The sequence below is a fragment of the Arabidopsis lyrata genome, assembly GCF_000004255.2.
Source record: "Arabidopsis lyrata subsp. lyrata unplaced genomic scaffold ARALYscaffold_3, whole genome shotgun sequence".
Classification (NCBI taxonomy): Eukaryota; Viridiplantae; Streptophyta; class Magnoliopsida; order Brassicales; family Brassicaceae; genus Arabidopsis; species Arabidopsis lyrata.
The window spans coordinates 22,588,115-22,710,028 of NW_003302553.1; the positions used below are offsets into that span (position 1 = coordinate 22,588,115).

Consider the following 121,914-nt stretch of genomic DNA (forward strand, 5'->3'; position numbering starts at 1 on the left):
TCCAAAGGGTTTCCTATCTCGAGATTCAGAATCTCCGTGTTTCGGGAGATGCACTCCGGGCGGTCTTTCCACGATCAGGCTGGGAGGAGGAAGACATATCAACCGGTCGTGAAGGACCCATTGGTTCAGGAGGAGGGGATGATCGAGGTGAGCGGTCAGTCCGGGCCCTCGACTTTTCCCTCCGCGGAGAAGAATCGCTGCGAGAGGACTTGTCTCTCTTCCGGCGAACCAAGTTCTTAATTGGTTCGTTACTAAAATCATCTCGGGGAGGACGAGGTGAATCACGGCGAGGAGATTGATCCCTCCGAGGAGAACGTGAGTCGCGACGATCGCGACGAGGAGTTAATCTGAAGGAAGCGACAGATCGAGCTCCCTCGGTGCTGCCATCATCAACCAGCAAGGTTCTACTGTAGTCCTTCTTGTCTATAGAAGTCGCGAGAAACTTTTTCTTCTCCTCGCAAGCCTCAGCCATCGGCTTGGAAAGCAACTTACGCTTGGCCGCAAGGGCCCGAGATGACATTCCCTGAGTTGAGGGAGGGGGAGGAATTTGGTGAAGATGACCAGGCGGACTCATCCTGAGTCTGTGGTTAGCTTCTAGGAATCGTTCAAGAGTGAAGGAATTCCAAAGGGTTTCCCCTTCAAGAATTATTTTGAAGAATTCGATGAACTCTTCAGATGGGAGATTGGAAGCGATGAAAGCTGCGAAATGAAACAACGGTGTTAGTCAATAAAGATAAAGAAACAATCGGGAAAGATACGGGCAACCTAATCACTACCGGGTTTCGCAGACCACTTCGAAGGGAGAAAATCTGCGAGATTTCCAATCGAAGCGGGAGTTTTCTTAATTAGAAACCAAGGATGATGCCAATTTTCATCCTTGTTCGGAAGATGTGAAATGATGTTCCTGTTGGCTTTAGGATATGCTGAGAAATACCCCGTTTTCTTCGATGAACTTCTCACGCTCAGAAGCTCATTTAGTTCAGCAACTCCGATAACGTAACCGGCCTCCGCCGCGATTGTTATAATTCCAAGAATAGTACGGAGAAGATTGGGGGTTAATTGAGGAAGAGCGATTTCAAGAGCCGCTAGGTATAAAACTAGGGCTTCGGGAAGAGGAAAGGTCAGCCCGCAACCCTTGAAATAAATCTCGTACACACAGAAGTAACCATCGCGATGGTTCTCCGGGGATTCTGTGGGGGAAGCTATTTGTGCTTCCGCCATAATTTTCGGTGGAATCCGGCAAGGCTCTTTCAACCGCTCGAGGGATTGAAGAGTACAAGTGGACCTATAGTGCGGACCGGCAATATCATCAGAGCGGGTGCACTCGTCATTGCTAGAACGCCTCTCATCGAAAGACGGAGACTCGGGTCTATCGGAATCGGAAGTCATTGGGAAGAAAGAAAAATTCAAGATCCGGCGAAGAAGGGTTTTGGTGAAGGAACGAAGAGAGAGGTTTTGATTAAAGTACAAAAGTAAAAGAAGAGAGTAATGGTGAAAAGAAGTTACCTCAGGCTAATGATGAAACCGTTTCGGAAGTCGTGTGGGAAGTGGAAAGGTTTTTTCCCATTTTAATAGTAATTAATCAATATACGGTCATAATGATGACAGATGTCATTTGGTTAAAAATGGCTAGCGCCGAAATTAAAGGAATGATGAGATTTTCGGCGGGAAATCAGAAAGATTCTCGAGCGCAATCTTTGGCCACTTGAGCATTTAAAGTCCTCCGAATTGGAATAGCACTTCGAAGAACTTGGGGGGCTAATTGTTGGTGTCGGATCCCGCACCAGAAGTCCGCGACCAACCAAAGATTGCCACGTAGTCAAAATAATGGCCCATAAAGGACGAAGCCCAATGGACCCATGAGTCGAAGGAAAGGTCGAAGTGGTCGTCACCACTTCGAGAATCCGAAGTGAATGCACTATGACACAAGTTCGAAGTAGAAGACACGGGTAAGTCGGTTCAAGGACACTTGGGCCAAAAAGGCGAGGCCCGTGAAGATCAGAGTCAACTCAAATTCAAACGTTGAGCATTGAAGTCGAAGAATCAAAACGGACACATTTAAGAAGGAATAATTGTACTTAATTACTCATTTTAATGTCATTTCCCTATGTATAAATATAGAGGTCAATGACTATGTAAAAGGGACCCTTCCTCTGGAGAGATAAAGAATATAGCAATTTTCGTAACAATTCACAAGTTTTTATACATTCATTTTTGTCCCTCAAGAATAATCTTTCCCACCTAATAGAATACTTGAGTGTGTGAATCCGACATCCACATTAAGGTTGAGTCGGTTTTAGAATATCCTGGAAATCAAGTAGAAAATCTTAGATTTCTTAAACAAATTTTTGGATTATATGATCAATCACGATTAATGATAGAATTTTTTGTAAGGTAACAATATAGCTACGATGGAATATTGTAAAAGATTGTAGACCCCTTGATTTAGGCAATATTTTTATTTTGGAATATGTAAAGAATATGCTTAAGATTAATATTTTAGGGAGTAACAGTGGATTGATTTGAGGGAGAAAATCTTTCGAATTAAATATGGCTAATTATAAGAAAGTGAAGAGATATAGTCATATTAATTAGGCTAAGATAATGGATTATTGCATATATTCTTATTTCCTAAATCTTTTGGTTAATATTTCCTAACTATATATGCGATAAGGTATGTGGGGAGTAATTAGTTTAGATTGTGCAAATATTCGTAATCAATTTGATATAAAAAGGATCCGGAGCCGATTAATGTGGCAAATATTTTAGGTAATATCATTAAACCGAATTGTTAGAGTAATTAAAAGATAAATATTCGTTTGTTTTAAGACAACATTCCTAAAAATCTTTATCCAAGATCCGGATAGAGTTAAACCCGGATAAAACCCGGATCCAAAAGAATTAATGCAAAAAAACCCTGTAAAAATATATATGTAGATCTATCTAATAAATTCGTCAAAAATCCAAAGCAATAAAACTTCAAGATACCATCATTCTTATGAATGTTTTGCGTTCGTACAATAAACGTTAACACTGGTATTATTACATTTCAAAAAAGAAAGAAAAAATCATTAAATAAATTCCTGTCCTTTTGTATGAAATATGAATGATACTTTTCAGCAAAAATGTTTGACTGAAGAAGATTTTAATACATTTCTAAATAATTATGATACACCTAAGATTTGCTCATCTGTGTTTTAAGTTTTAACTAAATAAAAACAATAATCTTATATTAAAATTATGGGTTTTTGTTGACCCTCTAAACTAGATTTTTTTTTTTTTTTTTTTTTTTGCAAATGTAGCCTCAATTTGCAAAAGTGTAGGCATGTAATCCTCATAATCGCGAGGAAGATGGTTTATTATATAAGCTCCTAATTCAATTTCTAAAATAGATTTAAGCTTCTAATCACGAGGAACTCAATTTATTATATAATTTATCATAATTAGCAATTTTACAGTGGTAACACCATATTATATTACGTATTATATAAGACTTTGTAGATTTGACCAGTCATCTAGAAGTTTTTTTAATATTATTCGCAGAAAAACCTAAAATTAATTGAAATTTCAAATTTCAGCTTGTATATATAAAATCATCCATCCAAAATGTGAGTTTTGTCTTTCTTAAAAATTACCAATCCAAATAGTTGCTTTTTCGAAACATAATATAAACAAACCATAGCCAAATAACAATTGGAATATTAGGTTGAAAGACAAAAATCATGATAACATAAACATATATCAATCATATAATTATAACAAAACACACACCAATACATGACAAAGTACAATTCATATATATATGCCCCAATATATATATAAAAAGTTTATATTTATCCTTCCAACCAATCAAAGATGCATGTACTATAATTACATCATCACACCAACCCAAAAACACCAAAAAAGCTAAACTTAAAATAAAATTAAATTAAAACAAAAAGGGGCATCTAATTATTTAATTAATTTTTATTAATCAATACATATTGATATCATTAGCCATAATGGGTTGGTTAGTGTAAACCGAACCACCCCAATGATTAACACCACTCATCATATTCATATCATCGTAATATCCGTCAATCCCAACCGTACGATCATCGAAACCACAGCCGTCGATCTGGTCAACACCAAATCCTGCACCGTTGGATTGAACAAGATCAACGATCTCGTTGAGAGATTGGAGTCTGGTGCTAAGCTCCGTCATCTGAGCGGTGAGAACAGAGTTCTCGGCTTGGATCTTCATGTAAAGCTGAGATGTTACGGTGAGGCTGTTCAAGATCTGACGGTTGTCGTTTGATAGCTGATTGATCTGAGCCGTTAGATCATCAACGTGTTTCTGTTTACGCATCCTTGATCTACGTGCAGATTCTCTGTTCGATAACATTCTTTTACGTTTTCGTTCGTCGACGGTGACGACGGAGTCCGACGGGTTATTATTACCACCGTCGGAAGAGCTCGAGCTCCGGTATGTGCTGCTAGATGACGCCATTGATTTATAACAAGAAAATTACAAGAGGACAAAAAAAAGGACAGAGTTTTATGTTTTTATGTTTGTTTTTTTTTTTTAATGATCTGTCGGAAAAATAATTAGCGTTTGGGATGTTTTAGCAATTCATGAAACGTTGTAAAACCAGTAGAGGAAGACGACGGAGAAAGATTGAACGAGATGGGTTCTTCGGCAGAGAGCAGATTTAACCGTGAGCCCAGAGAGCAGGATTTCGCAGAGAACCGGAGTCATCAGTTTCCGATCATCAAAGACTCAGTTTTTTTTTTTTTTTTTATGTTTTCTCGGACTGAATTTATGATGTCAGAACTAGATAAAAACACAGAGGAAGAGAGTTTTTGTGGTTATGAATATTTGTTATTGGAGAAGAAACAGAGGAGCTCTAAATATAAGAAAAAACAGGGGAAGATTTTTGAAGGAGATAAGGAAGAGAAGATGTGTGAAGGGGAAAGAGGTTTTTGAAGAAGGGTATGTTATGGATTATATAGAAACCAAAATCTGAAGCATCCACTTGTCTTTCTTTTTCAATTTACAATTTATTTTGATATTTGGGAAATAATGGATGGTGGGGAAAGCTGGAATCGTTAACGCCCATTGTTTTATCATTTTTGTTAAAAGGATTTTTATTAAAAAAATATTATGTAGGTCAGTAGGTGGATGTACTTTGCTTTTTTTTTTTTTTTTTTTTGGTAATGACACTTTACTTTTGTTTATTTTTTGGTATTCAAAGAAAACTATATTAATGGTAAGTATAGATTTGTGTGGTGTAATGGTGTGATTAATGATATGTAGTAGGACAGAGATATAGGTAGGTAAAAGTTGACCAGATATCAAGATAAAAAGGACTAAAATAGTCAATGTCTTGAAATTTGCATATTTATTACAGATTACAGAAAAATATTTGAGATATTTTGTTGCCATTAATTCAGTCAATGGCTTTAACAAATAGGAAGGCAATCATTTTTAGTTATTTTTCAATGAATTCAATCTCTGTAAAATATTATTTCACATAAAAAAAATTTCAGACATATATAAGGACACATAGAATATTTAATCATAAAAATTAAAACTTGTGGATAATATAAACTCATGAGGATTTGTGGAATTGATATGTGTTATTGTGCTTTGATATTTAAATCTAATAGTAGTAGTTAAAATTTCATGTGATTGATATCAGAATTTTGAATTCATAAAGATTTTGTTTGTTTGCAATAGTGAATTGTTGTTCATCTTAATTATTGTACGTACATAAGTCTAATAAAGTGTTTGTATGAGTTGTTCAAATTTTCTAACATATGAGTTGATTTTCAAATATAACACTTTACTTTTTAAAATATGAGTTGTTCAAATCAAGAATATTTTAAGAAGTTCTAATATAATTATAAGAGATAAATTTTAAGTGTGTTTTAATTATTTAGAAAGTTTTACAAATCCAATGAATGTCTATTACATGTAACATCTATCATCAATTCTTATCCTACAAATAAAAAAATCCTCTTTTTTTCTAAATAAATAACCACAGTTGCAATAATTGCATTTGATTTACTTAATTTTTTATCTCTAAAAATGATTATTATTATTATTTTTTTTTGTCGCTGATATTATTAATTCATAAGGTAAATAATAAACAATAGTGTCAAAATGAAAAAAACGAAGGATAAAAACAGAGCATAAAGAAAAAACAGAGCAATAATCAAAATCAGAGGAGGAAACCAGACAGAAACAGAGGTCGACGAAACTCCATGCTGAATCGAGCTTGCCTCAACCTCCACGAAGTCGATCTCTCTCAATACGATCTTGTAGCCAAGATGGTCCTCCGAGCGCAAGATAGGATCGAAGTCTTCCTTCACGTGTGACACTACAAGCGATCTCCCTAGCCAAAGAATTGGCTTTCGGTGAAGAGAGCATGAACTTGACCTCCCGCATCACCTGTATCACATGTATAATTTTATTCACCTGGGACCTGTAATTTGGCCATTCTTGTGGCTTTTGCAGAGCCAAAATCGCAGCAGAGCAATCTGACCAAACTTCACAGGATTGAAACCGCAACTCATGGAGACTCTGTAAAGCCCAACAGATACATTTGAGCTCAGCTGCAATGCGATTATACATTGGTGTAAAAGCGTCTCTGGCGTGAAAGAGTACTTCCCCGCTGTGGTCCTTGAGAATCCATGCACCACCGCAAAAACCAGTGCCATTAACCCATGACGCGTGGACGTTACATTTTAACACTCCCAAACTTGGCTTGATCCATCGCTGAGCCGGACCAAAACCACTCCTATTCTCCATACGCTACTCTTGTGTTACCTTGGTGTGTTGTTGTATCCATTCTCATGCATCCTCCATAGCTGTAGCTAACAAAATGTTGCCATCATTCTGTTTGCCCGCGTAGAGAGACGAATTTCTAGCTTTCCATATCTCCCATAGAATCCAAGGGATAGTAGCTCGCAGTTGCTGTGGAATAATTTCGTTTTTCATCAAGCTCATAGTGTATTGGATGTTATCTATCACTGAACCAGAAAATCCTTGCGTCGGAGGTGGTTAGCCGGAGATAGACCAGACCTGAGCTGCTAGAGTACACTCAAAAAGCACATGTGAAATAGATTCCTCCCCTCTTCTACACAATTGACAAATCGGATTAGTTTGAAGTCCATGGCTGCGTAAGCATTCAGCCACTGCCAAAGCTCCAGAGAGAGCTCTCCAAAAGAAGAGTTTGATTTTCGGGGCAGTGTCAAGCTCCCACGCCTTCTCTTTGACCTTATTTGCAGCCTGCACGTTTGGGAGTATAACTTCCATCGATGTAGCCTCCCTGTTAAGTATCCAATTTCCGCTTTTAACAGCATACTTACCATCCTTAGTATAAGCCCAAACAAACCTCTCCTTGAGGTTAATAGATGGTGGAAAGGAACAGATCTGAGTCACGTCATCAGGTGGAAAGAGATGCTGCAGTTTTGGTAAATCCCAGTCTCCCTGTGGTGTGATTAAGGACGAAACTCGCAGATTCAAGTCCATAAAGAGCTCCCTGTTAATAGGTCTTCTGGGATAATCATCTATAATCCACTTATCCACCCAAATGCTTGTATCTTGTCCATTTCCAATAACCTTCATAAGTCCACGTTCAAGCAGCTCTCGGCCAAACAAAATACTTCTCCAAGCATAAGATGGCCGGTATCCTTCTTTTGCTTCAAGGAAAGTTTTTGCAGCATAATACTTTGCCTTATAGACCCGCGCAATCAGAGTTGATGGCGAGTCTAATAATCTCCACGTCTGCTTTGCTAATAGGGCTTGATTAAAGCGTCCAATATCGCGAAAACCTAAACCGCCTTCTTTTTTCGCTTTGCAAATTTTCTCCCATGAGACCCAATGCATCTTGTTTTTGTCTTCACATGCGTTCCACCAAAACTGAGACATTGCACTTGTAATTTGTTTGCACTGATGTTGTGTGAGTCGGAAACAAGACATGGCATAGATGGGAAGCGCCATCGCTACTGATTTAAGAAGCACTTCTTTCTAGAGGTGTCAAACGGGCCGGCCCGCGTCCATCTGGGCCAGCCCGCGATGGGCATTTAAATTTATGAGACCGCGGCGGGCCGGCCCGCTAGGACCGCGGGCAAAAATGCGGGCTTAGTTTTAAATATTTTTAAAATAATTAAAAAAATAAAATTAATTTTTAGAATTTGAAATTAACAATTTTTCAATTAAAAAACTTTTAGAATTAATTTTTTGTAAATCTTATAATTTTATACATTAAATTTCGTTATATGTTCATATATTTTACATATATATTTTCAGAATTATGTAAAAATATTTATTTATTTATATTAATTATTTATTTTTATTAAATATTTGTAGTCCGCGGGCCGGCCCGCAAATCCGCGGACAAAACCCGCAAAAACCCGCAATCCGCCTGAACTTGTCCGCGAGGCCCGCTATTTTATGGGCATGAAAAATGATGTCCAAGCCCGCCCCGCTGTGGGCTACTTGGACAAAGCCCGCGGGCTATCGGCCCGCTTGACAACTCTACTTCTTTCCCTCCCAAAGACAAAGTCTTCTCATACCAACCAGTCAGCCGAGATTTTAGTTTATCCGTGATGAAGCCTAATAAATCTCTCTTGGAACCACTAAAGCATTCCGGTAATCCAAGGTACTTCCCCGAGCCTCCTTCTTGTTCTATACCCGTGATCAAACTTATAAGACGTCGCATGTAGGGGTCCATTTTCTTACCAAAAGTAATGGCTGACTTCTTAAAATTAATTTCTTGGCCAGAGGCAGCTCCATATAATTGAATGCATTTGAGAAATTCAGTACATTCTTTCAGCATCGCTTGGCATAAAAAGAAACTGTCATCCGCGAACAAGAGGTGTTGTACTGATGGTGCGGCCGGAGTCAGCCGCATGCCAGTAATTCTACCTTCCATTTCCGCTTTATTCATTATGTGTACTAAAGCCTCCGCGCAGAGAATGAAGAGAAATGGTGATAGCGGGTCTCCTTGACGAATCCCTCTTTCCGGTTGAATGTACCCATGCGATGAACCATCTTTTATTTTTTATTTTTGTAAAGACACAAAAAATTATAGAAAATAAAGCACTATCATCATCGACATCATTTCTTTTATATCTTTCTTTTTGTTTATAATTTTAAATTTGATTCTATAAAATATTACAACACGTTATCGTTACGCGTCTTAATTGTTTGAGTTCTTAAAATTCAACTTCAAAAGAATTTAGATTTTCCATACTAGTTATGAATAATTAAGATCATTATTTCTTATAAATAACTATATATACATTAAAAATATTACAAGAATTATTATATAATAAAACCTTATATTATAATATAAAATTACATATAGATAATAATATTGAATTACGCAAACTAAGTGATAAATCAAAATTCAACCAGCTCCTTCTTTTCTAAATAAATCAACATGGAAAAAATAGAGGCTTAAAAAGTAATCAAGAACAAGAACAACAGCCTTCAATTACACCGACTTTTATGGACAATATTTTGGTTGTTTTGAAGGTTCTAAAATCAAATTTACCTAATTTTCATGGACAAAATTTCATATATGAAATTATAGAACATATAAATTTTATGGAAAAAATATTGTATATGAAATTATAGAATTTTGTTCGGAAATGTTGTAAGAACACTCAAACAATGTATGGTTGACCATATCACTATAAGTTATATCTTAATTTAGATCATATTTATAAAAAGTGATTGTTCGTATTTGAATTATTTGGTATATTTGGAAAGTTAGAAATGAAAAGATTTTTTAATATGTGGATAAAGACCCTTTAGAGGTTTTACGTTTGGCGGAAAAAGAGGCGCAATCGTGGCAGTTAGCTCAATTAGAGTTAATTAATGAAAATCATCTTTCTTCAAGCTGCGAAACTCGAGCTCGAGTGAGAGATATCTCCCATGATAATATCTACTCATGATATCGTTATTTCGTGGATGGATCCTAGAAAGGGACTGATAAATTTTCAGGAACATGGTGGTTCTGCACATCGTCAAATGGAGAGACGCCAACTATAGGAGCTGCCAATATCCGAAGAAAGCTTTTTTTACAGACTGTTCTGACCTGGTGAAGATGGTGTCTTCCTCAATCGAATGGCCGACCTTCTCAGTGTATTTGGAAGATTTCAAGAGCGACGAGGAGGAATTCTCAAGCTTTTCTTTATCTTAATCTCTCGAAGTGCAAATGTAAAAGCGGATAATTTGGCACGAAAAGTTCGTACCGAACCGCATCATATGACATATGTAAACAACATTCCTTAAGAATGACTCTTTTGAATTTTAATTAAAAACTGTTGACAAAAAAAAAGACAATGTAATGCTACAACTTCAAGTATTTCATGATTTTCATTTTATTAAAATCTTTTTTTCTTATAATTATTTTTGTTCTGCATATGACGTTGACGGAGTAACTAGTAGTAACTTATTATTCTCTCTGGTTCATTATGAGTGTCGTTTAAAATTTTTTCACACTGTAAAATAATTATTTAATTTTCTGTTTTACCACTTTTTAATATATTATACAAAAAAATTATTGGTCAGCATATTAATATATTAAGAATAAAAATGGAAATTTTTTAAAATATTTACATTAAAAATACAAAACGATACTTATTTTATATTATGAAATGGAGATAGTATAAACGGTGTTAAAAAGACTAGACAACTTTAATAATTTCACTTCACCTGATACCAAATTTAGTTACCGTTGGTAGTTAATTTAGTTACCGTTGGTATACAAAATTACAAACAACTTTCATAATTTCACTTTACCTTATACAAAATTTAGACAACTACAGTGCACGACACCGTCTTTGACGCAGAATCTCTTTTGTAGATCTGCACCGTACGAAACCACGTGCATTTCACAATCCATGTTCTCAATGAGTGGCTCTTAATACACGTCAAAGTTCCAATTTAAATTAAACCTAATTTAAGTATTAAAATTATAGTATAAATAAAGGTGATTAACACTTAACCTCTAAGCAGAGGCAGGAGACAATAATCACATGGGTCCATAGCTAATCTCTTCTGGAACTTCATAACAATTTTTAATTGTATAAAATATTGATAATCTATCAAAATCAGTCTCTAATCGGTGATGAAATGACGACTAATCGCTAATTGGCCATTTGGGTTAGGTGAAATCACTAAAAACATTTAAGTTTATTTAGAAAGATATGTAAACTACATTATCAAAAAAGAAAGAAAAAGATATGTAAACTATTAAATTTAATTTAAGAGGAATATTCTAAAATATCATTTTCTTTTCCAAAAACATCACAATCTTTTTTAAAATAAAATTTCTTTTAAAAAATGCTTTCTAATTATTTTCTGGTATTTTAAGGAGGGGTTATTGGTTCATTGATTTATAAGGAATTAGAAATCCAAACAAAAATCATTTGTTATTCAATCATTGATTTTAAAATCCTAATTAAAATCATGTGTTATTGGTTCCATGATTTATAAATACTAGTTAAATTCCTATGTTATTCGTTTAATCATTTGTTTTTGGATTTGAGAATCCAAATTATGTTTTAAATTGGATTTGTATGGAATTGAAAGAGAAAAATAGAAGAATTCAAATCCACGGGTAAACACATGTTATTTCAAAATCTATATATCTTGATTTCATAATTAATAGAAATTTCCAAATCATATATGGATTTACAAATTAATAAACCAATAACACCTCCTAAAAGAAAAAGTACGGTTTTAAATATTTCCCCAATTTAATTCTCCACCATGTATTGAGGAATCTTTCTTTGTCAGAAATTGTATTATTGTTATTATTAATTTCAAGTTTAAGTGTTTTGCTTTTATGAATGACGTCCCGGTTTAAGTAGCAAGTTTTAACAATGGGAAAAATATATTAACTAGGTTTTCTTGATAATAAAGATAAGACAATGCAAAGTTAGGTCGGAAGAGGCCATCAAAATATGGCATAGCACTCTTTTAAAACATTTTTTTTAATGTTCGAATGGTTCTTTGTAAAGATTTGTGAAAGTACCACTAGCATATCCACTTTGCAAATTATATATAATTAAAATCTGCATGTATTATCATGTTAATAGTAATATATAGGCATTAGGCAACATTATAATGTAGATTCCTAGAACCGTTCACGGATGCGGTAACTTAAGAAAAAAATATTTGAATACCAAAAATTAAAAGAGAAATGTTTTTTCAAACGTTTATCGTTTAAGCGATACATACCTAATTAATTAATTAATTACCTGAGAGTCAATATCTTTATTTACGAAAATTAGTCTTGACTCTTGTATTATAGTATTAGCCAAGATTTTTATAAAAGTCGACAGAAAAATGGGCTGCTAAAATAAAGAAAGAGAAGAGAATAGTGTAAAGATGAGGAAAAAAGTAACTGTTAAAATAAAATGAAAAAACAAAGTCACTGCATGCAACCACAGCCCATAGGTCAGACCTCAAATTGGACCATTCCTTTTTGAAGAAACAAATTTATCAATTAATTTAAAATTGGTAAAGAAGGAGATGTCAAATAGTAGAATTTAATCTCACTTTAATATGAGGTATTAGTATATAAATATCTCAATGATGTAATTGATGAGGAATATTCACAAACAGCGATTTGTTTTATATTCATTGAACCTCTTTGTATAAAAGTTTTTTATTTATAAACATGTAATGGACATCAATGAGGTCACTTATCTTATGATTATTGAGTTGATTAATTTATAAATGACTTACAAGTCAGCATTTTCGGCACATTAATAATTAATTCGAAAGCTTTTTCTGTTTATTTTGTTTGTCTCAAACCAAAATGAAAACTTCTATTCTTACACTAGATTTTAACCTGCGGTATATATTTTTTAAAGTTAATATATATAAAAATTTTCAAATTGTATATTCTTGTAAAAGTAACAGTATACCACGAGTCTACGGGACAATTGTTAATAAACTGAGGATTTAACCCATATTAAAGTGGTACGTTAATGATATTTTAAAATTTTATAAGTATTGATTCAAACCCGTCCGCCATATAAACCCGTTTCGAAATAAACACGTTTCGAAATATAACTCGTCTCGTAATTTTTTAACCCGGCCCGTGATTTGTTTTCCAAAGATAGTCATTTTTAAATTTAATAATTATTTTATTATATATAAAAGTATACAAATTATATCGTTCTCTAAGATATTTATATTTTAATAAAGTGAAGATTTAATCTGTATTAAAGCGGTATGTTAATAGTATTTTAAAATTTTATAAAAATTGATTCAAACTCGTCCACCATATAACCCCGTTCTGAAATATAACCCATCATGTAATTTCTTAACCCGTCTGATGATTTGTTTTCTAAAAGTAGTAATTTTAAAATTTTAACGATTATTTATTATATATCAAAGTTTACAAATTGTATCATTCTTTAAGACATTTATATTTTATAGTTTACAATTATTTTTAAGTAACATTATACCACATGATAATTTTTGGTTTTATACAATCTTTTCTAAATGAGAATGATTTGATATGTCTAATATTAGTGGTATTAAAAAAAATAAGAATTTAATCCGTATTGAAGCGGCGGATAAATAGTATTTTAATTTTTTTTTTATTGTTGATTCAAAACTTGTCCCGTCAAACCCGTTCCGCCAAAAAACCCATTTATTTTATTAGTGTTGATCTTATTTATTATATGATTCTGAATTATTGTCTAAATATTTTAGTCGATGTGCAACGTTGATCACATATTTTTCGTCAATTAGATAATATATGTCTGGTTTTTTTTTTTAATTTTGAATCATAGTATATGTAAAAAAAAAATTGATTTTTGTTTTACTTTATGTATTATATGATGAGTCAAAACAGTTAAAAACAAATCAAACAAAGACGATAAGAGAATCATAATTCTAAATCTTAATCAAATTTTTTAAATATCCAAATTATTAAATATATGAAATATCCGGTGTATGAATTGGGTTAAATATAACCCGACCCAACAAACTTTTTATGACCAAACTTTGTAAACGGGTCGGATACCCATTATATCTAAATGTATTTTGTCCTACTCGCTAAAAATGTACTTCAAAAATACTAGTATAGATGTGACAAATTATTAAGCTTAGCCATGAATATTGATAGGGCATACTCTCTTTTTTTTTCTTTGGGGCAGATGAGCATACTCCGAAAATAGAAATAGTTCGAGTGATACATTTATAAGTTGAATACGTAAATATATACGTTTTATAAAAAATGAACCAAGTCTTGAAGTTTAATAGTTGTATTGTTTCAAACATCTTAGTGATTTAGCAGTTTCTTTTTTTTTTTTTCTTGTCGGCAATAGTTTAATATGCGAATAATTAAATAAAATAACACCACAAAATCATGAAAGAGCTACTATTGTGTACTACTTCAGCACTAAGCAAAGCCTTCAAAGAGGCAAAAATAAAGCTTTATTTTACTTCTGTTCAAGAAGATTTTGTAAAAGATTACAGGTCATGTGCTTCTATTAAAAGTGATTTGATTCTCTGCATCTTTAAAAAAAATCACACGGTTGTCGTCAAATGATTTTGTTATGTCTGCGGAAGAAAATTATTTTTGTTTTGTTATTGAATTTTGCTAAATATATTTCATTATCTCAAATTTTATTTGAAAACTGTATTTTAAACTCCAAGCGGTTTATTAGATTTGGTAATTTTTGATTTCAATGTCTAAATAAAATTTGTATTATCAGGACACAGATTGAAAATCAAAAGTTAAAATTTACTCATTAATTTTGAGATGAACGTATACTGATAAATTTGCATGAAGTATTAAATTTAAATTGTACTTATTTATGTAAATCACTAGATATTAACCCGCGGTGTACCGCGGGTCTATATTTTCCCTAAATAAAAAAATGATTTTTTTAGAATGATCTATAGATATATGGTAAACCGCATGTCAATATTTTATAACTAAAAAATCAAAATTCTAGGATTTCACCTGTAATATACCATCCCGTATTAATATCGATCTAAATCCGTCCCACTATATAACCCCGTCCCGTGAAATTAAACATCATTTTTGTAATTTTTTTTATAAAGTTCAATATTTCTAATATTTGAAACTTCATAAAAGTTTTAATACGACCCAAACTTCATAATTGTATTTTGATTGTTATATCTAGGATTTCACCCGTAGTATACCGTCTCGTATTAATATCTTTTATAAATATTTATAATATTTAAACTACTTATAAATTCTTATAAAATTCAAATATTTATAATATTTGAAACTTCATAAAATTTATAATATTATAAATAATTAAAACGTTTAATAAAGTTAGACTTTTTTATAGTTTGTATTTTCGTTTTTTATTTTTTCTTTTAAGTTTTTTAAAAATCAATGTTATCAAACTGTAGTTATCTTATATATATATATATATATATATATATATATATATATATATATATATATATATATATATTAAGATTATCATTAAACATGAAGATTTACCTAAAAAAAAATAGGGTGAATAAAAAAAACTAACCATATGAAAGAATCTGACGTAAATTTAAAGCATATGCTCTTGATAATGACAATCATCAATGGGTTGCTCATCTTGTATAGGATTATCTGCGCAAGACATCAAATATTTATTAAATTCATGAATCAGAAAAATGAAAGTTCATATAACAAATAAAGATTGGAATGGGTATGAAGAGGTATTTGTTTGATGAGTCTTCTAGTCGAGTAAAAGTGTGGTATTTATAGGGTAGGTAGGCATCTAAGTTTATTGTTAAGGTAGTTTGATAATATCTTGGAGAGAAAGTAGAAAATCAAAGATATTATATACAACGAAAGTTTAGGATATGTTTAAGGAAAGATTAGGAAATCGTTATATAACAAAATTTATTTGAAAAAGATTGTAAATGATTTGGTTTTGCAGAGAATCTTAAAAAAAAGCTAAGCAACCATTTAAAAGGAATATAGCCAATTAATGTGGTAATTAGTTTAGGAAATCACATTAAACCGAATTAAAAAAATAATTAGAGTCATAACTTTGTTTCTTAAAATCAAATGTTAAGAAAAATATCGAAAAGTATATAATTATGGTATCATCGTTGAGATTTTCTTGGGCGGGAATTATGGATTCAATTAGAGAAGAGAACCATATAATGGAAAGAATTTAATTAGCCATAATTATGTTTTAAAAATATTTTATTGCATAATATAAAGAGAATATAGATGATATATGGTATGGATGTAATTAGTTAAGATGGCATAAATATTCGAAAATCATCTCGAGATAAAGAGTAATATAGCCTATTAATATGGGAAGAAGTTAAGGAATAAGGAAACATAAATATATGTGTAATTATCTATATTAATGACGTTTTTTTGGGTAGAGATATGTAGAATTAAATGATAATTTGGTAATAATTAAACGCTATCAAATATCTCGGAGATTTTATTTTAGAAACTAATCGTGGACTAAGCAGAGATTTTTGCAAGATTCGTAAACGGAAAATCTTTAATGCTACTATTGATAAAAAGGAATAGAACCAATTAATGTGGGAAGTAGTTAAGGAAATAAGATTAAAACGAATTGTATGTTTAGTTTAGTCTTAAATGTCGTTTTTATTACAATATTCCTTAAATCTCTTATTCTAGATCCGAATAGGTTTAAACCGGGTAAAACCCGGATCCAAATGATTAAAAGCAAAAAAAAACTGTAAAAATGTATATGTAGATATGAGTTTAATACCATTAAATTAATCAAAGATTTGTAATCATAATTGGAAACGAATAATGCAGTAAATGCGATTTAGTAATGTTGTAAAGAATATGCCATTTATGTAGAATGATTGTTGCGATTAGTTTCCAATTAGTTTTATTTTTGGGATTATAGTATCTCAAATTTTAAACTAATTTAGATTTTATTGTTTTGTTTACATAAATACGAAAATAATTTGTTCACCCACATCATAAAATATTACCAAAATATATATATATATATATATATATATATTACGTAATATTAAATAAAAGATTATATAAATAACTATTTTCATTTGATGGTGTAGACAAATTATTATTAATATTTATGTAATTTAATTACAAAAATAATTTAGAAAAATAACAAATATTACTTTTTATAACAAAACAAAATATTATTCGTAAAAACAATATTTATTATAAAAAATATTTTGAGAATCCTTTAGAAATTTAATATTAGATATTCAAATATATCAAAAACATAATTACGGATTATGTGAAGATTAGGATATATGATTTCCTTATGAATGTATATATTAATTGTTATTTTGATTTTAAATTTATTACAATTTAAATGGGGAATTGCCTATATTTAATCTGTTATTGTAAAAGAAAAATAACGTAGCTTATTATTGGAGTATTTACACAAATTTATTAACATAATATATATATATATATATTAACATAATATATATATATATATATATATATACTGTTAAAAATAAATACATTTTTCTTTATAATTTCATAATATATTTATTGTTAAAATCTGGACATTTATTATGAGCATAAATATGAAAAATGATTTTCCATTAAAATTGGCTATTTATTAGGGTCATTAATATGAAAGATTATTTACCATTAAAATAGATAACTTCTTTGTAATTAAAGAAACATTAAACGGAATAAGTAGATGAATTAAAGACAACATGGCTTCATTTATCAGTTTGAAATTAAGACAACATTCCTAAAATTCCTTATCCAAGATCCGGATAGAGTTAAACCCGGATAAAACCCGGATCCAAATGAATTAATGCAAAAAAACTCTATAAAAATGTATATGTAGATTGTTATTTTGATTTTAAATTTATTGCAATTTAAATGGACAATTGCCTATATTTAATTTGTTATTGTAAAAGAAAAATGACATAGCTTATTATTAGAATATTAAACAAATTTATTAACATAATATATATATATATACTGTTAAAAAAATAAATACGTTTTTTTCTTTATAATTTCATAATATATGTATATATTGTTAAAATCTGGACATTTATTATGAGCATAAATATGAAAACGATTTTCCATTAAAATCGGTTATTTATTAGGGTCATTATTATGAAAGATATTAAGACAACATGACTTCATTTATTAGTTTGAAATTAATACAACATCCCTTAAATTGCTAATCCAAGATCCGAATAGATTAAAACCCGGGTCAAACCCGGATCCAAAAGAATTAAAGCAAAAAAGTACTATAAAAATGTATATGTAGATGTAGTTGGACTTAGATTTTTAACTGTTTTAACTAATTTCTAGTTGTTGACAAAAAACAATTTATACTTTGTATGGAAACCTACCATCTGACACATTATTTTGTGAACAACAAGAGCGTGTTGCTCTAAATCTTTTTAACGCTCAAGTTAAATTTTGATCTCCCGGTAAGTGATTTTTTTAAAAAAAAATCACCATAAAAAGATTTTTTTAAAATTTTGAACTTTTTTATAAAAAAATTCACAGATGAATATATTTCATAATGAGCCTTTTATAGTGGTGGTGACTGGTGAAAGTTTTTATGAAAGTCTGAGTTTGTGATAGAAGAATCTGAGGTTTTGTTAGATATTTAATCTTTTGAGTAGATAAATTTTGTGAAAGCTTATCATGTCATCATCAGCATGTCAGCTGCTTTATTACACGAGTGTCCGTAGGTATGTGGATCATTTTTGTTATGTATATGGTCTAAAATATCGTGTATTCATTGAAACTCCATAGATATGATTCCTCCTCCATTGATGCATAAATAACGTATCATTGTTGCCTAAACCCGGACCATGAGCCAAATATAGAAACTTGGGGTTGGAGTTATGGAACATACTATATATATTTATTGATGTGGCCACAAATTAATGTTGCCTAAAAACTCAGCAGCACATTGGTCAAAAAATGAGTTTACTGTTCTAACCAGGTGGGCTAGATCCTTGTTTTTTTTTTTGTCGTTGATTTCCTTTGTCTACTTTTTATATAATTTTTTTCTGAAGAAAGCAATTTTCTAAGCTAATGGGCCACAAATTTCGAGTTGTGCTTGGGGCCCTCTTAAAGTTTAGCTCAGCCCTATTATATCTTCTTAATCCATTCTTTTTTTTTAGTGTGTTGTGTGTGTGTGTTTTTTTTTTTTTACTTTTTGTCGGCTTCATTTGTGTTTTTGTTTTAAACATATTTAATATTTTCATCTAAAAGGCAAATTTCTAAATTATGTTCGTTTATTTATTAATATTAAGATTTATAAGCTTATACTAAAAGTCTTTTAAAAAACACACTAGTTTTCATATTGAAATTTATATTAAAAAAATTGCACACTTTCTTAGATCAAATTTATAAGATTATTACCTATTTATTCTGAAATTCTTTTGGTAGTATTAAAAAATAAACGAAAAATATGAAGTGACACATTATGAAATTGTATAGGTAGGATAAATAGAGAAAATAACATCTATACTTTTATAATATGAGTATCTAAATTATATAAACAATTATTTCGTGGGGATGGCAAGTGGGCAATGGCAAAGCAAAATACAAAATACAAGATTAGTCTGAAAACCTGAAGTCAAACTCATCAAGATAATGTAACAAAAACAAGCCTTAACTTACTTTAGTAACAAACAGTCACATTTACAAAGTGGTAAGATACTGAGAGCCACTTTTCAAACATTGTTACTACTACTCACTCACTGCAACTAAATCAAACCAGATGTTTGTGGACTCGCTATATAACATAACATCAAAGCTGCATTTTAAAAAGAAGAAAACTGGAAAGAAAAAAAAACTTACTCTTGATGATGATTTAGGTGTTTGCGATTTCAGCTTCAGGGTGGTAATAAAGCATCTCATTCCACATCATCTCTCTGATCATTGGTTCCTCCATGTTTTCGTCTATGTCCAGAGAGATTGGGACATGTGCAGGAGGATTGGATCCAGGATCTAACAGCCCCGCCATGTACGGGTGTAAGAGTGCATCGGTTACAGAGATTCTTTTCGTTGGATCGAACACGAGCATCCTCTGTAATAAATCTATAGCTAGAGGATTGGCTTGTGGGTAGAGATTGGAGAGATGAGTTCCTCTTGAGAAAGGAAGAGACTTTATAAACCTTCGAGCTTTCGGGTTGTCTATGAACCGTATATCGGATTCTTGTTGGCTACCAACAACATTGATGATTAGCTTAAGCTGATTAAGGCATTCTGTTCCCGGGAAAATCGGTTTCCTGCCAAGAATCTCGGCGAATATGCATCCAACTGACCATACATCAATGGAGGTTCCATAGTTATCACAACAAAGAAGAAGCTCAGGTGCTCGGTACCAACGTGTAACAACATACTCCGTCATGAACTGTTCATTGCCTTGGCTCGTTCTCGCCAACCCAAAATCACAAATCTTGAGATCACAATTCGCGTTGACTAAGAGGTTCCCGGGCTTCAAATCCCGATGCAGGATGTTTGCAGAATGAAGATACTTCAATCCTCTAAGCAACTAAACAACAACAAACTTATGTCAATAACTAATCGATAATACTCGAAATGTAGATTTACCGAGGAAGGACTCAAGGTTACCTGAAACAAGAAGTATTTGCAGTGATCATCAGAAAGAGACTGAGAGGATTTAATAATCTGATGAAGATCAGTATCCATGAGCTCATAAACCAAATAAACATCTTTAAAACTGGATCTATTAGCAGGCAACATAACATCTTTAAGCGCGATAACATTCTCGTGCCTCACATGCCTAAGAAGCTTAAGTTCCCTCAACGTTCTCAAAGCATCAACACGATTCTCAAACACATTGTGAATCTTTTTAATAGCAACTCTCTCATTAGTCTCACGATTGATTGAAGAACAAACCACACCATAAGCTCCTCTTCCAATAGGTTTAATTGGAACATACTTAGTATCGATTTCGAACAATGTTTGCCACATTGAGTAGTAATGTTTCCCTTGTTGTTTAATCCCATTTGGTGGCTCAACTAACATCGCCATTTCTCTCTGCTAAATCATACAAAAAACAAAACTTTCAGTAATATTTCCCTAAATTGTCAAGATTTTGAAAAAGGGTTTATAGAGAATTTTCGAAAGTTTAGGGATTTATGAAGCTTTTTCTTCTTTACGTCTCCAAAAAGTGAAATTCAACTAAAAAAGTCCTCTTTACTTAGCTATCAATCTTACTACTCCCTAAAAAAGCAAACTTTAAGAGTAATCATAATCAAAACTCAAAAATCAACAGTCAAAACAAGCTAAATCAAACAGAGAAGAAACAGAACAAGAGATCGAATATACCGATAACTGAAATTACAGAACCCGAATCGTTGTTGTTGTTGTTGATGATCAGAGAAGAAAGAAGAGAAGGGTATGATTGGATCTGAATTGAGATTGCTTCTTCATAGCTAAAACAAGAAGAGATAAGAGAGAGAAGACTTAGCAAGTGGTGAGACCCATACGGGGAATGGAATGTTAGGGAAGAGGAAGAAGAAGAAGAAGAAAGGAAGCCAAAATACGTTGGTTGATGAAGAAGCTTTGGTTACTTCTTTTTCTTTTTTGGGAAAAACATATTAGAAAGTCTTCTAATTACGAAAACGACATTCTCTTGTAGATTTAGATATTTTTGTGTAATAAAACTTCAGTTACAAACTATCTAAGATAATTCCTAGCAAAAAAAAAAACTATCTAAGATAATTGTTGTATTAATTAATAAAAAAATCTCATGGACTCTTCATATTTCCAAACAAATCAGGATTATTTGTTACTATATTTGGTAATTAATAAAAAGTTAATGCATAGGAATTTAATTATACTATTTATTTTGTAATTAATTGGAAAAAAATTGAATAAGATTTTATTAAGTAGAATTTTTCTTGGTATAATCTACATATACATTTTTACAGGGGATTTTTGCAAAAAGTCTTTTGGATCCGGGTTTTATCTGGGTTTAATTCTATCCGGATCTTGGATAAGAAATTTTAGGAATGTTGTAATAAAAAAAAATCGCCATTTATGACTACAATTACTCTTATATTTCGGTTTAATCTTATTTCCTAATCTAATTTTTTCTCATATCTTTAAAAAAATCGTGGTATTGAAATATTATCTTAACATTGTCGATTTTATTATGGAAATTTAACTAATTACTATTAAATATTTTTGTTTCCTTATCTAGAATTTGATTTTGTTATGATATTATACGATATGGATACTATTTATTAATTATAAAACAATTCGTTTTTCCTTAATTATGATGCATAATATTCATACAATCTTATTTATCCAAACTAATTACTACCTTTAAACACAAATTTCATGGCATATTCCTTTACATTAAACGATTACATATATTTTATTCCAATTTTGTTATGATTTCAAAGATACTATGCTTGGTCACCAAGATCTTTGTGACCTAACTTAAACCACTATAAATACTCGAGCTATTGGCCTCTTCTCACATCGTCGAACTCCAAAACAACGTTTTCCTAGCAAAAGAAACTTTCATCTCCTAATGGAAGCTTCATTTGCATTCCTCCAAGGTCTAAACCTATCAAGATATTACGTCATTAGGATGGTTATGAGACAAAGAAATCATTTCGATCTGGTATTGTGGTTGTTGTGTGGGCATTTACAGCTATATGTTTCTTCATAGCATTACCTACACACTCTTGGCTATGGCTCATCTCGATCTTCAAGTAAGTTGCTGCGCAGAGCATTAAATCTATTTTTTTAACTGTAATCTAAACAGTGTTGATGATAATGTTTTATGTGTTCATTGTTATAGCTCAATTCAGGTCGTCATGAGTCATGACAAGCATCAGAACGGTTCCAAACCTTAATTTTTTTTCATAATTGATTGACTCTGCATTATTCAGATTCATGTGTTTTCTTTTCTTCACAGACAAAGATGAAGTTCACTAGAAAGAGCACAGTCGGATGGAGCATCGAGAATATTCTTCTCGACTTTGCTGGAGGACTTGCTAATAATCTACAAATGGTTATACAATGACGGCAACACAATCGAAAGTTGGGTGAGGATCGTCACCGAGGATGGAGGAGGGCCAAGGAGTGGAGGAGAAGATGTGGTGGAGGAAGTCATCGTGGTCGAATGTTGCTAGATAATGGAGATGTGGAGAAGAAGATGATGGAGTAAAAGAGAGGAGTTCATGGCTTGTGATATTTTTAATATTTTTTGGGGAGTCAGAATGAAAATGAAAATGAATGTTGATCAAATATTTTGAGGTTTAAGGTTTTATCGTGTTTACACTTTTACCAATATTATCATTTTTTCAAATTAATTTTTGGTGTTATTTTCAATTCTTGATTCTTTTAATCACCAAAAGAATCCGAACATTGAAGTCACGATTTCTTCGATTTTGTAATTCTTTATTGATAATATATTTTTCACAATTTTGTAGTAACTACAAAAAGTAAGTAAAACATATAGTTCTATAAATAATATATGAAAGATTTTTTTAGATTGTCAAATTTGTTTCTATATAAAAAGATAATAAATCTACAAATAATCTCGAATATACATCTAGCAAATAGAAACTAATTATTTTTAATCATTTATTGGTAATATTTTCAATATATTAATAGTTATTTCTATATAGAAATATGACAAATATTATTATATATTTAATGCTAACATAATTCAATGAAATATTCAAATAATCCTTATCTATATGTATACATTTTTGGAGAATATTCAATGAAAATCTTCAATAGAATCTTTCATTATTAATTGGCTTTATTCCATAAAAACATTTAAACAAAATTAAATTATTGATTTGAAAATATAGAAATCGTATATGTAGTTATAACAAACACATATTTTTCAAATCAAATGGTATCCTATTTAAATGCTAACAAAAAAAAACAATGATAAATTTTTAATGCCATAACTAAAAAACTCAATAAATTGATATATTGTTCTAACAAATCAATATTTAATTTGATACACGCTTTCAATTTAATGCAAATAAAAAAATTAATTTGTTCTAACGTTTTTTAGTTATAGCATTAAAGATTTATTACCAAAAAATAAAATAAAATTTGAATGCTAAAAATAAACATAAATGTGATCGATTTCTTTCCTATAAAATTGGTAATCTCTATCATATTACTAGCATAATACATAGCTAATTTATATTTTTCCTAAATCATTTCCAAATATATTATATTATGAATATATTTTTAATTATATTTGCTTAGCAAGAAGTTTTCTACTCACTCAAAGAAAACACTACAATTACGGAACTAATCATACATTAAAAAAAAACAAAAAACAAATAGGATACTTCCAAATAACTCTATTGACGGAATTGGATCGATATTAATACAGGATGATATACTACAGGTGAAATCCTAGAATTAACAATCAAAATACAATTATACAATCTGAAACACTAAACAAAATAAACAATATTAACAAAACAAATACAACTTAAAATTTCAAAATTTTAGTTATAAAATATCGTTTGTGGTGTACTATACATTTAAATCAAACAAAACAATAGCATATATTTATAGATCATCCTAAAAAAATTTTGTTTTAAAAAAATATAGGCCCGCAGTGTACGGCGTATCAATATATACATTTAAATTAACAAAAAAATTCATATATGTCAAATAAAATATTTAAATTAATAATTTAAAAAACATCAAATAATATTTAGGCCCGCGGTGTACCGCGGGTTAACATCTAGTATACGTACACGAATACAGAAATTGAGGATTTAAATGGATCAAGTAACCGGCTAAGCACGTGGGTGCAAGTGGAAAGTGACACGTGGCTAACGTAGATTGGGAGCAACTTCTTGTTGTTGTCCGAACCGAAGTTTCTACTGGGTGTAGTTAAACCTAACTTAAAAGCCCAAAGAGTGCGTCAACTACAAAACCAAGAAGACCTTCTGTTTCGTATGGAGGCTTTGCGATTAAAAAATGAAAAAAGAAGTTAAGTGTGGCTGCTGGGATTCGAGCCCAGGTCTCCACGGCCACAACGTGGAATTCTTACCACTAAACTACAGCCACTTTGTTGTAAATGTAACGACAATACGAGATATAATCAGATTGTTAATGGCTCAAAATTGTCATAGAACAATAAGAATGATGTAAAATTTTGCATGCTAAAAACTTTTGTTTAAAACTATACATACAATTATTATAAATTCTTTGTTTTTATACAAATAAAATTTAATTAATCTCGCATATGATGCGGGTAACCATCTAAGGAAGATATATACTGAGACAAAACAATAAATGTTATTTCTTTCGAAATTCTGAAAGTTTAATATAACTATAAGATTTAAGTTTTGGCGACTTTAATTTTTGTTGTTAGTTGTTACCTTAGGGCTTAGAGTAATTTTTAGTTTATAAATGTACTTAAAATTTTTTGCACACTAATAAACTTTGTATGAAAGTATATTTACAAATTACATTTCTGATAAGTTTTTGTTTTTGTTTGTTTTTACAAATAAAAATTAATCTCGCATATAATGTGGATAAGTGGTAACATCTAAGGAAGATCGATATATACAGAGACAAAACAAAATTCTTTCCTTGGAGATTCTCTTAATTTTAAGATGACTGTATATGATTTAAGTTAATGACATGCATTGGCGACCTCTGACTCCTCTAGAGGCTTCTTCTTCCTCATATTCCTCATTCACCAAGTGAACTGCACAAGGAGATAAAAAGCAAAACAAAACACCATTTTAATCAAAGACTATAACAAAATTTAGTTAAGTATAACCATTGATTTGAACACGAACCAGCTTCTTCTTCTTCTTCTTTCTCTCAACGTATGCCACAAGGTCCTCTTGTCGGCCAAGAGAATCATCAAGAGCCTGTGAAGATACAACAACTCTTTAATGGGAGATAGTGAAAGATGAGAACTAATCAGTAATATGAATGTTTTTTTATTAGATGTTACCTTCTTGGTTGCAGCCAGTTCTTGTTCCAAGAAATCGGCTCGGCTAATGGCATCATTAAGCATCTCTTCCTTTTCAGGAGGCATAGTTATTGGCTGTGCACTCAAGATTGTGACTTTCTGCTCAAGCTCAGCCATTCGTTTCATGACCGCCATGAAATTATCCCCTGAGATGGTTGTTGTTGCCATTTTCCCCTCATGCATCGAGCTTTTGTTCATGGAGTTTTCGTCGCAGTAAACTGGACTAGAGTATATGGTTGACTCGGTTAGCTTCCTTGGTACGTTTTTAGTCACTCTAATCATGGTTACTACACCCATTACAAAAGCCATGACGCCAGTGAAAATAGGAGACCTCCCACTTTCATTTGTAGCTTTGCAAGCTTCTTGAATAGCGTAAACATCCCCTGTTCAAACACAAAGAAGTACTTAAATTCAAATATTTTAACTAGGAGTAGTATTTTCCTCTTTAGATGTGTTTGCACAGGATCTCTTATACTTTTTGAGAGGGAAAATTTGTGAGCTTCTGGTATGTTCCAAGCTGGATGAGCAACCACGACCTGAGATGTGGGAAGAAATATAAGGAGAATTTGAAGTACTGTCACATAAAAGCCTGAAGGAAGTAGGGTCATTCTTACATTTTGACAAGGAGAGAGCAATGACTGGTCAGTTTCAGGAGCTTCCTCAACTGCAGAGTCATTCCCCTGAGAGAACATATAACACAAATGAGTGATTCAACGGGTAGCACAAGGAAATGGGAGAAAGATTTTGTCAAGATAAAGATTATTGGTGCATAAAGATTAGCTCAAGGCAAGCAAGACCTTGGAGTGAACAATGTTTTCCTCGGATGTGGTATTATCTGCAACATTTTCAGCTTGAGATCTCTTTGAGCATTTGTGGTCACCATTATTAACTCTCTGTAGGTCAATGGTGAGAATTAGCTTAGTTTTCATAGAGATAGAAAGAAACTAACTCTGATGAGCGTTCTTGTTACTATAGTAGATCAAAGAACCTGTAGAAAACAGACCTTCATAATATCTAGATTGTTCCATGGCCCTTTGTCCGAGCGCATGCAGCCTCCATTGTCAGCACAAGTACAAGATCCTCCCAGAAACTCAGGCAGCTCACTGATACAAAGAAAAATGAGAAGCCATCCATCAGTATCTAGCGCGATAAACAGAGAAATACTATATTCTGAGAGGTCATGCAGAAACTTTTTGTGGAGCTCACCTAGCATCAATTATTTCAAGCAACTTGCTTTGGTACTTGTTGCCAAGAACCTGAATATCAAATTAGCTAAGTACTTAGAATATCTATCATTCATATATATAAGTGTCAAGAGTGATAAAAAGGGTTTGGATACTTGCATGGATCTTTGCTGTAGTCTTTGGGTCAAGAAAAGACTTAACCGTGTTCCACAACATCCTGAATCCTGAGCCAGCATTGATGATAAACATCCTGTTCAAGGTCTGAGCCAATGACACAGATAAGTGAGAAAAAAAGTTGACCGACCAAGAATCATTCATAAAAGATAAACCAATGATGATAATATAAGGTGCACCTCTGGATAGTTGTCGCCATCGACCTTTTGAAGGCGCGTAATCAAATCCCTTGCTGCCTTGTTGAAGTTTTTGAGCCCCTGCAGTTATCATACACCATTTTGGTAAATATTGGATTATAGTTTATACAAATGACCATTCAGTTATGTACATACCACTCCTTGGACATCAAGAATTGTTGTACTTTGATCAATGTGCTTCTTTGCTGCGATGGAGCATGCTGGGAACTTAACATTGAAAGTCCTCTCAAACTCCATCACATGGTAGTTCACATATCTATCCATGGTTGTGACTTGCATCAACTTGGTAGAGTCTACTTGACCTAGCCTCTCGATGTACACCGGTCTTCCTTCCTTGTCGACTCCATGGTGTCCTTGAGGGTAGTATTTCAACACTTCATCTATTTCCTTAAATTCAAAATCCTAAAAGACATATACATACAAAGAAAAAATAGAGTAAGAACATTGTTTTCAATCACAATGCACCTTCTTGTATACATAAAAGCTCCATAAAAGACATACCTCCATAACTGTGTCAGCACCAAACTCCTTCCTCCATCGGAGCATGTCAGACCACATTTGTTTGGTTTTCTCAAGATCAAATTTTCTAGCCTTCAAAAACCTGCAAAATGAAGGAACATCCAAGCTAAGTATAGACATAGATGCATTCATTGGCATATGATTTTTCATATTCTATGTATATTCCAAGGTAGACCTAAGCATCATATGGTAATCATCATGTTTGTCCGGAAGTAGTTCATCGAGAATAAGCGCTTGGCGGAATGCATCAACCGCCTTTACCTCCTCCGCGTCATGCTCATCCTCAAAGATCTCCACGGACATCACTTTGCTACTTCTTCTCTTCTTCGTCAAGGAACAACTCAACTTGGAGCAACTCCTCTTTTTAAAAGAACACACATTGGGTCTCTCCAAAACACATACGTCAAGATCTAATTAAGTAAGATCCAAAAAACACATATACATCAAGAAAGGTAACAAAAGTAAAGATTCATAATATATAAATCAATGGAAAAGAAAAAGAGACTTACCAACGTTGAGAGACATGATGTGTTATGTATAGATATGATAGGTATGGATTAGGCAGATAGGGGCAGGCGAGAAGAGCACTCTAAAAAAAGAGTGTTCTTATGAATTATGATAACCAAAGTCCTTACCAATTGCCTGCAAGACTCAAAACACATTCCAATCATAAACACAATCTATTACCAAATCCTATATTCGATAATATTTCGAAAGAAAACACATAAGAGGATTGATCATGATGATGAATATGGAGGAACAATAAAAAGAGATTGGTGATGAGAGATAAAGAGGAGAATGAAATCTGTCCAAAAATATCTCGTAATCTTTTGTTTGAAAGCTACACCACATGTTTTTGTTTTCTCTTTGACCAACCATTGATGATTCTCTTCTCCATTTCTCTTTCTTTCTCTTTTTGTTCTTTGTACATTCCCCATATATAGAAACGGAGGGAAGAGTCAAGAGAGAGATGACATGCTATTGCTGGGTTACGAACTTACGATCATATCAGAAAATGTCACGTGTATATGCGAACGTATCCGAGCCAAATAACCAAAATTTATTAAAATAATTAATGTTTTTTAATTAATTATATAGAAACATATATTTAAATATATTAAAAATCTTATTAAAATCAGTTAATTTTTTTTAATATTGTAATATGTTTGTAATAAAAACCAAACCAAACTAAACTGAATAAACATATAATTTGATTCCGAATAAGATTAATTAACCAAATGCCTTTCCTTTCCCTTTTCCTTTTCCACATTTCTTGTTCTTCAAACCATTCTGTTTTCCTTCATCATCAATTGTTTTACAAATAGAAACCTCCTCCTTAGTCTTGCTTCTCTCAACCTTCCTCTTCTCAACAAAGCTAACTACTCCACGAAGAACAACATCAGTATCATCGTCTTGCATTAGCTCTTCAGCTAACTCAGCTGGAGTAACTTCAGTAGAATCGATCAGCGCCTCGATTTCCTCACAAAGAGGATGGTTTAAGCCATCTAACCCTAGGTAATTAGAGACCAATGTCCTAAACCCTAGACCTGTGCAATAAGACATGTTGATATGCACAGGGCCGGCCCATGGCTAAAGCCCAACAAGCCAATGCTTTAGGCAGTAACGTTTATAGATATGTTTAGGGGCATCAATATTATAAATGTCCAGTAGTGTAGTGGTTGAGTGTCTTTTGCTCCACCTCCCAACCAAGGTTCAAATCTTTTTACTTCTTTTTTCCAAAACCGAATAATTTTTTTTTTTTTTTTTTTTTTAAATCTGCTCGATTATTTGAGTTTTTAACTTCAATTTCCCTTTTTTATTATTATATTAGATTGATTAACATTAAATTATTCACTAAACAATTTAATTTGTTTTTAAAACTTATTTTGCTAAGTCTTTTTTTTTATTACTAAACAACTACTCCCTCCGTATTTGAATAAATGTCGTTCTAGCATTTTTTCTGTGTTTTTAATTAGTTGTCATTTTAACAACTTTTGCATAAAATTTCCTAAATTACCCCCAATTAATTGATCATAATTAATCAGTCTAAATTACCAAAACTACAGATACCAAAAATATAATTGTAAATAATCGTTTCTCATAAGGTTAGTTTTGTAATTCTGTGTCTTTTCTTAATTCACCCAAAAACAGTTGAAACGACATTTTTTCAAATACAGAGGGAGTATATTAGATTGATTAACATTAAATGATTATTATTATTTTATTTTTTTAAACAATGATGCTTCTGTCTTTTCTGTTTTTGGTTTTAACTTTTAACACTTTTTTTTTTTAACTCATGTTATGCATAAAAGAAAAATTTTGGGGCAACAAATTTTTTTTGCTTTAGGCATCAAATAACTTTGGACCGGCACTGGATATGCACATCCATTCTTCCAGGACGTAACAGAGCAGGATCAAGCCGTTCTTTGTGGTTAGTCGTGAACACGATGATTCTCTCATCCCCAAAACTCGACCATAACCCATCAATGAAATTCAAGATCCCTGATAGAGTCACCTGCTCAAAGAAAATAACACAGTCAGAACAAAGAACCAATATATATACACAAATTCAAAAGATGTTACCTTTCCATTACTCTCTTCGTCTTCTTGATCAGAATCAGCTTCTCTATCTATCACCTCGGCACTACAATCAATATCCTCAATAACCAAAATCGAACGATTCGTGGTAGATAACAAGACACTCTTGAGGTCAGAGTTGTCATCAATACTACTAAGATCAAGATCAAACACATCAAACTTTAAGTAGTTAGCCATTGCAGCAATCAAACTCGATTTACCAGTTCCTGGTGGACCATACAACAAGTAACCTCGTTTCCAAGCTTTACCAACTCTCTTATAAAACTCTCTCCTCTTCAAAAACCTCTCCAAATCATCAATGATCTTCTTCTTCGCACCCGGATCCATCGCCAATGTATCGAACGTCGAAGGATGTTCAAGATTTATACATCCCCAATCCGAACCAGCCATTCCACTGTCGTCATCGGTCCTACCAACATCTCGGCTATAAAGCTTCACCACTCTCAGATTCTGCTTAATCTCCTCCCCTTGGGCTAAAACATGGTTTAAATAAGAGTTGATGATTTTATCTCTAAGCTTCTTCTCGAATGTGATCTCGTAGTGACGTTTCACTTTCTCTGTTTTCTCGTTCTCTGTTTCAACGAAACTCCATCTCACCTCAGATTTGTCGAAAGTATCCAAGATCTCTTCGCCTTTCTCGATCGAGATTGTCAAGTGCTTCTGCATAGGGAGCTTACCGACTCGTAAACGTGATGTCTCGGGTCCCATCTTGTTGCGGAGCAGCGGAGGTACATCTCCGCCGCGTCAAAAACTTGGTTCCTCTTATATCGGACCATCTCGTCGATAATCAAAGTGAGATTCTTCGATTTCGGGGTGAAAAAACGGTCGAGTAAGTCAAAGATGTAAGATCGGAGCTTCTTTGGTACGATGTCATTGAGCATCGATCTAAAGAGCATCAAGAATCCGGTTATGGATGCGTACGCTGTGAACATCGACGACGGTGAGAAAGAGAAATTGGATGAAGGAAACATCTCTGTTACTTGAAAAGCCATAAAATTTCCGATGACCTAGCTAGGGCTTTAGAAGTGATGGGAATGGGATGAGTTAAAATTGTGAGGATTTATAACTTCATAGTATATATATAGACGCTTAAGGAAATTTTTTTTTTTTTTTCCTTTAACTCATACCTTTCCTCTTTGATACCTTTGCTCTTTAACTTATAACTTTCTAGTAATTCAAAAAAAAAAAAAAAAGTAACTTTTTCAATTCACCATTTTAAGTTTTTGTTTTTACATATCTCATTGATTTTTTTTTGGTAGGATACATATCTCATTGATTTTATCTCTCTTTTCCATGTCTCTAAATGTTTATATATTTATTTGTCGTATTTTTTTGGAAAAATCATTGTCAGCTACACGAATTATACGCCAACACATCACCACACATGCAAACTATTTTAATGTCTCGCTAACTACACGAACTATTGGTATTACATACGGACATCCCCGAACTATCATCGGTTATGTGTGCAACACCATAACCATCATTTTCAGATAATATAAATGTCTTGCTAACTACACGAAGTATTTTTTTTTTGTCAACTACACGAAGTATTTTCCATCAAATTTTTTTTTTTTTAAAAAGTAATTAAAAAATAAAAAATAGCTAAAAAGTAAATATTACACTATTATAAATTATATATATATTATAACTTTTAATGCATTATACTTTTAAGTTAAATTAATTTAACTAATTTAATATTTATTATATTAAATTGTTAAAAATTTAAAATAGTCACTTAGTTAAATTATACATCACTATAAGTTAAATAAAACTATATAATATATCAATGTAAATTATATATACCATAACCATCATTTTCAGATAATATAAATGTATTGTTAACTACACGAAATATTTCCATCATTTTTTTAAAACTAAATTACAAAATGAAAAAATAACTAAAAGTAAATAATACACTATTGTTAATTATATATATGCATTATAACTTTTAAAGTTTAAATTCTACATATGCAGTATCCCTTATAATTTTAAGTTAAATTAATTAACTAATTTTTAATGCACACATATGTTTTATATGAAATTAATTTAACTAAATTTTTAAAAGTGTCACTTAATTAAATTATACATGTTCATTATAGGTTTAAGTTAATTAACAAATTTTTAATGAACACATATATTTTTTATGGAACTAGTTTAGTTTTTATTACATTAAAATTTTAAAGTTAGAATAGTTATAATGTACATATATAATTTACATTGATATATTATATAGTTTTATTTAACTTATTAGTTTAAAAAAAAAAAATTGATGAAAATACTTCGTGTAGTTGACAAAAAAAGAAATAATTCGTATAGTTAACAAGACATTTATATTATTTGGAAATGATGGTTATGGTGTTACACACATAACCGATGATAATTTGGAGATGTCCGTATGTAATACCAATAGTTCGTGTAGTTAGCGAAACATTAAAATAATCTGCATGTGTGGTGATGTGTTGGCGTATAGTTCGTGTAGCTGGCAATGATTTTTCCTATTTTTTTTTTTATGGAGAAGACAATACTAGATAGTTTTGTTGTCTTCTACAAATATTCATGGACCATAATATCGGCAGGCCCATTTACTTGGTTTTTCGAGATCCAAGTTGGGTATGTTCAGGTTTCAGTATTGGATTCATGTTGCTTGCTTTTTTGCTAAAGTGCAAATCATATATATTGTTGGTGTCGGATCCCGCACCATAAGTCCGAAACCAACCAAAGATTGCCACGTAGTCAAGATAATGGTCCATAGAGGATAAAGCCCATTGGACCCATGAGCCGAAGGAACGGTCGAAGTGTTTGTCACCACTTCGAGAATCCGAAGTGACTGCACTGTGACATGAGTTCGGTGTAGAAAACACAGGTAAGTCGCCAAAAAGGCGAGGCCCATGAAGATCAGAGTCAACTCAAATTCAAACGTTGAGCATTAAAGTCGAAGAATCAAAACGGACACATTTAAGAGGGAATAATTGTACTTAATTATTCATTTTAATGTTGATTCTCTATGTATAAATATAAAGGCCAATGGCCATGTAAAGGGATCTTCCTCTCAAAAAAGAAATACTATAGCAATTTTCGTAGCAATTTAGAAGTTTTTACCTATTCATTTTTGTCCCTCAAGAATAATCTTTCATACTTAATAAAATACTTGAGTGTGTGAATCCGACATCCACATTTTGGCGCCGTCTGTGGGGAGAATTAGGATTCTTGAGTGGTCAGATTTTTTCTTTACTACACTTCCGAGATAAGCAACAATGTCCGGAGGAGACACCGTTGAGACATCATTGGCTGAAACCCTCAAAGCTATGCAGCAAACCATGTCGGACATATCACAAAAGTTCTCGGATGTGGAAAAGGCCGTCGATACGTTGCAAACATCCAAGGTATCTCTTAGTCAAAACGTCAATACTATACAAACTCGTGTTCGCTCTTTAAGTGCAGGAAACCTTGTGGGAATCCGAAGAGGGATATTCAACTCGCCAAGTTCCGCTGCACGAAATGAAACCAGCGGACAGACAACTCCCGGTGCTACTAATAATGTAGTTCAGACGTTGGAAGAAGAGACACAGCTTGGAGATGAAGAACAACTTGCAGCTCAATACGAGCAGGAGAACCTCGACCAGTTCGAGACCATGAGGAAGGTTAGCCAGGAATTAAAAGAAATGAAATCGAAATTTCATCAAGCTACAAGTTCGGAGCCAGACATCAATCGAGTCATCGAAGAAGCTAGGCGAACACCTTTCATCTCGCGAATTGCAAGTTTGAGGATCAAAGACTCCCGAAAACTTAAGTTGGACCCTTACAGCGGATTGGAGGATCCAAAAAGCTATCTCGCAGCTTTTCTGATCGCTGCTGGAAGAGTCGAATTGGATGAAGCTGATGAGGACGCAGGCTACTGTAAGCTTTTTTCGGAGAATCTATGTGGCCAAGCTCTAATGTGGTTCACCCAATTAGAGCCGGGTTCGATCAGTAATTTCGACGAACTATCAGCCATGTTCTTAAAGCAATATTCCATCCTTATGGATAAAAGCGTTTCGGATGCCGATCTTTGGAACTTGTCGCAAGGGTCAAGTGAGTCACTTCGAGTTTTCATCACCAAGTTCAAAGGAGTGCTGTCAAAACTCCCAAGAATCTCACAGCAATCAGCTTTATCTGCCCTACGAAAAGGATTGCGACATGATTCAAGGTTTAAAGAAGACTTAATACTTCATAAACCAGACACAATTCAGGATGCACTCTTCCGCGCGAACAACTGGATGGAGGTAGAGGACGAAAAAGAAAGTTTTGCCAAAAGGAACAAACAAGAAAAGCCGGTAATCACCGTCCCTACCAAGAAGTTCGAGCCTAGGGAGAACAAAGGACCAAGGAAATTTGGGTCGCAACCCTTCAACAGTACCGTCGGAAAGCAATTCCAAGGGAAAGGAAGATCAAACACTTGGGTCCGTGATGAAAGTCTATATTGCGATATTCATAAAGTAACCGGGCATTTAACCAAGGATTGCAGCGTTCTTAAAAAGCACCTCGCAGAGCTTTGGGCCATTGGAGATCTTTCCAAATTCGATATAAAAGATTTTGTGAAGGAATACCACGAAGCGAAGGAAAACTCCAAAGATCAAGATTTCAAAAGACCAAGGTTATCCAACGAGGAAGAACCAAGGAGTTCGAAGGGTAAGATCAATGTGATTCTAGGAGGTTCCAAGTTTTGCGGAGATTCGATAAGTTCCATCAAGAAACATAGACGAAATATCCTACTCAAAGCAAGCTTAAGCGAGGAAATCGATTTTCAAGGTGCATCGATATCATTTAATGAAGAAGAAATGCGGTACCTCGAAAGACCGCATGATGATGCTCTAGTCATTACCCTTGACGTTGCTAACTTCGAAGTATCAAGGATCCTTATAGATACAGGCAGTTCGGTCGACCTGATCTTTTTAAGTACTTTAGAAAGAATGGGAATCAGCCGAGCAGACATAGTGGGGCCTCCGTCTCCATTAGTTGCATTCACAAGTGAATCAGCCATGTCTCTCGGGACAATCAAGCTACCGGTCCTTGCCAAAAAAGTATCGAAGATCGTGGACTTCGTTGTCTTCGATAAACCCGCAGCTTACAACATCATCCTTGGTACTCCCTGGATCTATCAAATGAAAGCAGTCCCCTCTACATATCATCAATGTATCAAATTTCCAACATCAAGAGGAGTGGAAACAATTCGGGGAGATCAAGAAGCTTCACGGACGTGTTATCTGGCTAGCCACCGTATGAAGATTCAATAGCAATTAACGAAGCCCGCAAAAGAGGGACTAAGAACAAAATTTCCTAGCGGGCAGAAGAAAGATGATGTAGTAATCGAAGTGGTGTTGGAAGAAGACAAGCCGGACCGAAAAATTCGAATTGGGGCAACTTTGACTGGCCAAATAAAAGAAGCTTTGATCGAACTCTTAAGGAAAAACAAAAAATCGTTTGCATGGTCAGCAGCAGACATGCCTGGCATAAATCCAAGTATAATTTATCATGAACTAAACGTGGATCCAAGCTTCAAACCGGTGAAACAAAAAAGAAGAAAGCTTGGAGTGGAGCGAGCAAAAATAATAAACGACGAAGTGGATAAACTTTTGAAGATAGGGTCCATAAGAGAAGTGCAATATCCGGAATGGGTGGCAAATACTGTCGTTGTCAAAAAGAAGAATGGGAAAGATAGGGTTTGCATCGATTTCACAGACCTAAATAAAGCATGTCCCAAAGATAGTTTCCCGCTCCCACATATAGATAGCCTTGTAGAGTCCACCGCTGGGAACGAGCTGTTAACATTCATGGACGCCTTCTCGGGTTATAATCAAATAATGATGAACCCCGAAGATCAAGAAAAGACGTCATTCATCACTGATAGAGGTATCTATTATTACAAGGTAATGCCTTTTGGTTTGAAAAATGCAGGAGCAACTTACCAACGGTTGGTTAACAAAATGTTCCACAATCACCTCGGGAAGACAATGGAAGTCTACATAGATGATATGTTGGTTAAATCGTTAAAGAAAGAAGATCACGTTAAGCATTTGGAGGAATGTTTTGATATTCTCAATAAATATCAAATGAAGCTGAACCCGGCGAAGTGCACATTTGGAGTCCCATCTGGAGAATTTCTTGGCTATATCGTGACAGAAAGAGGGATTGAAGCCAATCCAAATCAAATTAATGCCTTTCTAAACATGCCGTCTCCAAGAAACTTCAAAGAAGTACAACGGTTGACGGGGCGGATTGCGGCTTTGAATCATTTTATCTCGAGATCAACAGATAAGTCGCTACCTTTCTACCAAATTCTAAAAGGGAACAAAGGATTCCTTTGGGATGAGAAGTGTGAAGAAGCTTTTGGGCAGCTTAAGGCATACTTAACCACTCCACCTATACTGTCCAAACCGGAAGTGGATGAAAAACTTTATTTGCACGTGTCGGTTTCAAACCACGCAGTTAGTGGAGTCTTGGTTCGGGAAGACCGTGGGGAGCAGAAACCAATTTACTATGTGAGCAAGTCAATGACGGATCCAGAAACCAGATACACAATGATGGAAAAACTCGCACTCGCGGTGGTGACTTCGGCCCGAAAGCTGCGCCCATATTTTCAATCCCATCCGGTTGAAGTATTAACCAACCAACCACTCCGAACAATACTTCATAGTCCAAGTCAGTCCGGACGTTTGGCGAAATGGGCGGTGGAGTTAAGCGAGTACGATTTAGAATTCAAAAGCCGGATCAGTATGAAAGCTCAGGTTTTAGCAGATTTCTTAACCGAGTTGCCAATACCTGGAACGATAGAGCAGTCGGAGAACCAAACTTGGAAGTTACACGTAGATGGGTCTTCAACAAAGCAAGGATCCGGAGTGGGAATCAAGTTGGAATCTCCAACATCAGAAATTCTAGAACAATCATTCCGGTTGCTATTTAATGCCTCCAACAACGAGGCAGAGTACGAAGCCCTAATTGCCGGACTTCGATTAGCACAAGGAGTTGGAGCTAAGGAAATATTGGCTTATTGCGATTCGCAATTAGTAGTTAACCAATTTAATGAAGACTATGAAGCCAAAGATTCAAGAATGGAAGCGTACCTCGAAGTGGTGAAAGGTTTATCTAAAAATTTCTCGAAATTCGAATTAATCCGCATACCTCGGGGAGAGAATACAACTGCGGATGTACTTGCCACATTGGCGTCAACATCAGATCCTGAGTTGAAAAGAGTTATTCCAGTGGAATGCATTTCGTAGCGAAGCATTCAAGACAACAAAGAAACCCTCGTCGTTACAAGGTCTCGAGCAGCGGCACGCGACCGTGGCGAACCAGAGATCGAACCGCCACCCAACAAACGGAGGAAGTCAAGAGGATCAAATACATCTAACAAGGAACCAGTTGTCTTAGCTGAAGATGTGAGTTCAGAAACAGTATTAGAAACCGAACCGTTAATCGAGGAGGATGCTCTCGAACCAAACGAACATCCCGAGCCAGAGCCACGAGTATTTCACAAGGTTGACCAAATTCCAGCTAAAGACTGGGGGGCTGACTGGAGGGAGCCAATAAAGCACTACATCATGACAGGTGAGCTCCCAAAGAATAAATGGCAGGCCAGGAAAATGAAAGTCGTTAGCGCGAAATTTTGTCTGTCAAAGGATGCGTTATATAGACGAGGTGTCAGTGACCCTTACCTATTATGCATTTTTGGGCCCGAAGTCGAAATCGTCATGAGCGAAGTGCACGAAGGATTATGTGGGAGTCATTCATCAGGAAGAGCTATGGCTTTTAAAGTTAAAAGAATGGGGTATTTTTGGCCCACTATGATCACAGATTGTGTTAAGTTCGCCCAAAGATGCAAGCGCTGCCAACTCCATGCACCATTGATCCATCAACCGTCGGAATTATTCTCCTCCATTTCCGCCCCATACCCGTTTATGAGGTGGTCAATGGACATCATTGGACCATTACACAAATCAACTCGAGGTGTACAGTACCTTTTAGTCCTTACGGACTACTTTTCAAAATGGATTGAAGCTGAGGCGTATGTTGGTATCAAGGATTCGGCGGTGAAGACCTTTATTTGGAAAAACATTATATGTCGACATGGAGTTCCATACGAAATAGTCACTGATAATGGACCGCAATTCATTTCACACGAGTTTGATGCCTTTTGTGCGGACTGGGGAATTAAAGTTAGTTATTCTACTCTACGATATCCGCAAGGAAACGGTCAAGCTGAAGCCGCGAACAAGACAATATTAAGCAACCTCAAGAAGCGCTTAAGTTATCTAAAGGGAGGATGGTATGAAGAACTCCAACCCGTCCTGTGGGCCTATCGTACAACCCCTAGGTGACCTACAGGAGAAACTCCATTCTCTTTGGTTTACGGCATGGAGGCGGTAGTACTAGCTGAACTCAATGTGCCCGGACTTCGCCGAACAGAAGCACCGTTAAATGAGGAAAAAAATTCAGCAATGCTTAATGATTCACTAGATACCATAAATGAAAGGCGTGATCAAGCTCTAATTCGGATCCAGAATTACCAGCAGGCAGCAGCCCGGTATTACAATTCTAAGGTTAAAAGTAGGCCTTTCTTTGTGGGAGATTATATATTAAGGCGCGTCTTTGACAACAAAAAAGAAGAAGGTGCCGGTAAACTCGGTATTAATTGGGAAGGACCTTACATTATTACCGAAGTGGTTCGGAACGGTGTTTATAGGTTGAAAGACTTAGAAGGCAATCCGGTCAAGCGACCTTGGAATGTGATCAACCTAAAGAAGTTTTATGTTTAAAGCTACATGCATTGTTTATGTACATGAACTACGATGTGGCTTGATCCCGAAATGGGTACGTAGGCAGCTTGGAAACAAGTTCAGCTATTAATAAAAATTTGTTTTATTTCTTTATTAAAGGATAAAGGTTCGACTTTGCGAACAAGTGAAGCAAATAGAAGGTTCGGCTAAGCGATCATACAAGAAATTGGGAATAGAACGTTTATTCAAAAGACGAAATGTCCCTCATCGTACACTTCGGACTATGAAAATCTTGTTGACGAGCAGAACACTTCAACTCCTTGACCAGCAAGATCGAGGATTGGCATCATGCAGTCCGGAATTCGAGCAAAGTCAGAGATTCCAAGCTCAATCCATTCTCCGGGGTGAGATTCAAGGATGTGAAGATTTCTTGACACCGTAGTAAGCCTGCGTTGCATCCGGTTAATCCTCTTCCGGAGTCTCCTCTTTTCCGACATAAGCTTCCGGTGTTGAAGCTCGAGTGCCTCTATAAACGCCGTCGCTGTTCCTTGGTCTCTGATTGGGAGATCCCTGATCAAAGCACATGGGGCTCGGATCTGAGATCTCAAGGAGCCGCGAAGTGGAGGAGGCTGCCTGCTTGGCTCATTTGGAACATCTTCGTTTATCATTCCGATTCTGGAGAAGTCGGGCATAGATTCTGAACAGCGAAGATTGAACTCCATACCTACTAAAATGAAAAGAATGGTGAGAAGTAAAGGGAAATTGAGACTATAATTTATAGGAACGTCATATCCCCAACAAGCTGCGGATTCTATCCAAGGAATGGAGTGATTCGCGGAGAGATTTATGCCCTCGAACAGATCCTGCATTAAAAGGCGCATCTCCGAGAATATTTGAAAAGAAAGGAAAGTTGCAAGTGTTTCCATAAATAAAAAGGGGGCCGAAGCCCATTACGAGTTTAAAAAAAAAGAGAAAAGAAAGCAGAGTTAGGGAACATTTAAGGAAGAGGCTCGGGAACAGGCTCCTTCATCGCCGGTTTAACTTTTGAAGTGGACGCCTTGTCCTTGATGTCCACTTCGGAACGATCCCGAACGCGTTTCCGACTGTTGCTGGCCTCCTCCTCCAAATCGTCTTCCTCTTCGCTGTCAGATGGAACGGCGCAGACGGGGACGTTCACGGGACCCGGAACTCCTTTAGCGCGGAGGTACATCCGAAGCATCTTCGGGATCTCAGCGACGGAGTCGAAGTTCCGCCACTCCCATTGAAAGGGATCACTCTCCAAGGCCCGTATCTTCCTTTCCACCCGAGCAATGCGAGCCTCGAGTGTTTGCCTTTTGAGGCCCAGCCGCTGCCTCTCTTCACACAAGCGACGGTGCTTGTCGGCGACCTAGCATAAAAAAAACTTTAAATATTTACCTTGTCAATAAAATCGCAAGCCTCTTTCTTCTCCTTTGAAGGAAAGTGAAAGACGGCGTGAGGGAAGAGAACGCCGGCCGGTTCAAAGCCGTCGCCGGACAAGAAGAGTGGGCTGCTGGGATCAACGGGGGCTACTGTTTCGTTTTCCATTCTTGAAATATTTCTCAAGAAAGATTCTAAAATCATGTTTAAATAAAGCTTAGAAGTAGGTAAGCCTTTATTTATAATGATTTAGGGTTTGTCTTGGAACCATAAATCCAATAATGGTAGTGTGTCCGAGTGGTTTAAACCATTTTTGGAAAATCGAGAAAAGGCATTTATTGCATTAAAGACGAGCCGTTTTCCTTGCTTATAAGAAGGGAAAGAGCAACCGTCGCATTAACTATAAAAGTTTCTAAGGCCCAAGCCCAATAAATTTATCGAGTTGACTAAACCCGAAATGGGGAACTCGCTTTAAGCCGAGCTCAGTTCTCGCATTCTTAAGAGAAAGGTCTGATCAGCCTAAAAATCTCGAAAGCATAACCACAAGGCCACAAAAGGTTAAAAGCGGACTTTGCAAACCCGCATTTAAATTTTAACCAAACCCCCTTGGGTCGTAACCTAGAAAGGTTTAAAAGCCTCCTCAGGCAAATATCTTGTTCAAAAGAAATTATAAAGCCTCCTTAGGCCAAAAAACAAGTTCGAAATTGAGTTTAAACTAAATGGGACAATCCCCAGTTTAAAGTGGACACAGCCACTACGGATTGACCTCCACCTCGGATCCCGGCTCAGCTTGATCAGATGAAGCTCCCTGACCACCCTCCGCGGTACAACCAACCTCCGGAGTGACCTCCGGTACCATAGGAGCTACGGGCGGGACAACGCCTTCCGTCTCACTTGAGCCTAGAAATAATAATTCCAGTTAATCAAAGGTACAAGTTAAGAAAAAGTAAGCGTTAGGAGCCAAGTGTTACCTGCCCAGTCTAAACCCGATTCACTTATAGGAGGTGATTCAGTAAAGAATTCCTCGAAGTCAAGCGGGTTGAAGGTCGAAGTGGGAAGAGCTGCCAAGCGACTCCGTTTTTCAGAAAGATTAGTTGACAGTTCGGTCCTTTCTTGCTCCTCGGAGAAGTCTGCTTCATGGATTTGATCCAACAGAATCAGGTTGCTCTCATGCTCCTTGATGTCTGACTCCAATTCCGACTTAGCCTTCTCAGTTTGCATGAAGCGAATGGCCCCTTGGATCAACTCCATCCCGCGTCCCTTAACCTCCTTTCTGGCCTTCGATGCCGACCTTGCTAACTCGGAATCACGCAACTTGGCTAGCGCCTTGTACTTCGCGTCAAGCTCGATAAGTTGGTTGTTCAGGGTATTGGCGGTTGATTCGGATTCATGAAGTCTACCCTGAACACCAGAAAGCTCGTCCTGGAGTTTGTAATTCCGGTCGTAGTAGTCTTTCAGCTCCCCATTTACCTGCGCCAGCTCGGATGTTAAATTGTCGACCTTGTCCTCCAGATCGTGCTTGGAGCCAGCCGAAGAATTGAGTTCAGCCTCAAGAGCTGAGAATCTCTTCTTCCACATGTCAATCTCCTTCTCCCGTCCAAGGACCAACCCTTCGTAATGTTCGACCATATCGTTAAGTTCGCTATGAGCCTGGCATTATAAACCCGGGATGGCGAGTCAGTTTGAAGAATGGCAATACAAAAAAAAAAACAACAAAAACAACAAAAAAAAAAAACGGAATTAACCCGAGATGAATGATAAGCGTGAAGCAAATAGCGTTCACGAATCGCAGGGCGCCATTTGTTGAAGTCTGGCAAGATCGAACCCGATCAGGTCTTGAAGCATCGGAAGACATTGCCTTCTTTCTCCATAGCTGCGAAGAAGGAAGAGTTGTAAAAATTGGAATTTTAATAGAGACAAAAAGTTTAAGTATGTATAAGTCACCAAACCTGAAAGCGATTTGACTTGAGGGACAAGAGCAGGCTTCAACCTCGAGGAAGCATCTCGAGATTCAGAATCTCCCCTTTTAGGGGATGCACTCCGAGCAGTCTTTTCGCTGAAAGGCTGGGAAGAAGAAGACATGTCAACAGGTCGGGAAGGACCCATTGGTTCAGTAGGAGGGGATGATCGAGGTGAACGGTCAGTCCGGGCCCTTGATTTCTCCCTTCGCGGAGACGAGTCATCACGGGACGACTTGTCCCTCTTCTTACGAACCAAATTCTTAAGTGGTTCGTTGCTGAAATCGTCTCGGGGAGGACGAGGAGAATCACGACGAGGAGACCGCTCTCTCCGAGGAGAACGTTCGTCGCGGCGTTCGTGACGAGGTGTTAACCTGTAAGCAGCAACGGATCTGGCTCCCTCGGAGCTGTTGTCATCAACCAGCAGGGTCCTGCTGTAATCTTTCTTGTCGATGGCGGCCGCAAGGAATGCCTTGTTTTCATCACAAGCCTCTGCTATCGGCTTGGAGAGTTTCTTACGCTGGGCAGCGAGGGCCCGAGCTGACATTCCCTGAGTTGAGGGAGGAGGCGGAAGACGATGAAGTAGATTGGGAGGACTCATCCTGAGTTTCCGGTTGGCCTCGACAAACCGGTCGAGGGTGAAAGAATTCCAAAGGGTTTCCCCTTCAAGGATTGTTTTGAAGAACTTGATAAACTCTTCAGTCGGGAGAGTTGAAGCGATGAGAGCTGCGAAATGAAATAACGAATTTGGTCAGTAAAGAAATAATAATGAACGATAAAGGAATATACGACCTAGTCTCTACCAGGTTTCGCAGACCACTTCGATGGGAGTATATCGGAAAGATTCCCAATCGAAGCAGGAGTTTTCTTAATCAGAAACCAAGGATGGTGCCAGTTCTCATCCTTGTTCGGGAGGTGCGAGATGACGTTTCTATTGGCATTTGGGTACGCCGAGAAGTACCCAGTTTTCTTTGACGAACTCCTTACGCTTAGAAGTTCATTCAGCTCGGGGACTCCAATGACGTAGCCAGCCTCCGCCGCAACGGTTATAATCCCGAGGATGGTTCGGAGGAGATTAGGGGTTAATTGAGGTAAGGCTATCTCGAGAGCCGCCAAGAATCGAACTAGGGCTTCGGGAAGGGGGAAGGTCAATCCGCAGCCCTTGAAGTAAATTTCGTAAACACAAAAGTAGCCGACACGGTGGTTCTCCGGAGATTCCGTAGGGTCGGCTATTTGCGCCTCCGCTATGATTTCAGGAGGAATTTGACAGAGCCCCTTTAATCGCTCAAGGGACTGAAGAGTGCAGGTGGATTTGTAATGAGGACCGGCAATATCGTTAGGACGAGTGCATTCATCATTACTAGAGCGCCTCTCGTCGTAAGAAGGAGATTCAGGTCTCTCGGAATTGGAGGTCATCGGAGAAAAATGAAAAATTCAAGATCCGGCGAAGAGAGGTTTTGTGAAGAAAAGTAGAGAAAGGTTTTGATTAAAACGCAAAAGTAAAAGAAGAGAGTAATGGTGAAAAGAAGTTACCTCAAGCTAATGATGAAACTGCCTCGGAAGTTGTGTGGGAAGTGGGAAGGTTTTTTCCCGTTTTAATAGTAATTAATCAATACACGGTCATAATGATGACAGATGTCACTCAGTTAAAAAAGGCTAGTGCCGAAATTAAAGGAGTGATGACCACTTCGATGGGAGTATATCAGAAAGATTCTCGAGCGCAATCTTTGGCCACTTGAGCATTTAAAGTCCTCCGAATTGGAATAGCACTTCGAAGAACTTGGGGGGCTAATTGTTGGTGTCGGATCCCGCACCATAAGTCCGAGACCAACCAAAGATTGCCACATAGTCAAGATAATGGTCCATAGAGGATAAAGCCCATTGGACCCATGAGCCGAAGGAACGGTCGAAGTGTTTGTCACCACTTCGAGAATCCGAAGTGACTGCACTGTGACATGAGTTCGGTGTAGAAAACACGGGTAAGTCGGTTCAAGGACAATTGGGCCAAAAAGGCGAGGCCCATGAAGATCAGAGTCAACTCAAATTCAAACGTTGAGCATTAAAGTCGAAGAATCAAAACGGACACATTTAAGAGGGAATAATTGTACTTAATTATTCATTTTAATGTTGATTCTCTATGTATAAATATAAAGGCCAATGGCCATGTAAAGGGATCTTCCTCTAAAAAAAGAAATACTATAGCAATTTTCGTAGCAATTTAGAAGTTTTTACCTATTCATTTTTGTCCCTCAAGAATAATCTTTCCTACTTAATAAAATACTTGAGTGTGTGAATCCGACATCCACATATATGAAAGGAGGCTATCTCTCTCCATCCTTCCGTCACGTCAGCATTTTAGGCTATTCTAGAGCTGACACATCAGCTTTCTATTCTTCCAATCAAAATATTTCATTAATAAGATTCAGCTTTTATTTTTTACACATCATCATCTTTTAATTAGAATTGTCAAATGGGGAAAACATAATAGGCCATGACGGATGGGCCATATGGATTTGAAAATCTATTTCACAAGTTAATAATATATTTATTAGTTAATTATATATATTATTTAATTTTACATATTTATTTCTACTAATACCAACTTATTTGGTTATTTTATGTTTTTTTTTCAATAAAATTATTTTATTGGTTTTATATACTCCAAAGTTTTTTTCGCTAATTTTTGTAATCTTAACTCAAAATATGAGTGGATAATAGTATAGTGGATTAGCTAATGGTTTGAGTAAGTTTTTCTCTTAAATTTTTGATCTATATATGACACTGAGGGTGAAGAATACGTAAGGTCATCAAATTTTTGAGGTTCTATAATCCCAACATTACCATCTATAAAATTGGTTTAGGACAAAGATTGTTTACGGATTGTGTGAGTGATGCATTATTGAGTATGTTGGTGGAAAATGTATTTTAATATTAAGAGTAGTTGTTCATTGCATGAGTAAATGATTAGATAATTAAAAATTATATTTATCAAAATATAACATCAAGTAAATCAAAATTAAAAAAAAAAAACTGAAAAAACCTGCTGTGTAAAGCGGGTGATCAACTAGCAACAAGAACAATCAAAATAATTTGTTATTAACAAATTTTAAAATAGACCCACGCGTAACGTGGGTATTCATCTAGTATCATATAAATGAAGAGAGTGGTTTTACAATAGAGTATTACCAACATATTGGTTTCTTGGCAAAAAAGATAAAAACAAGAAAGCAAATTTTTGACTTAAGAGAAGATACAATCATCGCAGCCACAGTTGCATAAGAGGTCTGAACCGCTTACTTCGCCGACGGGCAGTGATGGAATTCTTGACCTCATTGCTTGATGGTATCGACTTTTTAGTGTTAATGGCGCTTATAGCGTGTTGTTGGTTGTTAGCAGTAAGACATGTTTGGATGTGTCTTTGGTGTTTTTGTGAAAGATGCAAAGACCAGAGAGTTTCTTATGTTTTCTTTGGAAGATAATGCTAATTTTGAAACATTAATTGTCTCCATGGAATTATGACTTCATTAACTTCACTATTATCGGATTGGGATTTTGAGATTACACGTGAAGGTGTTCAAATATTGGCGTGAGAGTTTTAACAAGCCATGAGTCCATGACGAAAAACGAGGAAAGCCTAATGATGGTTGATATATGATCGTTTGATTGTGGTAGTAACAAACAAAAGTATGTATTAATGTATGGTCGAACCAGGAGAATACGAAAGTCAAAATATTTCAGAAATGACATTGATACGGAATCTTAAGTATCATGTCAAAATTTCAGAATCATTTTGGGAAGCATTGAGTTTTATCATGCGGTGTGTATTATGGAGGTTCAGCAAAGAGATGCTACTCATGCACACATTTCACAGGACATATATTAACATATGTACTAATTTGTTTTCGAATGTTCTGTATACTAAACTTGTAATTTAGATTTCAATTCGATATCAATGAAATTATTTGCAGAAAAAAAAAAACAAACAACAGTGATTAAAAATATAATATGATTTCGATTGAAACTTATTTTTTATTTCTCGAATACACCTATCTTCTAAAGTAAATAAAAAACTTCAAACCAAACTGATTAACCTAATGCCTTTCCTTTCCCTTTTCCTTTCCCTTTCTTCTTCTTCTTCGAACCATTGTGTTTTTCGTCACCATCAAGTAGTTTACAATTAGAATCCTCCAGCTCCTTGGTTTTGCTTGTCTCGAACTTTCTGTTCTCAACAAAGCTAACTACTCCACGAAGAACAACATCCGTGTCATCGTCTTGCATTAGCTCTTCAGCTAACTCAGCCGGAGTCACCTCTGTGGAATCAATCAGCGCCTCAATTTCTTCACATAGAGGATGGTTTAAGCCATCTAAACCGAGATAGTTAGAGACCAATGTCCTAAACCCTAGACCAGTAGAATAAGACATGTTGATATGCACATCCATTCTTCCAGGACGTAACAGAGCAGGGTCAAGCCGTTCTTTGTGATTCGTCGTGAACACGATGATTCTCTCATCCCCAAAACTTGACCATAACCCATCAATGAAATTCAAAAGCCCTGATAGAGTCACCTGCAGCTCAAAGACAATATCATAGTCAAAACTAAGAACCAATATATTCTCTCAAAACTATAAAACCAAATCACAAATTCAAAACATGTCACCTTTCCATAATAACCCTCTTCGTATTCTTGATACTCAGCTTCCCTATCTACCACCTCGGCACTACTACAATCAATATCCTCAATAACCAAAATCGAACGATTCGTGGTTGATAACAAGATTCTCTTTAGCTGAGCATTTCCATAAATACTACTAAGATCAAGATCAAACACATCAAACTTTAAGTAATTAGCCATCGCAGCAATCAAGCTAGATTTACCGGTCCCTGGTGGACCATACAACAAGTAACCTCGTTTCCAAGCTTTACCAACTCTTTTGTAAAACTCTCTTCTCTTCAAAAACCTCTCCAAATCATCGATAATCTTCTTCTTCGCACCCGGATCCATCGCCAATGTTTCGAATGTTGATGGATGCTCGAGATTGATACACCCCCAACAACCACCAGCCATTCCATCATCATCTTTGCTCGCACTCACATCTTTGCTATAAAGCTTCACCGCTCTCAGATTCCTCTTAATCTCCTCGGATTCGGCTACAACGTGGCTTAAATAGGAGTTCATGACTTTATCTCTAAGCTTCTTCTCGAACGTGAGCTCGTAGGAACGTTTCTCTTCTCCGCTTGTCTCATTCTCTGATACAATGTAACTCCATCTCAGTTCGCAATTCTCGAAAGTATCCAAGATCTCTTCGCCTTTCACGATCGATATTGTGAAGTGCTTATGCTTTGGGAGTTTACCTATGAAAGTGCAAGAGCTATTAAGTACTTGAGAACTAGCTCACGATTTAAGACAGAAACTGAGTCAGGAACTGAGTCACAAGCTGAGACAAGGATTTCTTCTTAAAACTCTTTTGATTAATAGAAAATACGTTTACAAGGTCTTCCTTAAACTATTTTCTATTCTCTCAATCTCTCGTTCTTAGATCACAACCCGATCAAGAACTCTCTCAAGACAAATCCCTTAGCCCCTTTAAGCATTATGCTTTCTCACAAGAAACCACATAACCTTAATGTCTAAGAATTCTCTTTCTCTCTTGTGCTCAGCTTTTCTAAAGCCTAAGCACCCTATTTATACTAAATAGGTCGTGGCTATACAACAAGCCGATTTCCTATTCTAACACTAATAGGAATAGACAATTTCCTTTTTCTTTAAGGATTAGGAAATTGTCCTTTCTCTTCATGTTTCCTTTTTCATGTTTCTATGAAAAGGAAACTCTTCAGTCTTCTAGAATCTTCTCCAAGCTTCTAGTATCCACAGCCAACCGCCATAGACCGACTTTACCAATTTCCATATGCTCGCTTCACGTTGCTCTGTTCCCCTGAACTACTTCTTGAAGTACTCTGAACTAGTACAACGACTGCTTCAACAGCTTCATCTTTATTATTTGCCTTCTATAAATGCCGCTTTCTGTTTCTCTTCATCTTGACATAAAACTTATTAAGAATACATCAACAATCTCTCTCTTTCTTAGTGAGTTTTATAATCCAAGCTTCACACATCATTAACTTCAATTATTACTTTGATGATCTCCAAACTCTCTCTCGACCTTGAAACAAAGATCTCAGCAGCTTCTAAAACTCGGTCTTCACAACACCAACAATCTCCCCCTTGATGACTGAGTTTTAGAAACAAAGCACAGTTTCTTCAAGTTGCACTCTAGCTTCGTGCCATTATTAAGCATCCTCAAATTCTTGTAAGTTTCTTCAAGTTTCACTCTAGCTTGTGATGCTTCTTCCTCCTTCTCTATTGCATATTTTTGTGTTTCAGCCACCTTTGCCTCTATCTTGAGTTTTTCCCTTGTTAACACTGAATTCTCCTCAACTAGGTTAAGCCATTGTTCATATAACATCTTGTACTTGACACTCTCTACCTCGTTGCAGCCTTCTGATGCAAGTTCTGCTGCAGGTTTTAATGCAGGTTCTGCTGCAGGTTTTAATGCAGGTTCTGCTGCAGGTTCTGTTGCAAGTTCTGCTGCAGGTTCTGTTGCAGGTTTTAAAGCAGGTTCTGTAGCAGTTGCAGTCATATTGCGAGAATATCCACTTCCTGATGTACTTCTTGATTTTCCTGACTTACTTCCTATCCTTCCTGACGTATGTTCTGATGTAATCTGATACAGATCAGATTTCTTCACCCATATTTGACTTCGGAATCCATTCCAGGAAAATTTCCCTTGATGTTTGAGTCTACTTATTTTGTCTCTGAATTTGTAGCAATATGCTTTAATGTGCCCATTCTTTCCACAAAAATAACATCCAATTCCTTTGGATGCATTACTTTCATATTTGTTTGGATTTGGTGGAGAGACACTTTCAGCTACAAACTTGATTTGCCCTGTTTGAGATCCTTTTTGTCCAATATATCCCAAACCTCTGTTAGATTTTCCTACTCTTGTAGAAACAGTCAGCTTGTCCTTCATACTTTCTTGACAGATTTTTGTTTTATCCCTCAGTTCATTCTGCAGTAACTCAACAAGTTCGTCAAGACGACGCTTTTCTTTTACTAAGGCTTGATTTTCTTGTCCAATCTTAATCAGTGTCTCACGTACCTCCTTATAACATTCAGCAAAGTCAACTTCATGTTCTTCTTCAGACTCAGACCCTAACACTTCTTCACCACCTTCAAATTCAGCTTTTCCCAAAAGTGTAACAAAATGATTTACTTCTTCTTCAACATCACTTTCTTCCTCTGAATCTTCTTCTATTCTCTGTATTGATTTTTCTTTTCTTATTTTCTGATTACTAACACATTCATGCTGAGTATGTCCAATACCTTTGCACCCAAAGCACTTTACATCCTTTTTCTTGAATGTAGGACATTCATATTTGAAGTGTCCATACCCTAAGCACTCATGACATTGCATATTTGCCTTCTTAATAGTTTTACCTTCTTCTGGATATTTTTTGCTTGAGCTGAACCTCCTCTGTCCTTGTTCTTCTTCTACCTTCCTTAATAGTTGATCAAGTCTTTGAAACAACACTTTTAGGATCATCTTCTTCTACCTCTTGAGTTTTCCTTTCAAGAGAAGTTAATGCCAAATCCTTTGGATTTTTCACTTTCTTCACACCATCTAGTTCCATCTCATGAGCTTGAAGCATTCCGACCACATCTCCAAAGCTAAGGTCTTCCGTGTTATGTGACACACTTAAGGCAGTTTTGTATGCCATGAATCTTGAAGGTAAACATCGTAGAAACTTCTTCACTAGTTTCTTATCTTTGTACTTCTTTCAAAGTGTCAATGCTTCTTGAGCTAGAGAACTTATCTTTGAACTAAAATCAGAAATTGAATCACGTTCTTCCATCTTCAGATTTTCGAATCTTGAGGCTAACATGTCTTTCCTTGAGTTCTTCACCTTTGTGGTTCCTTCAAAGTGATTTTGCAAGATATCCCAAGCTTCTTTTGCTGTTTCACATCCCTGAATTAGTTCGAACTGGTTTCTTCCAACATTAATGTGAATAGCGGTGAGTGCCTTTGCGTTGTACTTTGATTTTTTCAATTTATCATTAGTCTAGTCCTTCTCCGGTTTAGCAACCTCGGCTCCTGATTCATCCTTGATTTTTGGTTCTTCCCACTTTTCCAATATGGCTTTCCAAGCATAGACATCAATGCCTCTTATAACCGCCTTCATCCTTGATTTCCAAAAACCATAGTTTCCATCATTCAATATTACTCTTGACCCGATGTCAAGTCCATGATAGCTCTCCATCTTCTCTACAAGATCTCACCTGTATGCAATCCTCACAAGTGACCGCTTTGATACCAATTGAAAGTGCAAGAGCTATTAAGTACTTGAGAACTAGCTCACGATTTAAGACAGAAACTGAGTCAGGAACTGAGTCACAAGCTGAGACAAGGATTTCTTCTTAAAACTCTTTTGATTAATAGAAAATACGTTTACAAGGTCTTCCTTAAACTATTTTCTATTCTCTCAATCTCTCGTTCATGGATCACAACCCGATCAAGAACTCTCTCAAGACAAATCTCTTAGCCCCCTTAAGCATTATGCTTTCTCACAAGAAACCACATAACCTTAATGTCTAAGAATTCTCTTTCTCTCTTGTGCTCAGCTTTTCTAAAGCCTAAGCACCCTATTTATACTAAATAGGTCGTGGCTATACAACAAGCCGATTTCCTATTCTAACACTAATAGGAATAGACAATTTCCTTTTTCTTTAAGGATTAGGAAATTGTCATTTCTCTTCATGTTTCCTTTTCCTCCTATGAAAAGGAAACTCTTCAGTCTTCTAGAATCTTCTCCAAGCTTCTAGTATCCACAGCCAACCGCCATAGACCGACTTTACCAATTTCCATATGCTCGCTTCACGTTGCTCTGTTCCCCTGAATTACTTCTTGAAGTACTCTGAACTAGTACAACGACTGCTTCAACAGCTTCATCTTTATTATTTGCCTTCTATAAATGCCGCTTTCTGTTTCTCTTCATCTTGATATAAAACTTATTAAGAATACATCAACAACCTACTCGAAAACGTGCTGTCTCTGGTCCGATTTTGTTCCGGAGGTACATCTCCGCCGCGTCAAAAACTTGGTTCCTCTTATATCCGATCATCTCGTCGATAACCATAGTCAAATTCTTTGATTTCGGAGTCAAGAACCGGTTGAGTAAGTCGGTGATGTATGATCGGAGCCTCTCTGGTACGATATCATTGAACAACGATCTAAAGAGCATCAAGAATCCGGTTAAGGATGCGTACGCTGAGAACAGCGACGATGGTGAGAAAGAGAAATTGGATGAAGGAAACATCTCTGTTAACCGAAATCCACAAAGATCTTGCGGATTTCTTATGACCTAGCTAGGGTTTTAGAAGTGTTGGGATGAGTTAAAACTGTGAGAGTTTTATAATTTTATATAGAGAACCACATGAAAATACTATTCATTAAATTTATTTTTTATTTTCCTTTAATTTATTACTTCCTCCTTTGATTTTTAAAAAGTAGACCAATTGGAAAATAACAAAAGTATTTTCGAGGGAAGCAAAAACAGTAAGAGACTTGCGGAGGAAGGAAGCTTGCGTCGCAAGGAAACGTCAATTAGTAAAGCGGTGGTGTCATTAGGGTGTCTTGTTCGTTCAAGCCCAAAACAAAACCCAAGAATCCAAACGTTTATAATCTCTAAATATAAAATACTGAAATTTATCTAATTTGATACAAATGTAAGCAAAACTAATTAGATTAACGGGGAAAATGTCGAAAAATACGCGAACTTTCAAATTTGGGACAAAAAAAATATGAACTTTCGAAATGTCATTTAAATCATAAAGTTTAGTTTGATTTTTGATAAAATGTTTAAGTTTTTGTTGACTTAGCTATTTCGGACATGTCGTTAAATTTCCGTTAACGAAATGTTGACGGAGTTAACTTTCCGTTAGAAATCTCCGTTGAATCAAAACGATATCGTTTTTAAAAAAAAACAAAACGATGTCGTTTCACTAGAAACTAAAACGAATCAACTGTTGAAACGACATCGTTTTGTTGTTTTTAAAACGACTTCGTTTCGATTCAACGAAGATTTCTAACGGAAAGTTAACCCCGTCATCGTCTTGTTAACGAAAATTTAACGACATGCCTAAAATGGCCAGGTCAGCGAAAACTTAACCATTTAATCACAAGTCAAACTAAACTTTATAATTTAAATGACATTTTGAAAGTTCATGCTTTATTTGTCCCAAATTTGAAAGTTCGCGCATTTTCTGACATTTTCCCCTTAGATTAACACCCAAACATATTAGAAAACTAAAATAACTTAAAATTTAAGTAGAAATATAAAAAAAATGAATAAGGAAAAAAAAAATCAATCGAACGTCATTCTTCATATTTTACAATGCTTTAGTGTACTAGGTTATAACCCCCGCATTTTATTAATTGTTTTAATATATTTTTAGGCTTAGTAATCAATTAATTACAATATGTTTCATTTTTTAAAATTATTTTAGCATAAATATTGTTTTATTTATATTTTTAATATCATTTATTTTGGTTAAAAATTTGTTTTAATATAAAAAAGCTTATATTAATGTTTGGTATAAAACATATTACAAATTTTACTCAAGTATATAAAAATTTATTGGAATCTAAAATTGCTAATTACCGAGATGGCTAATCGTGATTTGTCTTTAAATTTTTTTGTGGTCGGTTTCAGAATCTTATAGCTTTGACTTTTATGTAGTATAGAAGCTAGTGGTTTCGACTTAAGCTATGAAATTTTCATAGCTTTTAGAGCATCAAATTTATAAAATCATGGTTTCCAATAACTCCAAATTTATGAAGACTTTAGATTACTATTTATAAAATACATAAACAAATAACATCAAACTTTGATAGATTTTTGAAAAATCTTAAATTGAATAACAATAGAATCTTCATAATATTTTAAATCTACTCCTTCATATTGTCCTCTTATTGAAGATAAAAGATACTCGAAAATAATATCGACAATTACAAAAAAGAAAAAACAGTCACCTGCCATCTTTAATATAATTGTCATCGCAATCCGTTAGATTTAACAAACAAACACGCCAAACTTTGGTTTCTGAAGGAGCTTTGCATCGTCAAATTAATCAAACAATTATAATATATAGAACCCTATATATAATTTTTTTTTCTTTTTTTTTAGGAATTACCTTTTTGCTTCTTTTGTTATTCTTCTTCAATACATAACTCTTTTCACTTTTGTTTTTTGATTTCTTTGTTTTCCACATGCGAACTACTTTTCATGCATATATTTAACATAAAGTAATTAACAATATCCACACAAGGAAACAATTTGAAAGCTAACAAAATTTTAGGATCAATAATACCTTGTAATTGCTATAAAAGTCATAATTGAATGAACATAGACTCGATTAATTAATGTAACCTATAAATACAAATTAAACAGTGTAAAATCAGAAATTTTAAACAATATTTTTTATAGTTCATTGAGAAATAAATATTAAAATATGTAGCACGAGAAAAAAAAAATCAAAACCGCATAATAGTGAATTCTTTTGAAATTGAAATCTAACTGTGTGGTCGAGGTTCAGTATTTATTGTTTAATGTTTAGAGCAAACCATCATAATTATTTTTTGTGATTTTACATTTTTTAATTAGAAATTTTCCACAAAAATATATATGCGCCGCATAATATTATTGAAATCTATACTTTACATTTTTCCTATTTCTATATTTTGTTATTTCAAAAATTCATATGTTTCTTCTTTCCATATATTATTTTTGGTTTCCTTTTTATTAATATTTAAATATAGAAAATATTAGAATTTAAAAATGTTAACTAATATGATGGCTAAAAATGTTAATTAGTGAGATGTCTATTCGCGATTGATGGTTTAAAATCCCACGTGGACTGCTTAAGGAGCTTATAGCCTCGACTTTTATATAGTACTAGGTTATTAACCCCCGCTATGCGGGGGTTTGTTGATTTAATATATTTTTGGTTTTAGTATTCATTTAAGTAGTTATACATTGACAATAGTAATACAAAAATATTATAATATTTCTTATTTATTATTTATTATTTATTATTTTTAACATAGATGTACATTATTTATATTTTTAGTATCATTTACATTATTTAAAATTTTGTCTTAATAAGAAAAAAAAGTTTATAGGATAAAATTTAGTATAAAATATATTACTTATATGATGTGTCATTATCTCTTACTTGTTTTATACTATTAATGATTTTGCTATTAGTAAAAGAATTATAAAAATATTTGACAATGACCACATTCATCCTAAAAAGACCATCAGAGCATCTCTTGTACAAAAATGGTTCATCACAAAAATGGTTCATCCCAAAACAGTAAGATCTAGTATATTTTGCTACATATGAACTAAATGTTGGCATAAAGAGCTCATGTCATAACTGTTTTCTCACTTTTACATGTATACTCGATTTAAGATCCACATGTTTAGAAACTTTTCAAACCAAAATCCTTAATGCTACAAAATTGACTAAGATAAAAAAACAAATCTACTTATATATAACGAAAATGTTAATCAAAAGTATTCATAAAAGGAAGGGTCATGAGCTTTTCACATTTTCCTAAAGATGTTGTGTCAGAACTGTTTTTTCCTCCGATCTGTAGTTCACCATATACAACTCTATCTTTGGTGTGGATCATATGAGCCTTTTACGTTCTTCTTCTTCATTCACATTTTTTTTTCTTAAATGCCTTCCTATCATTCTGCGGTCTCTCTTTTTCTTTACTTCCACGTATCCTTCTTCTTCGCTTTCTCTCTCTCTTTTTCTTCTTCCTTTCACTTCCCTTCTCATTGAGGTTTTTCTTCTTCTTTCCTTTTATCCTTTGATTAGGTGGAAACGTCGACAGAGATGATCAAAATGACGATGGCTTGGGTACACGATGGATATGACACGTTGACATTGGATTCACTTCTCTCTTGAAGCTTTCATGGCTATGGGTTTTCATCACGTATGCAACACATTGTAACGCCCCAACCGTCCCTACCAGTGGGCTCTACGTCGTCTCTCGGGCCCATGGGCCCACCCCTGTCCGACGGCCGGTCCACTACATCCAGGAGGCTTTAAAGACTTGTTTACCGACCTTACAAATCACCACATGATCTTTTTCTGTGTTTTGTCCTCACTCACATAGTTCCGACAATCACTTTCTGGAAGGTCATCCATCCTGAAACTACTCCAGCCCAAGCACGCTTAACTATAGAATTCTCTCAGGACGGTTGGCAGAAAAGACAAGTGCACTTTGATGACATAGGTGGCCAAATCAATTATTTTAAACCTCTCTGCATGCACCACCATATTCCTGAAACCTGGGTGTTACTATTCACCCCCACTAACAGATCGCAACGTCCTCGTTGCGCACTAAGACCGTCACCCCCTACGGTGTGAGCCCTCTTGACTCCACACTCGTCTGGGTTCGGCTCTGATACCACTTGTAACGCCCTGACCGTACCTACCAGTTGGCTCCACGTCCTCTTTCGAGCCCATGGGCCCACCCCTGTCCGACGCCGGTCCGCTACGTCCGGTAGACTTTAAAGACTTGTTTACCGATCCTGCAAATCACCACATGATCTTTCTTTGTGTTTTGTCCTCACTCACACAATTCCGACAATCACTTCCCGGAAGGTCACCCATCTTGAAACTACTCCAGCCTAAGCACGCTTAACTGTGGATTTCTCTTAGGACGGTTGGCCGAAAAGATAAATGCACTTTGGTGACATAGGTTGCCAAATATCGATTTTTTCTTTTGAGTTTTTGGCGGATATCGATTTTTCCTTCTTTTTTTTTTGTTTTTGTTAAATTACCTTGAGAATTTTTGTTAAACATCGACGTGGACCAATAACATCGCGTTTTTAAAATTCCATGTGGACAGCCTCAAAAGTTTTTAAAATCTAGTTCGTCCCATAAAACGCTTTTGGATTTTTCTTTTCATATATGGGGTTTGATCGTACTTATTCTTCCTTGTTTTTCTAAGATTTTCTTTAGGACTTATTCTTTTCTGTTTTTAATGATTTTCTTTAGGACTTATTTTTTTCTGTTTTTAATATTCATCTATGTACAATATACTATATAAGATTAAATAGAGATTCAAAACTATTATGCGACCAATTGCTTTTATTTTAAAAGAACATATTTCTTTTTTTTCTTTAATATTAAATAATTTTTTAGTTTACTATCTGAAAAATATGAATGTCTGAAAAATAAAATAACTTTTTTCATGATTCAATATTAAAAAATTAAGGAATAATTTCCTTATATAATAAATTCATTATTTTGAGTAATTTTTATTATTTTGTTGCACATTTCAAAGTTTTTGGCAGATATTGACTTTTTCTTTTACTTTTATTTTTGTTAAGTTACCTTGAGCGCATATATCGATTTTTACTTTTTTGGTTTTTGTTAAGTTACCTTGAGTTACCTTGTTTTTCTAAGATTTTCTTTAGAACTTATTCTTTTCTGTTTTTAATATTCATCTATGTACAATATACTATATAAGATTAAATAGAGATTCAAAACTATTATGCGACCAATTGCTTTTATTTTAAAAGAACATATTTCTTTTTTTTTTTAATATTAAATAATTTTTTAGTTTACTATCTGAAAAATATGAATGTCTGAAAAATAAAATAACTTTTTTCATGATTCATTATTAAAAAATTAAGGAATAATTTCCTTATATAATAAATTCATTATTTTGAGTAGTTTTATTATTTTGTTGCACATTTCAAAGTTTTTGGCAGATATTGACTTTTTTTTTTTTTTTGTTAAGTTACCTTGAGAGCATATATCGATTTTTACTTTTTTGGTTTTTGTTAAGTTACCTTGAGTGCATATATCGATTTTTAATTTTTTGGTTTTTGTTAAGTTACTTTGATAATTTATGTTAAAAATCGACGTGGACCAATAATATCGCGTTTTTAAAATCCCACGTGGACGGCTTAAGAAGCTTATAGCCTCGACTTTTATATAGTATAGATAGATTAGAAAATTAAAATGACTTTTCCAGCGAAGAAGAGGAACCTTATCTTCTCAATTTATAGAGAGCAGCCACATACGCCAATTGAGGATGTTATATTCTCACAATTGAAAATGTGTAGTGGTTTTAAAGGGAGAAATTAAGGCTAGATTCTCGAATGGATCGAACAAGATCAAGACTATGAATCGAACTGGACTTTGGTTTGTTTGTTTCCATTGAGTCTCCATTTGGTTTGTTTTGCGATTGACTCTTCCGCTACTCCGTTGGCTCTCCCTTTAATAGAATTTTGAAACATTCTAGAATTCTCATTAAACATTTGTGTAGCTGTACAATAGACTTATATAGTAAGCTAAGATATTTATCTATACAAGAAGATATTTATCTATATAGTGAGTCATCAACTCTGTTAAACTCTGTTTATGAAGTATACTTCTTCTGTTAAACTCATCTTCCTTCTTTCTTCTGCAACACGGTATTGTATATACTCTGATAACCTTGGCAAAACTTCTTCTCCGGCGACTCCCCAAAATCCTAATCTATTTTGTTTGCCACCGCCGCTTGAGTCTCTAGGGGTATGTTTTGCGAATGACTATAAATAAGTCTACCACGTATAAAATTATAAGTCATTCGTAAAAAGCTAAATCAATTTCCTGAAACAAATCTGTTATAACTTTAAAAAGCAGTGTTCAAGAAAGCGGCCTAGGCGGCCGCCTAGGCGCTAGGCGTCCCTAGACCGCTTGGATTTTCATAAAATCGGGAGTATTAATCGTTGGGTTGAATTTGGCGGATCCGGCGGTGATTAAGCGGGTATAGGCGGTCTGGGCGGTTTAATTCCGCCTAGGTTTTTTTTTTATAAATTTCAAAATCTCTCAAACGACGTCGTTTAAAAGAAGAGAAAAGGTTTTTTTTTTTTTAATTGAAGCTAAACCCACGTACCACAAGGCCACAACAACACGATTCGTCGTCTCTCTTCTCCGAAATCAACTCTGTTTTCAGCCAATTCTCCCAAGTCTCGACGAAAGAGAAACCTGCGTCATCTAGTTTCATCGTTTCTTTGTTTCTCACAACGTTTGAACAATCTTGTTTATGTCCAATTTAACATGAGGTTGTTGGCCAAACGAAAGAAACAAAAAGAGAAGAAAGTAGACGTACTACTTGGAGATTGTGCTGTTCATGCTCAAGATTGGATCGTTGAAGATGATGATGTGGAAGTAGGAGATACTTGTGAAACTATGAGAGACTCATCTGAAGATGATGATTTGGTTAGAGAGCTTGACGAGTCCGATGATGAGGAGGAAGTTGATGTTGATTTTGAGTCAGATGATGATCATCCTTTGGAGGGAATATGATGAAGAGAAGTGCGACTAGATTTTTATTAGAATTTATTTCTTATTTTAGACTTTTTGCTTCTTTATTTAATTTGAAATTTAGTGTTTGAACTTTGAAGTGAAAACTTTTGATTCATATTTTTTAATTTGACATATTTTAGGTTTTCTATATTTGATTTAGATTTTTTATCGTGTTATATACTTATATATTTATAATTATATATATATATATATATATATACTAGATTTTAACCCGCGGTACACCGCGGGGCTATATTTTCTTAAAAAAATCAAAATGTAATTTGTTTGATAGATTATTTTGATTGTTAATTTTAGGATTTCACCCGTGGAATACGATCTTTTATAAATATCAACCCAAACCCGTCCCATCATATTACCCGTCCCGTGAAATTAAACATTATTTAGTTATTTTTCTTTTTAATAATACTTTTATTTAAAAGCTATATAATTCAAGTCAATTTAAAAATTTCTTTTAAATGGTTCCCATAAGATATATATACATATATATTAAATTTGTATAGAGTTGAAATAATATTAATATTACAAATTTTTTATATAATTTAAATATTATAAATATTTTTAAAAATATGTAATATATATTTTTTGTTATTGAATAAGAGGATATTATTTGTAAGAAATGTAGAAAATAAGAGTTTAATATTTTTATTATGGAGTCGCAAAAAAAATCTTTTATTTCTATACATGTTATTCATTTATTAATAATAAAAGAAAACAAATCCTTTAAATTAGATATTAACTAAAATAAACGCACCATAATTACTTATTAAGTAACAACCAATAAATTTCACCAAAAAATAGGTAACAACCAATAAATTCTAAACGCAGTAATTAAAGAATGAGATATTAAAAAAAAAATATCAAATAAGATATAAGAATCTTAAAATAATTGAACATCTAAATAATTTAATTGTTAGTGTCGATTTTAATGCCTTCATTAATGTGGATTTTTTTTTTTACAGAGAAATATTTCCTAAAGATTATCACATTAATGACTCAGAAAATTAAGGAAGATATGAATTTATGATTCTCGAAATCGTATTGGTAATATTTTTAAGTAATATTTTTCAAATTTAAATAATTAATGCCAATGGCATTCATCCGTAAATAAGGTCCAACTCCAGGATTTATTTGCTAAAAGTCATTCAAAAATGTATATATAGATATATATATATATATAGTGTTTAATGCTAAAACCGCCTAATCCGCTTAAAATCGCCTAGGCCCCGACTAGGCGTTTTAGGCGCTAGGCTGAAGGTCGCCGCCTAGATACCGCCTAGCGCTTTTTTGAACATTGTTAAAAAGTAAGCCGCAACATTTAAGTCTGTCGTAAACTGATTTTAAACCTTCAAAAAGAATCCGTCAATCAAAGTCTGTAACCACTGAAAACAAAATTATATTTTAAAAATCAGCGAACACAAGATAACAATAAAGTTGTCATCATAAGATTCAAAATACAATCTGTCATAACATAAAACTAGTATGTTGTCAATAAATAGGTCATTGGAGCAATTTCTTTTTTTCTTTAACAAATCTTCTATCAAACGCTAGAATTTTTGTAATCCAAAATACATTTGTCATAACATAAAATAAATTATGGCATAAGATAAAACATATATGTTTCCGCTATAGGTCATTCTAGTAAAAAAAAAATCATTAACAAATATGGTATAAAACGCTAGATTTTTGTTAATATTAAATAAATCTATCATAACCTAAAAAAAAATCTGTTATCACTAGACATCATTTTAGTGATCATTTTAAAGCTACGGTTTGCAAAAATAAATTTCAGCCACAAGTTATTGCATGCCAATAGTAACAGAAAAAAATTAAATATGAAGTTGGACAATAACAAATCTTATAGTCGGTTAACGAGTAAGACTAATCTTCGGAAATTATTGTCAATCTCCCTTATCTTATATTTTTTTATTGTATTACACATACACAGTGTATTACATATACATCTGCGTATGTATAATTGTATTCTAATAATTCTATATATATATATATATATATATATACTCTTTTAAATCAATGAAATTCTGATTTTGCTGGGAAAAAAAATCGTATCGATAATTCCAAATCATGTATGTGTTAAGTTAAAAAAATTTTAGCTAATAATTTGAATTTATTCTAAATCAGGAAGCAGAACTAAAATCTAAATTAAATAACATGAACTACAATATTAATATATTGGATAGATACTTACTGCCATTGTTGGTAAAATATACAAACGTGCTTTACCAACCAACCATAAATAAAAATCTTGAATGTGATCTTAAGAAACAGAAAGACAGAGACAAATAATTGTGAAAGATTCAGTTGAGAAAGACGTGGTGGTTTGTCCCTAGAGCGTGTATATAGAGACTAGAGAGTGTGGCAGTTTTGAAAATATTAACTTCCGGAATGATCTTTGAACTTCTGGAATTATTTTCTGGAAATTTTATACCGAAGTTATCTAAAAACATGTTTTCTCGTTTACTTGGATTTTGAAATTCACTCGTGTTAGTTACGGTAATTTTAGATAACTTTTGTAAAAAACTATTTTCTTGGAAGCTTATGTCAAAAGTAGAAGTTGAGAACCATACAAGCTTTATTTATTAGGCTTAGTAGTGTTAAACACAAGCTTGATTTACCAAGTTACACAACACAACACATCACATATTGTACAAAGATATCTCTTATCTAATAAGTCTTGGCCTTTCCTTTCCCTTTCCCTTTTCCTTTTTGTTTACCACCTTTCTTCTTCTTCTTTACACAATCCAAAGAACCATTCTGTTTTTCGTCATCATCAATTGCTTTACAAATAGAAACCTCCTCCTTAGTCTTGCTTCTCTCAACCTTCCTCTTCTCAACAAAGCTTATAACTCCACGAAGAACAACATCAGTATCATCGTCTTGCATCAGCTCTTCCGCTAACTCAGCTGGAGTAACTTCAGTAGAATCGATCAGCGCCTCGATTTCCTCGCATAGAGGATGGTTTATGCCATCTAAACCAAGGTAATTAGAGACCAATGTCCTAAATCCTAAACCTGTACAATAAGACATGTTGATATGCACATCCATTCTTCCAGGACGTAGCAGAGCAGGATCAAGCCGTTCTTTGTGATTCGTCGTGAACACGATGATTCTCTCGTCCCCAAAACTCGACCATAACCCATCAATGAAATTCAGAATCCCTGATAGTGTCACCTGCTCAAGAAAATATCACAGTCAGAACTAAGAACCAATAAATTCTCTCAAAAATCAAAACCAAATCACAAATTCAAAAGATCTCACCTTTCCATTACTATTTTCGTCTTCTTGATTCTCAGCTTCTCTGTCTCTCACCTTAGCATTACAATCAATATCCTCAATAACCAAAATCGAACGATTCGTAGTAGATAACAAAACCCTCTTCAATTCACCATTGTCATAAATACTACTAAGCTCAAGATCAAACACATCAAACTTTAAGTAATTCGCCATCGCAGCAATCAAACTCGATTTACCAGTTCCTGGAGGTCCATACAACAAGTAACCTCGTTTCCAAGCTTTACCAACTCTCTTGTAAAACTCTCTTCTCTTCAAAAACCTCTCCAAATCATCGATTATCTTCTTCTTCGCATTTGGATCCATCGCCAATGTATCGAAGGTCGACGGATGCTCGAGATTGATACATCCCCAATTCCCACCAGCCATTCCATCATCATCATCACTCGCATACACATCTCTGCTATAAAGCTTCACCACTCTCAGATTCCGCTTAATCTCCTCCGATTCCGCTACAACGTGGCTTAGATACGAGTTCATGACTTTGTCTCTAAGCTTCTTCTCGAATGTGAGCTCGTAGTAACGTTTCACTTTATCTCCTTTCTCGTTCTCCGATTGAATGTAACTCCATTTCACCTCGGAATCCTCGTAAGTATCGAAGATCTCTTCGCCTTTTTCGATTGAGATTGTGAAATGTTTCTGTTTAGGGATCTTACCGACTCGCAACCGCTCTGTATCAGGTCCGATCTTGTTCCGGAGATACATCTCCGCCGCGTCGAACACTTGATTCCGGTTCAATCCGAAGTTCTCGTCGATAATCACGGTCAGATTCTTCGATTTCGGAGTGAAAAACCGGTCGAGTAAGCTAGAGAAGTAAGATCGAAGCTTCTCCGGTACGAAATCATGGAGCATCGATCTAAAAAGCATCAAGAATCCAGTTAAAGATGCGTACGCTGAGAACAGCGACGACGGTGAGAAAGAGAAATCCGATGAAGCAAACATTTCGGATGAAGCAAAATTTTTCCGATGACCTAGAGATTTTTATTCCGGTGAGAGATTTGAGAAAAGGTTTAAGAACAGAGGGATGAGTTAAAAATGTGAGAAAGAGAAGATAGCTTTATAGAAAGCACATGGCAAATACTTTTGTCGGTTTCACATTTAAAATAAAGTATGACCAATAGAGAAATACTAGTTAAAGACTTTTTGAGGGAAGCAAAAAAAAGTAAGAGACTTGCAGAGGAAGGAAGCTTGCGTTGCACGGAAATGACTTGACGTTCGTGTACACGTCAGATGTCAATTAGTAAAGCGACACGTGAGAATCAACTTGCTGTTTCTTTTTTATTTGGTCCGATCGATGAAGAACATATTCGGACGAATACGTCAAATAACATGAAGTCAAAAAATTATTTTGCTATTTTTTTTCTTTTTTTTTTCTTAAGAATTGAACTAACGAAAGCTTTGAATTTGCTTGGTAATCTTTGTAAAGAAAACAACTTGGAATATGAATTATTTACTCTATTTTTTTAATTATTTACATTTTTCTTACAATTTATAACTATTTTGTTGTTGTTTATTGTTTTCTTTTTTTACAAAACAGTGTTTTCCAATCAGACTTTTTTTTTTTTTTTTTTGTTAAAGAATTAGAATTTTTTCACGAGTGATTTTTACTGTTTATAGTGTACAAAGATTCGACGATCCAATTTCTCCAATTAAGAAAAAATTGTGAGTTTTCTTAGCAAAAAAAAAATGTGAGTTCCTTAGATATGATTACAAAAGAAAAAGATCAATAAGAAAAAACCATGTTCAGTTTCTTTTTTCTTTTTTATGATCAATAACTTCTATGATTTATGAGAGATTGAGAGTACATTATTAGTAGACATAAAAAAGGTCTATTATTCTAGAATTATTTTGAAAATTTACCTCTCTTAGTGGGCCGGTCGTGTCATTAGTGTGTTGTTCGTTTGGGCCCAAAATAAAACCCAAGAGCCCAAGCATTTTATAGAGTATAGGACTATAGACCATAGAAGTTACACAATCTGATCTTAAGAGATTGAAAGACAAAGATAAACAGAGAGACAGATTGCGATAGGTTAAGTTAAGTTGAGAAAGACGTGGTTTGTCCGGATATTTCAGTAGGCCTAAAGGCAAAAAATAAATAAATGGTTGGACCATGAACATCGTCATGTAAAATGAAAGAGGATCGGTTAATGCATATTATCATTAGACCATTAGCAATTTCAAACAGTGGCCACTAATTTAATATTTATTATCAGCCTTATAGCATGTAAATGTACATGTTATATAGGAAAGGACCGAGTTTGATACCATGTAAAAGTAGATACATCTTCGGAGATTTTTTTTTGTTTATATAAAACATAAAACAGCAAAATAATTGTGTTCCTTTTTCTTGTCTCACTTATGCTTATGCATAAAAACTAATTAATCAACCCTATATATAAACGATACAACATGTATAAACACATAGATACCTAAAAAGAGAGGTAATTACATAAGGCTACAGGCGTGGACGTTGTCGTCGTTGAAAAAGTTGCTCATTTTGTCGTCGCCACGGTTGGTGACGTGGATGTTACCATGACGGTCGCTAAGATTGTAGCCATGGCGATAGTAGTTGTAGCTCTCCCTGAACTCACGGGTGGTATCTTTGAAGTAATGGTCGGAAGAAGTAAAGTAGCGAGGCATGTCCGGGTAGGGCCAGAACTCGGCTCGTTTACCGGCTCTTCTCACCGCCTTGAGAACCTTCTTCCTCTCTACGTACCCAACCACCGTTACTCTCTCCATCTCCAGGTTCACCTCCACCGAGTCCACCCCTTCACCACCACCAACACAACACCCGTTTAGTTACTATTTTGATATATTCACAATATTAATTACTACTCCATCTCTTCTATAGGATGTTCATGTTTTAGCAATTTTTGTTCATATTTTGTTAAGAAAAGTTTAAAATTATTCTTCTATGACCATAATTTATACTCCTTTTGTTTCACAAATAGTCTTAAGTTTTTTTTTTTCATAAAAAATATCGTTTTGTGTTTTCAATACAGAGTTTTAAATCAAATCTCAGTTTATCCCTGTTTTTTTTTAACTTATTAATTAGAGAGAAACGATTTTAGTTATTAATAAAAAAGAAGAAATTTAAATGTTTTTTTTTAATTTGTATGCAAAATGGTACAATGACACTTTTTGTGAAACAGAGAGAGTATTATACAATATCACATAAATTTTAAATATACGTGTATTTAACCAAAACATTTTACAAAGAAAAGAAAAAAAAATACTAATGAATTATGACATTAATTACCTCTCAGCTTGTAAATGGCATGCTTGACCACCCTCTCACATCCACTGCAGCACATCCTTACTTTCAAGTCTATTGTCTGATAATTCGCATCATTCATATATTACAAACTAATTAGTATTAATATGTGATATATGTATGTATAAAGAAAAAGGTAATTAGGAGAACAATTATTTAAACGACCAACTCTCTCTGCTGAATCAGCCAAAGGATATTATAATCATATATAGTAACATCCACTAGTGAGACAAACTTATGACATTCCGCTTCAGTTTTGTCCGATTCCTCTAAACGAATCAATAAAAAATGAAAAGACATTTTTTAACATACAAAAGAAAGAAAAAAATGGACACAATGAGTAGTACTTTAAGATTCTTTTTGCGATCGAGAATCTTATTTGCCAATTTATTTACACAATTAGAGGACATCAGCTAATTAGTTTGAACTTTGATCTCTATGTTTAGTTAAAACAACTTAGTTGATTAGATTAGCTCTAGCTACCATCACCACAAACAACAAATTCATACCTCTCTTTCCCTAAAAGCAAAAAATCATTTGCACTCTTCGTTCAATTAGGCATGTATCAAAATAAGAAACGGTTTGAAAGAATATTGTTACCAAAATTTATTCTATTTAATGAAAAACTAATATCATGATCATAGAGTCAATTTGAGACTAAACTATTTAAATACATGAAAATTATGGTTGATTATAAGAGAAAAGGAAAGAAAATACCTGTAAAGAAAGTGGACGAGACATTGGCTTGGTGTGGTAATAGTTATGGTGGCTCACACTATTGAGCTTTGACTTTTTATGTGGATGGCGAAGGAACAAACAGTATGTGAGAGTAGATAAGAAGGAGCCAAAACTCATTTCTCTGATCTCTGACGCTCTCTCTCTATATTTATACGTATGTACCTACTCACTTTGCTAGATAGAGATTAGGACTCAGCAAACTTAGAGAAGAAGCAACAAATTTATAAACAAGAGAAATGCGCATGAAAGAGGGGTTTTAAACAAAGAATAAGATTAGACAGAACGGAAGATATGCCTTTGGAATCACTTCCCTTTGTAATAAGTTATGATCTCTTCTTTACCCCCCAAAAAAAAAAAAGTTGTGATATTTATTTATGTTCCAAAGTCATTTACATGTAGATATATACATACTAATTTCCGCTCTTAGCGAATTCTGTGGATAACATATAGTAATAATTTTCATCATTAAAGCTTCTTGTAATTATAATTTATTAAAAAGTGTTAGTCTTGAGTTTTGACATAATGCGACGGTATCAAATGTTATAAACGCAATTCTAAAGAAATGTGGCCCTATAGTTTATGCATGATGTATATAATCAAATCAAAAGAATATAAATTGTCCTGGTTTTGTGGCTTAATTGGTCATCACCAATAAAGTGGCCGCAACCGCATTATCCAGTGCACATAATTGCTATAAAGAGAAGATTTTATTAAAGATCCAACGGAAAATATAATAAGTTGATTTAGAATATATATAGTTTTATACCCAGTGGAAGGAGTCTACAAGACTTTTTATATCATGTATCTACTATGTAGTTTAATCAAAGAGTATGTAACATCTAATAGAATCAGAGTAGAACTTACAATACAGTTGAACCAATATCAAGGGTATAGATATATACGAATTTTGTCCCAAAAAAAAAAGATATATACGAATTTAATTTTATCATGAAGAATCTTCATTAGTTTGTTTGATTTTATTTTATGTTGTTTTTGTTTTTCAATCTTTTTTCTGTTATTAAATGTTCATGGATTCGTATTTATTTGTCCATGTCGCTTATATGCATTCAACATCTTGGACTTTACGGCTCATTTTCTAGCAGGAAGTATATAAGATTGATGATGTTTTCTTCTACTCTTTTTCTAGGAGACTACCAAAATTTTGAATTAGCAGTTATATATATAAACCGTGAAATCGAGGGATATGTCTTTAATCAAGTGGTTAAATCCATTTAACTCTATCTTTTCCACCGGAGTTCGAGATTCACTAAGTCGCGTTACTCCGCCTAATAGAGATTAATTATGGATCGGGCTTTTGTCAATAAAAAAAATCATGAATTGAAATCTTAATTTGGAAAAACGTATGCATACAATATTTTTATAATTGAAGAATAAACAATTTTACAGCTCCCATTTAATCTAGACGGACAATACTCCATAGATGCTAAGATGATATTATATTCTTGAAAATCTTTATCGTCGGTAGATATAATCAAAACCATAGATTTAATTTTTTTTTAAGAGCATATTTAGACATGTCACATGTGTCAGAATCATCCGGACTAGAAAAAATATCAGGAGAGAACGCGATATTCCCACGCTTATATCGTAGACATGAAAAGACATATCTATATTGATGGATGATCTTAGAGAATCAATGTTGATAAAGGTGGATGAGTTAGAGGAAATAGAGCATTTGCTGCTCCTGCTTCTGCTTCTGCTGCATGGCCCTGATTAAGAAACCACTCTCTCGTCTCATCTCCATTTCTCTTATTCCTTATTCCTATAAGTTCCCTTATTATTATTATTCAAGAAATTAAATATTCCTCCTGAAACACTTTATTCTTCTTCACCCTTTATTTTATATCGTGTGTGCTTGTAAGTTGGTATCCAACTAAGAAAAAACACTCCAAAGCTTTCTTCCTAACTTAATAAAAATAAGATCATTAATGAGAAACTTAATCCCACTAAGGAAAAGACACTCCAATGTTTTTGGTTGATATATTAATTGACTTACCTCTGAATTTTGCTAGATAATCCTATATATAATAGATGAAAGATTTTCTCTAGGGTTGATATGTCACTAATAAGAAACTTAATCCGGCTAAAGAAAATACATTCTAATTAATCAATGTTATCGGTTATTATTTTATTTCTTTTTTTTAAAGTAAATTTCTATATTACATTAAAGTATAAACATAATTATATAATATGATATTATAATTTATTATATATTTTCATATACTATATATATAGGATTAATTTCAATGAATATTAGTTGAATTTACGGTTCATTTTAAGGCAAAGATGAGATACCAAATGAACATTAATTAGTTTTCTCTCTATTTTTTTTTTAAGAAACAAAAATAAAAATATAATAATAAAAAATTGAGATGAATTGTTTACTCAAAAATTAGAAAGATACATCAAAATGATTAAAATAAAATAAAAATATTAAAATGATTACTTCATCAGGTTAATTCAATAGATGTAAATTGCTATAAATAACAAATTATGGATGTAAATTTACTCGAAAATTATAAAAATAAATCAAAATGATTTTTTAAAAGCAAAAAGATTATTTCATCAAATTGATTCAATCGATGGAAATTGATTTAAACAACAAAAAAATATAGATGCAAAAATCCGTACATACTATATTGGCCTAGTTCACATATAAAGTTCTTAATTATATCAATCATATCAAGAAGATTTTTACAAACAAAACTAATTATTAATGAACACAATTCATAACATATCTATACATATATATATATATATATATATATATATATATATATATATATATATATATATATATATACTTAAAGTATAGATAACATGAGTATTAGATCTTAAATCCCACATCCCACTTTTCTTAAGGTAGTCATGGTATCTAAAGAACTCTGGTTTAGCCGTTGCTTTCTTCTTGCTATGGCGGCGATAACCTTCAAATAAACTAAAGATTGGATGGCTCAAGCTGCTTGTCACCACTGTCTTATTTGGTTTTTGGCGTGGAAGCTTTTCCAAAATCGCAGGAAAGTCTCCACCAAGCCTTATCGATGGAGCATAGTATGGAACGCTCGGTGACCTCCTTAGCTTTGCTCCGAGTAGGCTAAAGGTGGAATCATTGCGTACACGTTCGTATCCACTGCGACGGCTCCTTGTTCTCGTGCTTAGGGTTCTTAGCATTTGCATTTCTGGGTTATTGTTCTTTTTGTTGGTAATCAAAGTTGAAAATTAATTAAGGTTTAAATTTTCTTGGAAGAGAGGAGTTAAGAAGTTACTCAAATATAGGTCTCAAGCCAAAGACTTTCACTTGATGGAAGTAAGAAGTGGACTTCAAACATCCTTTTGGTATGATAAATGGTGCTCTCTAGGTTGTTTATATGAAATTCTTGGGGAGAGAGGTTTCATAGACCTAGGAATTCCATCAAATGCCACTGTTGCGTCAGTCCTTGATTCTCACAGAGGTCGACGTCACAGGCAGGGTATCCTAAACAAGATTGAGCTTGAGATTGAACAAATAAGAGAAAGGGGCCAATGTTTAGAGAAGGACATTGCTTTGTGGAGACGTTCAGACAACAAGTATAAGCCTCGTTTCACAACATCTGAAACATGGCTGCAGATTCGACAAGCTGGGCAAAAAATAAATTGGTATAAGGGTATCTGGTTCTCTAACTCTGTCCCGAAGTACTCGTTTATGCTCTGGCTGGCTGCAAAAAATAGGCTTACCACAGGAGATCGTATGTTATCTTGGAACAGAGGAGTGAATGCGTCATGTAGTTTCTGCCAAACTCCAACAGAGACACTTGAGCATTTATTCTTTGCCTGCACTTATTCCTCTCGGATCTGGGCAGCTTTAACTCGTAAGCTTCTTCACAGTCACTACTCCAATCGGTTTTCAAAGCTTCGGTCTCTTCTCTCCTCTTCAACTATCAAAGGGACGACCGGTTTCATCATGAGGCTTGTCTTCCAAGCAACTATTCATACTATCTGGCTTGAACGGAACCGTCGCAGGCACGGAGATCCTGCAAGCTCGTCGGATCATCTCATCAAGTTTCTGGACCGGTTAGTCCGAAACAAACTTTCCTCCATTCGGCTTCACGACCCACACAAGATGGTCGATGGGCTCCAAATATGGTTTGACTCCCGATGTTGAGTTCTGCATAATATTTCTATTCCTTTCAGCTCTTTCAATATAAGGAAGCATGTAATGTAACAAAGTTTTTTTTGGTTGAATATATTTTTACATTCTTTCAAAAAAAAAAAAAAAAAAAAAAAAAGAGGAGTTAAGAAGGTAATTTATGCTGATGATTCGAAAGATATCGTCAAGAGAAGTGTTGTTGTTTGTGGTTATTGTAAAGAGAGAGTATTCGATTGTCTTAATAGTTTTGTTAACATATTGTGCATTATTTAAGTTAAGTTGCCGATATGGAAAATTCAAACTTGGTTGGTCGTATACTCTTTTCTCATTAGTTTTATATATTCTTTCGTCCCGCTAAAAAAAAAAAAAAAATTAACAAAGACTAGGACTTGCATTTAGTTACATGATAAACGTTGTGTTAACAATAGAATAAGTGAATAACACATGACTGTTGACCAAAAAAAAAAACAAATTCAAAGACTACGTATTACGTTACACAACCTGCATGTTATATTCAATAAACAAAAATATGGCCAAAAAAAAGTACATGGTTGATGTGTTTATATATTAGTATATCACATATAACCAAATGATTGTCACTCAACTCTAAGCAAAACATGAATTTTGACACACAAAATTTGGTTAAAAGAAATATATGTGGACTCTTGCATATCCAAAACAGTCAAATCTTGAGTTTAGTTTCAAATCGTGGAGGTTTCTAAGTACTAGAGAACTTTTTTTTGATCGGGAAAAAAGAGCATGTAAAAACTATAATTTGTAATTACAAACTTAAAAAAAAAAAAAAAAAAGAGGAAGAAGAAATAAGAATTAGTTCACACTATAAGTATAAACTCAGTCATATTATAACCCTTATTTTTTCTCTCGAACATAATATGATGGCACCAAATTGATAGCATTAGATTGCACAATTATTATCATTTACTTTGGGTAGAGATATGCAATTGTAAGCTCTAGATTTTTTTCATTCAATGAATACTCCGTAAAAACAAACTTTCCATACATTATAAACAAATTAGTTATGTAACCAATATTTCGTTTTGAAATTTTAAATTTATAGATCAATTAAAAGTATATTTACAAGGGGAGAAAAATAAAAACTGAAGATAGCTCTTATAGATCGATCAATCATATCACTAAGATTGTCACAAATAATATAATAAATGAACACAAATCATAACATATATACATCTACTTAAAGTAGATGACCGGACTATTAGATCTCAAATCCCACATTCCACTTTCTTTAAGGTATTCATGGTACCTAGAGAACTCTGGTTTAGCCGTCGCTTTCTTCTTGCTACGGCGGCGATAACCATCAAATAAACTGAAGATTGGATGGCTCAATTTGCTTGTCACCACTGTCTTAGTTGGTTTTTGGCGTGGAAGCTTTTCCAAAATCGCAGGAAAGTCTCCACCAAGCCTTATCGATGGAGCATAATACGGAACGCTAGTTGACCTCCTTAGCTTTGCTCCGATTAAGCTAAATGTGGAATTATCGCTTACACGGTCGTATCCGCTACGACGGCTCCTTGTCCTCGTGCTTAGGGTTCTTAGCATTTGCATTTCTGGATTGGTTGAAGATTAGGGTTTAAATTTCTTGGAAGAGAGGAGTTAAGAAGGTAATTAATGGTGATGATGAGAAAGAGATATACGTCAAGAGAAGTATTGTTGTTTGTGGTTATTGTAAAGAGAGAGTATTTGATTGTCTTTATATAGCTTTTTCGATAGAAAGTCTTTACACTACAAGAAATATCTCCATTATTGGCTTGAGAAAAACGCTATTATAAGTAATCAATAGCGTTTTCATAAATGCTATGTTAGGCCCCTGTTATGGTAGAACCCCCACATACAATAGCGTCAGATATGTATGCTATCTTAGAGTATTCTACCATAGCATTATCTAAACGCTTTGTTATCAGGATTTTCTATTTTTAAAAAATTATGTAATTAGTCATTTTCCATGCTATGGTAGGTGTTTATACTATAGCTATGTTAAAAAGCTTTAGTTTTAATTTTTATAGCTCCAGTATATGCTATGATTCAGTATATCATAGCGTTTAATTTAAAGAAAAAATTATGTAATTACTCGTTTTGAAAGGGGTAAACGATCTGTGTCCCCCTCGCAAGTTTCATATAACACCAGAACTACACAGAATTCGAACCTCGATTTCGGTCCACACAAATAGGAAGTTCCAGTCCACTTTCCCCATAATTTGAAAGTTCCAATTTAGTTTCTCCCTAATTTCAAATTTCAAAACCCACAAACACATAATCATGGTTTACAATTGGATTACTGTTGCACATATAACCGTTAACCATATAACAATAAAACTAAACCGGATTAAACCAAAAATCACAATCAAACCGAGAGAAATTCATCACTGTAGGGTTCATCGCTCCGTCTCCGATCAGAATTTCAGGTTTGTCGTCGACCTCCAATTTTGTTTTTCGTTCGTAGTTTCGACTCTCTTAGTTCAGTCCCAAGTTGGAAGTTTACTTTGACTGTTGATCTGTTCTATAAGCTTAGAATCTCTGATTTAGATCGATTGTACTTGTGTTTCCATTCTTGAAGCTAATCTCGTCAAGGATACTAGTAGAAGTATACAACCTTTGAACGACTTTAGGAAGGTGACACACACAAACAAACACATAAAAATTGTAACTTTTCAATTTCAAAATCTGATCTTTTTTTTCGAAATTGATTCTTTGGTGAAGATGGGTTCAAAGATGAAACCAACATTGTTCAACGAGAGAGTAGCAACAACATTAAAGAGTTGGCATCACACATCAATGAAACAGATCAATTATAAAACATGGAAGAACTTCAGAATCAAACCTTTCTCTAGCCGACCAACAACACCAACACATGGTTCTTCTCCGATTCATCTCCTTCACAATGTCCCTCACAAACGAAGCAGAAGCATCGATGATAGCTTCGTGATTCGATGTCTCCGAGAAGAAACTCTGATTTCGATTCATGGGATCATGAATCTCAACACGAAACTGCTGAGACTTCGAATTCAAATCATCGTTAACGATGGAGGAGGAGCAAACTCTGATTACGATTGATTCTGACCCGATTTTTGACACTGAACCGGGTTCAAGCTCTGGATTGAGGTCGGAACAGTATTAATGGTGATTATCATTCTCCAGATGCCGAAAACTTGTATTTCACCAAAAGCTCCATCGAAACCTCATACGCACTTCCCTAGATCCAACTACGATTCATCGCCTCGCCAGCATCTTCCTCTCCCCAAGAAGAACGCTCAAAGCTGGTCCTCTAAAGCTTGGAAATGGTGTCTCTCCTCCTTCTCCGATTACTTCCTCCGATTTTCCGATCTCGAATTCATCCAAAATCACAACAAAGCTCTATGTCTCTCCGCCGGCGCAGGTTACCCTCCGATGGTCCTTTTTCAGATCGGATTAGCTTACGTCACCGCCGTTTAAATTGGTTGATTTGCTTCCTCTTGTTAAAAGAGCAGGTCCTCATAACCTTCCGTTTTTTGACCGGTTTTACTTCGGTTTGGTATGATTTAGTGGTTGGGTATCAAGTTTAGGTCATAAACCGATAAAACCAACAACCGTGTGGAACCACGTTTCGATCTTTCAAATTAGGGGGAAAGTGGACTGGAACTTCCTATTTGTGTAGACCGAAATCGAGGTTCGAATTCTGTGTAGTTCTGGTGCTATATGAAACTTCTGAGGGGGACACAGATCGGTTACCCTTTTGAAAGCTATGATAGACTTTTCTAACATAGCAGTTTTTCTAACAGTTATTTAGATGCTATTATATGCGTTTTGATCACAATTGTTTCTGGTTGAGATAGACACCAAACCTGTTTCATATAATACCCTGATTCATCAATGATTCGAAATCCAACATATATTAAACACTAGCATAAATCCAGAACATACACAATAAGTCTCAAACCAAGTTCTACTTAGTATCCAAAACGAATTAGTAGCATAAATCCAGAACACACACAACAAGTCTCAGACCAAGTTCTACTTAGTATCCAAAACAAAGTAGTAGGAGGACAGAAACCTTAAGACATGATCACTTTGTCCTCAGGCCATGCAATGACTGTGCCAAGGGCATCTTCCATTATGGCTATTTCCTCTGATGGCCTCCAAACTGATGCATCGCTGACTTTCACAATATCTACCCATACTTTGACATCATCAAGACCCAAGGGAACAAAGTGAACCTTCTGTGCTGGATCGTTTGTAGCCCAGCGTCCTTCAGCAACAACTCGCTTCTTTCCAGTAATATCCATCAACTTGCACTTCTTATTTTCCTTGGAAACAATTGGATTAAGACGCTGCCATGTAAACAATGAACCAACACTCAGAAGACTTGACATAAGAAACTTAATTCATAACATTTACAAAACTTATACCTGAGATTTCCGGAGAGGAGATTGTGGATTTGGTAGATTTTTCTTTATAGGAGAGCTTTGAACACCTGCATCCTCAATAGGAGATTCTGAACCTGTTGCTGGAGACTTAGACACTGTTGATGCTGCTTTTACCTCTGTGGCTGCAGACTTTGTCTCATCTGAAGATTTAGAGCTTGATGGCCTATCAGTTGATGCTGATTTCTGAAGAGGAGATTTCTGACCAGTTGTAGTTGTAGGATTTTCAAAAACAACTTTATTCACAGGCCATGATACAAAAGCCATCAAGCAGTCCTCAAGGTATGTCATTTCAATTGTAGGCCTCCATATAAATGTTTCAGGTATCTGCACTGAATCAACAAAAACTTTGACAGCCTTTGGTCCTAGAGGAAGACCATTAACTAATGCAGTTGGTTCTTGTGTCTGCCAACGACCCTCAACAACAATCACTTCATCTGTAGACAAATCCAACAGTTTACATTTGTTCAAAGAATTTGTTCTTAGGCCCTGTCAAACACATTCAGAAAAAGGATAATTAGTCTACTAAAGCTCATAAAAATATCAACTCATTAGCAGGCTGACCAAAACTTACCGTTGGCGCAATGTCTTCTATATTAAGCTCTTTGTCTACAAGAACACACTTAGAGGCTGGCCATGCAATAATTTGTCCAACAGCTTCCTCAATAGTAAACATTTTTGTTGCAGGTCTCCACAGGAATGCATCAGGTTTAGTAGCAGTTTCAACCAAGACTTTGAGATCTGTCGGGCCTAGACGACAGTCATTCACTATGTCATCAGGATCAGAAGAAAGAATACGGCCCTCACCAATGTTATCATCAGAACCCGACCAGTCAACCAACACACACTTAGGGTGTGCTCTTTTGTTTACACTCTACAAAATGTTAATAACAAGTATAGGTCAGAAGGGAAAACTGATCTAACAAAACCAAGCAGCAGGAATCACTTACTCTTGCAGCTGAGTTTTCACCAATTTCAGCTTCATGTCTCTGTAAAATGAACAAGAAAGTCAATTCAATAACTATTTCAAACATTAGTTGCTTAATGAATAATCTGGGAACTCTTAATGTTTCTAACCTGATTCTTCATTCTGCTAATTTCATCCTCCAACTCATGCACCTTTTTTACTAACTGAATTTGCTTCTCTTGCATATCAGTCATACACTTGGTCTTCACCTGGAAACAAGCTAGTTTGGTTTTGCTCATGCCTCTACCCATTGCTCTCAGCCTTCCAGGGTTGTCAGGTCCTAGCAGTTGAGAGAGGTGATCCTCCTCCGGATTTGTTGTATCTGTTGGAGCATCACTTCCAACCAGCTCAGCTGCCTTCCTCTGTAAAACAACATCCATATATTGTGGAAGAGAAGCAATGGAAAATATTCTAGAAGACAGTCAAACATATTTTCAACTTACAATCTTTTCTACAGCATTTGTATTCACTGGCGTACCATCCTTTTTGATACGCGACTTCACCCAAACCTTTAGCCTTGTCACTTCAGATGGATCTCCACTCTCAATTTTCTGTGCGAAAATCAGAAAACCATTCAGAGTAGATATATTTCTTTAGAGGAAACAACAAAGATAGTGTAAGCTTACCATTTCTTCTGCTAGCCTGACCATTCCTTTCCGGCTTGTAGTGTGAGGTATCTGTTTCTTCCTCCTTTCTTTATATTTGTCACTCACAACCTAAAGACAATTAATTTTAATAATCAACATTCAATAAATTTATCTAACATAATTCCAAGTCAATACTTTAAAGTCTGCACTAGTCTTGAGTTTGACAAATTTACGCCATTCTGTTGGAGAAATATTCATTGGTCTTAGATTCATTCTTTGCTGGTTATTCGGAGCCAAATTAATATTCTTGACAATGTGTGACTTGTATGACCTCCACAGACCCCCCATTTGCTTTAGCACAGCAATCCTTTGGAACTCCTCATCAACCTCAAACCTTGCCTGCATTCACTTACCATCAAAACATAATAAGAAAAGTAAATGTGGTCTAATTACTTTCTAAATAAAACTATTCTAACTGTAAAGAAGATATCACCTGAACAGATCTCCAGAGAACTATTTTGATATCCTGACTAACACTCTTCCAGCTATCAATGTTGATAGGAACGTGTTCCCGTACCAATGTACCTACATATGATACCAGCTTAACTGATCCAGAACCAATAGGCTCTCCCATGAGAGTGTAGTCAACTCTTTCACGAACAGTTGGATCCTTGGCAATGTTCTTCATCTTTGTTGGTCCTCTCTGTCTCTTACGCTTAGCAGGAGGCTCAGTTTCATCACTCAATTGAACCTCACCTTCAGGTTCTTCTTCATTGACTCCAGCTGGATCAGTAGCTGTAGTTGGAATTGTCTCTTCAGCAACACCTTCAGCTTCTTCCTCTTGTCTGATGGGTTCCTGATCTGATACATGATGCTCCTCATTTAAAGACTGCTCTGCTGCTATAGTCTGCGGCTCCACACTACCAATATATTTAAGCTCATCATCTGCACCCTTATTCTTTCTTTTTTTTCCACCCTTCTTCTTTGGTCGACCCATCTTAAATCACCTGCATCAAAAAGAAAAGGAATTACCACAAGCAACTGCAGCAACACATTTGAGATCAAACAGTCAAGTATTTTGAGTAAACAGACATCAACAAAAAACACAAAACAAGACAAAATAACAATGAAAAAAAGGCTACATTTGGCACAAATATGCCTTCACAGTCAGTTCTAGCATTTTCAGACTCATCCATTTCATCATCCATGTTCACATCTGCTGGCAATGGACCAATTTCTGCATTTCCTTCCCGAACATCTTCTTTACTATATCTTCTTGAAGAACCTCTCATAACAACATACCAGCTTGATGAATCATCTTCCCTAGAATAAAAGACTTGATTTGCCTGTGAAGCTAGAATGTATGGATCCTTCAAAAAACTGACTTGACTTTGATTCAAGTTTACAAGAGTAAACCCATCTTCTACCTTAACTCCATTCCCTCTAACTGTCCAGTGACACCGGAATATAGGAACATAGAACACATTATAGTCCAGCAATATGATGTCAGTGACTCTCCCGTAATAAGATACCAAATCAACAACCTGTGAAGTATCTTTAGGACTAGATCTACACATAGAAGTTGCCTCATAGTAAACCCCACTATTCTGACTTTGCTTTTGAACTGAGCTTGTGTGAAATCTTTGACCATTCACTATATAACCAGTATATGATCTTGCACTACATCGGGGACCATATGCCAACCATTTAATAGTTTCTTCATGTTCAGCTGAAGCTAGAGGTATCTACCAAATGTTTAAAATGAGAGTCAGACAATTATTAGTACATAACATAATCAAAATAACTTTCAGATAGCTGACTTGCCTCTTTTTTTAACCAAGATGCAAAATTCTTAGCATGCATATTCTATAAGAAACCAGCATCACGTATACACCTTGGATCTGATTCTTGAAGATATTGCAGGTGCATGCTTGCAAAAGAGAAATACAAAAAGAAAATATCAGTCTGATATATTAACAGTGTAAATGACAAGGTATATGTATGAAACAAACAGAACTTACTCGACATATGGATCCAAGGCTGCAGTATTTTGAATGACAGCTAAATGGGCAATATTCTTCTCCATTTCAGTAAAAGTAAATGAAGATCCAGCAGATATAGGACGGCCTTCCAGCATAGAGTTGTTCACATACTCTAAATTCCTCTCTGGTTTTTCTTCTACACTTGTTGTCTTTTTCAGAAAATCACTACAGAACTGCATGCATTCTTGTGCGAGATATGACTCAGCAATACAACCTTCTGGTCTTGCAGGATTTCGTACAAAGTCTTTCATAACTTTCATGTACCTGCAAATCCAAAGTTATAACTTTTAGGAAGATCAAAGACAGTCAATACAAATCAAATTGTAGAATAAAGTACACTTAAACTATACCTCTCAAATGGGTACATCCATCTAAAATGGACTGGTCCTCCAAGGCGAGCTTCCCTTCCTAGATGTACAGTCAAGTGTACCATGATATCAAAGAAGCTGGGAGGGAAAAACCTTTCAAACATACAAAGAGTTTCCACAATTTCAGCTTCCATTACTGAAATAACCTCTCTATCAATAACTCTCTGACACAAATGGTTGTAGAATGCGCATAAGCGTAAGATTGCTGTCCTTGGACCTTTTGGTAACAATCCTTTAAGTGCAACCGGAAGAAGTTGTTGCATCAATACGTGATAATCGTGTGATTTGAGTCCTGTTACCTTACACTCCTCTAATGAAACTCCTCTGGATATATTAGAACAATATCCATCTGGACCTTTAAAGTCAAATAGGCGCTTGCAAAATATTTTCTTCTCTGCCTTGGACAGTGACCATGGTGCTGCAGGAAGGTATGTTCTCTTTCCTTGTGTGTTAGGATGCAGATCCTTCCGTATACCAAGATGTTGCAGATCTCTCCGTGCATGAAGACCGTCCTTAGAATTTCCACAATGCAACAATGTAGAGACAATGCTATAATAAACATTTCTCTCTACATGCATTACATCCAAATTATGCCTTACCGGGAGATCCTAAACAGATGAAAAACAGTACATAAGGATCCCAACTTAAGAGTACCTTAATTGAACAATTCTGAAAATAAAAACACTAATCATACCTCCCAATAAGACAACTTGAAAAGAATTGATCTTTTCTTCCATCTTGATAACTCCTCCTCATCCACTTCTATTTCCTCATCTTCCTCGGATTCACTGGATACACCATCACTATCAGAGACAGATTCAACACAGTCAATCCTTTTTCTCTTCTTCCCAGATTCTTTCACATTACCAAAGTCATTTTTAAAATTTTTCAGGTTTTGAAAAACTTCATGACCGGTTAAAATTCTACCCTTTCTCCCATGTTCAGCTTTTCCATCGAACCAAGTCTTCTTTTCCCTATACCTATGTGATGGTGCCAAACCCTTTCTATGACACATGAACACATGCTTTCTGCTATACTTCAACCACATACTATCAGTATTTTTCCCACATATAGGACATCCCATTTTACCTTTTACTTTGCAGCCAGCGAGGTTTCCATACGCAGGAAAATCACTAATAGTCCATAGAAGCATTGCCTTTAGAGTAAATGTAGTTTTACTAAATGCGTCATATGTTAACTCTCCCTTATTCCACAAATGGTTTAAATCCTCAATAAGAGGTTCTAAGTATACATCAATACTATTACCAGGTTGATGTGGACCAGGAATCAACAACGTTAGCATGATGTTCTCCTTCGTCATACATAGGTGAGGAGGCAAGTTGTAGTTTACTAACAAAACAGGCCAGCAACTATACTTACTGTTCTTCATGTTGAATGGATTAAATCCATCTGTTGAAAGTCCAAGCCGCATGTTCCGTTGTTCAGCTGCAAATGCAGGGTACTTGTCATTCATCTTATCCCATGTAACATAATCTACCGGATGACGGAGTTTTCCATCACTGCTCTTGTTAGTATAATGCCACCTTAGGTTCTTGGCCATGTCCTCAGACCTGAACATTCTTTTCAACCGTGGGATTATCGGAAAGTATCGCAATACTTTTTGTGGGACTCCTTTCTTTACTTCACCATTGTGCATATTAATCTTCCACCGCGAAGCATTGCATTTGGGACATTTGTCGAGCTTCTTATACTTCTTTCTGAATAGGCAGCAGTCGTTTACACATGCATGAATTTTTTCATATCCCATATCAAAGCTCCTCAGAAATTTCTTGACATCATACAGTGATGTGTGAAGCACATTTTCCTTGGGAAGCATGGCTGGCAATGTCTCAAGCAGTTCATTGAAGCTCTTGTCAGACCAGCCGTTGTTTGTCTTTATCCTAAACAGAGTCACAATAGCGGACAGCTTGCTGTGATTTGAACAACTTGGATATAATGGTGTTTCAGCATCAGCTAGCTTTGCGAGGAACTCATCTTCTCTCTTGTCCTCACCCTCTGCAATCTCAGCTAATTCAGCCTCTGGAATATCACCTAATCCAGCCTTACTAGCCAGCTCTTCATCAAAAAACTCATCAGCTTTGTATAACTCCAAAATTTCCTCATTCCAGTCATTTACATTGCTGCTTTCACCTTCAGCCACTGAGTTCACGTCTCCATGGTGATACCAATCAACTTGCATCTTGTAAGCCTCATCCATCCCCTTAGTTACAAGGTGAACTACCACATCACTGCCTAACTGTCGTTCTACATTACGACAGTCTTTGCAAGGACATATTATCATGTCAATGTCACCTAACGCCGCAGCCACCTCCCGTACAAATTTCCGAGCACCTCTCTCATAACCAGGATCAGCTCTTCAATGAAGAAGTAAAAGGAAAAAAAGAACTCTTAAAATAACCAATCCCCATATGAAACCTAACCTATATAATGTACTGTCTTACCTGCATAGATGCACCCATGACTTGTCCAACATTATATGGTCTAAGCTTAATTAAAACCTTAGTATCAACAATTCAAACAAAAAGCAAAATTAAAAGAGTGTTCCAGTTAAGACAATAACTCAATCAACCTCAGACCACATCACAAATACATGCTCTTACACCAATATTTATCAAACCAATCTCATATCATGTTCAGAAAATTAAGAAAGTAGACAATGGTAAACACACATTAACAAATTACAGTATCTCAACCTAAACACAAAACAACAGTCAAAAAATTTGTCAAGAACAAATAAACAAAGTCTGAAATTGTCTATAGCCTAATTACACAACCTCAGCCATAAAAGAAAACAACAAGACATAACAACAACTTTAACTATTATACATCTCATAGTTTAAGGACAGACAAAAAGAACAACAGGCAGATAATTTGATTACCTGTCGTGGCTGTCCAACAACAAGAAAAGCTTCAGTTCCCCATCATTGCAATCTCCCTCACATGAAAATAGCATAATCAGTCTACATTTAAGCAATAATTAAAGCATCTAAAGATAATTTCAGACTTTGTTTAAAGCATAAACAATCTTACAAAACAGAAAGAACTTGACATGCATTGAGAGAACATATACAACAGATCAAATATGTACCCAAATCTGTAACTCAAATACCCAAATCTATAAACTTCTCAATTACCCGAAACCCTATTTTCAATCAAAATCCAATTCGTTAGCTTGAGAAACAGATCAATGCATATAAACCCTAAAATCGCAAAGAAGAATTAAAAAAAAAAGAAACATATCATTGCATATGAACCCTAGCTAAAATCGATAATTTGAAACAATGCAATCACATCTAAACCCTAAAATCGCAAAGAGCAATTCAAAATCACATGGAAAAGAGAGTAAGAAGGAAATTAGAGTAGTGAAGAAACACTTGCCTTCGATTTTAGCTCACTGGCGGCGGAGCTGAAGAATGTGTCTGCAGAGGAGCACGATTTTATGGCCGGCGACAAGGTCAGTAGTTTTGGCTAGGCTTGGAATCGATTTTGTTTTGACAGAATTCACTGGGATTCGAAGGAACTCGTGGATCTGAGAGTTAAACTCAGAAGACTGACCAAGGGCGATTTTGTTCTGTTTCGCGAAGTGTGAGGGAAAATAAAAGACAAAAGGCGCTTAAGTGAATAAATTTTTTCTAAGTGTTGGCGGTATAGGTCAATTTTGTTTTCCGCTTAAGTATTTTCGGTCTTAGCATTTATCAGGTGCTATTAAAAGGTAACCAAAATCACAAACTCATCTATTATAGCAGTTCGGGAAAATGCGCTATCGTCTAGTGCTATCAATGTGGACTTTTTTTGTAGTGTTATATGGTTTTGTTGATAATATAAAATTTGTAGGTATAATGATTGTGCATTATTTAAGTTAGGTTGCCAATTTGGAAAATTCAAACTTCGTCGGTCGTATCCTCTTTTCTATTAGTAATAATATATTTTATCTTCCGTTAATAAACTAAACATACACTAGGACTTGCATTGCATGATAAACGTTGTGTTAACAATAGAATAAACACAGACTTATTATGTATGTGACCATAAGCACATGGTTGATTGGTTTATATATTAGTCCATCACGTAACCAAATGATTATAATTCATGAACAGCTGCAACTCTCTGAATAACACAAAAAGAATTTGGTTAAATTTAAAAGATATATATGTGCATGGACCAATCTTTTGCATATTCAAATCAGTCAAAGCATCACTTTGCTTTTCAAGTCGTTGGAACTTGGAAGCTGCTAAGTGATAACTAGAGAACTTGTCTTTTGACCGATAAAATTTAAAAGATATGAAATTCGTGCGTAAAGATGATACACACAAATTTAGAAATAGCTTCAATTTTCATTGACGAAAATAATATAAATTTTGCAAAAAGTGATCAAAGTTTGAAAAATATCCCAATATTTTGTTTTGCATTTTTGTACACTAAAAATACTCCTAGATCGAAATCGATACTAATTTTTTGAACCTGTGAAAAACCGAGTATAATGCCATTAAAAATGTTCACATCTAAATATAGCTTCAACTATTCATTGACCAAAATTTAGTAGAAAGACTAAGGGGGTGTTATTGGTTTGTGATTTAAATAGAGTTTTGATGACTTTAATAAAATCATAGAAAGTGAATAAGTGAATGATTTAGAAGAATTGTTAGAGAGTTTTCTATAGTCTTGTTGATTAGATTTTCTATAATCTTGTAGAGTCTCCCAAACAATCTCAATATTTCAGCATACTTTCCATGACTTTATTTTGTAAAGAAAAGTGTTTAAAATCATAAACCAGTAACACAATAATTGAATTCATTAACAATCATAGATTGTCATAGATTGTTTTGTTTTAGTTGAATAACACAAAACTTTTAATGACTTTATAAAACTCTTAATCCAATAACACAATGTTCATTAAGATTTTAAATGACTTTTTACAAATCACAAACTAATAACACCAAACTTTAAGAGAGTTTAACAAAATCTTGATTGAATAACAACAGATTCTACACAACAATTAAAGTCATTAAAACTCTATTTAAATCACAAACCAATAACACCCCCTAAATTTTAGTCTCTCAACTACCATAGTGAATCTTTTAACTAGGCATGGACATTCGGATTGGATCGGATTATCCGGATTTCGAATTTTTTGGATTGGGATATATAGAATCCGATTATTTTTTGGATAAGATTTTTTCGGATTCGTATCGGTTTTCAATTTTTTTTGGAATCCAAAGTGTATGCGAAACCAAAATAAGTACGGTTTCGGTTCGGATTTAATCTGAATTATCCGATAAAACCTGAAATATCCTAATTATCCAAATTATCCGAATTATCCGAAATTTACCCGATCAAACATAAAATTCTGAACTACGCGATCTGAATTAAGCATAAAATTAATAATATATAATGTATTATTTCAGATTAGCGGATATCCGATCGGGTTTCGGATATTCTCCTATCCGAACCAAAATCCGAATCACATTCTATATGAAATCCGATAAGGTTTTACTAAGTAACCGAAACCGGTTCGGATCGAATTTTTCGGATTCAGATAATATGCCTAGGCCTACTTTTAACCTCGAAACCATGAGTCAGTTCTCCGTAAATAATCATCTAATTCTTTGCATAATATACTACTCGCATATGGTTAAATTTAACTTCAAAATTATGAAATGATTTCTTACTTTTCTTACTAAAGCACTTTCAAGATTTTGTTTATTTCTTAGGCATATAGAACTGAATAATTAATATTTTTGTAACTAAACCAAAAAAAGCTTAAAGTTTAAAATATACAAGGGAGTGGGAAAAGGCCTGGGCGTTCGGTTATCGGATCGGATTCGAATCGGTTTTTTCGGATTTCGGTTTTTTTGGATATAGATTCTAATATCCATACGGATAATTATAGAATTCGGATCGGTTTCGGTTTGGATATTTCGGGTTTCGGATCGGTATGGATATGATATTCAATATCCGATTTAACCAAAAAATCTAAAAATAATCCAAACAATTCGAAAACCGCAAAACAAAACTGAAGTGACTAGTTGAACTAACATGAAACCATAGCAAACCATAGAGTTTTGAAACCAAAGTGAGACATAAAACCATGCCAATACATCAAAGTTTTAAGACGAAGGTAAACCATAACATCCTAAAAGGTAAAGAAGTAGGAAAATCAAGATTAGGGAAGTGGATCCCGTATTACTAGGAAAATCGAAATAAGGGAAGTTGATCTCGTATTGCTAGGGACTAGGGACTAGGGTTCTAGAGGAGAGTTTAGATGAGTTCGGATACCCATCGGATATCGGATCGGATCGGGTATTATCCAATATCCGATGGATATAAAAATCAACCGATCGGTTATTCTCTCGGATGCGGTTCGGGTTTTAATCCGATTTTTTCGGTTCGGATTTTCGGTTTCGGATTAAACGCCCATACCTAGGGAAAACTGATAGTTTGGCCCAGATGAGGTTATTTGTTTGACATCGATGAATAATTTTTAAGACCACATGACCGGTTAAAGCCTAAATAATTCGGTTAAACAGTCGCAAATTGGATTTTTGGTTAAACCGATTGGTAGACGTGTCAAACATAAAACCTTTATTTCGCTAGTCACAAACATAAACCCTAAACCCTAAAACAACAACACTTGACTTCTACTCAGACAGCAGTCTCGTCTCGTCGACCACGACAACATCTTCTTCTTTTGTCGTCGAGTTTTTTTTTTTTCTGGGAATCGTAGGTAAATCTCTCGTTAACGTGTCTCTCTGTTTTCTCAAATTTGGGAACTCTGTTTTTGCTCTGTTCTGGGAAATTAGAACAATTCGAATTGCGGTTCAACCGAAATCAAACCGGGTTTTGGTCCGGTTTAATAAATTGAATAAAAAACAAAGGAACACTCAACACTGTAATAAAAACCCTCACCTCCTAAAACCCTAATTTCTTCTTCTTCTCTCCGTCGTCCTTCTTGTTGTTCCCGGTGCGATTTCTTTCTTTTTGATTTCGAGAATTTAGGTTTTATCTGTTTCTTAGCTCGACTCTAAACTGATTTGTTCTTGTTACCATTGATGGTTTTGATTGCAGGTTGATTTATCAAAGTGTTGTGCTAACAAATGGGTGCCAAAGGTTCGATTTTTATTCAATTTTGGATATATATTTGTGATTGGAGCTTAATGGATTTGAGATTGATAAACCCTTTAATCTAATGTAGATGATAAAAAGCGTGTGAAGAAGTTGAAATCTAAGAAAGTAGAAGCTGATGAGGAGCACGAGGAACAGCTCATGAGTGTTGAAGAAATCGATGTAGATGATATAGCAACGGATCAGAAGACCGATAAGAAGCGTGGGAAGAAGGTGAAGTCTACGAAAGCAGAAGCTGAGGAGCATGAAGAACAGCTTAAGAGGCTTCAAGAAAAGGTGAGTCATCTTTGTAACATGTTTGATTGTGTTAATTGTAATGATATATGAATGGAAAATTTGAGTTTTTTATGACTTTTGCGGATTATTTTTGTTCCGCAGGACGCTGATTTTTATCAGTATATGAAAGAGCATGATGCAGAGCTTTTAAAGTTTGATGCTACTGAAATTGAGGTGAGTTTGTAGATTGTATATGTTGAGTTTGTGACTCGATGCCAATGTGTTCGGAGCTTTTGTCTTAGCGATTCACATTTTGTAGGATGATACTGATGTTGAACCTGATACTGACTTGGAAGACACTGAAAAGGAAGGTGATGATGAAGCAACAAAGATGGAAATTGCAAAGAAAGTGACCGAGCAGAAAACGATTACAGCATCGATGGTTAATTCATGGAGTAAATCAATCAAAGTTGACGCGAAGCTAGGTGCAGTGCGTTCTATCTTGAGAGCTTATAGAACTGCATGTCACTATGGTGATGATACCGGGGACGATCAATCGACAAAGTTTAGCGTTATGTCAAGCGAGGTGTTTAATAAGATTATGTCATACGTTCTGATTGAAATGGACGGGATTCTTCGTAAGTTGTTAAGGTTTCCTGAAGATACTAGAGGAACAAAAGAGACTATATTGGACCTGATGAACACCAGGCCTTGGAAGAACTATAATCATTTAGTCAAATCATATCTCGGGAATTCCCTTCATGTTCTGAACCAGATGACCGACACAGAAATGATAACCTATACTCTGCGCCGCCTAAAGCACTCATCGGTTTTTCTAGCTGCTTTTCCTAGCCTCCTAAGGAAATATATTAAGGTCTGTTGGAGCAAAATAGTATTCTGTTCATGTTTCTTCTTTATGGTCCTTTCTTTGCTCACGTCATTGCTGCTCTTCTTCCAACTAGGTTGCACTTCATTTCTGGGGAACTGGTAGTGGCGCTCTCTCTGTTGTTTCCTTGTTGTTCCTGAGAGATTTGTGCATACGTCTTGGATCTGACTGTGTGGATGACTGTTTCAAGGGAATGTACAAAGCGTATGTGTTGAATTGCCAGTTTGTGAATGCTGATAAATTGCAGCATATTTCGTTTCTTGGTAATTGCTTCATTGAGCTTCTCGGCACAGATATCTCTGCAGCATATCAGCACGCATTTGTCTTCATAAGGCAATTGGCAATGATTCTGCGTGAAGCGCTTAACACAAAAACAAAAGTATGTTCTCACTAATATTCAGGACTTGAGTTCTTCTGCCAATAGTTATGCGTTGAGAAAAGTTGTTAACTCTTATTTACATTTGGTTGTTTTTACAGGAAGCATTTCGGAAAGTGTATCAATGGAAATTCATCCATTGCCTTGAGCTTTGGACGGGAGCTGTTTGTGCCTACAGCTCTCAGTCTGAACTCAGACCAGTTGCTTATCCGCTAGCTCAAATAATAACTGGTGTAGCACGACTTGTTCCCACTGCTCGCTACACTCCCCTTAGAATAAGATGTGTTCGTATGCTAAACCGGATTGCTGCTTCGACCGGTACCTTTATACCTGTCTCAATGCTTCTCGTGGACATGTTAGAGATGAAGGAGCTCAATAGACCTCCCACTGGAGGTGTTGGCAAAGGTGTAGACTTACGCACACTACTGAAGGTAAACACGTACTTGGTTGGGTCTTTAATAAAAAGACTAGAATGAAATTTTATCATGCAAACTAATCATTTTGGATATTGAAATCTCTTTCTAGGTAAGTAAACCAGCAGTGAAGACAAGAGCGTTTCAGGAGGCATGTGTTTATTCTGTAGTGGAGGAGCTTGTGGAGCATTTGTCTCAGTGGAGTTGTTCCGTCGCTTTCTTTGAACTATCATTTATCCCGACCATAAGGCTGCGTAGCTTTTTCAAATCCACCAAAGCTGAGAGGTTTAGGAAAGAAATGAAGCAACTCATTATCCAGGTACCTTAGAAAAAGAGAAATGGGCTTTTACTCGATGTATCTTGTCCTTGCAATAAAAGAACTGGCTATATTGACTTTTGTGTTGATGCTCCTTCAATCTCTCTCGCTTATTTTCTTTTTCTTTGCTTTTCAGATTGAAGCTAACTCAGAGTTTGTCAACAAAAAGAGAGCTTCGATTAAGTTTCTACCCAATGATCTTGCTTCTGAATCATTCCTTGAGGTTTAGTAACTCATTTCTCTTGATCCATTTGAATTTTTCAATTGTTAGCTATAATAATACAAAACCTATATTTGTTTTTTTTTCATGAATCTGTGAACTCCTGCTGCAATCCTTGAAAATTATGTGTGTGTACTACGAGTTGTTTATGGTTACAGAGCACATGATTAATTCAAAATCATTGCAAAGCATAGAATCATGGTTTCTCTTATAGTACGTTGTTTTGAATGATTTTTGGGTCTTATCTATTCAGGATGAGAAGAAGGCAGGAAAAAGCCCTTTATTGCAATACATGGAAATTATCCGCCAAAGAGCTCAGCAAAGAAACGAATCGCTGGTGGAATCAGAGTGCGTTACATTCCTCTAAAATTGATCACTTGTATATATTTTGTTGTATGACTTTGACTGGTACTAATAATCCGTTTGGTTTCTCCAGTGTTATTGTGGGAGAGAACTCAGCTGTCTTTGGGAAAAATGCACCTAGCAGTGATGATGAAGATGATGCAGATAGGATTGAAAAGGGTGCTTTAGCTTTCAATTCTTCCTGGTTACCAGGAAGTGACTCCAAGTATGTCTTTCTTTCCCCTGAAATCCACACATCAGGGTTTCATATGGTAAATCACCGGTTTGGTGTGGTAGATTATGGTGTGAGTAGGGGTTGTTCGTGCAAAATCAATCCCCCAAATACATCCATATTAAGATTGGGTCTATGGTTTTAAGTACTTTGGATAGTTACGGACTTACGGGTGGCTCGATTAACTTGGGGATTCTAGATAGGAGTGAACTGGTTGTCTCCTACGGTTATAATGCCAATACTTTATCTGACCGTTGTGATATAACCTAAAGCAAATGTGTAATTAACAGAGAAAAAGAGCCGGAGGAAGAGCAGACGAAAAAGAAAAAAAGGAAGAGAGGTGGGAAGAGTAAAACAGAGAAGCAGCAGGATGAGCAAGGCTTAGGAGATGATGATGTTGTGGAAGATTTTGTGTTGAGTTCTGATGAAGAAGAAGAAGATGATCTATTTGATATTGGAGGAGACAAAGATGAAGATGATGCAGCAGACGAAATTACAGATCCTGAGACCAAGACATCTAATAAGAACTCTAAGAAGACCAAGGGCACTTACAAGACCTGGCATAAGACTTACAAGAAAACCAAGAAGAAGAAGCCCCGAGTAGCTTAAGTCTTTTGTATCTTCAATTTGTATGACATAACTTTTTCGGATGTTTGCAATCAACATTAAACAAAATTTTGGGGAAAAGAAAAAGCTAATATTCCAAATTTTATGATTGTACTGGAATTTGTCATCATCATCAGAAAGGTTCGAGTTCAACAATGTTTTCTGATGGGCATTATGAAAATGCACCAAGTGAAACTTTTTCTAACATGAATGTAGTATAGAAGGCGGCTTCAGTGATAGTGAACAGACGGGACTGGTTCTTCATTAGCGTTGCAGGCCAGCTTTGATGTAAGCTGCGTAAAGATCCCTGCGTTTCAAAACAGTACATTGCTCATTATTAACAAAGTAAACGTGTAATTACTTTGGTGTTTGGGATAAAACACACTTACATGGAGTCCTTAATTGCGTCTATGGCAGCTTGAGCGGGAAGGAAACCTTCAACGTCGACTTTCTTGTTCTCATTCTTCTTGTCTAAACATTGTTTGTTAAGTGCAAATCTGAAAACTAACAAAGCATAAGCCAAAACAAAACTATACGTTAAACGCAGTATGTCTCTGTAGGATACAGTCCTCAAAGAAGCGACGGATTTCAGCTAGACGGTGAGGGGGAAGCTCTTTGATGTCTCTGTAGTGACGGAACTCGGGATCATCAGCACATACTGCAATGATCTTGTCGTCTTTTTCACCCTGCAAGTTTCAGAACAAGGTGATTCATGGTAAGGTTATACATGGCAGAGAGGTAGAATTGGGTTTAAGGGTTAATGTTACCTGATCAATCATGGGCATCAGACCAATAGCACGGGCACGGAGGAATGATCCGGTTAGCACAGGCTCCTGCACAATAATTAGCTCAAGTCTGTTATTTCACTGCCTGCTTATATCAAGTTTGTAAGAACATGAAAGCTAAGAAGAGGCGAGAGAAAGCACCTGCATTAGTACCAGGACATCGATTGGATCACTGTCTTCACAGATAGTTCGAGGAATGAAACCGTAGTTGTGTGGGTACACAATGGATGAGTAGAGAACGCGATCAACCTAGAGAGGAAAAACTTTCAGTCATCAGAGTTTTTCTTCATTTCGACTCTTATGATGAAGGATATTTAGTTGCAATGCATAAAATGTGACTTATGATACATCATTCTGCATATATGCAGTGATGCATATAACCGCATAATCAAACAAGAATTTGAGGGATGGGAAGACAGGTTATACTCAATCAAACATATACTCAGAGACTGCCAAAGAACACTGTACCTTAATAAGGCCACTGTTCTTGTCTAGCTCGTACTTAACCTTTCCACCTTTGCTAATTTCAACAACCTGACAAAGACTTCAAGCTCGTTTAACAATCACAGGACCAGCACTAGCTTTCTTAAAATGATATAATCTTCTGCGATGCAAAAGGAGATAAAGCTTACACAGTTGAAAACAGCAGGAGCTTCCGGACCTGAAAGATTCAACAAACAAACACTCACATCAAAGAATGAACATTTTCCCTCATTGCAGCGACATGAATGGCTTTCACTCACATGACTATTTAAAGTAAGAAAGACAAGGATACATGCCACTTTTATGAATCAGATAGGAAGAAATTGCATATATCACAAGATTAGCGTACCAATCTCCAAGTCATGCCAAGGATGAGCAGCAGCTGATCTGTTAGTGAAGGCTGCAAAGTTTCTCTCATTCAGAGTAACATTAGGGTTCCTGAGAGGGAAAGCATAGCCCTTGGCGCTTCCTTCATCGTTTTTCTCAGCCATATCGAATGTCCACTATAACTTGCAAACAAAAGGAAAGTCATTCAATCATATAAATTATTCTCACTACTGAACATTTCATACAATAACCACCAGACAAATCCTTCGACGTTCCAATCATATAAACCATACAAAACTTCTAGAAAGATCAGAGAATGGTTATTCAAATCCGAGCAGAGAAATGAAGCACACATACCAAGCAACTCCATATCATCTTAGACAACAATCTAACAACGTGAGAGGCTAAACGTATATACGAAGAACAATCCAAGTTCTCTAAGCTACATCACCAACTACTCTAAGCTACATCAATCGGAAAACTGAAATAGAATCGTAAAATAGAACAAATCCAAACGAATCAAAGTAAATCGACGAATCGATCATCAGCGAAGAACAATCCAAGTTCTCGGCGCTCAAAACGAAAAGAAACCGACAAGAAACGCAAAATCAAAACGAAACCGCTCCGATTCAACAAGCAGGAATCAAAATCAAGCACCATTAACAGCAGAAGATAGAGAAAAATGACCTAATCGACGGATTTCGAAAGAAAGAAACGAGAGAGAAGATGATCTTACAGATGAAATTTCAAGCTTCAATGGCGAAACCGAAGAAGAGAATCCGTAACGCTTTTTTTTCTTCTTCTCTCTTCGTTTAAAGAAAACAACAAAAGATTTTGCAGTTACAGTAGAGTATTCGTGTGACTGTGAGTGGCGCTTCTTTATTGGACGTTGGAGGAGGAAGGAGGCGATGACGTCACTTTTCCTTGGTTATTATTCATCGTCAGTTGTACGATGAATCGTGTACGTTGAATTTGAAAAGGTTAATTGATCTGACGGTCATAGTTTTTCGGGCTTTTAATGTCTTTCTTAAAAAAATAATTAGGCCATGTTGTGTGTGTACCTTTTAATTGAAGGAAAAGAAAAAGAGACGACACTAATGTACCAAAAAAGTCTCCGACTGACAAATTGTTATGTGACGCGTGTCCTGAAAATTAGGCATTCTCCTTTCGTTAATTCCTTATTTTATTTTTTGTCTGTTTTTGGAAACAATTGCCTATTTTTTCTTAAGATAAAGAGATGAATTTATATCACTCATTCTTATTCTTTCTTTTTGTGTTGTTTTGGCTCAAATCACTCATACTTCTATGCATAAGAATGATACTAGAGAGATCTTTGTCATCAAAGTTTGTTTATTTTAGTGAAATGACTAGAATATTCATTTTGATATATGTAAATGGTTACCAAAGGATAGTTTCAAAATAATTATGTCTTCTACAAATTTGTTTATTAAATTAAATATATAGTTGATATGTTAACTTTCTTGTATAAATTACAGATTGTAATTGATATGTAAATGTTTCCGATTTATCTTACCATGGATATTAACTATTTGGCCGGTCGTTATATCTTTCGAAGTTTTATCAATATTATTCAGACGAAAAAAAAAATTGATATGTAAATATAAAATTTTACTTTTTTTATTTATTATTTTTAGAAAGAGATCCTATTCGGACACGTATATGATATTTTTTTTTTTTTTTTTTTTTCGTATATGATATTTGATTGCGAGAATACACTTAAACAAAACATAGATGAATATTTCATTTCCCCATATTTTATATTGTTACCTCAAATTTTAGTTGAGTTGATTTATTTCTAAAACGATTTATAAAAGAATGTTAGGCGCCTGATCTTGTAGCTCCTGGGTTCAACTGTCCTAGTCAAGGTAGAGAAGAAGAAGAAAATGTTAGGCAACAAAAAAAACTGTTACATATATCTCATGTTGATGTATATGCACAAACAAAAGCTGATCTGAGATTCTAGTAGCAACTAGCAACAAACCCACTTCTTTTGGTATTTTTCTTCTTTAATAAATATATATCTTTCTAATATTTAAATGGAGAAAAAAGATTGTGAGTTACCTCAACTGTTGGAGAATACATGGTCACACATGGCAACTAAAAGAACGGACCTTCACCTACCTGAAGTATATGTATATCATGGTCACATATTCAAATTATATGTCGTCATGTATTCTACACCACAGACATAAAATCTCGGTTAACTGGTCTAAAAACTCCGGGGTTGACCAATCGTTGACTCGTCGGAACCCAGTTTAAAACCAGATCTGAGACTTATTGACCCGACACGTTGACCCGCTCCACGATCCGCTCCATATAATTAAGTTGGGCATTCTTAATGGGCCAGAATTAAAACAAAACGGCCCATCTTCGTTGAAGCCTGCTCCACGACCTCTTCTCCACCACATTTTACCTCAAAATCTGAAAAATCGATTTTAGGGTTCTTGTTTATTTTCTTCATCGTGAAAAGGAGTTCGACGGAGGTGAGAAGATGGAATTAAGCTCGGGATCTTCTAGTACCTTTAGGAGTTTAGATGGAGGCCGGAAAGTGTGTGATTATGGATTACCTGCTAAGATCTACAAATCCAAAACTGAGAAAAATCCAAATCGGCGGTTCTTTGGCTGTCAGTTGTACAAGGAAGGAAGTAATGCTCATTGCAAGTTCTTTAGGTGGTTTGAAGAAGAAGAGCTGAAGAGATTGCCGAAAAGCTCGCTCATAGAAGCTGAAGCTGAAATTAATGCGAAGAACAAGATGATCGATCAACTAACAGTGACAATCAAGGAGCTCCGTGACCATTTGGAGAAGGTAAAATGGGAGATATCATCAATTGATTCCGACGATGATGAGAAATATTCAATTGATATGGGATTAAAGACAAAGGCTAAGATTAAGGAGCTGGAAAAGATTGTGCATCGCCAACGAGTAATTATCACGGGTTTGACGGGTTTACTTGTATGTGCCATTGGAGTAATTGTCTGTAGTTGAGTTATTGTCTTAAGTAGAGTATTTGCATCAAGCTTGAGTAGTTTGTTTGTCTTGTTCTTGTTTGGTAATGAAATTGTAGTTTGGTAATGAATTTGTAGTTTGGTAATGAAATTGTAGTAATGAATTTGTAGCTTGAGTAGTTCGTTTGTCTCAAAGATATTTGATTACATGACCAAAAATAAACTAAAATGTGTCCAAAACCAAGCTGATTAAGAGTTAACATCACCAAATACAAGACCAAAACACAATACCAAAGCAAGTTAACATCACCTAAGACATGACCAAAACAAGCCGATTAAGTGTTAACATCACCAAATACAAGACCAAAACACAATACCAAAACAAGTTAACATCACCTAAGACATGACCAAAACAAGCCGATTAAGTGTAAGACATGATCAAATACATGACCAAATCACATGAACAAAAAATTTCTACACCCTCTACATACCATCCACTCATCCAAATAGTACCCTATTGATAAAGCTAATCTGAGGTTCGGATGAAGAAACATCTTGCACTTCAGGTTGAGTCTCAGGAGGTGCCTGTTCCATTGCTGCAAAAGCAGCTTCCATTTCAGCTTGATCTTGAGCTTCCAATTGAGGGACATTGTTTTGTTGCAGTCTCTTTGCCCTGCTCTCTGGAGACTATTGAAAGAGAAATGACCAAAATCAAACGCAAACAGAGTTTGAGTGTAGGCAGATGACAATGAGACAATAAAATTTCATATATACCTCATGAGGACACTTTCTTATGCACTATTCTTCCTTCCCGACCAACTTTTGTTTCAGATTTCTTTTTGCGTGGTGATTCATTTAAACCCTTGATCCTTGCTTTACCCTTTGGTCTCCCAGCAGGATGCTTGAAAGGTGGTGCTGCAATCCTTGGTCTTCCTGAATCTGGCCAGAATTTTGATCCATTCACAGGTTTCAAACATCTTCTATATGTCTTTTGCCATTTTGCAGTCAAGTAATAGTCTGAGATGTAGTCTTCCACTTCAAAATTCATTTCCCTGATTGCACATACAGCATGACGACATGGAATACCAGTCAAATCCCACATCCTACATGCACAAGTACGATCACTCAAGCTAACTGCATATCCCATTCCAAACTCAACAATCTCATACTCCCCGCCAGTGGTTCTAACCATTGCGCAATATTGAGCTCCTTCACATGATTTCTGTACCTCTGTCCTTGCTTTGTTGGTGTACTTTGCAGTTTCTTTTTCAGCAATAGTGGACCTGTTGGCTACTCTTTGCATTGCATCTCTTCTTATTAGTTCTAACATCTGGACAAGCGGCTTTCTCTTTGCAATCTTCAAAGTTCTATTATATGACTCTGTATGATTGTTGTGTGTATCAGCACAACAACAACCAACCCTAAAGAACGCCCTACACCATGTAGTTGGATCCTTTTGAAGTAGAGCCTGACAAGCATGTGCATCAAACTCCTTGAAAATGCCAAATCTTCCTTATAATCACCACTGTTGTAACTGCTTGCAAGAACAAAGGCTTCAACATGTCAGCCTTGTGATTTTTCTTCAAGTTCGAGTAGATATGCCTAGCACAAGCTCGATGCTCTGCCATTGGTAACTCAGTAGAAATCCCATGAATCAAGCCTCTATGCATGTCAGAAATGAGAGTGATGTTCTCACCTAACCCCAAGCCCAAATCTCTCTTCAACTTGCCAACAAACCATTCCCAATTTGGATTGTTCTCACAATCCACCACTGCCCATGCTATTGGAAATATCTGATTATTAGGATCCCTTCCAACAACAGTAAGCATCATCCCTTTCATCGAGTTCTTTAAAAATGTACGATCTAGACCAATGATTGGTCTGCAATTCTGCTTCCAAGCAGTCCTCAACGCCTCAAAACAGATGTACATTTGATGAAATGCTTCACTGCCATCAGCTCTTGTTGTTGTATTAATCTCTACTGTAGTATGCAAATTGGACCTAAAAGGAAAAACAAAACAGTTAGTCAAACCAGAAAACAAACAACAAAGAATAAAGGAATCTATTTAGAATGGTAATACTTACTCAAGTAGTTGCTGCTCATAATCTCTTAACCTTGCAAACTGGTTATCACATTCAGCCTGTAGCTTATCAAATACACGTCTTCTTGCAACTTTAGCCTGGTTTGGTGAGATAATAATGTTGTACTGCCTCTTCATCTCATCTTTTATCTCTGGACCACTCATCGCTGGATCTCTCCTAATGTCTTCAAGGAATAAATTAGCAATAACAGGGGTCTTTATAATCTCACACCTTCCTGTTGGATGACATTGATGGTCAGGAAAATAGGTCTTCACCATCCACTTGCCAATCGGGTTCTCCACAGCACAATAAACTTTCCAGCTACATCCTTTTCCTTTACATCTAGCACCAAGTCTCTCCTTTTCCCATCTATCATAAAAAACATTCCTTCTGGTTTTCAAAACATATTTGACCACATTCTTCTTAAAGTCAATCCCACTACAGAACACCTGCCTTAAACTGAAGACACCATCTGGTAAACCCCTCTTAACCAACCTCTCTGCTTGTGCTTCCTCATCACCAGATTCATCATCTGTTGCAGGATAGACTTCGTCTTCATCTGGAATCTGTTCCTCATAATTGTGACTGTTAAACACTGCAATCTCTTCCTCCTCAACATTCACAGCCTCTTCCTCAGCAATGTCAGCCTCCATATCTGAGTCTGATGATTCAGACAACCCTGCATCTGATTTCTGACCATCACTGTCTTCATCTTCACACACAATCTCTTTGGTAACTACTTTTCTCTTTTTCTTGACCTTCACACCAGCTACTTTTGAGGCTTTCTTTGAAGCAGTTGCTGTGTCTCTGGCTTCCTTATTGGCAGCTTCTGTGACTTCTTCATTTATTGAATATTGAATTGGCTTCTCAAAGTATATGTCAACCTCTCCCATCCAGCGTGCTTTAGCAACCAACTTCTTCTTATTCTCCTCAACATTCTCCCACAGAGGGATCCTGTCTGACATGTCCTCGTAAGGTAGCTTGTACCACATCCTCCCAACGTTATTATTGTCTTTTGCAACCAAATACATGACAACATCTTCAAAGATTGTCAAAGAATCCACCTCTAAGACATCAACTATTCCATCACCGTAGCTTAACACTCCACCCTCTGTCTTGAAGCAGCCAGGATGATGACATTTCACCTTCACCGTAATCTTCTGACTATCAAAATACCAAAAAAAAAAAAAAAACACAAACGGATTTATCAATGTGAAAAGAGGCCATTTTAAGACATAAACAATGTGAATAAAGACAAACATAAGCCGACACAAACTCGACAAGTCTATCATTTTGAGAAGAAGAGTGTGAACACAATTTTTTCTTCTCTTGACTTAAAGAAATCTCCAAATCAACCCTAAAAAGTTCCCGACAACATCCCCACTTGCCCACATGCTCAGACCCAGTAAAAACCACAACTTGTTGTCGAAATAAATCCTACAAAGTTACCAAATAAAGTTACCAAATCAAACCGCAAGCATAAATGTACCTCATTGGAACGAGAATCGAAACGCGACTTCGTCTTCTATCTCGATTTCAACCAACAATGTCACCGGATTCGTCTTCTCTAGCTTCAAACGCTTCCAATCTCTCATAAACCCTAAGTGAAAAGGGGATTTTTTGTTCTCCACAGATCTAAGATAAAACCTTTTTACGAAGATGGTGTCGATTCAATGTTTTAATGAAGATGGGCTTTATTGTTTTCACGAAACAAATTAATTAGAAGATGGGCCGTTTTGTTTTAATTCTGGCCCATTAAGAATGCCCAACTTAATTATATGGAGCGGATCGTGGAGCGGGTCAACGTGTCGGGTTAATAAGTTTCAGACCCGATTTTAAACTGGGTTCCGACGAGTCAACGATTGGTCAACCCAGAGTTTTTAGACCAGTTAACCGAGATTTTATGTCTGTGGTGTAGAATACATGACGACATATAATTCGAATATGTGACCATGATATACATATACTTCAGGTAGGTGAGGGTCCGTTCTTTTAGTTGGCATGTGTGGTCATGTATTTTCCAACAGTTGAGGTAGCTGACCATTTTTTTTTTAAAATATGGGAAAACTATTATCATTCAGTAGTGGGGCTGTGGCTAAGGCTAACAACAAAAACTGTCGTTGTGAATAGTTGTTTTTTGGTTACTAGAACTAGAAGTCTAGAATCAAAGTAGATGATCGGTCGATACAATCCAAAAAGTAAAGATAAAATTCGGTTTAAGGTCCCGGAAAAAAACGAAAAATATTCGGTTTTGGATTCTTTCAAGGTTTGGTCGGGCCTTATATCACTATATCGAGAATGGACCACTACCAAAATGAAAATTCTCTAGTCTCAATTTCAAAAAAATAAAAAGGTTCAAGATATTTTTCCCCACCGCGTTTCGAATGTAATGGGCCAAAAAAGCCCAATCTGCTAAAATAAAAGTGTAAAGCCTCTTCCATTTCCCGGAAAGCATCTCAAAGCGTGACACGTGTCGCGTCATTCAGTTTTCTTCATCTTTCCAGAAAAACCAAGCAAACGACTTTACACGACTAAGAAAAAATCAGACGAAACTGAGAAAATTTCAGTTTCACTGTTTCAAAATCATCCTAAATTGAGTAGATTCTCTTTGAATCTTTCGTTTTGAGTCGATTTGTTTAGTTGATTCATAGATCAGTGATTGTGAACTAAGCTCAGATTTTGCCATGGAAGACGAACCAGGAAGCGAAAATGAAGGAGACACCATAGTTGCTTCACCACTTGCAAAATGGAGAATCGAATTCTCGAGATCATTTCAGAATTACTTAGACAGATCTGCTCCTAACATTGTTCGAAGATGGCTTGTGACTTTAGTCGCTGCTGTGATCTATATCTATAGGGTTTACTCTGTTTATGGATACTTCGTTATCTCTTATGGCTTAGCTACTTATATCTTAAACCTCTTGATTGGTTTCCTCTCTCCTAAAGTTGATCCTGAGCTTGAAGCTTTGGATCCTGATTCTTTACCTGTTGATGATTCTGATGAGTATAAGCCCTTTGTTCGTCGTCTTCCTGAGTTCAAGTTCTGGTAAAAATTTACTCTTTTACTTTTGATGATGGATGATCTTGAATTTAGGGTTTGACGAAAAGTTTGTGTTTTTACCATTCTTGATCAAGTTCTGGTAAATTTACAATTTGATTGATGATTGATATGTTAGTGAATTCGTGTGAGATCTGATTTAGGTTTTGATTTCTCATGAAAGTTTCTATTTTTGCCAATCCGATGATCTGGTTTAGGGTTTGAATTCTCATGAAAGTTTTGTTTCTTTTTGCTATTCTTGATTGATTCAGGTATGCAGCTACTAAGGCATTTGTTGTTGCATTTGTGATGACTTTCTTCTCCTTCTTGGATGTGCCTGTGTTCTGGCCGATCTTGTTGTGTTACTGGTTGGTTCTGTATTCTCTCACTATGAAACGCTTAATCGTGCACATGTTCAAGTATAGATACTTTCCTTTCGACGTTAGAAAGCCTGTAAAGCTGCTTAAGTTTCTTGTTCACAGTGTCCTTACCTTTTTAAGACTCAAGGTAACTTTGTGCACACGAGTGATTTGTATTCGATTTTCTTTTGGATAGTCTTGAATCTCTGGTTTGGAAAGTAAGAGTGCTTAACATAGATTATGCTGATGTTTTTGACAGAGGGATGGTGGTGGAAATGATAGGCCCAGTAGCAGCAATTCATCTCAGGGAAATGAAAAACAGGATTAGATGTGAACCGTACATCAGGTACTGATCTTTACGTGGTGATAGGCGAAGCAAGAAAGGATACAAACTAAGAAGAGAAGAATATCAAGTAAATTGTACTATAGTCATGCTGGTGGACTAGGAAAACAAAAGTTCTTGAAGCTTATCAGAACTAAGAAATCTCTCTTATGTTTTGAGTAATGCATTTTCTGGTTTTCATTGTAATGTGTAACAGTGTATTTACAATTATACGTTTAAATGAATTTGGGAATCACATGTAGGAAAAAAAAGTGTTCTCTAGAATTCCAGGACTTGGATACTACTGTGGTCTGTGGACACAACTAATCACACAAAGCTGTGTTGACAGCCTCTAATACCTTGCACTGGTCCAAATCGTCTTACAGAAACAGATGCAGATTGGTCATCATTCTCGGAAAATTGTATAGATTCGAGTGTACTTACCTGACTTCCTAGGTCAGTACTCTTATCTAGCATTTTGGGTCTTCTATTGGTTTAGATATCGGTTCGACAAACATTTATAGGTTTTATTATGCACAATTACATTTGCAACAACAACAAAATATAGTGAAGGATCTAGCATTGACAGATTAGTGAGAGACACTCTTTAAGACAGTTTCCTTTCGAGATTGTTGCTCAGCTTGCCAGACCAAGAAACCAATATTGGAGTCCTTAGGGGTCCGAGGAAGTTCAGTGGGTAAACCACAGATTTTTGACCAACTCAGATATGTTATACTCTTTGATCCAAGTTTGATGCGAGTAAAAAGACAGTAGTATAGACCAAAATGCAAGATTTCAAAATTCGAAGAGAGATTGAATCAGCTCCAATGAAAAGTGAACATAAAAATAGCAAATACAAATACTAGTCTTAATGCATAAGAGAAACCCGCTGAGTCAGACAGAGTGTTTAGTTTTCTATTTCTAATTTGTTTTCAGATATATTTATTCAGTGGTTCCATTCTTCTGGTAGTCGAAGCGATTAGGGCTGGGAAAACTAACCGAACCGAAATTTCCGAACCGAACCGAACCGAGATTTTCGGTTTTCGGTTCGATTTCGGTTAAGAGAAGATAACCGATCGGATGGAATTATAATATGCAATCGCTAATCGGTTCGGTTCGGTTCGGTTCATCCTAACCGAACGGTTACCCAAAATTAACCGAACTACCCGTATTACCCGAAATTAACCGAACTACCCGACCCGGTTTAACCAAAATTAACCGAACTACTCGTATTACCCGAAATTAACCGAACTACCCGACCCGATTTAACCGAAATTAACCGAACTACCCGTATTACCCGAATTAACCGCGATAATTGACCCGATTTGACTGAATTAACCAAACTTAACCAAATATCTAAAATATTCGGTTAATTTCGGTAACCAAAAAAAATACCCGAAAAACCCGATACCCGAACCGAACCGAACCGTTTATTAATTCGGTTATTTTCGGTACCATTACTCAAATTCCGAACTACCCGAATAACCGAATTACCCGACCCGAAGTATCCGACCCGACCCGAAGTCGCAGGCCTAGAAGCGATTTTACGAGAAGAACCTTTTGGTTTCTCCCAATCATCCAAAATCCGCCATGGAAGCAGCTACAAGAATCTTGAGTACTTCTTCTGTTATCAATCATCGTCTTCTTCTCAGTAAGCTTAATCTAAAATCAGATCCCCGTACGATCAAGCTACTACACAATGCCGTTTCCAGAGAATCCTCTATCTCCGCCTTTCGTATACGATACTCTTCGCTTCCACCCAATTCGAATCTCTTCAAATCAATCTTCTTCCTAACGTCAACGTTTCGTTTCGAGAACACCGCCGTTCACGCCAATCCATTCCGATCCGAACCTAACGATGGCGTCGCTGTCTGGAACAGAGCTCCACGGAGTGTGAACGGAGGTGGAAACGCGGCGATATTCGGCGGGAATGAGAAAGAGACGACGGTGGTTCTTCTCGGTTGGTTAGGAGCGAAAGAGAAACATTTAAGGAGATACGTTGAGTGGTACAATTCCAGAGGAATTAACGCCGTTACTTTCACCGTCGACGTTAGGGATTTGCTCCGGTTAGATCTTGGTCGGAGGCTTGAACGACGGATAGCTGAATTTGGGAATGAATTGGTCAATTGGGTATCGGAGAAAGAAGATGATGGTAGAGAGAAATGCTTGGTGTTTCACAGTTTCAGTAACACTGGTTGGCTTGTGTGGGTTGATGAAACTAATCCTTGTGATTCTGATCTCATTATTAACGATGATGATGAATCTAGTGTTGAGTGTAATTGAATTAGATGATGAATGTGCTGAATTTTTAAGCTTGGTGAGCCTTTTACTCTTTGCAGCTATGGTGCATTGCTAGAGAGCTTTGTTGGTAGACAAGATTTAGTAGAAAAGATTAAAGGTTGTATCATCGACTCGGGAGGAGCAGATCCTCTAGATACTAAGGTATGATCTTTTTAAAATGTTACTCTACCTTTTAAGGATGTGTTTTGAATGATTTATCCACTGCTTTTGTGTCTTGTATTGGAAGTGGAAAGGCCAATATTGTTGTAGTTGTAGGTTTTTTGTTTACTGGAGAGAAAAGGAAATTTCTTTTTTGAGCTATTGTGAAACTGTTGCTAGTTTGAGTTCTATGTTGAAGATTTCTGTATTGATACAAGCATTTACTGAACCATGGCTAGGGGAATTTTGATTTTGATACCTAAGCAATTAGCTTTGTAGATAGATAACTCAGTACTTAGAAAACACCATAGCTATGAGTTAAAACCGCTGATTTCTTTTGGTTACATTGCCATCATTCACAGTTTATGTTACATCGGCCTATATATTTTGTGAATGCGATCTTGTTTTCTTGAAAGATTATGATGTCTTAAGCAGGTGAACAAGTTACAATGAGCTTTGCCTTCGTAGTGCATGCCCGAGCTTGTTCTGAAGCCCCTTTTGTTGAAAATTGATTCGTGTACTTAATCATTGCGTAGTCTTAATAGACATCATAATCATTCATCTTTGCATAGATTAGCAATGAGTGCAGATTATATAGATCAACAATTGAACTCTGTTCTTTTGCAGATTTGGGCAGCCGGGTTTACTGCTGCTATACTGAAGAAGCGGAGCTCCACCATAACCACAGAACCAAACAGTCCCATAAAAGAAGACGATGCTTCAACCCCACAAAAGAAGGAACCTTTAGGAATTGAAAACATGATGCTATCATCTCTAGAGAAACTCTTCCCCATCTTCTTAAACCTCCCGGATGTCAATACGTAAGCTTCACGCTAGACAGTAGACAACCCATCTGCTTCTTGTTTGTATTTTAGGTTGATTAATCTGAGTTATTTGTTCCTATTGCAGGAGGCTAACGAAAATCATCCAAAAACTATATGAGAACCATCCTCCATGTCCTCAGCTCTATCTTTACAGCTCAGGGGACAAAGTTGTTCCGTCTCAATCCGTTGAGCTCCGCATCCGAGAACAACAGAAGATGGGAAGAAACATACATTCTTTCAATTTCAAGTTCTCTCCTCATGTCGATCATTACCGGAACTTTCCTGACCTGTATTCCTCACAGCTTCAGAATTTCTTGCAAGAGTGCTTCACACCAACAAAACGACAAGCTCTGTGACATTGGAACATAGATCCAGGGCCGTCCCTAATCACAGCAACATGAAACAATTGTTTGGGGCCCCCAAAATTTTTGTTGCAAAATTAGGCCCCCAAAAATACTTTTTATTGTAATAATAGGCTCCATTTTCTTAAAATTTTATGTTTTTGTGTCAAATTTGCAGAATCTTTGTAGCCGTGGTTTGTTCGATAGAACAAGATAATCCGAAGGAGATAGAAACTCGAAATTGTGTCGACGTGCTACTGAGGCTGGGATTGTTTCTGAAACTCTTATATTGTTGTTGTTGCTAGTTTTGCTTTCATATGTATAACCTTGAACGTATTCAGAAAAAAAAATGTAAAACCTTGAACGACGCCGGAAAATAAAAAAATAAAGGAAAAAAGATAGTCAGCTACACGAAGTATAACAGAATACATGGTTACACATGCCAAGTTTAAAAATGTACAATCAACTACACGAACTAAATGTATTGCATGCCCACATATACCAACTATATGACGACATGTAGTCAACATCACAAACATTTTATTCCGGTACACTAATCATCAAAATCCGGCATTGACCATCGTTGACCGGTATTGACCAACAAAAATATTCAAAAAAATATATTTTTATTTATTTTAAATGTTTTTAAAAAGAATTATTCTATAGAATCGGTTATGGTGTTGTATAATAATAAGAAAAAAAAATAAATTCTATATTTTTAAAATATATATATTTTGTATGATAATAATAATTAGTTAATTTTTTCAATTTCAAAACTAAACCAAAAGCGAAATAAATAAAATTCTATTACAAAAAATTGAGTATATGACTCTTTAGTCTAAATTTTGCATGGTAAAAAAATATAAAGTTTTTTGCTAAAATCAAAATCATAATACATAAAAAAAAGATATATAGAAAATTTTATATACTCTTTAGTCTAAATTTAATATATTGTTAAATTTTTGAAATTAAAATTATTAATACAAATTCTCGTAATAACGCGTAAACAACAAAAAAATTCGCAATGTTTCTTTTTAATATATAGAAAATATAAAATCTAACGATATTGATTTTAGCAAAAGCATTTGTAAAATAAGAAGTTAATGTTTTTTATTGACAATGTACAAATAAGTATTTCGCTTAATTATTTTTATTTCACTTTTATTTTAGTTTTTAAATTGAAAAAACTAACTAATTATAATAATCAATATATTAGATATATATACAAAATATCTTTATGTTGAATTTAATATGTATTAGTTTTTAATATTACATATTTTTGCATATCTTTGTTGGTTAATGCCGGTCAACGATGGTCAACGCCGGATTTCGACGATTGGTGTACCGGAATAAGATGTTTGTGATGTTGACTACATGTCGTCATATAGTTGGTATATGTGGGCATGCAATACATTTAGTTCGTGTAGTTAGTTGTATATTTCTAAACTTGACATGTGTAGCCATGTATTCCGTTATATTTCGTGTAGTTGAATATCTTTTTTCCAAAACTAAATACTACCTTAACGGCGTCGTGTTTCCTTCCCAAACGGAAACGATGTCGTCTACTCTTACCTTGTAATAAAGACCTCGCATCGACTTTGTTAAAATGACGTCGTCTGTCCGTTCTCTAAACAATAACTTTGTAAGAATGAAGTCGTATCAACATTCTTTAAACGACGGCGTATTAGCTTTCTTCAACGCCGTCCTCAAGCGGCGTCGTCTAGCTTTTTTTTTTTTTGGGTCTTAACTTTTCTTCATGACGTCGTATCAATACGGATCTTCAGCTACGATTTAACGGTGTCATCTTCGCTTCATAAACGACGATGTTCTTGACTCTATTTTGAAACGACATCGTATTCGATTTGCAACGTCCACAAACGGCGTCGTTTGTTATACCACTATAACGTTTTGTTGTGGCCGTTTATGGGAATAAAACAACACGCATGTTACAGCAGAATGGGTTTAGAAATTGTCGGAGAAGAAGAGTTGGGGATTTTGGTAGTGGGAATCGATTTCTTTTGTGTCTGAAGCTGCGAATTCGATTCAATTAGGAGTGACAAAGGATTTTAATTTCTTTTGGGTCTGAAGTCTCCAAATCAAATAATTCAGAGACGAACCCTAAATGGCAGCTACTGAAGATTCGAAGATGTCTCCGGTGAATTCGTTTGGTGCTGTCGTTCTCGGCGGTACGTTTGATCGATTACACGATGGGCATCGAATGTTCCTCAAGGTAGTTGTTTTTTTTTTCTCTTCGATTTCTGCTTATGTATGGGTTTCTTGAGAATTGAAGTAACCATTGAGTTTTATGGTGGGGTTGGAAAAATCAGGCAGCGGCGGAGCTGGCTAGGGATCGGATCGTAGTGGGAGTGTGTGATGGTCCAATGTTGACGAATAAGCAAGTAAGCAAATCTCTTTTAGATTTGTTTCCCTTTTTGTTTAGATTAGTAGCAATTTTAGGGAAAGTTGGTGACTTTTGTTTCAATTTCAAAACTTTCTGTTTCTTAGACCCAGGAGATGGATTTTTTTTATTTTATATTGGTTAGTTTGACTGATTTCGAGTTGGAGTGATGTTCTTATGGTCAAGAAGCAAAAGAAGACCCTTTGAACATCTTTGTTCTGAAGTTTTCTGTGGTTTTAAGCTCAAAGTCTGAAACTTTTTTTGCCCTTTGTTGATGAGCTCTTTCGATGTCTTATTCCTCTTCGTCTTCACTCTTTTGTGTTTACAGTTCGCTGAAATGATACAACCCATTGAAGAAAGGATGCGTAATGTGGAGAAATATGTCAAGGTAATTTCACCAGAATGTGGAATCTCTTCTATCGGCAATTACTTGTCGTTGCCATTACATGTGAATTATTTAATGTGTGATGAAAGGAAAAGGGAAAGAGGATTTTGAGTGTCTCTTATTTACTTTTTTGCGTGTTCTTGTGTAGTCTATCAAGCCCGAGCTGGTTGTACAAGCCGAACCCATTAGTGATCCATATGGTCCTTCTATCGTCGATGAAAATTTGGAAGCTATTGTAGTCAGGTTTTCACCATCTATCTATTAATCTTTCCACATGTTCTTCTATTCACTTGCTTGTTTAAGACTTCTTATACTAATCATCTGCAGCAAGGAGACGTTACCCGGTGGCTTGTCAGTTAACAGAAAAAGAGCAGAAAGAGGGCTTTCTCAACTTAAGGTTTGTCCTTTTATCCACCAGACGTTGCCTGATTCATTTTAAGATCTTCAGTCATCACTTGAACCAATCGTTCTTGGACGTGCTTGTGCAGATTGAAGTTGTGGAAATAGTGTCTGATGGATCGAGTGGGAATAAGATAAGTTCGAGTACTCTGAGAAAGTTGGAAGCTGAGAAAGCCGATAAACAAAAACAACCGGCAGAAGAAAAAGCATCATGAACTCTTCATACAAAAAAAAATCTCAACTTTGGTTGTAATTTAATACACTTCTGTATACCCAAAATGCTGTAAATTGGCTTAAACAGATCAATAAAGGTCCAAGCTTTGCATTCCCTAACTCGAAACAAGAACTAGTCATATGTGAAAATCAACTTTGGTTGTAATTTGAACACCTTTGTGTACCTTTGGCATCAAAATGCAGTATATGATCTGCAACATCAATAAAGGTCTAGACTTTTTTGCATACCTTTGGTAGCAACGGTGTCGTTTTTTATTTGTATGTTTAAACGTCGACGTATACAAAGGAAACATGAGGCCAAATCGGAACAGAAACGTTTTCAAAGCAACGGCTCTTTTGTGATTAATAAAAGAGCAAATTTTGAATAACAAATCTTTGAAACTGAATAATCGGATTCTTGTAGATCTTCTTTATAACTTCCCCATATCTCTTCCTTCTCCTTTAAAATTTGAAATCACAGAGGAGCGCACAGAGAGAGAGAAGCGAAGTTGAGAGAGAGAAACGGTTCCTTGTTTAACAAGCATTTATTGGGTAAAGGTCTCTCCTTCTTCCTCTTTGATATTAGGGTTTCTTAGTTTCATCGATTATTGAATCGCTTCTCTTTTGCAGTTCTTTCTCCCGGAAAACTGAAACATCCCGTTTCAGAGATAACGAAGATCTTTACTCTGTTTCACAAACCCATCACCGTATTGCTCTGTTCTTATCTCCTTCTCTTTCGTTTCTAATTTCGTGATTCTCAGATTCTTTTCTCTGATTCTTGTTTTAGGGTTTTACAAAGATGAATGATCTGATGACAAAATCGTTCTTAAGTTATGTTGAATTGAAGAAACAAGCGAAGAAAGATATGGAATCTGATCGAGATTTGGAGAAAGGTGAAGACTTTAACTTCGATTTCAGTCCAGCGGATGAAGAAAACCTCTCCGGTTTCTTTCAAGAAATCGAAACCATCAAAACCCTAATCGAAGAGATCACTCATCTCTTACTCGATCTCCAAAACCTAAACGAAGAAACCAAATCAACTCACAGTACCAAGATCTTACGTGGGTTAAGAGACAGAATGGAATCAAACATCGTCACCATCTCTCGTAAAGCCAACACAGTCAAAACCCTAATCGAGACTCTTGAGAAGAGAAACGTTGTGAATCGTACGAGTTTCAAGGAAGGATCTTGCGTGGACAGGACAAGAACTTCGATAACTAATGGAGTTAGAGCGAAACTGAGAGAGACGATGAGTGAGTTTCATCGATTGAGGGAAAGAATCTTTGCTGATTACAGAGAAGATCTCAAAAGGAAGTATTTTTTAGCGACTGGTGAAGAACCAAGTAATGAAGACATGGAGAAGATGATCTCTGGATCTGGGTCTTGTTCTGATTTGGTTAAGACATTTGAAGGGAAGCCAGAGATGGATTTGAAGACTAAAGAGAGACATGAAGCAGTGAATGATATCAAGAGGAGTCTTAATAGGCTTCATCAAGTGTTTCTTGACATGGCTGTTCTTGTTGAGACTCAAGGAGATCGAATTGATGACATTGAAGCTAATGTTGCTAATGCAGGGAGCTTTGTGAGTGGAGGTACTAATAGTTTGTACTATGCTAATCAGATGAAGAAGAAGACTAACAGTTGGGTTCTTTGGGTTTCGATTTTGGGTGTTCTTATTCTTCTTGTGTGTGTCATCTCAATGCTTGCTTCTCGTTAAGTGTTTTGAGAAGAGATTTGGTTGTTCTTTTGTTCTAGTTTTATTTCATTAGATGTTTTCATGTTTTGTGTATCAGAAGAAACTTCAGGTTTTGTATTCATGAATCTTTGTCCACAAATCTTTTGTGTTGATCATATTAATGTCTAAGAGAGAAGAAACAAGTGCATGATGTAATGTTTCGATTGGACTAGTAGATATCTGAAGTATAGTGAATCAAGACAAAAGGTTCATAATTAATTGACTAGTAGAGAGATTCAACAAGAACCAAACAAAATTTGGTGAGATTGACAAAGATGTGATACAAACAATAGAGAACAAACAAGCAAATGAAAATGGAAATGGACGAAGTATTTAGTCATTTGAGTTAATTATATAGTTAGCAAACATTTAGTTGATCTTTAGATTAGATGATTGGCTAATCAATTGCTATATTTAGTCATTACTTTTTGCATCTACCAATTTAGTCAACAAAACAGGATTACTAGTCACTAAACTAAGGTTTTAGTACTTATTCAATTGACTAGCAGATTTTGAGAACATTTAATAAAAAGAATGATGGGGTAATGGTAAGAGAATTGACAAGTGTAAGCTGGCAAAAACATATAGTTCCCAATCTTATCAAAATTATCAATCCCAATGGACAAACACACAAATTGGAATCAATACCCATCATGCTTTTCTTCTTTTTTTTTATGGACCCATACACATAACTTACATTTGCATTTGTGCATTACATAATATCTACTTCTCACTTTTGTGTACAAAAATATTTATGTAGGATATAAAATAGTTGTATTGTGGTCCACATATCAAACACGAGCCACTCTTAAGTTTTAATTAATAATACTCCTGATTGTGAATTTCAATGATTCAAGTTATTAGCTTTTAAAATGTAATGATTCTCATCTTCTAAAAAGCTATTTGTTTACTATCTATCACAGGCTCTTTAGTCACTTCAACATCATAACTCTAATGGTAAGATTCTGGTGAATAAGATGAAACTAAAATGTAGATTACGCGCGGTAAATTAATTTTAAGGTAATATAGTTTTATTTAGAGTTACCAATTTGTTCTTTTCTACATCCATTAACAAGTTTTACGAACAAATAAAAAACATCCATTAACAAGTTTATGCATGAACAGTAACCATTTTTTGGGATGAATGCTACAAATGTTATTCATGTGGCAACTGGAAAAGTCATAATTTACTTGAAGAAGAATTTTTTTTTTCGTGATTTACTTGAAGAAGATTTTGTGCATATAATAAAGTCATATCCTAAGAATACTATTTTTAAATAATATGTAACCTAGTAATTTGTGTTAGTGTTGTCATTGTGTAACCATCACATAATTTTAAATTCGATAATATGCACTCACAAAATAATTATTACTTGAAGATATATAACTATAATAAATTGTCAAAAAAATCAATCATATGGGTGGAGAAGAAGGATATTTTTGGGTATACGATTCATTAGGTATTGTTGGTACCACATATCAAAAGTCATCAAAATTTTAATAGGATAGTTATGTCAAACAAATATATGAAAAAGTTAAATTAGGTGGCATATATAATATATTGACTATTAATTATTTGCCAAATTCATAAAATTATAATACCACTTCATGGAGTTTGATCTTAACCCAGACTTTCTCATATGTATTGTTATATGTATGGTGTCAAAATGGGTGGCTTGACAGAGATTTTGAAGTTTTAATTATGTAAATTGATACATCATACATGATACATGATACATGTGTGATGTGTATATCATTTTAAAAACATTTCAAATTGTTGGATAAGGTCAAACAAAAAAAATGAAGTAAGTACGTATGTTCAAGTTGTGTTTATAGTATACTTAGCACGAGAACAATTCTTAATTTTTTTTTGAACATAAAAGTGTACTTTTTATAAAAATATCAAACTCCATATATTAATTCACGGATAAGAACTCTCTTCTACAGTGAGCCAATCAAATACCGTCGAACTTATATTCGAAAAATAAAATCTGCGACCTCTTGCACATTTCACAAGATGAACGACGGAGGTATTACCACTACAAGGGATATACTTAATACTAAAAATAGAGAATAAGTCCCTGTAATACACAAAATCTCTCATCTCTGTAGAAAAAGTAGGTCACTCCTCGGAGCTAGAAGTCATCTCTATAAGATCAGCGATCCGTCAAAATAAGGTTACTAGTCATTAGAATCGCTAGTAAACACTTCATCGTCCACAAAAGAGTCTCCAATTCAACATACAAGGAGAAAAAAACTTTTGCGCGAATCCTTAATTAATCCTAAATGCAACAATTTTCCTCCAAATTAAATAAGCCAACCGTTAGATTGATTATTGACTTTATCTAGTGATTGGCATTTTTCATATAAAAATACTTTTATATTGTTATGAAAATAAATCGAAACAAATTCACTACAAAAAAGTAAGAATCTAGATACAAAAATAAATAAATAAAATACTATAAAGGTTCACAAACCAGTTGGTTTATCCAAACCGGACCAATCGGACTGGTGTATGTTCAACTTCAACATGGCCAACAATAAGAAATGTTATTTGGAGGGAACATCTCTTAGCAAAGAGTTTAATATTGTACTTAGCAAAGAGAATACTCCCTCCGTTTTAAATTAGTTGTCGTTTTAGAAGTTGAATTTTGTTTCAAATTAGTTGTCGTTTTAGGTTTTCAATGCATAATTTTGACAGATTTTTCAATTTTACTCCTACTCTCTTAGCTTATTAAGTAATAATATTACATAAAACAATACATTAATTAGGGGTAAAACAAGAAAATTAAATGTTTTCTTAATAAGCGTGAAAAAACCTTAAACGGCAACTAATTTAAAACGGAGGGAGTATGTATGTACCTCTATTAACGAGATATATGTTTAGATATGGATTAGACTAAGTTAAGCCTTAAGAAGGATGTTAGACTAATTAATTGTCTTGACATCTTGAATGCGACTTTTCATAAAATAAGAGATATTTATCATGAAAATGAAATAAATGAACAAATTTACTATAAACCTAAAAAAAATCTCCAACTTTTATTTAAATAAAGAAAACATCAAACAAAGAGTTTGAATATAAAAAAATAACTATAGAGGTTCAGAAAACAAATTGTTATATCCAACTTAAATCTATTGAAGAAAAAATCATAGACAATTGAAGAATAATGAAAATTTTGAAAGACACTAGATGCAATTTTTCTTAAAAAAGTGTGTAAACTTTTATTATGCTTTCAAACTTAAAACTAATATATAGTGAATTAGTGATAGCCATTTATCTCAACAAATTTCATCGTAAGATACATTGGAACTAAAATAGGTTATAGGTTTCTTAAAGTTTTATTTTGTCGGCTAATTCTAAAGTTTTCTTTTAATCTTCTATATAAAAAAATAGTAATATCATTTTACCGACCAAATATGTCATTGCCACATGCAGTAAGTCATGATCAATTAAAGCCAGGTCGTAACATAGAAGCTCTTAATTATTTGACTAACTAAAAAAATTTAGAAGTTAAAAATATTTTCCGACCAAAACTATTTTCTTAATATTAATTTTAATTGAGTTTCTCTCTGCCTTTAAACGTTTGTTTGAAAACTATAAGAAACAGCGAAGACTTCGGATCCTTTTTTCTCTCAATTTGTAAGAAGAGAGAGAGGTTCAGGTTCGTTTGGTGGAGACCACTCCTTTTATTCACCTACGGTGAGATCGGCGGCGGAGTCAGACGACGGCGATAACGCCGGTGACGGACGGAATCATGTCAAGATAGTCGTCACTGGCGAATTCGTTCTTCTTCCCGGAGACGACGAGCATCGAAGAATCTGTCAAGAAACAGCTATGCTTGTCTCTGTTTCTACGTTTTCTCTTTCCGATCTTGTCTCTCGGATCCGGTGAAGAAGCTGCCGCTGATTTCATCTTCCAGTTTCCAGAGATTTCAAAGTTTTTGTCTTTTGATCCAGATATCGATTTCATTGAGGTTGGTTTTCAATATTCTTTCACATTTGGGGTTTCTGGATCTGTTGTGTTTTCTTGTCGGATTTAAAGATTGGTTTTGATGAGTTTCAATGGATAATAATAAGTTGGAGTAATGTGAATCTGAGATTTTTCAAGATTGGGTTCTCATGAAGAGATTATGCTATAATTCGAGCTCTTTCTATTAGTAGTTCATATTTTCTTGATACCCATTTGGCATAGATGTGTAAATCCCAAGTTTTTATCTTTGGGGTCTGTTTTTGTCTGTGAAAGTGTTGAGCTTTGATTGCAAAACACAAGTTTTTATGTGAAAGTGTAGAGCTTTGTTTTGTTTCCTTTGAATTGGTTTTGATTAGATTATAAAAACATGAACTTTGAGTGGATTGCAGTTATTGGGGAGTTTTGTGGTATGCTGAAAAGAGATGTCTTTGAAAAGCATCCTTCGTGATCTGAAGGAAGTGAGGGATGGACTTGGAGGTATCTCCAAGAGAAGCTGGTCAAAGTCGTCTCACATTGCTCCTGATCAAACAACACCACCACTGGAAAACATCCCGCAGAGCCCATGGGCTTCTTTGCCACCTGAATTGCTTCATGACATTATCCGGAGGGTTGAAGAGAGTGAGACTGCGTGGCCCGCTCGAGCTGCCGTTGTCTCTTGTGCTTCTGTCTGTAAATCATGGAGAGGAATCACTATGGAGATTGTGAGGATCCCTGAGCAGTGTGGGAAGCTCACTTTTCCAATCTCATTGAAACAGGTAAAGAAAGTTTACTGGTTCTTTGTTCACATTATCATGTTGGAAATCTAAAATTCTTGGTTGATTGTGGGCAGCCGGGGCCGCGAGACTCTCCAATTCAATGCTTTATTAAGAGGAATAGAGCAACAGCTACATACATTCTCTATTATGGTTTGATGCCTTGTGAGTAATCCTTATACCTTGACTAAAGTTTATGAAACTGTGAACAATGTAGAAGAAACCGTTGTTCTAAAGATGATCCTGTTTTTGAATTTCAGCTGAGACAGAGAACGATAAACTGTTGTTAGCAGCAAGAAGGATTAGAAGAGCAACGTGCACAGACTTTATAATCTCGCTATCTGCGAAAAACTTCTCACGGAGTAGCAGCACTTATGTTGGCAAGTTAAGGTAAGCAATTCTCCTGAGTTCCACCTGCTTTTAAAGTCTTAACAATCGAAAGCTCCTTTTTCTAAACAGTCTTCTATTTATATTGTGGGATAGGTCTGGTTTTCTGGGAACCAAGTTCACAATATATGACAACCAAACATCATCATCCACAGCACAAGGCCAACCTAACCGAAGACTTCACCCCAAGCAAGCGGCCCCTAAATTACCTGCTAATAGCTCTACTGTAGGAAATGTAACCTACGAGCTCAATGTTCTTCGCACAAGGGGACCTAGAAGAATGCATTGCACTATGGATTCTATACCCCTCTCTTCTGTTATTGCTGAACCATTAGTAGTTCCAGGCATAGAAGAGGAAGTCTCTTCCTCGCCTTCACCAAAAGGAGAAACCAGCACAACAGACAGAGAGGTCCCTGATATTACTCCAGGCTTAAGGGACCAGCCGCTAGTTCTCAAAAACAAATCCCCAAGATGGCACGAGCAATTGCAGTGTTGGTGCCTCAACTTCAAGGGAAGAGTGACCGTGGCTTCAGTCAAGAATTTCCAGCTTGTGGCAGACATTGACGCTTCTTTGGATGCGCCGCCCGAAGAACATGAGAGGGTGATCTTACAGTTTGGCAAAATCGGTAAGGACATTTTCACCATGGATTATCGCTACCCTCTCTCTGCTTTTCAAGCCTTTGCTATATGTATAAGCAGCTTTGACACCAAACCGGCATGTGAAGGGTAAAGTTAACCCGAGTTAAATCCATCTCTGCAAATCATCATAGAAGGCTTTTCTTATCTTTAGGTTTCAATGTATCAATCCACGAAAAGCTCTTTGTATGTAGATTGTTGTAGCTCTTTTGAACTATGCTTTAAACCCATCTCTCCAAATTCACCGTGTCAAAAGTTTGATGGGGCTTTTGGTGGATAAGCTTAATGAAGTTATGATTGTTATATCCAATGTAATATATAAACAAAAGCCATTACACAACAATATGTGAAACTATAAGCTTCAAAACCTAATCTGATTATAGACTCTTCCTGTGGTATCAATAGCAGTATCTTTCACAGTCCCATGTTGTTCAAACTTCTCCTGCTCAAATCTTTCATCTCAGTGTCGAATAAGTGAGAAACTCCATAGATGTAAACTGAAACGGTTGGTGCGGAATAGGATTTCTGCAATCGAAAAGATCAAGAGTCATGCAAAGGCAGTAATAACATATAATGTGCACAGTTTAAGTGAAGGAAAGATGGAGACGCACGGTCTAGGGCCGTAAACTTTGATCTGGCGGATATGAGTATCTCTCCCGTTGAGGTGATTCGACAAAATGGCTATTTGTAACATAAATGTGTTGACAAAAGTTTCCCTGAAAGAGGACATACAATAGCTAAACTTATCAGCTCAATGCTTAGGCACCCAACAGAAACAAATCATTCATAACAGCAGAAGTTAGTTTAGACCTTTACTAAGTGAAACCTCAAAAGCTTTAAACTTGCTAGCTAAAGATAAGTCTAACCAATATTAATAACGATTGCAGATTTTCTCTTAAGTACTAGCAAAAAAAAGAAGCAGCAGAATTCTGATCATAACATTAGCACTGTAACAAACACTCTGCTTATCAGCAGCTAGCTAGATTCTTGACAAAAAGTTTTCTTGAGAAGAGGACATAATGGTTAAACTTATCAGCTCAATACTTAGTAACCTACAGAACAAGATCATTCTTCGCTATCTACAGACATGTCTAAGCAATACTAATAACCTTGCAGACTTTCTTTGTAGTACTAGCAAAAATCTGATCATAGTACTAACATTGTAGCAAACACCTCTGCTCATCTTATGACCAGCTAGCTAGATTCTAGTAAGAAACAACCACAAAAACCATAACTTGATAAGAAACGAACATACCGTGGATCAGTTCCAGACAAAGATAAGCAAACCCAACCAGTTGGTTTAACAAGCTCCACACTTTTAATCTCCTAAACAATTAAAGAGAAAGAGACACACAACATGATAAATCTAAAGAGAATCCTTTCTTCTTCTTCAGAGTAAAAAGATATTACCTTTAAGTTATGAAAACCATCACCAGCTCGAATAGAGATTTTACTTGGTGTATAGCTCTCATCAAGCTTAAAGTCAACGTAGAGAACCACTAACTTTCAAAATCAAAAGAATCCAAAATTAAACAACCAAAAAGACCAAAGATCTGAGGAAATAGATTCATAATGATACCTGCAATTTCACTTTCTTCTGGAATTGAATATTAATCAAATGTGGTTGTAACCCATCTGATCTACAAATTCAGAAACAAAACAAAAAAAGTCGAATCCTTTAATTGAATAGAGATTAAGAATGATTAAGAATGAGAGGAAGATAAGATATTTAGGGTTTTTTTTGTTTACTCAACTGCCAATAGGTTTCGAGATTGTCGTCGCGGAGAGTGGTGACGCCATTGCCGGGCTTACAAGAGCTGACACTCCAAGCAGCGTTTTTACCCATCTCTCTTAGATCGTCGTCTATGATTAGCTTATCGTTTCCTCCTCTAATCTTTCCTTCTTCTTCCGATTCCGATGACTCCGTCGCCATATCTCCTCTCCGAGATCCCAGATTTGAGATTTGAGATTTGAGATTCCTCTTCTAAAACCCTCCGACGAGGTTTTGAGAATTCGTCTTTTGGCTTATAGACAAATGTCGTGTCGTTAATGAATGATTGAAACGGCATGATGTTTAGTTTTGTTAAGCAGAAACGGCATTATACTTTACTTTCTGAATAAAAGTGATCAAACACTTACAAAGTTATAAGCGATTCAATTCCATGATAAGATTGTGATGTTCAACATCACTATATTGTTGTTTAGTTAAGACTTGTGGAAGGTAGATGACATACAATCAAATTTTGTTAATTTGAGAAGAAGTTTTTTTTTTTCCGGGGTCAATTACATATATATCAAAACTGAATCCGGATAGTGACATAACGACTACACTAACACTAATTCCCATAACTAAATTATATCTTTTGGTTTTAAATGTTTTTATTAATTCTTATATTTTCCAATAATTTGAAGATTGAGGGATTTCGACTTAAATATAGACTAATTGACGGAACATATGAAACATCGCCTAATCTAACAATTTAAAACATCTATCATGACTAATCATTATTGAACTCCACCAATATCTGGAGAAGTCATTCAACTACCAAACCACCATGAGTTTTTCGACCATTAAAAACAGTAGTCTTCCAAAATTTTCTATGTATAATTTATTTGAAAGAATTTGTGACTATAGTTTAATTTCAGAAAGAAAGAAAAACTTTCATTATTTGTGATAATGACATTTCCGTAATTTTGTTTAATTTTTTAAAATAATATAGAAGAGATTTCCAACTACTTAAAAATGAAGGCTAGATAGATAAAATTCAATGGAACCGAAAGAACAAAAGAAGGTCCACTTTGGTTAAAAATCTCTGCAACCACAATGATGCCCACTCTTTGTGGTTCTCATTCTTCATTCTTCGATCCTCTCAAAATCTCTTAACTACTCCTAGTCCTACTTAAGAAAACTACCTCCAATTTCATTTTTGGTTATGGATAATATCTTATCATATATAGATCTTGTCAAAATCAGACAGTTCATGAATAGATCATTGGTTGGAAAAATTGATATGAGAAAAGAACATTGTCCCACTTGTTATCTTGAAAGCTACTTTTAGAAAACATATTATGATATAGATATAGATTATAGAGAGAGCATGTGTCAGCATCAGTAACATTATACATATCACTATAGTTGTATATAGTAATAGATTTGTAGTACATTGATAAAGTTAGAAAAGAAAATACAATAAGCTGAAAATTTATAGGGTTTTTGTTTTTTTTTCATATAGATGCATGAATGTTGTTCGCTTTATCAAATTATGTAGTTGCATCCGGATGCAAAATTAGATATTTTGAATGTAATGAAAATTAGAGTTTGAATGCAACTGTTGCACCTAAAATAATCATAAGTCTAAAATATCATTCTTTGAACTAAAAATGACACAAATTTAAAACTACATTAGATTTTCTTTACGTTCACCAATTTATATCAAAATAGAGAATTCATGAATTTGCGGGAACTTGAATTTTTGGGACCAAAATTATAGAATCATGTTTTAGCGCTAAATTTCCATTATCATATTTTGACGTCAAAATTGTAGAATCTTAGTTTAGTGACAATCGCAGTATCCATTTAGACACCAAAATTATAAATCATGTTCTGGTGACACTGAAGAATCCTATACTTTTTTTTTTTCTTATTATTAAACTAGGTGACTGCCCGCGCAAATGCGCGGGAAGAATGTTGTGTGAATGGTAAAATCATGAGAGATTAGGGATTGTTTAGGGTTTAGTGTAAGAAATTAGGGTAAATGATGAAATTTATAAAAATTCAATAATATTATAAATACTAAGAAAATAATAATAAATCATTTTTAAAACAAAATTGCAAGAAAATAAGAAATCAACGAACATCATCACTTCATGGCATTCTCCTTGCGTGTTATGATAGGTACTTGGTCGTTTTCAGGATTCCTGACATCCGATTTAGAACACTATAAACAGTTAATGTTCAGTCGCAACTTTAGAGTTTTAATTGTAAACGGAAAAAAAAACAAAAAATACTTACCAACAAAGCATCTCGTCGGTAATACTGAGATCTTGATTTAACATAATCCTCGTACATCCGGTAACGTTGGTACATCTCCACCTACGTTCTTGTGATAGCTCTAATTTCACAAACTTGATAATACATATCACTGTGTTACCTGAACGACGCTTCCATAAGTGATAGAACTCGACTGCAAGGTCACCCGTCAAACGACACTCTAGATGGATACACCTAATTTTAAGATTTTAATAAGTCATAAGACTTTATATTCTGGTTTAAATTTTTAAAAAATAGTGACTTACTCAGTATCACGTAAACCAAAGTACAGCTCAAAATATCCTCCTTGAGAATTACGAACGGAAGGAACAATTCTGGTGACACTGAAGAATCCTATACTTTCTTTTTTCTTATTATTAAATGTTTACTAGTGTAGTATTTAATTCAATCGAATTTTATTTTGACACTAAATAATTATCCAAAAATATAATTTGATTTTTTTAGTTAAAATTTAATTTGATGATTCATATCATCATAAAACTAAACTTGACAATTAGTTGTTTTGTTTTTTTTTTCTTTGGCAAATGGACAATTTGTTCATAAAATTATTTTTTTGTTATTTTATTGTAAACTAATTTGATCATAAGAAAAATCATTAGCTACCGTACGTTTACTTTGATCATCCAAAGTTTTTTCCACCAATATATAAAAAATCATGGCGACCTAATAACTCTATACCCATACCCTTCAAATGGGAACATATTGATGGATACATTTCGTTGACAATAGAATCTTAGAAAGATCGAAACTCTTACAAGTTGCAGAAAAAAAAAGAAACAAGAAAACGATTAATAATTTTCTTAGATATTTATATATCCAAAAAAACAAGAATTGTAATCACCACAAGAGTTTTCTCTCTTTCTTCTACACATATGACATATCTATAAGTCCTCTAAAACATATTTATCTATCTCTCTCTCTCTATATTATATATATAATCTATACACAAAGATTGATGGTGACAAGACCATTGCATTGCTATCTCCAGTTCTTCTGGTTTTAAATATCAGAAAACAAGGATCAAAGGGATAATGCATTAACCAAATTTCAAAAATTACTATTTTGATGAGCAAATGTAATAGAATCTGCTTCTGAATTTTGATGATTGATTGATGTCAACCATGTCGTTTGAATGAATCTTTCTTAGTACTGAAAACCGAGGCTAGATGTGTTGTAGAGACTCTGTGACTGAGTTTCCCAGCTTGCAGATGGCTGAAACAGAGAGATACAAGAGAAAGGTTACTTCACAGACAAGGAACAAAAACTCTGACAAGTTTTCAGTTTCATATAAAGATGTACTTACAGCTTCAATAGATGTCGTTTGGTTCGGATTTATCGCAGACAAATCTAGAGATCCTTGCTGGTCTAACGGAAACAACGGCACATCTACCATTATTGATTGCTTTGAAGCAACAACATTTGTAAAGTAAGCCTGAAACTGAAATTTCATAGCCCTTAAGTTGTTGAGTGATAACAATATGATTCTGAGGGTCTAGAGAATGTGTTTTCACCTGTTTTACAGATACATCTTCCACGGCAAGCTCTAGTTCCGGGTTCAAGACAGCGAGTTTCATCGACAGGAACTGCAAATTATGTCTCTTGAAGAATTAGACTTATTCTCTTTGGTTAATACTGAAGTGAAATTACAGAGAAACATTGTTTCATTACTTACCTCGACTTGTCTCTGGAGACATTGAACATAATTGATGATCTCATCAAGCATACCAGCTTTTCCTGTGACCTTGTTGCATCCAGGCACAATATCTTGTAAATATTTCATCTTCTTGCTGATCTTTTCTCTTCTCGCCTGCAAATCCAAATCCATTCAGAAACCCTAGATATATCATGATTCTTGTAACACAAGTAACTTCTTTTTATTACCCTTTCTGCTAAGCTGTGTCTATCAGTGGCTTGGCCTCGACGAGCTCTCACGTGAATATAATCTAATTTTTGAATCTCTGAAGCTTTCTTTGATGTCTCCTTTGAAGTGTCTGAAGATGCTTCAGTGTTTCTCATGTTTGATTTTCCTTTCATGCTTGACTCTGTCTCAGCCTCTACTTTGATCTTCTTCTCTGTCTTTTCCTCTCCCCTTGTCTTAACCTGAGACATTATTAAAAAGCTATATCAAAACTCATGTTTCAAAACATAGTTTTTACCGAAATTATGATCTTGTTTTGGAGATACAAACCTCTGGGTTTCTCTTGTTTTTCAAGGCAATGGCTCTGTTTTCTTCACCGGTTTTCAACAAAACCTCAATTGTATCCACTGGTTCCATATGGCAGCTACTTGTTCTTGAAATGCATTCATCCATTGCTTCATGTGGAGGACCAAAACCAATGTTATAGTTTGGTCCAAAACCAGATCCAAGCATTTGAAATGGGCTGAAACTACTCTGCAACAAATCATCATTGTTGCTTCCATGGAACTGAAGTATCTGAAGAAGTTCATGTGAATTATTACTACTCTGGTACACAACTTGTTGCAGTTGCTGCTGTTGCTGTTGCACCCATTTAAGCCTTTCAAGTACAGACATGTCCATAGAGTTTAAGGATAAGCTTTCTTGAGAGACAAGACCTTCCAACATATTGTTCTCTGCAGAAATCTTTCAACTTGATCTTTTAAAGTGAGACCAAAAGTACAAACAAAATAGAGAATGGGAAAAAATCAAAAATGATCAGAGTTATTTTTTTTTCTTGGTGGGTTTAAAGCAAAAGAGGATTTGCTATAAATGTATGAAGAAGTAGAGATTTAGGTTATGTAATATTGTTTTTTGGGTGGTTGCTTAAAACAGATGGAAGAGGTGGGAGAAACTAATCCATTGATATCATTCATCTTAGCTTTAAATAGAAACCAACATTGACCCACACACATAAGGTCCCCTACTTCTTATGTTTTCTATTTTCCTTTTTAAATGTATAAATTTCATTTACTTATTTGTTATCTCTTACCCCTAGAAATAAATGAATTAATTACGGATTTTGCCCTTTTTTATAATGGCATTTATGGATTTTGCCTTTTTTGAATAATTTATGGATTTTGCCCTTTTTTAGGCTCCAAAAATATGATTTAACATGCGTTTCATTCGTTATGTTTGGGTTTAGTCGGTTCCAGTTGTTCTTAGGGTTTAGTATTTGGTATAATGTACGTATTTTTGCACCACAAAAATCATAATACGTACATTTTAAGTGT

The 121,914-nt window shown here is 35.1% G+C and overlaps 20 protein-coding genes, 1 non-coding gene and 1 pseudogene across 24 annotated transcripts; 5 read left to right on the forward strand and 17 right to left on the reverse strand.

The window, feature by feature from the left end:
- Positions 1–3,726: 3,726 nt before the first annotated feature.
- Positions 3,727–4,995, reverse strand: LOC9322218 (bZIP transcription factor 2). The gene has a single exon (XM_021032698.1). The coding sequence runs from the start codon at positions 4,487–4,489 to the stop codon at positions 3,974–3,976; it is 516 nt and encodes a 171-aa protein (XP_020888357.1). The 5' UTR covers positions 4,490–4,995; the 3' UTR covers positions 3,727–3,973.
- Positions 4,996–19,605: 14,610 nt separating this feature from the next.
- On the reverse strand, positions 19,606–21,550 carry LOC9322219 (mitogen-activated protein kinase 7). Of its 2 annotated transcripts, none has more exons than XM_002886107.2 (3): positions 21,312–21,550; positions 20,592–21,020; positions 19,606–20,511 (listed from the first exon to the last, which is right to left on the reverse strand). In XM_002886107.2, exons 2-3 carry the CDS (start codon positions 21,012–21,014, stop codon positions 19,828–19,830), a joined length of 1,107 nt encoding a protein of 368 aa, XP_002886153.1. In that variant the 5' UTR covers positions 21,015–21,020; positions 21,312–21,550; the 3' UTR covers positions 19,606–19,827. The 2 variants fall into 2 exon arrangements, with proteins under 2 accessions (XP_002886153.1, XP_020888386.1); XM_021032727.1 differs by having other exon boundaries at positions 20,592–21,023.
- Positions 21,551–24,977: 3,427 nt separating this feature from the next.
- TRNAH-GUG lies at positions 24,978–25,049 on the reverse strand. The gene has a single exon. It is a non-coding gene; the product is annotated as a tRNA-His (tRNA).
- Positions 25,050–25,455: 406 nt separating this feature from the next.
- On the reverse strand, positions 25,456–29,083 carry LOC9322220 (phosphatidylinositol/phosphatidylcholine transfer protein SFH10). Its single transcript, XM_021030505.1, has 14 exons — positions 28,552–29,083; positions 28,218–28,452; positions 28,025–28,124; positions 27,659–27,925; positions 27,506–27,583; positions 27,312–27,413; positions 27,175–27,224; positions 26,972–27,071; positions 26,766–26,861; positions 26,583–26,648; positions 26,444–26,504; positions 25,951–26,351; positions 25,790–25,864; positions 25,456–25,695 (listed from the first exon to the last, which is right to left on the reverse strand). The coding sequence occupies exons 1-14, from the start codon at positions 28,565–28,567 to the stop codon at positions 25,684–25,686; spliced, it is 1,659 nt and encodes a 552-aa protein (XP_020886164.1). The 5' UTR covers positions 28,568–29,083; the 3' UTR covers positions 25,456–25,683.
- A 181-nt stretch (positions 29,084–29,264) lies between these two features.
- LOC9322221 (AAA-ATPase At2g18193) lies at positions 29,265–29,792 on the reverse strand. The gene has a single exon (XM_021032316.1). It carries the CDS (start codon positions 29,603–29,605, stop codon positions 29,273–29,275), a length of 333 nt encoding a protein of 110 aa, XP_020887975.1. The 5' UTR covers positions 29,606–29,792; the 3' UTR covers positions 29,265–29,272.
- Positions 29,793–30,553: 761 nt separating this feature from the next.
- Positions 30,554–31,785, reverse strand: LOC110230162 (annotated as a pseudogene).
- A 14,998-nt stretch (positions 31,786–46,783) lies between these two features.
- Positions 46,784–52,242, reverse strand: LOC9322222 (AAA-ATPase At2g18190). Its single transcript, XM_002886110.2, has 3 exons — positions 51,843–52,242; positions 47,411–48,105; positions 46,784–47,318 (listed from the first exon to the last, which is right to left on the reverse strand). Exons 1-3 carry the CDS (start codon positions 52,126–52,128, stop codon positions 46,839–46,841), a joined length of 1,461 nt encoding a protein of 486 aa, XP_002886156.2. The 5' UTR covers positions 52,129–52,242; the 3' UTR covers positions 46,784–46,838.
- Positions 52,243–61,784: 9,542 nt separating this feature from the next.
- On the reverse strand, positions 61,785–63,637 carry LOC110230215 (AAA-ATPase At2g18193). The gene is made up of 2 exons (XM_021032315.1): positions 62,489–63,637; positions 61,785–62,401 (listed from the first exon to the last, which is right to left on the reverse strand). The coding sequence occupies exons 1-2, from the start codon at positions 63,461–63,463 to the stop codon at positions 61,895–61,897; spliced, it is 1,482 nt and encodes a 493-aa protein (XP_020887974.1). The 5' UTR covers positions 63,464–63,637; the 3' UTR covers positions 61,785–61,894.
- Positions 63,638–64,763: 1,126 nt separating this feature from the next.
- On the reverse strand, positions 64,764–66,903 carry LOC9322224 (heavy metal-associated isoprenylated plant protein 30). Its single transcript, XM_002886112.2, has 3 exons — positions 66,513–66,903; positions 65,781–65,856; positions 64,764–65,289 (listed from the first exon to the last, which is right to left on the reverse strand). The coding sequence occupies exons 1-3, from the start codon at positions 66,648–66,650 to the stop codon at positions 64,967–64,969; spliced, it is 537 nt and encodes a 178-aa protein (XP_002886158.1). The 5' UTR covers positions 66,651–66,903; the 3' UTR covers positions 64,764–64,966.
- A 1,276-nt stretch (positions 66,904–68,179) lies between these two features.
- On the reverse strand, positions 68,180–69,752 carry LOC9322225. Its single transcript, XM_021032172.1, has 2 exons — positions 69,359–69,752; positions 68,180–68,316 (listed from the first exon to the last, which is right to left on the reverse strand). Exons 1-2 carry the CDS (start codon positions 69,729–69,731, stop codon positions 68,180–68,182), a joined length of 510 nt encoding a protein of 169 aa, XP_020887831.1. The 5' UTR covers positions 69,732–69,752.
- A 2,035-nt stretch (positions 69,753–71,787) lies between these two features.
- LOC9322226 lies at positions 71,788–72,397 on the reverse strand. Its single transcript, XM_002886114.2, has one exon. The coding sequence runs from the start codon at positions 72,262–72,264 to the stop codon at positions 71,890–71,892; it is 375 nt and encodes a 124-aa protein (XP_002886160.1). The 5' UTR covers positions 72,265–72,397; the 3' UTR covers positions 71,788–71,889.
- A 2,652-nt stretch (positions 72,398–75,049) lies between these two features.
- LOC110230363 lies at positions 75,050–76,520 on the reverse strand. The gene is made up of 3 exons (XM_021033024.1): positions 76,194–76,520; positions 76,067–76,105; positions 75,050–75,990 (listed from the first exon to the last, which is right to left on the reverse strand). The coding sequence occupies exons 1-3, from the start codon at positions 76,461–76,463 to the stop codon at positions 75,649–75,651; spliced, it is 651 nt and encodes a 216-aa protein (XP_020888683.1). The 5' UTR covers positions 76,464–76,520; the 3' UTR covers positions 75,050–75,648.
- Positions 76,521–85,821: 9,301 nt separating this feature from the next.
- LOC9320185 (nucleolar complex protein 2 homolog) lies at positions 85,822–89,931 on the forward strand. The gene is made up of 12 exons (XM_002884073.2): positions 85,822–86,062; positions 86,167–86,208; positions 86,294–86,499; positions 86,602–86,673; positions 86,759–87,313; positions 87,402–87,704; positions 87,803–88,132; positions 88,227–88,433; positions 88,567–88,653; positions 88,904–88,998; positions 89,087–89,218; positions 89,515–89,931. Exons 2-12 carry the CDS (start codon positions 86,196–86,198, stop codon positions 89,831–89,833), a joined length of 2,319 nt encoding a protein of 772 aa, XP_002884119.1. The 5' UTR covers positions 85,822–86,062; positions 86,167–86,195; the 3' UTR covers positions 89,834–89,931.
- Positions 89,916–92,297, reverse strand: LOC9320186 (soluble inorganic pyrophosphatase 2). The gene is made up of 9 exons (XM_021031839.1): positions 92,162–92,297; positions 91,448–91,601; positions 91,248–91,276; positions 91,084–91,149; positions 90,757–90,864; positions 90,598–90,663; positions 90,396–90,516; positions 90,220–90,301; positions 89,916–90,137 (listed from the first exon to the last, which is right to left on the reverse strand). Exons 2-9 carry the CDS (start codon positions 91,587–91,589, stop codon positions 90,095–90,097), a joined length of 657 nt encoding a protein of 218 aa, XP_020887498.1. The 5' UTR covers positions 91,590–91,601; positions 92,162–92,297; the 3' UTR covers positions 89,916–90,094.
- A 2,314-nt stretch (positions 92,298–94,611) lies between these two features.
- Positions 94,612–98,108, reverse strand: LOC110229723. The gene is made up of 2 exons (XM_021030471.1): positions 96,478–98,108; positions 94,612–96,393 (listed from the first exon to the last, which is right to left on the reverse strand). Exons 1-2 carry the CDS (start codon positions 97,764–97,766, stop codon positions 95,877–95,879), a joined length of 1,806 nt encoding a protein of 601 aa, XP_020886130.1. The 5' UTR covers positions 97,767–98,108; the 3' UTR covers positions 94,612–95,876.
- An 859-nt stretch (positions 98,109–98,967) lies between these two features.
- On the forward strand, positions 98,968–100,477 carry LOC9322229 (protein RER1D). The gene is made up of 3 exons (XM_021031999.1): positions 98,968–99,520; positions 99,784–100,018; positions 100,130–100,477. Exons 1-3 carry the CDS (start codon positions 99,159–99,161, stop codon positions 100,196–100,198), a joined length of 666 nt encoding a protein of 221 aa, XP_020887658.1. The 5' UTR covers positions 98,968–99,158; the 3' UTR covers positions 100,199–100,477.
- Positions 100,478–101,173: 696 nt separating this feature from the next.
- Positions 101,174–104,132, forward strand: LOC9320188 (transmembrane protein 53). The gene is made up of 4 exons (XM_021031998.1): positions 101,174–102,396; positions 102,532–102,634; positions 103,259–103,452; positions 103,541–104,132. The coding sequence occupies exons 1-4, from the start codon at positions 101,783–101,785 to the stop codon at positions 103,809–103,811; spliced, it is 1,182 nt and encodes a 393-aa protein (XP_020887657.1). The 5' UTR covers positions 101,174–101,782; the 3' UTR covers positions 103,812–104,132.
- A 1,457-nt stretch (positions 104,133–105,589) lies between these two features.
- LOC9320189 (syntaxin-112) lies at positions 105,590–109,128 on the forward strand. Of its 2 annotated transcripts, XM_021033630.1 has the most exons (8): positions 105,590–106,026; positions 106,124–106,195; positions 106,523–106,582; positions 106,728–106,822; positions 106,907–106,976; positions 107,068–107,172; positions 107,708–107,749; positions 107,979–109,094. In XM_021033630.1, the coding sequence occupies exons 1-8, from the start codon at positions 105,919–105,921 to the stop codon at positions 108,906–108,908; spliced, it is 1,482 nt and encodes a 493-aa protein (XP_020889289.1). In that variant the 5' UTR covers positions 105,590–105,918; the 3' UTR covers positions 108,909–109,094. The 2 variants fall into 2 exon arrangements, with proteins under 2 accessions (XP_020889289.1, XP_020889287.1); XM_021033628.1 differs by lacking the exons at positions 105,590–106,026; positions 106,124–106,195; positions 106,523–106,582; ... (1 more) ...; positions 106,907–106,976; positions 107,068–107,172 and adding an exon at positions 107,822–107,898 and having other exon boundaries at positions 107,476–107,743; positions 107,979–109,128.
- Positions 109,129–112,489: 3,361 nt separating this feature from the next.
- LOC9320191 (tubby-like F-box protein 2) lies at positions 112,490–114,984 on the forward strand. The gene is made up of 5 exons (XM_021031540.1): positions 112,490–112,903; positions 113,289–113,654; positions 113,729–113,816; positions 113,912–114,041; positions 114,135–114,984. The coding sequence occupies exons 2-5, from the start codon at positions 113,322–113,324 to the stop codon at positions 114,766–114,768; spliced, it is 1,185 nt and encodes a 394-aa protein (XP_020887199.1). The 5' UTR covers positions 112,490–112,903; positions 113,289–113,321; the 3' UTR covers positions 114,769–114,984.
- Positions 112,648–113,112, reverse strand: LOC110230163. The gene is given in 3 exon segments (XM_021032173.1): positions 112,648–112,721; positions 112,724–112,879; positions 113,109–113,112. Coding segments are annotated over 3 exon segments (234 nt in total).
- LOC9320192 (anaphase-promoting complex subunit 10) lies at positions 114,915–116,831 on the reverse strand. The gene is made up of 6 exons (XM_002886117.2): positions 116,429–116,831; positions 116,254–116,314; positions 116,085–116,177; positions 115,930–116,000; positions 115,286–115,390; positions 114,915–115,199 (listed from the first exon to the last, which is right to left on the reverse strand). Exons 1-6 carry the CDS (start codon positions 116,605–116,607, stop codon positions 115,130–115,132), a joined length of 579 nt encoding a protein of 192 aa, XP_002886163.1. The 5' UTR covers positions 116,608–116,831; the 3' UTR covers positions 114,915–115,129.
- A 2,552-nt stretch (positions 116,832–119,383) lies between these two features.
- LOC9322230 (transcription factor HBI1) lies at positions 119,384–121,645 on the reverse strand. Of its 2 annotated transcripts, none has more exons than XM_021032915.1 (6): positions 120,914–121,645; positions 120,607–120,825; positions 120,398–120,532; positions 120,237–120,308; positions 120,029–120,163; positions 119,384–119,937 (listed from the first exon to the last, which is right to left on the reverse strand). In XM_021032915.1, the coding sequence occupies exons 1-6, from the start codon at positions 121,307–121,309 to the stop codon at positions 119,869–119,871; spliced, it is 1,026 nt and encodes a 341-aa protein (XP_020888574.1). In that variant the 5' UTR covers positions 121,310–121,645; the 3' UTR covers positions 119,384–119,868. The 2 variants fall into 2 exon arrangements, with proteins under 2 accessions (XP_020888574.1, XP_020888575.1); XM_021032916.1 differs by having other exon boundaries at positions 120,029–120,157; positions 120,914–121,557.
- Between the last annotated feature and the right edge of the window lie 269 nt (positions 121,646–121,914).

Excerpts from the sequence above, each read along its gene's own strand:
- LOC9322218 (XM_021032698.1), bottom strand. The coding sequence starts at position 4,489 with ATGGCGTCATCTAGCAGCACATACCGGAGCTCGAGCTCTTCCGACGGT.
- LOC9322219 (XM_002886107.2), bottom strand. The coding sequence starts at position 21,014 with ATGGCGATGTTAGTTGAGCCACCAAATGGGATTAAACAACAAGGGAAA. Across the intron at positions 20,512-20,591 it reads GCAAATACTTCTTGTTTCAG|TTGCTTAGAGGATTGAAGTA; the intron begins GTAACCTTGAGT and ends GTTGTTGTTTAG.
- LOC9322220 (XM_021030505.1), bottom strand. Across the intron at positions 27,414-27,505 it reads ATGGCGACAACTATCCAGAG|ACCTTGAACAGGATGTTTAT; the intron begins GTGCACCTTATA and ends TCATTGGCTCAG. Across the intron at positions 26,862-26,971 it reads ACAATCTAGATATTATGAAG|AGAGTTAATAATGGTGACCA; the intron begins GTCTGTTTTCTA and ends ATTGACCTACAG.
- LOC9322221 (XM_021032316.1), bottom strand. The coding sequence starts at position 29,605 with ATGTCTTATTGCACAGGTCTAGGGTTTAGGACATTGGTCTCTAATTAC.
- LOC9322222 (XM_002886110.2), bottom strand. The coding sequence starts at position 52,128 with ATGTTTCCTTCATCCAATTTCTCTTTCTCACCATCGTCGCTGTTCTCA. Across the intron at positions 48,106-51,842 it reads GACAGCACGTTTTCGAGTAG|GTAAACTCCCAAAGCATAAG; the intron begins GTTGTTGATGTA and ends GCACTTTCATAG. Across the intron at positions 47,319-47,410 it reads AAGAGGGTTATTATGGAAAG|GTGACTCTATCAGGGCTTTT; the intron begins GTGACATGTTTT and ends TTTGAGCTGCAG.
- LOC110230215 (XM_021032315.1), bottom strand. The coding sequence starts at position 63,463 with ATGTTTGCTTCATCGGATTTCTCTTTCTCACCGTCGTCGCTGTTCTCA. Across the intron at positions 62,402-62,488 it reads ACGAAAATAGTAATGGAAAG|GTGACACTATCAGGGATTCT; the intron begins GTGAGATCTTTT and ends TTTCTTGAGCAG.
- LOC9322224 (XM_002886112.2), bottom strand. The coding sequence starts at position 66,650 with ATGAGTTTTGGCTCCTTCTTATCTACTCTCACATACTGTTTGTTCCTT. Across the intron at positions 65,857-66,512 it reads CTCGTCCACTTTCTTTACAG|ACAATAGACTTGAAAGTAAG; the intron begins GTATTTTCTTTC and ends GCGAATTATCAG. Across the intron at positions 65,290-65,780 it reads TGCCATTTACAAGCTGAGAG|GGGTGGACTCGGTGGAGGTG; the intron begins GTAATTAATGTC and ends GTGGTGGTGAAG.
- LOC9322225 (XM_021032172.1), bottom strand. The coding sequence starts at position 69,731 with ATGCAAATGCTAAGAACCCTAAGCACGAGAACAAGGAGCCGTCGCAGT. Across the intron at positions 68,317-69,358 it reads TCATGTTATCTATACTTTAA|GAATAAGGAATAAGAGAAAT; the intron begins GTATATATATAT and ends GGGAACTTATAG.
- LOC9322226 (XM_002886114.2), bottom strand. The coding sequence starts at position 72,264 with ATGCAAATGCTAAGAACCCTAAGCACGAGGACAAGGAGCCGTCGTAGC.
- LOC110230363 (XM_021033024.1), bottom strand. The coding sequence starts at position 76,463 with ATGGATGTTGTTTTACAGAGGAAGGCAGCTGAGCTGGTTGGAAGTGAT. Across the intron at positions 76,106-76,193 it reads TTAGCAGAATGAAGAATCAG|AGACATGAAGCTGAAATTGG; the intron begins GTTAGAAACATT and ends TTCATTTTACAG. Across the intron at positions 75,991-76,066 it reads GTGAAAACTCAGCTGCAAGA|AGTGTAAACAAAAGAGCACA; the intron begins GTAAGTGATTCC and ends AACATTTTGTAG.
- LOC9320185 (XM_002884073.2), top strand. Across the intron at positions 86,674-86,758 it reads TTGATGCTACTGAAATTGAG|GATGATACTGATGTTGAACC; the intron begins GTGAGTTTGTAG and ends CACATTTTGTAG. Across the intron at positions 88,999-89,086 it reads GAATCGCTGGTGGAATCAGA|TGTTATTGTGGGAGAGAACT; the intron begins GTGCGTTACATT and ends TGGTTTCTCCAG.
- LOC9320186 (XM_021031839.1), bottom strand. The coding sequence starts at position 91,589 with ATGGCTGAGAAAAACGATGAAGGAAGCGCCAAGGGCTATGCTTTCCCT. Across the intron at positions 90,517-90,597 it reads TGATGCCCATGATTGATCAG|GGTGAAAAAGACGACAAGAT; the intron begins GTAACATTAACC and ends TGAAACTTGCAG. Across the intron at positions 90,138-90,219 it reads GACGCAATTAAGGACTCCAT|GGATCTTTACGCAGCTTACA; the intron begins GTAAGTGTGTTT and ends TTTGAAACGCAG.
- LOC110229723 (XM_021030471.1), bottom strand. The coding sequence starts at position 97,766 with ATGATAGACTTGTCGAGTTTGTGTCGGCTTATGTTTGTCTTTATTCAC. Across the intron at positions 96,394-96,477 it reads TATGAGCAGCAACTACTTGA|GTCCAATTTGCATACTACAG; the intron begins GTAAGTATTACC and ends TTTTCCTTTTAG.
- LOC9322229 (XM_021031999.1), top strand. The coding sequence starts at position 99,159 with ATGGAAGACGAACCAGGAAGCGAAAATGAAGGAGACACCATAGTTGCT. Across the intron at positions 99,521-99,783 it reads CTTCCTGAGTTCAAGTTCTG|GTATGCAGCTACTAAGGCAT; the intron begins GTAAAAATTTAC and ends TGATTGATTCAG. Across the intron at positions 100,019-100,129 it reads TTACCTTTTTAAGACTCAAG|AGGGATGGTGGTGGAAATGA; the intron begins GTAACTTTGTGC and ends TGTTTTTGACAG.
- LOC9320188 (XM_021031998.1), top strand. The coding sequence starts at position 101,783 with ATGGAAGCAGCTACAAGAATCTTGAGTACTTCTTCTGTTATCAATCAT. Across the intron at positions 102,397-102,531 it reads AGTAACACTGGTTGGCTTGT|CTATGGTGCATTGCTAGAGA; the intron begins GTGGGTTGATGA and ends TACTCTTTGCAG. Across the intron at positions 103,453-103,540 it reads AACCTCCCGGATGTCAATAC|GAGGCTAACGAAAATCATCC; the intron begins GTAAGCTTCACG and ends TTCCTATTGCAG.
- LOC9320189 (XM_021033630.1), top strand. The coding sequence starts at position 105,919 with ATGGCAGCTACTGAAGATTCGAAGATGTCTCCGGTGAATTCGTTTGGT. Across the intron at positions 106,583-106,727 it reads ATGTGGAGAAATATGTCAAG|TCTATCAAGCCCGAGCTGGT; the intron begins GTAATTTCACCA and ends GTTCTTGTGTAG. Across the intron at positions 106,977-107,067 it reads GAGGGCTTTCTCAACTTAAG|ATTGAAGTTGTGGAAATAGT; the intron begins GTTTGTCCTTTT and ends GTGCTTGTGCAG.
- LOC9320191 (XM_021031540.1), top strand. The coding sequence starts at position 113,322 with ATGTCTTTGAAAAGCATCCTTCGTGATCTGAAGGAAGTGAGGGATGGA. Across the intron at positions 113,817-113,911 it reads CTATTATGGTTTGATGCCTT|CTGAGACAGAGAACGATAAA; the intron begins GTGAGTAATCCT and ends TTTGAATTTCAG. Across the intron at positions 114,042-114,134 it reads ACTTATGTTGGCAAGTTAAG|GTCTGGTTTTCTGGGAACCA; the intron begins GTAAGCAATTCT and ends ATTGTGGGATAG.
- LOC9320192 (XM_002886117.2), bottom strand. The coding sequence starts at position 116,607 with ATGGCGACGGAGTCATCGGAATCGGAAGAAGAAGGAAAGATTAGAGGA. Across the intron at positions 116,315-116,428 it reads AATCTCGAAACCTATTGGCA|ATCAGATGGGTTACAACCAC; the intron begins GTTGAGTAAACA and ends CTGAATTTGTAG. Across the intron at positions 115,200-115,285 it reads AAAGTTTACGGCCCTAGACC|AAATCCTATTCCGCACCAAC; the intron begins GTGCGTCTCCAT and ends TTTCGATTGCAG.
- LOC9322230 (XM_021032915.1), bottom strand. The coding sequence starts at position 121,309 with ATGTTGGAAGGTCTTGTCTCTCAAGAAAGCTTATCCTTAAACTCTATG. Across the intron at positions 120,309-120,397 it reads GTCTCCAGAGACAAGTCGAG|TTCCTGTCGATGAAACTCGC; the intron begins GTAAGTAATGAA and ends CATAATTTGCAG. Across the intron at positions 120,164-120,236 it reads AAGATGTATCTGTAAAACAG|TTTCAGGCTTACTTTACAAA; the intron begins GTGAAAACACAT and ends ATGAAATTTCAG.